General features: G+C 36.5%; 1 protein-coding gene across 1 annotated transcript; it reads right to left on the bottom strand.

The window, feature by feature from the left end:
- Positions 1-45,253: 45,253 nt before the first annotated feature.
- On the bottom strand, positions 45,254-106,842 carry LOC144251953 (broad substrate specificity ATP-binding cassette transporter ABCG2-like). The gene is made up of 14 exons (XM_077794567.1): positions 106,668-106,842; positions 92,881-93,106; positions 81,323-81,382; positions 80,047-80,161; positions 79,334-79,486; positions 77,943-77,962; positions 77,468-77,482; positions 69,894-70,019; positions 66,640-66,680; positions 65,167-65,268; positions 54,716-54,870; positions 52,761-52,850; positions 51,885-51,970; positions 45,254-45,452 (listed from the first exon to the last, which is right to left on the bottom strand). Exons 1-14 carry the CDS (start codon positions 106,840-106,842, stop codon positions 45,254-45,256), a joined length of 1,563 nt encoding a protein of 520 aa, XP_077650693.1.
- Between the last annotated feature and the right edge of the window lie 3,711 nt (positions 106,843-110,553).

Genomic DNA, 110,553 nt, shown 5'->3' with positions numbered 1-110,553 from the left:
GTATCAGTGGATACTTGCTGGACAGATGATACCACATGTGGCTGGATGGGTTTGGCACTGTTGCTATCCTTGCCCCTGAGCACTGGGGACTCTGACACCTAGGCTTTTCCTCTTGCACTTCACAACAGGCGATTTCTGGTCAATGAGTTAGGGACAAAACAGACAGTTGTGCCCCGGGGCCAAATAAATAAGGAACTGAATCTATGGGGATGGACTGTTTGAGTGAAAGTATTCCTGTGGCCAGTTTAAATGTCTTCACACTGCTGAAATAATTACTTCTCTGAAATATTTTGATCCCATGGAAACCCTAGAAAGTGACAGTGTGGGTTCAGGAGAAGGGGTTGCTTATCAGGCTCTGTGAGTGAGTGCTGCCATCCCAGTATTGAACTTCCTACCTCTACCCTCAGAAAGTAGCACCTGCATTAGAAATTCTTCTATCTGTGGTTTACAAACAAAATTCACAATATCACATTGTTGATCCTGAGAATTATTTATTCTTTGTCTCATTCAGCAAAGTTTCAGGCAAGAAGGGAAGATAACAAATGTCAGAGTACATTCTTCAGAATATTGAAAATACTATATTGTAGACTTTTAAATAAACTTAAGTATATATCCATCATGCACCCAAACATTATCATGAAGTTATTCTTTTGGATTCATTCTGTCAGTTTAAAGATTCTTGAAGACCTATGTAGAAATCCATTTTATTCATGTCCCATTTTAAACCAAAGTTAGGATAAATTGTTCATAGCTGGTTTTAATGACTATTATGGTATCAGATGTCTCTGAAAACAGTTCAAAGAAAGTATCTATTTATTAAAAAAGGAGAAAGGCTATGTAAAATTGAGATAAAGCATAAATAACAGAAACAGGATATTAGATTGTATATAGCTTTAGGAATGATATAAATAAAAGAAATTGGAGTGCTGGGAATGAAGATAAATGATAGAGGGATTGCACCCTAGATTTATCCCCTGTACACAAAGAAGTAAATAATTAAATCCAAACCATATACCAAAAACTTCTGTGTAGAAAGTGGTTGGATGAAAATAATGAAATATTTGTCATAGGTAATAAGATGAATATCTATTTTTCTTCTATTTTAGTGTAATTATTTATAATTGATTTAATGCAAATATGCAACTTTTATAATAAAAAAATCATTATTTTTAAAGGTAAAATCAATTGATAAAATGAACATATAAGGAGACACAATGCTTAGAATCAGACCCTCACCAAAATAGGGCCAAAGCAAGAGAATCAAAAAAGTTTTCATCTTGTTTTTCATCTAATTTATAAAATATTTTTTTTCTCTGTGTGTGTGTTTAATATTTCAGTTCTTAAATAGCCAGATGAAGGGGACTTGGTGAGAGCCAAATGCTCTTACTCTGTGTGTGAAGATCCTGAATGGAAGGACTTCTGTTTCTTGTGCTTCTTCTGGGCACCACCCTATAACCAGCTCTGTGCTGTTCTTGTTTTATGGTATGGATCTTTAGTGTCCTTGGAAAAGCTCATGTATTGATGCAGGAATGTTCAGAAGTGAAATTATTAGATTTTGAGAGCTGTAACCTAGTTAGTAGACTATTCCATTTGAAGGTTTAATAATTTGAATGGGTTACTGGGTGATAACAGTAGACTGATGGGACATGGCTGGAAAAAATAGTTCATTGTTTATGTGCCCTTGGGGATTGTATCTTGCCCTGGCTAGACCCTTCCCTCTCATCCTCTTCTCTTCTCTCTCTTCTGTTTTTTTTTTTTTTTTTTTTTTTTTGTTGTTGTTGTTGTTCCTGCCTGTGGAGTGTGTACAGTGATAGGCTGGCTGGGGTTTAACTTCTGGGCTCCTTGTGGCAAAACAAAAAGGGTCCTACCACACTCAGGCATATGGGCATCCTTAGTGATTATATCAGCTCTTTTGAGAAATAGGCAACTGTCTTCTATTCCCTAAATTTCTTGTTTAGAAATGGCTCAGATGTTTCATCAATATTCAACATAACAAAACTTTAAGACTTAAGTTCCAGGGGACCATTTACAAACATTTATCTCATTTTTATTCACCTAATCTGTCTTTGACAGTTACATGTACATAAGGCATCAGACAAGTATTGCAATCTATTTCTTTGTCAAAGAAAACCCCTATAAATTAAACTGCTGTACCTGACACACAGGATACACAGGAGAGATACATCAAAATTAATTTACCAATTTTTAAAGGACAATTCAATCCAAACTATATTTATGATAGAATGGAAGAAGTTAAGATCACCTGTTTATATGACTAAACTTTAAGATAATCCTTTTCAGTCTTATGAGGGTTGAGGACCAATTTTTTTTAGGGAAAGCAGTTCTCATAGCAGCCTGATTTCTTAAAAAGATTCTTGACATTTTTTTCTTTTATTCCTTTTCCTCCTCCTTCTTTTTCCTTCTTTTCAGTCTTCAGTGAATTTAGGAGTTAACTCTTATATGTTTGCATTCCACATATGACTGGGAAATAAACCTATAAGTGACCTTGAATAATACTTATTCTTAGTATAATAAGAAGAAAAAAATAGAAAGCTACACTTTTACATGTTCATCCTATTATTTCAGTTTAAGATTTATTTTACAGATACTCCACCCACATTTTAAAATATTTATGTCATGCTGATAAAACAAAATATTTAAAGTAGGCATTTAGAACCCAAAGTGAATTCATCAGAAAAAGCCACAAGATATTACTGTTAGTTAATTACATTAAAAAGTGTAGGAGAAGCCCCTACCAAAAGAGAAGAGTGGCCCCAGTAACCCCTGATAAAGCTATTCTTCTGATATGAGGGGACAGGTTAACTTGACAGGTTTAAGTTAAATTCTTCCCAATGCTGACATCAGGGCCCATTTTGAGGCCTTACTCTCCTGAGGATCAGGCACTATTACAAAAGTAATTACATTAATAAATAAGAAAAAAAGAAAGAAAGAAAGAAAGAAAGAAAAAAAGCCCTTTCTTTCTCATGGGTTTATAGCTGCAAGTTATCCAATTTTGGAGAATACCAATGAATGGGCTGCATGTGAATATGTAATTAATATTTTCGATTTTTTAAATTGTGACAAAATAGGTCAACATCATATTTTTCATTACTTGTGCTGCAATTGGAACCAGATCTGAGGACCCTTATAGTGAAGGCCAAACCAAACCAGACCAGGCTTCTACAATCAAATATAAGCCATCCTCAACCAGAACCAAAACAAACCAGAGAGGAAAAAGAGAACTTCTGTGGACAGACAATCTTTAATCCCTCTGTGACCCGAAACCACATTTCCCCCAGTGAAGGTCAAACCAGAGTTTCCTTTCAGATGTCAAATATTATCCATCCCAAATCCAGAACCCTCACAAGAAAAGTAAAACTAGAGGGACAGAAATAAGAATCTGATTGCTTGTACCAAAGTGACTCACAGGGTAGGATGTCTTCACACCCACAGAGCCTTTCTACAGTGGAAAAGTGAACCAGGGGCAAGCCCTGTGAATGGTCCCTGCAACAAGTGGCCTAGACAATTGTTTTAACTTGTGCACAGGTCTCCATAGCAGCAAGTGATGGAGAAACCATGGCAAAGGTCCTTATGGACTTTGTTCTTGGCTGTCTCACCAAGTTGTTACCAAACCAGGCCCATTTTGAACAACACGCAATATGCCATTCACCACAATGACAAGTATAAAAGAGAAAGAGAGGATTTGTGAGTTGACAAAGCATGAAGGGACTGGAGACCACACTAAGGTAAAGTTTATGGGTTTTTCTGGGATAAAGGTACAGGGTAATTTAAGGCACAAGGAAAGGTGACTGGAGGTGAAGTAAGCAGTAGTTTACACGTGTGCAATACAATGCCATGGCTCTTCTCAGGATGCATGTTCAGAAGCTATTGGTGTTAGCAGATATGAGTGAGGAATTTATGGCCCTAAAAAATATCAAAATGTCACCCATTTGACATTTGCTCAGGCCCAAGCAGAGTCATTGGCTTCAACAAAAATGGGCTTCAAATTCCTGCAAAGAAACCTAGGCAAATGATTTCACTATGCCCACACACGAGGACATGGCGAAATCATTTGTCTGGTTTTATCTACAGCAAAGCTACTGGGAGGTTAATAATATATTGCTCAGCTCCATGACTTCCAAATTTAGTCATTTTAAAGTCAACTAAAAGTATGAAAAGAACAACAAGTGAAGCTGGAATTTAAGCTGTGTTTCGATTGAGACTGAATGCCCAAAGTAGAGGAGAGTCTTTGTGCACAGTTATTTACTCCCTTGGTTCTTCTCACTACTACTGTGGACCTTTGAAGAACTTGAGGAAAGTCCTATATAATGGTTCAAGCAATGATGAGTAAGTAAAGGAATGGAAACAGCTGAAACAATTCATCTTCTTGCTTTCACTAGTACTAGATAGAGATAAAGTATGGCTGGAGGCTGTCTTGGGGCTCAGAGAAAATAATAATTTGGAGTGAATGTGTGCATGCCAAGAGGAAAAGCCATAGTGACATCTCCTAGGAAACAGAATCCAAGGGTGAAAGGAAGATCAGTAAAGTAAGGGAAGGAGAAAAGGAGGAAGACCAAGGGAAGGGAAAGTGGGTAGGGAAGGAGGGAACTGGAATTGAAATCAAATTCCAAATATATATGATTTTGTAAAAATGAACCCAACCACTATGTATAACTAATAGTTATGTATAACTATTATGTTCTAATACAAAAAAAAGAAACAGTTTCAAAAAAAGTTGATAGAACCAAAAAGATTGTTTCTTAGTTCAGATCTATTATACAGACCTGATTGCTTTGTTGTTGTTGATATTTTTGTATTTTTCTGGCTTAAGACACATCTTTTCAAAACCCTCTATTGCTTAATATTGGCTAAAATGAGGTATTTTGGCAGTAAATCAAAGTGTCACTTCTCCACTGAATTGAGACCAGTAAGATCAAAGAATGGAACAAAGCTTCTGTGGCATGGGACAAATATGCTTGACTAATAATCCAATGTCCTTAGAGGACATAGTTCAGAGACTGGGGAATATTATATGGAGAAACCTGTCCAACATCACCAAAATAACTAGCTGTCAAGGCATGGATGGAGTGATTACACAAACTAACAGTAAAGCCCTTCCCCTAGCTGAAGCTATTAAACAACTCAGAACTTGCTTCCCTTAGGAAAATGCATCTGAGTCTTTAATATTCAAGTTCTGCACACTGATGCTATGATGGACAGCCAGCCAGAGGACATGAAGCCTCAACACTGAAGGCTGACTAAACAGGAGAATTTGAAACTGACTCTCTCTAAAATTAAGGGAATGTATTTAAAATTAAGGGTAATTAAAACTCCAACTGTTATAACTTCTGAACTTCCTCATGCTGAGAACAGAAACTACCCTTGCACTGGCCAGGCATCACTGACATGATGATCTCTAACACAGACTAGCTAAACCTTCAGATGTATTTTTCCTGTCTCTTGCCCACTTCATCACCTTCTTCTCTTGTAGAAAGCTTTCTTGGCCCTTGAGTTTTCTGAGGATGGAAATTTGAAACAAAAAGGTTTCTTTTATCTTTCTTCAAAGCTGGCTTTGAATAATACCCTTTTTTTCCTGCCCATTTGACTCTGAGTATTTGTAGAGCATTATAAGCACTAAATTCTAGATTCTTACCCCTCCAGAATAATACTTCTTCAGGGTAATAATTTGGTAGTTAAGGTTGAGAAAGTATCCCTTATCCAAAATAACTTATAACCAGGAGTGTTTGTTGAGATATATCTCAACACCTGAAAAAAATCCATATATATATATATATATATATATATATATATATATATATATATATATATATTTATTTATATTTATATAAGAAATTTCTTGGGGATGGACCCAAGATATTTGCACATTGTACACATAACCTGAAGGTTATTTTATATGATATTTTTAGCAATTTTGTGCATGATACAAAGTTTCATGGTGTGGAATTTTCCAGTTGTGGTGTCATAGTGACCAATCAAACATTCTCAGATTTTCAAGCAATTTCAGATTTTGGGGTTAAGGGTGCTCAACCTGCATAAAGTTTGATGCACCTATAGTCAAAATATTCAATTCAAACCTCTTTTGTCTACTTTCTCCATCAAAGATTGAGAGAGGTACGGTTAACTTTCCAGTTGCAATGTGATTTTGCTAATTCTCCTCATATTAGTAGTAGGTATTATTCTCTGTGTTAAAGCTCTTCTATTCAATCCATATGATTCATGGTAATCAAATCTTTGAGTATGGTTTCATTTATCGATATTAAATAATCTTTCAACAAGCCCCAGGTTCATCTTATACTATCATTTATCAAATGACACTTTTATCAAAATTTATCAAATAACACATTTTTAAGGCATTTTGTCTTTCATACATCTTTCTTTGTAGATTTATTTTTTAACATTATTTTGAACATGTTTTCAAATTTCTACAGATTTCTTTTTCATTTTGTACCATTTATTGGATCTTGTCATTAATAAGAGCTTAATCCTTTTACATTTCTTGCTTTTGTAAAATATCTACCATCTTATTTTTTCTCTTTTCAACACTCTCCTATTATTTTCTCTATTTCTCTTCTTAGAGATTTTTTATTTGCTCTTATTCTAGTGATAATAATTTATATAATAGATATGATTCTAAATATTTTGTATTTGAATTTAATATTTGTATGCACATCTTCTCAATAATAAGACTAAAAGAATATCATTAACTATTTTTAAATGATAGACCATGTTTTACAGGCAGCATTTGATAGTTTACATACTGTTTGGCTGCTTGTGTTTTGATGTTTTGTTATAGTGTAGTTTACGGAAAATTGGAAATTTAGCATTAGGACATTAGCCAAATGGCAGAATGATTATGTGCTCATAGATACATACATGTTCTTGACCTGATGTATGTTATATTCTCTCCTTTCCAGCACTCATTTCAGATTGTCTGTTTTTTTTTTTTTTTTGATAGCTGTGTTGTTCATAATTTTTTTCATTTAGGGACTGTGGATGCCACCTTCTAAGTGGCGCTTTGAGGAGTGAAAGAAGAAGTGATGGAACCTTCACATTTTCATTACATTTTACAGTGTGCAAATGTCTTCGAATTCCTTTAGTTGGGCTTCAAAAAAGTCCTAAATATTGTCGGAGGCCATCCTAACAGGAGCTATGCACACATCTTTTGAGTCTTGAGTAAAGAGGTACTGAACTGGCATTGCACCCACTGTGATACATGTGGACTTACCTCTGCTCAGCCACGTGAGGTCCAGCTCTGGGATTGGGCATCACCCTATGAGGCTGATTTACACCCACCTGTTTGTTGTAATACTACCCTTTTCCTTTTTTGGATGGAACATTCCATCAAATGCTCCCACCCCCCCCCAATAAATTGGGCTTTAGAACATGCTCCCGCACATTCTCCCACCTGCCTCCCGTGATTTTCTTTGCCTGCCTCGTGGAAGCTTACATCTGAAGTGGAGAAGTCTTCTTGAACGGCCCATGAAAAAGGTACCTTTTGTGTGTGTCACCGAACTGACCCCGGTTCAGTAGCCCGTGCTGGATGGGGGCTACACAGTTGGCACCTGAACAGGGACAGCTCGGTGAGAATTTGGAGGGTTTGGCTTTGGTTAAGCATGCTTAGAATTTCAGAGTAGTGGGTTGGTTTGCAAAAGAAAAAGAGTTTGCAGCCAGAAAGTAAGGGGACAATAATCAGTAACATGGGGAATCCTTTGTCTTTGGAAAAGGCACTCTATTTCTCAATCCTGTAAACCATAATGAGAGGTAGAGGAAAAGAAATTAGAAGAGCTCAGCTCAAAACAAGCTTGGGCTTGCATTTATGTGAAAAAAAGGGCCAAAACAAGGACTTGTTACAGGTAATTTACTCTGAAGCCCATGTTAGAAACCTGTATTAGAAAATGAGATAGGAAAGGAGGAGAGGCTGCCTAAGTTGCCTTTGCAGGCAACCACCTAGATTCCTCCTCTGACCACATGAAGGAAAGCATTCCATAATTTCCTATCTGAAAAATATTGTGCTGGGACATTTCTGCTTGGCCTTATTACTGCTGGTTATGAGTTCTCATGGGATGTTACCCTTGAAATTCCCCAACACATTTGCTTGCAAGTTGGGGACATTAACCACATAGAAACAGGACTAAGAGCAGAAACGTGGAGAGAGGTGTGGTGCAGGGTGGAGAAAGGATGCTGTTGGAATGAGCTCAGCTCAACCACAGCTTCAACCAAAAGTGGACGTGCACAGAGATGTGACACCTACTTCAGCCCACCACTCACACAATGCAGATCCACTTAAGCTCACTTTAAGTCCACTCTGGACAGCTTGAGGGAGAGGCCACTTGTGGTTTCTGGAAAACACAACATGGAGAAGTGTAGAGATTCAGTAGACCTAGCTTGTTCCCATTGTTGATCATGATCACATTTTTCTACATGTGTCTTCCGCCATCCTTTCTAGAACTTCCTCATTCTTGGCCATTTCTTCAGCTGTACTCTAAGCTGCTTTCTGGTAAACTTATCCACACCTTCACTCTGGAAGCCTCAGAGACTTGATTGCAGAGAGAACTGAGTTACTTTTGTGAATTCTCTGCCTATTATATGGCAGTAACCCCAGCCTTCAGGATTACAGGGATGACCAATATTATAACTCCTTTCTCTGCTGCTGTGACAGCACTGTGGAAATCCCAAAGTGCCTAAGTGGCATACACTGTTAGATATCATAGAAAATTTCCTGTATGTCCATGTGCCCCTGTCTACCTACTTTTCAGGATTCAGGACCTCTAATACATCAGGTCCTAAAGGTGCAGAGACTTAAAGCATAAATTCTGCAAATGAGTTCATGAAAATGATGCTGAGAGAGGCTGGTATTTCTTTGTTCATGGACCTAAGTATTCCGACTTTTGGGAACAGTTCCTATAGGTTTAATGGAGGTTTTTGCAAACTTATATAAAGTATCAGTAAATACTTTGGACTTTGCAGGTGACAGTGGTCTTTGTTTCAATGGCTTTGCTCTCAAAGGGCAAAAACAGCCACAGCCAATATAAAAACATCACTCCATGAGGACCTATATCCCAGTGCAGTGGTCCCCAAAGGCATTAGAAATAATCATTCAATTATTGCATGTCCTCATTTTGCCACCAAGTTGCTAGCTGACCCAGTCTCCTGGAAGGACATTACCATACTGAAAGCTCAATATCAGCACCTGCTGCTGCCAGCTCAAGCAAAAGGAGTTGCCCTCAGTAGATCTACCTTGGCACCAATCCCAGGCATTGTAGGATTCATTGACAACCTCCAGCCTCCATTCCTGCCCCCTTGACAATTCTCTTCTAAAGCCCATTGAACATACACTGGAGTCAGCAAAAGACATTTAAAAAATCAGCATTACTACTTTCAAATGTATATAAATGCAATAGATTCTAATAAATTTGAGATCTAAGGTGCATGAGAATGGCTTCAAAGACAGAGAAAGTGGTACATGTACTTCCTCTTTAACATCTCTCCAAATTACCCACTTTTTCTTCCCTTCCTCCCAACATATTGACGAACCTTTCATAGCAGCAGTCTTCTTGCAATCTTAAGCGGTATCCCAAGGAAAATAACTGGAGAATAAATATCAACTGACATTTCATTTATTCCCACATAATAGATTGGTTCCTTCTATTATATATTAGTTCTGACATCCAAGGAAATAAAAATAAATTACATATGTATACATACATGTTATTAAGTAAATTTCTATAAACTAATATTTTATCTTTCAGCTTATGAAAAATAATTCACATTTTGTTAAAGTTCCTTCACTTAGAAGGCAACAAAATTATAATTATATTGTGTGTTTGTTGCCACAATAAAAAGTACGTTAAAAGGCAATTATAGTGCAAAGAATAAATAAAATATGATCTACTTTATTATTAATTTTAAAAGAAGATATTGATAATTTGGGTTGTTTTTAATCTGGCAGGTGTATATTGTGTATAAATATGGATATATATTTCTCTCTGTGTATTGAAATGTGTATGTAGAGAACTGTAACATACAGATACAGAAAAATTCCACCAAAAATTAAAAAAAATTAATTGACTTTAATATCTACATAATAACCTGGTAAAACAGATGTTATAAGATGCATTAGTCAAGTGTTATAAAAAGAAATAATATTATTTAAAGTAAAGATAAACATCAACAGCCATGTCCCTATATTGACATTGCAGCAACGTGGCAAGGTTTCCAGTGATGGCTAAATGATGTTCCAAAACACCACAGTTGCAGGGGTCTACATCTGGCAATTTCTTAGATCCCTTCATTCCTGTATTTCCTTCTGAAAAGGGGAGCTAGACACATTGTGATGTCCTGAATTGGATCCCAGAACAATAAAAGAATATTAATAAAAAATGGTGGAATCTGAAACAATTATGCAGTCTGACCAACAAGGATGTTTCAAGGTTCATTTCTGACCTTTGGTGAAGCTTGGAATATGAAATGTTAACATTATGGGAATCTGGGAAAAGGACACATGTGGAAATTTCCACACTATCTTTGCAGCTTTTCTGCAAATATAAAATTATTTAAATTTTAAAAGCTTATTAAAAGTGGAAGAGAGACTTAAGAATGTACCTGTGCACAAAAAAAGAGTCAAACAAACTAGTAACTCACAAACCTGAGCAGCAGTGATGTTCTGCTAACAAGAGAGGGAACATAGGAAGAGGATGCAGTGATTGGGAAGGTGCATGTGGGGTCTTCTGTGGTGGTCACATTCTAATTCTTGGCCTGAACTAGTGGCTGCCACATGTGCCTTATTTTGATGCTAACTCAATGAACTGTACTTTTTGTTACATTGCCCTTCAATAAAAGAGACGTTTTAAAGACAAACTTACAGTACTGGTAAATAGTTTTCTACTACAGGTAAAGAATTAAGGGAGAATACAGAAATAAATAAGTGCACAAATGTTGGGGGGGGGTCTTGTATAGGCACAGATATCCAAGTTATTAAACCATAAGCGTAACATTTTCAGAACTGAAAGAACATTGGAAAAGGTCACAATCAGCCCTGACAATTCTTCATGGAGGCACCTCTGCAGGTGCTCCTCTAGTGGGAGAGGCAGGACCTGACATCTGTGTCTTAGAAAAGCTCTCAGGAGATTCTGATGCAGCCAGATTATATACCACTGAGACATGCAAGGTGATAAAGAGAATTTTCAGAGCCAGAATGTCCCAGAAATGGCACAAGAGCCTCATCTCCAGACCCTGGCCCTCAATTAGACCTGAAGCCCAAGGGTTCCAGTTAAGATCCCTAAACCTTTACAATTCCACTAGAGAATATCTGTAAGTTCAACACCTTCAATTACCTTATCCAAGAAGTGATTTTTTATAATCATGGATTTTTTTTCATTCCAGAAAAAGCACTGATTTTCTAGAGTAATTCAGGTTTCACACTTCTCATACAACATTTACACATTTTATTTATTTAGTGGTAAATCATATTTAATGGTAGTTTTACAGATTATTAAAACTGGAGGGCTACTAACCTGCCTACTCATTTTGTGCATGGGGAACCTGATGCCAGAGATAATGGAAAGTTGTTATGAGTTTCTAGAGACAAGTTCTCTTTTTTTCAGGTCAAAAAATTAGCCTGAATTCTTCCTAATGCTTATATTCTGGTGAGATAAATTAATACAATATGAAATATCATTAGATTTTGGGCTTTGTTCTTTGATGCATAATTCAGTTTGTTGTGGTTTTTTGATTTTCTGTTGAAAATAATTGTTCCTGATGAACAGCGTGATGGAACTGAACAAAAGACAAAAAAAAATACTTAAAGTAAATTAGGGTGCTTTTTAAATGTGAAAGTAATTCGCAGTAAATGAAAGTGAAATTTAAGAATTTCTTTTAAGGTATAACATTCTTAGGTAGGCAATTATGAGAAAGACAAATATCAGAATATCCAAAGCCGGATGATTCCTCCACAAGCCCCAAGGTGAGAGAACCATGTCCTGCATTCACAAGAATTCTTCACCAGAACATCTGAAATTAAGCAGAAAATATAACTTTATTCCTAGCATCTGTGAAGTTTTGCTCAATTTATTTGCTTTTCCTTAAAGAAAACTATGGGCTAAAAATATCTTCAAAATTATCTCTTCACATACAATAGCTATCAGTCATTGAATTCAGACATGTAACTTGATACTATGCTAAGCAACTTGCATATAATATCTTACTTAATCCTTAAAATGTATAGCTATTATATTCATTTAAGGGGAAGGGAAGTAGGCTTAATGAGCTCAGCCAAGTTTACAGTCACAGCCCAAGGGACTTGCTGAATCTCACTGCAGAAAAAGGAAAATCCTTATGACACTGGATACACACTTACATTACATAGCCAGGACAGTGATTGCCGTTTGTTATATTGAGTGTTGGACAGAAGTTTCTTCCCCAAAACTCATTATGCTGCAAAGCCTATATAACACAAAAAGCAAGGCATGATGGTTTTAAATTTCAAAAACTTTTCGAAGAATTGTCACAATTGAATCCTCAAGTGTAGTCTTTATAGTAATTTTTTATTTGTTCTTTTTAGATATACATGACAGTAGAGTGCATTTTGGCATATTATACATACACAGAGTACAGCTTATTCTAATTAGGAGCCTATTCTTATGGTTGTACATGTTCAGAGTTACCCTGGTCATATATTCAAATACAAAGCTAGGAAAGTTATGTCCAATTAATTCTACTGTCCTTTCTATTACCGTCTTCTGTCTCTTCTCTTCATTTCCATTTGTCTATTCCAATTGACTTCTATTCTTTACCCCTATTGTCCCTAATAGTGGTTTAGTATCTGCATATTGAACAGAACATTTGGCCTCTGCTTTTATGGGGTTAGTTTATTAAACTTACTATGATATTTAAAGACAAACCAAGTTTCATTTTTCAGTCTGTCACAACAAAGTGACTGAAGTTGTTAATCAAGATGTCCAGGGTTGGGATGTTGTTTCCAATTAGCCAAGAAGGAAGAACTCTTGCTAGATAACCTCATAGCCCCTCCCTCCTGCTCTCTCTGTGTCATCCTACAACCTTATAATTCTAATGATAAATTGTTGTTCATTAAACACTGAAGACTTACTATAATGACATTTCCTGTTCTTTTCATTAAAACCACTTATAATGATAAGTAATAGAATCTTGGTTACACTGTATTAAGGCACCATTTTTTTAGTTGATTAACTTGCTAAACAGGGTAGAGTGTTACATAGCCTTTGTTTCTTTTATAATTTCCTTTTCAACATGATCTATGTATTCTAGTCTCCATCTTCTCATATCCTTATTGAATAGAAACAATGTTTTGCATCAGTCAATCTTTCTGCTTTCCTATGAGATTTATCCTCCCCACCCTTTCTCATCCTCAAAAAACAGGATGACAGAAGGAAAACCCCAGATGACTCCCTGACCTTGTGGTAATGAAGGCTATTAGAGATTCCCCATCCATTTCTCTTGAAAAAAAATTCTTGGGTGGGAGATGGTCCTAAGTCAAACCAGGGAAGGTAAAATGTGTAGGTTTTATTTTCTCTGTTCCCATCTTGGAGACACACTCATAAGGGCAGAAAAGGACAGCTTACCATAAAGCCATAATAAGGAATGCTGAAGAAGTGAACCCATGAGAATTGAGTTATCCTTGTTCCAAATTCAATGACAGACCCAAAAGAATCTACACAGAGAAAAAGTATGAATTAGAACAGTCCAAGTATTTCAAGAAGAATTGTAAGAAGATGCTTTCCAAGAACTCTACAATCTTCTAAACATTTCTGCTAGGAACAACTCTTGAAATTTTTGCACTTATTCTACACATTAACCTTCCTTTGCATGTTCAAACCTCTGCATGGCTAAGGCTCTTTATGGTTTTAAGTTAAGGAAAATATACTATAAATATACTATAAACTATACTATAAACAAACTATATAATAGGATTCTTAAGTTTCTTTTTTTCTTTAATTTTTATTGTTGGTTGTTCAAAACATTACATAGTTCTTGACATATCATATTTCACACTTTGATTCAAGTGGGTTATGAACTCCCATTTTTACCCCGTATACAGATTGCAGCATCACATCGGTTACACATCCACTGATTTACATATTGCTATACTAGTGTCTGTTGTATTCTGCTGCCTTTCCTATCCTCTACTATCCCCCCATCCCCTCCCCTCCCATCTTCTCTCTCTACCCCATCTACTGTAATTCATTTCTCCCCCTTATTTTTCCCCCTTTCCCCTCACTTCCTCTTGTATGTAATTTTGTATAACCATGAGGGTCTCCTTCTATTTCCATGCAATTTCCCTTCTCTTTCCTTTTCCCTCCCACCTCTCACCCCTGTTTAATGTTAATCTTCTTTTCATGCTCTTCCTCCCAACTCTGTTCTTAGTTACTCTCCTTATATCAAAGAAAACATTTGGCATTTGTTTTTAGGGATTGGCTAGCTTCACTTAGCATAATCTGTTCTAATGCCATCCATTCCCTGAAAATTCTATGATTTTGTCATTTTTTAATGTAGAGTAATACTCCATTGTGTATAAATGCCACATTTTTTTTATCCATTCGACTATTGAAGGGCATCTAGGTTGGTTCCACAGTCTTGCTATTGTGCACTGTGCTGCTATGAACATTGATGTAGCAGTGTCCCTATAGCATGCTCTTTTTAGGTCTTTAGGGAATAGACCGAGAAGGGGAATAGCTGGGTCAAATGGTGGTTCCATTCCCAGCTTTCCAAGAAATCTCCATACTGCTTTCCAAATTGGCCGAACCAATTTGCAGTCCCACCAGCAATGTACAAGTGTACCCTTTTCCCCACATCCTTGCCAGCACTTGTTGTTGTTTGACTTCATAATGGCTGCCAATCTTACTGTAGTGAGATGGTATCTTAGGGTGGTTTTGATTTGCATTTCTCTGACTGCTAGAGATGGTGAGCATTTTTTCATGTACTTATTGATTGATTTTATGTCCTCCTCTGAGAAGTGTCTGTTCAAGTCCTTGGCCCATTTGTTGATTGGGATATTCATTTTCTTATTGTTTATTTATTTTATTTTTTTTAGTTCTTTGTATACTCTGGATATTAGGGCTCTATCTGAAGTGTGAGGAGTAAAGATTTTGTTCCCATGATGTAGGCTCCCTATTTACCTCTCTTATTGTTTCTTTTGCTGAGAAAAAACTTTTTAGTTTGAGTAAGTCCCATTTGTTGATTCTTGTTATTAACTTTTGTGCTATGGGTATCCTATTGAGGAATTTGGAGCCCGACCCCACAGTATTTGATCCATTTTGAGTTCACTTTTGTGCATGGTGAGAGAAAGGGTTTCAGTTTCATTTTGTTGCATATGGATTTCCAGTTTTCCCAGCACCATTTGTTGAAGATGCTATCCTTCCTCCATTTCATGCTTTTAGTTCCTTTATCAAATATAAGACAGTTGTAGCTTTGTGGGTTGGTTTCTGTGTCCTCTATTCTGTACCATTGGTCCACCCGCCTGTTTTGGTACCAGTACCATGCTGTTTTTGTTACTATTGCTCTGTAGTATAGTTGGAGGTCTGGTATTGCTATACCACCTGATTCACACTTCCTGCTTAGAGTTGTTTTTGCCATTCTGGGTCTTTTATTTTTCCATGTGAATTTCATAATTGCTTTATCTATTTCTACAAGAAATGCTGTTGGGATTTTGATTGGCATTGCATTAAACCTATAGAGAACTTTTGGTAATATCGCCATTTTGATGATGTTAGTTCTGCCTATCCATGAACAGGGTATATTTTTCCATCTTCTAAGATCTTCTTCTATTTCTCTCTTTAGGGTTCTGTAGTTTTCATTGTATAAGTCTTCCACCTCTTTTGTTAGGTTGATTCCCAGGTTTTTTTTTTTTTTTTTTTTTTTTGAGGATATTGTGAATGGAGTGGTTGTCCTCATTTCCATTTCAGAGGATTTGTCGCTGATATACAGGAATGCCTTTGATTTATGCGTGTTGATTTTATATCCTGTCACTTTGCTGAATTCATTTATTAGCTCTAATAGTTTCTTTGTAGACCCTTTTGGGTCTGGGCTATGTATAGAATCATGTCATCTGCAAATAGTGATAATTTAAGTTCTTCTTTTCCTATTTTTATGCCTTTAATTTCTTTCATCTGTCTAATTGCTCTGGCCAGTATTTCAAGAAATAAATTGAATAGAAGTGGTGAGAGAGGGCATCCCTATCTTGTTTCATATTTTAGAGGGAATGCCTTCAATTTTACTCCATTCAGAATGATGCTAGCCTGAGGCTTAGCATAGATTGCTTTTACAATATTGAGGTATGTTCCTGTTATCCCTAGTTTTTCTAGTGTTTTGAACATAAAGGGATGCTGTACTTTGTCGAATGTTTTTTCTGCATCTATCCAGATGATCATATGGTTCTTATCTTTATGTCTATTGATATGGTGAATAACATTTATTGATTTCTGTATATTGAACTAGCCTTGCATCCCAGGGATGAATCCTACTTGATCATGGTGCCCAATTTTTTTGATATGTTTTCGTATCCAAATCGCCAGAATTTTATTGAGGACTTTTGCATCTAGGTTCATTAGAGATATTGGTCTGTAGTTTTCTTTCTTTGAAGTGTCTTTGTCTGGTTTAGGAATCAGGGTGATATTGGCCTCATAGAATAAATTTGGAAGTTCTCCCTCTTTTTCTATTTCCTGAAATAGCTTGAAAAGTATTGGTATTAGTTCCTCTTTAAAGGCTTTGTAAAACTCTGCTGTATACCCATCTGGTCCTGGGCTTTTCTTAGTTGGTAGTCTTTTGATGGTTTCTTCTATTTCCTCAATTGATATTGGTCTGTTTTTTATGCTATGTCAATTCTTTGTCCTCAGCTTCCTCTGCAACTGTATATAATGAAAGATTAAGAAGTATCTAAAGAGCCCAGGTTCAGGACCCATGCACACAGATATCCAAATCTATAAATGCTCAAGTCCCTTTATTTTTAAATAGCATAATGCTTGCACGTAATCTCAAGTAAATTGTTTATACTTTAAATATATGTATCCTTCATATTTTAAATCACCTCCACATTTATCATAATATGTAATAGCATAGAAATGCTATGTGTGTAGATTTTACCTATACATATAGCCATATATACTAAGTAGCTTAGGGATTAATGAGTAAAAAATAGAAAAAATTGTACATATTTAGTACACACACAATTCTTGTTTTGTAAGTTTTCTGTTTGTGGTTGATTGCATCTTAGAATGCAGAATGCATGTACTATGGGCCTTATTGTGCTCACTATTCTAATTATATTCCTACATTGTGTTGCCCCTAGTAATCCTGAAAATCTAGAAACATATACAAGAACATTCCTGAGCATCACATACCCCTCTCTACTCCCATATGTTAATAAGTGTTGTTATTTACAGTGTTTGCATTTTGTATTCATGATGTTAATATTAAATTGGGCTTCAGAATTGCAGGCTTTCAGGTTTCCCAAAGGCTAGAACTGATAAACTAAATAATGCAGTGTAGTGCAACAGAAAAATGTGGTAAATGTCTCCATTTAATGCTAGAAAAAAGAAGTATAACAATGCTGACTCAGGAAGGAATGTTGGAGATGAATGAGAGGAAAGGCTGAGTTCCACCTCACTCTTGTCCTAACTGGTGTGAGGTGTGTGGGGATATGCACACCAATGGGAGTGCTGGTGTGCCTGCAAACATCAGACATGACCTAACAAGTGCCTGATGGTCAATATGGACTCTCTGAATAAAATGCTATTTTATGACTGGCTTTTAAAATTCTACATGGAGACTTTTAAATAAAAAAATCAAAGTATCAATAAATCAAACAAAACATCTTTTTTTTTTTAGATTGAAGTACATATCCTTTACAGTAGATGAAATATAAACAACACTTATCACTTCTTATTAATTATTCATTGGTAGTTCTCAAATTCGGAAACAGAGAACTAAACTTTGGCAAGAGTATGTGCTAAGCCATGCTTGAATGGTTCTGCCAAAATGAACCCTAATATTATGAATAATTATAACTCAATAATAAGAAGTGTTTAATAAAGAGTATGTGCTTTGTGAGTGTCATTGGAAGACATCTCTTCCTACTGTAGTTTGAGCATGTCTCTATAGCTGATGTTGTAATGGATGGAATGTGGACATTTATTCTATTCATCTGTTGATTCATTTATGTTTGTGCTAATTTTGAGAGCATAAATTATAAAGACTTAGTAACCTATATTTTTATAAAAACAAGATGAAAGAAAAATATATTAATGTAAGAGGTCCTCAGGATCCAGGACAATGGGGACCTAAAACTATGGATTTTAGAATTTCCAATAATTTTAAAATATTTTCAAAATGCAAGAAGCATTGGAACTAGACTGTCATTACACTTCTCATGGAGCTTCACTTTCACTTTGGGGGGTAGTGAATCCAACCAAATCTTTGCTGCTTACACAGCCTGCAGTTCTCTAACACCAGCATGAAAGGCAGGCAGAGAGCTGTGTGTTTGTGAGGGAATCAGCTAATTTTTCTGTTTTTTGAAGTTCCAATTTATCAAGATTTCATAATATGTCACCAAAAAGTCTCTATTAAAAGATCATTAGTAAGAACATGGTGCCTAAGTTAAGTAACTAGAAACCAGCAAAAGAGACGAGATAACACTCCTTAGGAAAGTGTTATCTTCTCTAATGTAAACTATACTTCAGTCTGTGGCCTCCTGAAAGAATCCCATCTACCAAATCCCCAAATATGGATTTACATGACAGGAAGGTGAAGAAGAAACAAGGGTGAAAATGCATCCCAGAGAAGCACAGTACACACTCACCATCAGAAATGTAAAATAGGAGTCCATGATACGGTTTGCAGTATTTCCATCAGTGTGTCCTGATACTATGGCCAGGGTCATGGAAATGGATGAAAAAGCCACCGCCAAGAGGGTTAAGAACATGATGAAGAAAGTCTCTACTCCTGGCTTGGATACTTAAAAAAGAAGGGGTTAGTCCAGTGTAGCTCCCTGTGTATTAGGGAATATTTATTGTGCCAATATCAGTATAACATTGAGAAAATATTTATTGTGCCAATATCAGTATAACAGGACAGAAAAGTCACCCACTATTCCAAACAATTTTACTGTTTCTGTCCCATAACTGAGAGGATGTATTTTCAGATTTAAGTCCTTATAGACAAATTGCCACATGGTTCTATGGTTCAGAATAGGAATCTTAAGTTTCTTAAATTACTTTATAATTATCACGAGTTAATGTTCTGTGTCACATGATCTGAGGATTTGGGAACAGCTACAAGAACACTGATGAGGAATCTAGGGCTCTAGATCTTGTGCCTAATTCTTATGCCATAAGTATTATTTGTAAAACGGAAGGTTGTAAACTCCATTATTGGTTCAAATTCTATGATGTGTTGTCAAAAGAAATTTCTGATGTGTGTGAATGTGTGTGTGTGTGGGGGGGCGAGTATTTATCTGTAAAACATATATAAATGATAATTCAATAAGTCTGGGGTGAAGCCAGAGCATAATGCACAAATGATATTGTCTACTTCGTCAAACAAGTAATTTCATTAAATCAATAAACCCCCAAGTTACCATCTTCCTCTCATTTGAAAAGTGAGCAGGGAGAGAATATATGTGTATGAAGATTTTTTTTTGTGCATCTCTATGTGTCTCTATAGAAACTATAGATGTTACTGCCTATTTATATTTCATATCTATATTGAGATACATGTCAAGAGAGAAAAACAATAGAAAAAGACAATAAATATTCCAGCTCCTCTAACACAGTTTCAAATACTTTAAAAAAGTCAGTCTATGTTTGTGTAAGACAAACAGCATCTGTATTGTTTTATAGGTGGCAACAGGTAAATTATAGTTTTATAAGTAGTTTTAAAAAGTTCATTTAGAAAGTCTAGAAAAGCATGTACATTCTAACTCGCTATTTTAGAGAGGATACAGTAGATGTGTACTTTCTCCCTTATAGCTTGCGTTTTTACAGTTTTGGGATCCCAAAACATGTTTGCAAACAGAAGTCAACTTCTCCTCATATCCAAGAGTAAAGACATCCTCTTTGTCTTGTTACTTACCGACTGTGAAGTATAGTGTACAAATACATACAAAACTTGTCAACAACATGTCGAGTAGTAAATCAGACAAAAGACTTCCAAAGAAATAAGATGACACTCTGTAATACACACTGGAGGACTCATGTCTATAGAATATAAATATATACCAACACGCCAGGTTAGTTTACAAAGGAGAGCCCAGAGGAGATGCTGCTGTGCAGACTCTTGCTGCCACCAGGTCTAACCCTGCAGCTGCCCACAGGCCCTGGGCTGATTTCCCAGGCCCTTCCCCCCTCAGGTGCAGCTCCCATGGGGCATCAGCACCTCTCCTGCTGCTGCCCACTCTGGCCCCATATAACCCTTCCAGCAATGCAGAGTCTGCATCTCCTCACTCTCCTCAGAGACTCTGCTTTCCCTCTGAGACTGGCTCTGCCAGAAGAAAGGATTAATCTCAGTGGTACAAGGGACTATCTTTTCCTCACTTTGCAATGTGAAAGTGATGTTGTTACCCTCCAAGCCTCCAATGTAGCTGAAGATCTCTCAAACTCTTTTCAATTCCATTCTCATGTTAAAACATGAAAATGATTTCCTTCTTTAGTGACCATGCTTTCCAACAATACATCCTTATTAGATACCAAATCTTAATCTTTGCTATTCCAAACACTTCTCTTTCCAAATTCCAAACTGTCTCATCCGTGTCTTCATTCCTTTCCTTTCTGATGATTCCTATCCTGGGAATGTGGGCATGGGCAAGTCTTTAAACAGTACAAGGAATAAAACCATCCTGCTCTTTCCTGTAAGGCTGCCCTTTGGCTCTCTCCACTCTGTGACCCACTCAGGGCTGCAGTTGGCCATGTACTTTGTTAACTTCATATCTCATCTCCAATTTGCTGCTAACGCAACACTTAAATGCCTACCAAATCCCCTGAATTTTTCTTGAGAGGATCCTTATGATGTATTACTTTTCAAAAACAAAAGACACATCTTACTCTCATTACTCCTCACTTTCTCTGAAGAATTTGGATTAGTTGACCACACCTCATCCTTGACATTTCTTTTCCACGCCATTGAAGACTGCTTTTCTCAGTTAATATTGGTAATCCTTATATATACTTCAAAAGTTTGTGTTGTTCATGATAAATATATTCAATTTAAATTTCAATTTAAATAATAAGGAATGGAATAGTAATGAAAAGCAAAGAAATTTTTCAGTAATCTCCATTATCAAATCCCTGGCCCAATACAGGATGGAAACAGTTTGGCCACCAGCCAACAGTGCTCTTTCCCTGAATAGAGGCCAACTCACACAAAACGCTTCTTCTGGAGCACAAAGTGCTGCACCGTCCATTTGCTGAAGCCACACTGGTAGGCCATTAGGTAGAAGAGCATCAGTGCTCTGTCAGGAAAGAATGGGAATAAAAGCAGCTCAGTCAAGTCACACTGTTAGGTTGGTTTCTTCCCACAGAACTCCTTCCAGAGTAGAACTCTTCTGGTTTAAACAGACAGGAAAGCATCACCTCATCAGGTCTCTCCCTGTGTGTTCTCGGTGGGGCCCTAGTTATACCACATTATAGCACATATTGAAATTTCTGTGTGGTTTGCTGTGCACTGACTTGTATTCACTAATTTTTGTTTTTATTTATGTTAAAGAAATAACCCCGAAGGCCATGGTACTAGGAAGTATGTCCTTAGGGGAGTATAAGGTTTAGATGAAGTTATGAGGGTGGAGCCCCTGTGATGTGATTGGTGCCCTTGTAAGAGGAAGGAACCCCAGACACTCTGTGCTATGAGAGATGCAGAGGGAAGGAGCCCTCTACAGTTAGGGAGGGGACCCTCACAGAAGCCTGACCAGCTGGAAGAGGGCTCTGACCCCAGAATTACAGACTGTACAATTGAAACAAAATGAAGGTTTCTCATGTAAGTCACTGAGTCTATGATGTTTTGCTATTACAGCCTGAGCTAACATTTAGATCAGAAAAATACTCTCATCTTCAGTTTAACACACAAAAATGCTGAGTATAATTCCTAATATATGAAGAGAAACATTAAGTGAACTAAAGCTCCAATGGGTTAAGGTATTCAATTACCCAATTTGGTTTTAAAGTGAAGTGACAAGAGAATAGGGCATGTGGAGGAAAATGCCAGAGAGTGGAGGGCACACACCCAGGACCATCAGAAAGCCTGGACACCATCCTTGAGGTGGGATAGCCTATGGAGTTTCCAAAGTGATAAAAAGGACATCAAACTGATGTTTATTCATAATGAAAATGAATTCAATCACCTGTATGAAGAGTATTAATATATACATCTCAGTAAAATAATTGAGGGGTAGCAAGCAAAGTGTCCAGTTAATTTAAGCTTCAACAGAAATAAGGATTTCATGGGAACTTGACAACATCCTTGGAATAGGGATGAGGTTCCCTGCCTAAGCAGACAACTAAACTGACAGGGAAGATAATGGTGTAAACATGTAAAGAGAGGATGTGTGCATCATTCAAACGACTTAAAAACAAGGAAACTTTTTTTTTTTTTTTTTTTTTTGGTTACCAGGGGTTGAACTTCTAACTTTCAACATTTTTAGGCTGAAAATGTTTGAAATATGTGCTCACTAATTTTGAATTGTACATTATTATTTGCTGCATTCACCACCCTGCTGAATATATCTCAAAGGAAAGCAAAACCTATTCTTCTTACCTTACTGAGAGTAGTACTTTTGACCTTCATCACATCATTTCCTGCATATTTTAGTCTCTGGAACCCCCCATTCTACTGTTTTAAGAGTACAATAGTGTCAGAATTTACATATAAGAGATAAGATGTGGGTTTTTTTATCTCTTTGGATTATTTTACTTAAGCATAATGTTCTCTCCAATTTCATCCATGTTGTCAAAAATGGTAAAATTTTTTCCTGAGGCTGAACAGCATTCCCTTGGGCATACACCCATTTTCCTTATTCATTCCTCATCTGATGGACACTTGAATTGATTCCTGAATTGACTGTTGTGCACAGGGCTGCAATGAACCCGGTGCAGATTCCTCTTCAACTAACTGAATTAAAACATTTTGTGTAAATACACTGAAGTGGGATTACTAGATTTAAATATTTTTTAAAAATACATCTTTTTATTAATTTGTTTAGCTGTCATCACAACCCATTAAGGCTATGAATTCAAAGGAGCTCACAGTCTACACTGGATTCAAACCCAATTCCTTAGTTACACAGAAGACGTGCTATGACACCACTTGATTCCAAAGAAGAGTACTAAACCACTGGCCTTCACAGCAATTTTAAATGAAGGACTGATAATCATGTTCAGAGGAAGCTCTAACCACTTGGTTCCAGAGAGAAAACGGAGACATCATTTTCTAATCGAAACAATCAATCACTAATCATCTAATCATTAAAGGAGAGTTAGATGAACCACACACAGAGGCCACTTTCACATAGCCCAAAATCTTCTAAAAATGTAGCAAACAACTTTCAAAAATGCAAATTCAAAAAGGTTAGTGTCCAATTTCTCCAGAAAACATTTGAAAAAACAACTATACTCCTGTATGTCTATGGATTTTTCTATCAAAACATGTGATGGTCAGCTTTTCACTTTCTTAACACTGCAGTTGATGACAGATTTCTCACTACTTTTCCCACTGGCTTCCTGCTGCACAGTATACATGGTTCATGGCTTCAAGACCCTGTGATTATGCTTGGCTTGGTTAAGAAATGGCATCTATGCAGGGCATAAATACTAACAGAGTTGTAAAAAAAATCCAGAGATTTCTGACTTTAGAAGGTAAAAAAGTGACTTAACTCTGGAAAACAGATGTAATAATTGTCTCTTCATAGGTAAACACCATATACTTCAATAAATGGAAAATTCACTATACCTGAATACAGAATTGAATTTTATGGTTATTCTTTCATTCAAAAGCAAACAACAATAAGTGTTGGCATGGATGTGGGGAAAGAGAAACACTCATACATTGCTGGTGGGACTGCAAAAAGGTGTCACCAATATGGAAAGTAGTACGATGATTCCTTGGAAAACTGGGAATTAAACCACATTTTTACCCAGCTATCCAACTCCTCAGTCTATACCTAGAGGACTTAAAAACAGCATACTACAGGGACATAGCCACATCAATGTTTATAGTAGCACAATTCACAATAACCAAATTGTGGAACCAACCTAGATGCCCTTCAGTAGATGAATGGATAAAGAAACTGTGGTATATATACACAATGGAATATTACTCAGCAATAAAAGAGAATGAAATCTTGGCATTTGCAGGTAAAGAGATGGAGTTGGAGAATACAATGCTATGTGAAGTTAGTTAACCACCCCCCCAAACCAATTGTTGAATGTTTTTTCTGATATAAGGAAGCTGATTCATAGTGGGGTAGGGAGGGGGAGCATGGGAGGAATATACAAACTCTAGATACAGCAAAGGGGCTGGAGGGGAAGGGAGGAGACATGGGGGTAGAAATGATGATGCAATGAGATGGACATCATTATCCAAAATACCTGTATGAAGATACAAATGTAGTGAATATATTTTGTATAGAAGCAGAGATATGAAGAATTTGCCTATATATGTAATAGGAATTGTACTGCATTCTGCTGTCATATAACAAATCAGAATAAAAAATTAAAAAAAAAAAAAAACAATTGGCCTATATCTGGGGTTCATTTTAGGTTTTCATTATGCATCCTGCTACTCAAAAGCAGAGGGCTTACTTAAAAAATGACATTTTTTTTCTTTTCCTTCTTTCCTTCCTTATCTGTGGGGAATCAAGAATAACATTCTTCCTGTCTCAGGCATGGTTAATTAACAAGAAGAATAAGAAAATCAGTATCATTAAGACGTTCAGACCTGGGAACTGGTACCAACAGTTCTGACAAAAAGCTACCTCAAGCACTATGTGTACATTATGCATATTTTTAAGAGGCACATAATGAGTTTGTCCCAGAATTTTCCTTTAATAGCCCTTTGTTCTCCCTGTACAGAAGACAATAGCTCTGGAAATATTAGTCTACTATTTTCTAATATAATAACAAAATAATAAATTAATATTTTTCTTTTTCTCAAATCCTTCTCAGGAGGTGTAGTGGCCCATGCCAAAATCCCAGTGACTCTAAAGGCTGAGGAAGGAGGATCACAAGTTTGAGACTAGCCTCAGCAACTTAAAAAGGGTCTAAGCAACCTAGTGATCCTCTGTTTCAAAATTTTAAAGAAATAAAAAATGGGAAATGGCTAGGAATGTGACTCAGGGGTTAGGAGTCCCTGGGTTATATCCCCAGGACCGCCCCCCCCCAAAAAAAAAAACCCAACAACGAAACACCATCTCTTCATTATTTGAATTATCATCAGCTCCTCAGGCAAAAACCAAGCTCCACTGTTCTCAACAGTAAAATGGGGATGAGATCATTCACTACTCTGGCCTTTGGGCCTTGGGAGGTAACACAGCCATAATCATGAAGCATGGAGCCCAGTGCCTATCGAGGAATGGTTCTCCATACGTGAAGTATGATGAGAATCCTGAGGTCTGAGATGTTGAGAATTGTTTAGAACATGAGGCAGCTGTTGAAAATGTCATCAGGGGATGAGTTAAGGGCACATTAGGACCGAAATTAGAAAGGATCATAACACTGACTAGAGTGCTTTGCATAGGAGGGTCAGGAACAACTCATTCCCATCCACATATCCTATACTCTCAAGTCACATAAATACAAAAATTGAGGAAACTGCTTCATTACCACCAAAGAAAACATATCAACTGAATTATTTCAAAATTAGTAACATCTTTGCATAAAGGCATTATGAACTCAGTGAAAAGAAACCTACAGAATGGGATAAAATATGTCTAAATTATATATCTGAAAAGGGATAAAAAACTCCTAAATATAAAGAACTTCAATCATCATCAATAACAAAACACCCAAAACCAAACAAAACAATTTCAAAATTGGCAAAGAACTTAAACCAAACATTTCTTCCAAGAGTCTGTGGATCTCCGTTTTTTAAAAAGAAAAAATAGTAAGTATTGGTGAGAATGTAAAAAAATTGGAACTCTGTGTGCTGTTGGTAAGAATGATACATGTAGTACAAGAGATTTTGGCAGGTCTTGAAAAAATTAAAAAACTTACAACATGATCCAGAAATTCTACTGCTGGGTATCTGCTCCAAGATATGGTTGAAAGAAGGATTCAAGCAGGTGTGTGTATACCCATAGCAACATCATTCCAATAGCCAAAGGTGTAAGCAACCCAGATTTTCAGCAGTAGACGAATGGATAAATAAAATATAGTTTATACTTATATACAATTTGGTCTTAAAAGAGAAAGAAATTAAAACATGTTCTACAATTTAGATGAAACTTGAGGACTTTATGCTCAGGAAATAAGGAAGTCATGAAAAGACAAGTATTATATGACTTCACATTGGTGAGATTTCTAGAATGGCCACATTCAGAACAAGAAAGTTACAGATGGTTGCAGAGGTGACAATGAAGGGTGTGTATAGTTATTTTAAGGTGGGTTGAAGATTCCACCTGAGAAGATAAACAAATGGTCAAAGTTGGATGGTGTTGACCAGTGACAAGATGCATGTATTTTATGCCACTAACTGTGCACTCTAAAGTGGTTAGAATGTGCATGTAATGTGTGTAATTTACCACCACACACATATATAAATTTTTGAAACTGAAAATTAACTCTTCCATTCTGTTTTAAGTACACTAACTAATCTTACCCCATAATAAAACAGAAATGTTTACCCTGTAATGTCATAAATTTGAAATCTTAATGGATGTTCATGAGCTTAAACAAAATGATGGCATTTTCACAAAATGGAGATCTAAATTTACTTACCTATTGTAGATTTCAGAACAAATATCCCTCAGCAAAATGAACACCTGTATCCAGTCCCACAATAAATGTAGAAATTATCTATTCAAAAAGAAAAGTGAAAAATGAAAGGAAAGAGTTTCAATTACAAGTAAGGCTTTTTATTACCTAATCAAATCTCTCCACTGAAATATACATGTTAAATGGATTGACCATAGTCACTGAGAAATTATCAAACAGTGATTGTTATTAGACACTTTCTAAGTTAAAATTGAAAATGTAAGGATTCTGTTTTTTGGGTACTGACAGGACAAGGGAGCAGATGACCAGAAAAGCTAAGATTCTTCCCGGTATCCACCAGGCACTGTCCACAAATGTCATATAGGTTAATAGCATGAGAAAGTCATTTGAAGAAGATGTTTTGGGAACAATATAAGACTTTTGACTTGAACTGAATTCTCATGTTTCATGCCAGTGAATGTGCACAATTTTATATTTCAAGGAGTTCAAATTAAAACTGGATGACTTCACTCCAATTGTTAGAAATAAATGAAATTTCGGGGTTGGGTATGTAGCTAAGCTACAGAATGCTTGCCTAGCATTTGCCAGACTTAGGGTTTGCTCTCAATCACTGCAAAATGAAGACATAAGTAAAATTTTAATACCACTCAAAAATTTTATCAATGGAATTTTGAATGATAAGTAAGTAGTGATATACACCTATTCAAACTGTTTGGAATTCCCACCTGCACAGGAAAAAGAGCATTGTCATAGTCACCAAAGCACATTGGCCACCTGGGGGCATCCAAGTGCTTCAGTGACCATCTCCTCTGACATTGTTGTCTTTCAATACCAACCATTGAGGCCTACAGTTAACATGGCACACCTGACTTGCCAATTCTTTGTCTTTATCACCCATCTTCACTTATTTAGTCTGTGTGAATGTCTCCCAGAGAAAATGGACCAATACTACATTTGCTCTTAGAATAAAAATCTTTTAAGGATGCTTCAGTGGGCATAAGGTCAAAAGTTATATTAGAATACATGTGAGGAATTATTCTTATAATTATACACCCGTGTTCTAATAACGTCTTGCCCAGAACTACCATATGTTTCTTGGATAATACACTTAAAAATCAATTTTAGAGACAAGTAAGAAAAGCCTAATGAACAAATCACTCAGAAGAATCAAATTATTACAGTGTCTTCCTGTTGAACAGTGGGCTACCAAAGTTAATGCATATAATTGACCTGACATTGTTCCGAATTACCTCAAGTCTATTATCTAAGAATAAAATATTGCTCTTGAACAACAGGAAACAAAAGTGTTGGAAAGAAATGCTAAAACACAAGGACTAAAGAAGTTCTAAGCAATGAACATCATCCCTGAAATGCGGATGCAGACTCTCATGTACATGTGGAGAGCAACACTTAAATACGAAAACTGTGCTACTCATGCTGAGAAGTCAGTTCACTAAAGCCTGCAATATGTCATATCTTAATACTCCACAGAAATACAATGATTGATCATAAAAATAATAAACCAAAATAACCAGCTAAATTGAATTCTCTAAAAATATTGGACAAATTTACTAAGAGAACCAGTATTTAGTGTGACATAGGGGTTAACACTAACTAAAAAATGGGCTAAAGATGTAGCCCAATGGCAGAGCATTGACCTAGTGTGTGTGAAGTTCTGGGTTCAATCCCCAGTATTGCAAACAAAACAAAACAAAATGCAAACCTTGAGGAATTATGAAAATTACCACAGAGTTGATCAAAAGGAGAATAGAACATCATTGAATCTTATTTAAGGGAGTTAAACCCAATGTGAATATAACTTCAAGTATGGTTACTTTCTGTGCATAAAGTGCACATTCTTGGTTTATGCATTGTTTTGCCAAGATTAGAATCAATTAATGAGGAGGGTCAATTATAATGAAGAGCATTCTGCCCACTGTCTCTCAGACAGTGGACAGAACAAACTACCTTCAGGAAGAAAAAATGACACTAGGTTGCTTCAACACCTGATTTCAATGGCATATCAATTCTCTTCTCCTCACCTCCAGCCCTCTTTGTCCTTCATTTCCACCTTTTCACTCCCTAAACCTTATGCATAGTTCATTCTACCATCTCACATGCTCTGTATTTTCTTTATTAGGCTATCATTTGATTCCTTCATAAGGAAATAAGATTCACACAAGCAGAAATTTAAATTTTTAACCCATTGTTCACTACTGTTGTAGAGTATTCAAATGAAACACATGATATTGGAATGTATCTTTGGAATGAATCAATGAATGATAATGGACAGCTCCTAGTAAATACCACAATTGGTTGAAAATTGTTTGTCAGAACATTTTTTTAGAAATAAAATTTTGACTAATATTATCCATTAGAGTTTTTTTATATATCACCCACTTAAAAGATTTATATGAGTAGGAACTTCATTGTTTAGGAAGCCACTTAAAAGCTTTATATGAGTAGGAACTTCATTGTTTTTATCACTGTGGCAAAATAATTAAGAGAACTAAGAAAGATGATGTTATGATTTGGATATGAGGTAGCCACAAAAGCTCCTATGATAATGCAGAAACATTCAGAGGTGAAATGATTGAATTGTGAGAACTCTAACCTAATTAGTCATTCCTAGCTGGAATGGACTGACTGGGTTTTAGCTGTAGGCAGGTGGGATGTGGCTGGAGGAGATGAGTCACTGGGGGCAATGCAGGGGATGCCCTGAAAGCACTGTTCTTCCTGTGGTCCCTTCTCCCTCTCTTTCTGCTTCTGGACCCCACCATGAGCTGAGCAGCATTTTGTGCTGGACCCATCCTCCACGATGCACTGCATTGTTCCTGGGCCCAGAACAATGCAGTCACTTCTCTATGAAAGGAAATTTCTAAAGCCATGAATCCCAAATAAATAAACATTTCTTCCTCTGAGTTGTTCTTGTCAGGTAAACTGGTCACAACAACATGAAAACCAATTAAAACAAGAGATAAATTTTATTTTGGCTCACAGTTTTAGAGATGTCAGTTTGTAGTCTGCTGGCTAAATTAATTTTGGGAATAAGATGAAGCAGAACATCATGACATATGGAAAAGGAGGAGGAAAGCTGCTCACCTCATGGCAGCCAGGAAACAGAGAGAGCAAGGAAGGGGCAGGGACAAGATACATCCTTCCAAGGCATGCAACAGTGACCTACTTCCTCCCACTAGGCCCTGAGTGGTGCAGTTACATCACCTCCCAATAATGACATCAAATTGTGAATTCATCAATGGATTAATCTTTTGATGATGCCAAATGATACAGCCACTTCCAAAGAGCCCCACCTCTCAACATTGCTCCTTTAGAGACCAGCCTTCAACCATGAGCCTTTGGGGGACAATTCATACTCAAGACAATACACTAGATTGATTGGCTGTTTTCAAATTCTGAGTGGGAATGGCAAATAAATGAAAGTATGGGTAGAAGACAAAAGAATCCCACATAAGTCTGTATTAGAAACAAATTGCTACCACATGGATATTTCACAGCATAACTGGGAGAATATGTCACTTACCAAAGTTGCCCAGTACTGGGGATTAGCCGTAAAATTTTGGAATGAACATCTGATGAGGCCAATGATCTGATGGATGAAGGAGGTGACATAGGGAATCTCCTTCCTGACCAAGCATCTTTTATTCTCATCCCTTGAGCGTTCTTCCAGTTCAGTTTTTGTGTCATGGTAGAAAGTGGACTTGGAAAAATGAATAGCTAGTTCTTTTATCTCTGAATCATCTGTCCTTGAACACATTTCAGTCTTGTAAACTTCGGAATAAAAGTGGATAATAGGCCACAGATTACTGTACAGATTACTAACTCACTATTAACAGATTACTACTGATTTCACAAGTTTTTCTGTGATCTCTTATTTGTATAACTCCCAAATTCTAAAGCTGGAGTAGAAAAAGTAATTCACATGCTCATTCATAAGTTAAATAAAAATACACACAGCACTCACTCACTTTCAACAATATCTATTTGTTCATTGCAATGACATGCAAATTCACAAAGCCATGTTTTATTAAGTCACCACATTGCTAAACCTCAGCCAAATTAATTAGGCAGAATTATGTAAATGTGAAGATTTTACATACCTTCATAGTCTTCTGAATCTCTCTTTATTACACCATCAGTGATATCCAGGAACAATTCTGCAGGATTATTGTAGAATTTGTAGGGAAAACCTACAAAATAAGACACCCAAATAACTCAAGCTGATAGTCTTGGAAAGTATAGAAGATTCACCTCAGAGGATGCAGGATGTGAGGATGCTGGATGTGAGGGTAGGGAAGACAGACTGAAGAACTCTTTCCTCATCTTTTTGCTCTTTTCTGCCCTCACTAACTTATCCTTTCCTCTTTTTTATTCAATCACACAACATTTCAACAACTATCTGTCTCCCAGGCAAAACCCCAACTTATTCCAAACCATTTTTGGACTCTTCAGAACATTTTACATTATTTCTTAACTCTCATAAATCTTCAAACCCCAGGAAGCTATTAGTATGCTCTGGTGCTTATCAGTACTTCTTCAAAAATCTAAATGTAGCTCCAAAAATGATATTGCTCTCTGATTTCACCTAGAGAATGCTGGAATGTCAGTAGGCAGGTCAGCACATTGCTTTGCAACCTACTAAATTCAGAGATCCCAATGGTCACCTCTCAAGCTATCATAATTCCAAATAGACAACAAATTTTCAGAGCAGCGTTATGAAGAGAATGTGACCAGCACAGTACATGTGACATCTTACCTCAACTTCCTGTGGCACAATCATCTAAACTTACTCTGACCTCTGACTTAATTTAATTCCTTCTAGTTAGTTTTACATGACAATACAATGCATATTGGCACATCATACATAAATGGAGTATATCTTCTCCTTCTTCTGTTTGTACACGATGTAGAGTTGCACCAGGCATGTAATCAGATATGTAAATAAGGCTAATGTACAATTCATTCTAATCCTTAATCCAAAGTGCCTCTATTCTTTCCAAGTGCCCACTCCCTTATTGTGAATTAGTATCTTCATATCAGAGAAAATATTTGGCCTTTGGTTCTTTGAGTTTGGCTTATTTTGTTTAGCAGGATATTCTCCAGTTATACCATTTACTGCAAATGCCATAATTTCATTCTTCTCTAAGGCTAAGTAATACCACACTGTGCATATATACCACATTTTCTTTATCCATCAAGCTGTTGAAGGGCATCTAGGTTGGTTCCATAGTTTAGCTATTATGAATAGAGCTGCTACAGACATTGATGTGGCTGTGTCACTGTAACATGCTGATTTTAAGTCCTTTGGGTATAAAACAAGGAGTAGGATAACTGGGTCAAATGGTGGTTTCATTTCAAGTTTTCTAAGGAATCTCCATACTGCTTTCCAGCATGAATCACCAATTTGCAGTCCTACAAGCAATATATGAGTGTGCCTTTTACAGTACATCCTCACCAACATTTATTGTTGCTGTTGTTCTTGAAATTGCCATTTTGATGGATGTGAGATAATATCTTAGAGTAGCTTTGATTTGCATATCTCTAATTGCTAGAGATGTTGAACATTTGATTGCATTTCTTCTTCTGTAAAGTGTCTGTTCAATTCCTATGCCCATTTATTGATTAGGTGATTTGTGTTTGGGGTGTTTAAGATTTTTGAGTTCTTTATATATCCTAGAGCTTAATGCTTTATCTGAATTTCAGGCAGTAAAGGTTTTCTCTCATTCTTTAGGCTCTCTTTTCATATTATTGATTGTTTCCTTGGATGTAAAGAAGGTTTTAGTTTGATTTCATTCCATTTATTGGCTTTTGAATTTACTTACTGTGCTTTAAAAGTCTTGTTAATGAAGTCATTTCCTATGCTGACATGGTGGAGATTTGAGCCTTTTTCTTTAATTTTTAAACACTCTGTTTTAGTGCCTAAGTCCTTGATCCACTTTGAGTTGAGTTTTGTACAGGATGAGAGATAGGGGTTTAATTTCTTTTTGCAACCTATGGGTTTCCAGTTTTCCCAGAACCATTTGTATAGGAGGCTATCTTTTCTCCAGTGTATATTTTTGGTGCCTTTGTCTGCTATGAGATAACTGTATTTATGTGGGTTTGTCTCTGTGTCTTCTAGGCTATACCATTGGTCAACATGTCTGTTTGGTGCCAATATCATTCTATTTTTGTTACTATGGCTCTGAAGTATAACTTAAAGTCTAGTATTGTGATGCCTTCTCTTCACTTCTCTTGCTAAGAATTGCTTTGGCTATTCGGGTTTTCTTTTCTTTTTTTTTCCAAATAAATTTTGTGATTATTTTCTCTACTTCTATGAATAATAATTTTGGGATTTTAATGAAATTTGATCTGAGACTCAGTTATTTTTACTTTTCTATTGAATGGAATGCATTACAATTCTTATTACATGTATACAGCACAATTTTTCCATATCTCTGGTTGTATATAAAGTATGTTGACACCAATTCATGACTTCATACATGTACTTTGGATAATGATATCTTTTAGTTAATTGTCCCTGGACTTCCCAGACTCTCGTGTGTTTGATTTTTTTTTTTTAGTGACAGAGATTTAATAAAAATAAATTAAGAAAAAAAATGATTATTTACAACTATATTTGTGTTCATGGAGAAACATCTATAATCATATTCAAAAAGCTCTAAAATTAAGCAGATAGATAAGCTGTTAAAGAAATAATAGTATTCAATCTTAAATAAAAAGAACAAGGCAACTCAGAAATTTTGGCCCATTAAGTCTGATTCATGACCATCCATTCTATTGAGTAATAGTCACTTACACCACTCAAGACATAATCTTCAACCTAATGTTACTAGAAAATGCAGTAGTATCTCCATGAACCCTCACAAAGGCAGAGCAAGACCATGTATCAGGGGAAGTACTGGAAAAGCACAATGTGTTACATGGTCAAAAAGGCAATATTTTGACAAATAATAAATACATGGACTAAGGAACTGAACAGACACTTCACAGAAGAAATACAGTCAACAAATATATGAAAAAATGTTCAACATCTCTAGAAATTAGAGAAATGCAAATCAAAGCTACTCTGAGATTTTATCTGATTCCAGTCAGAATGGCAATTATCAAGAATACAAGCAATAACTGTTGGCAAGGATATGGGAGCAAAAGTACACTCATATATTGCTGTTTGGACTTCAAATTGATGCAACATGCTGGAAAGCAGTATGGAGATTCCTTAGAAAACTTGGAATGGAACCACAATTTGACCCAGCTAGCACACTCTTTGGTTTACACCCAAAGGACTTAAAATCAGCCTATTACAGTGACACAGCCACATCAATGTTTGTAGCAGCTCAATTCACAATAGCTAAGCTATGGAACCAATATAGTTGCCCTTCAGCAGATTAATGGATATATAAAATGTGATACATATACACAGTGGAGTATTATTCAGCCTTAAAGAATGAAATTATTGTATTTGCCAGTAAATGGATGGAGTTGGAGAATATCAAGCTAAGTGAAACAAGTCATTCCTAAAAAAACAAACTCCAAATATTTTTTTTTTCTGATATCTAGGTGCTGATCTGTAAGGGGTTGGGGCTAGGGAATAATGGAAGAACTTTGGTTTGGGCAGAGGGGAATAAGGGGAGGGGGTGTATGGGAGGGTAGGAAGGATGGTGGAATGAGTCAGATATTATTACCCTAGGTACATGTATGATTGAATGAAGAGTGAGAATCTGCATCATATAAAGCCTGAGAAATGAAAAGTTTTGCTCCATTCATGTACAATGAGTTGAAATGCATTCTTCTGTCAAGTACAACTCATTAGAACAAATTGAAGAAAGGCAGTGTTTTGGGACTTTTCAAAATCTTTAACTGACAGAATAACTAGCTGTGAGTCCAACATACTAATTATTGACCTTTCAGGGAAATGTTATCATACCTGGGAAGGAGAACAGACAAAGGCCCATGAGAAATACACACACACACACACACACACACACACACACGGAAGCACACACATCATGCATAGTCAAATAGGAGATGACAAGGAGAGAGATGTGAACAATAAGCAAGTGCTGCATAATGAAGAAAAATTCTGTCACTGAACTGACCAAAGATGTTTTAGAGTGGAGGCACCCCAGTTAATTCTATGCAAGGTCAAGGAGCATTCCTGTAGCACTCCTGTGGACTCCTCTGCTCTTCCAGAAGTCTGTGAATGAAGGATCTAGTGCATAAAAAGGTTAATCATACTCCAAAGCCTTCTGGGCAGGACCTTGATACATTAGATCCCCTGAGGCCAATATGGTAAGGCTGTCAAAGAGCTTGAAGATGGAATAGCAAGGCTGATGGATGGTGAAGATAATTGTTCTCCCCTGCTGAGAAGTCCTAAGTGAAAAAAGGGAAATAATGAATCATTAAATATCTGAACATTTTACTTCTTGGTAGAATACTTACTCCTGCAAGGAGAGCTTTTTCTCTCAGTTCAACTTGATTTTCTCTTACAAACTTGTCATCTCAACTCTTTACATACTTGGTAGTTGAGGAAAATAAAATTCAATGCTTTTATTAAAAGATTAAAAATTCTATAAAAGGGAAGAATAATCTGTCTTTGCAATAATATAACAACATCACAGCAGACAATTTAAGTTTACAATATTCACCATTAAGTTTGAAAGGATACTAACATTGCCAAAGATTTCATGATCAAAACAAATGTTAGGGGAAAAAATCACAGATGATCAAAATTTTGGAGATAATCTGATAAGAAATTTATATTTGTTATTTGTAATAAATTCAAGAAAATTCAGCATAAGCTAATGGATAAAAAGATGCAAAATGTTAACAGAAAACTGGAATCCATAAAAAATATGAAAACAGACTTCTAATAGAAAAAATACAATAGCTACAATAAAGAAATTAAGAGAAAAGTGATTATGTATCATGTGTCAGTAGAAAACTGGAAGACAGATGAATACCAATTTTCATACTAAATCATACATAGGCTGAGATAATCTAGAAAAGAGAATAACTATATGGAATACATATATGTATCTTCTGAAAAGAGAAGATACATTTTAAGAATTAATAGCCAAACACTTTCTAAAATTGTTAAAAAAAAGAAGAAGCCACATATCCAAACAATTCTAAGCAAAATGACTGTGGAAATAATTACATTTAAGTGTATGTTATACAAACTGGTGACAACTAAAAAGAAATAGAAATTTTAATATTGATGTTAGGCTTTCATAGAAAAATTGGAAGCAAAATGACAAGGGGCTAAACATGTTTAATGTGCTTAAATTTCTAAAAAATTACCCTCTGGATAAGTCAATCATTTTAATCTAGTCAGAGGCTGAGCTGATATGAAACTGGAGTTTAGAAAAGCTTGTCTAAGCTTAATTTGCCTATTGTTTGCTTTTCATCGTGGGTTATGAGGTTTTCAGAAGGAAAGCTGAAGACAATCCCCTGAATTTTCATCCTGAACTTGAACTTGTATCTCTCATTGTAAGACTTTTGAAACCTTATTCAATGCACAAAGAAATACTATTGGATCACATGATGTATTTTTTTTAAAAAATAGAGAGTCAAGTTATTAGAATTCTTATTAACACAAAAATAGCAATAGCAGTAAGTTCTTAATGTGTAAAAGTGTGCTTCAGCTGATAAATGGTTAAGTGAATTGGGATATATTCATACCATGAAACCCTACTCAATAATAAAAAAGGAATGAAATAATGATTTGTGCAATTAAAAAAAGATTAAAAATTCTTAAACTTTGGTGCATCAGCAGTCTAGAATTATCTAGATATTGAGAGAAAATTTACTGTCTACACAGACAGTGAATTCAGGGAAATTGATACACAATCTCTGAGGGAATAGGGAATCTGTATTCTTACCAAGTACCTCAGATAATCTCTTGAGTGCACCCATTTTCAAGAACTAGTTAATGACTAAGAATTAAAAGGATGGTCATATAACCAATTTTCATTGATCATTTAAGTATGCTGGATCTTTGGTAATTGGTTTTCATCCTATCTTGGTAATTCAAGCCCCTTGTAAATCTATTGTATACAAGGTTTTTCTGCCTCATAGAGAAAAAGGTGGTAAGATCTATAATTGCAATCTGATATGGATTTGAAGTAGTTAATGGCTCCTTTTAAACAAAAAAGGAGAGTGATAACCCAGTCTGAAAGTGATATATGTAGAATTTCCAAATTCACAATGATGGTGAGCTAAGAAAAGAGATACAGTGAAAGAATAGGGGAATAAAGTGTGAAGTGAACAAGTCTACTCTCAAACTGTAAGAAGCAGTTCCATGTGTTTGCTTCTGTTGGTGTTGTTTTGGGTGAAGAAGGTAACTAAGAGAGATGGAAAAACAGGTCTATGGTGAACCCTTCCCGAGAAAACTAGAAATCAAGTCAATAGGCAACAGGGAGCTGGGAAAGAACTAGAAGATGGACCTGGGGTTCCTGAGAGCTCTGACACTCAAAAGTGTGCTCTGAGGACTAACAGCATTAGTATCAGTAATTCTTCAAATCTCCTGTGAATAATTTTGAACCCTTCCTGAGACCTACAGAAACAGGATCTGCATTTCAACCAGACCCCAGGTGATGAACTTGCACAGCAGTGTTTGGGAAGGACTGATCAGAGCTCTCTGCATGAGGAAAGATGCCTGTGTGCTAAGCAGAGCAAACCACAAAGAAAATGTCTATGAATTTAAATATCATACATGAGTTCTGTACTGGGGCCTGAACTCCAGACCCTTAAGTTGGCATGTTCACTTATATGTGCAAATGGCATTTTAAACTTGTGATGTCTAACTCATAAATATCTTCCTTTCTTGCTATTTCCTCTCTTCTAGCACAGAGACTTGCTTGTAGGGTTATGAGCATCAGAGGAAGCAAGGTTGTGACAGAGAGGGGAAGCCTTGAAGATAGTGTGATTGACACCTTAAAACAATGAGGCAGAGGAGTTTCTAGAGGTGGTAGATAAAGGGAGAGACTAGAACTACTTGGAGACTTGTTCCAATAAACAAATGAATTACTTCAGTAAGCAAGTAAGTACATATTTTGAGATAATGGCAGCCCAAACTCTCCCTGTATGAAGTCACTTACTAATATGAAAATGGCAAAGAACTATAAGTAATACAGAGGTGTTAGATTGGAGTCAGAAATATTATTATGAATTCATGGGCTTTTCAATGTATATACAATAGAAAATTGCAATAGTTATAAATCTCTGTTTATGAATGTATTTTATAGTAAATATCTATGTATACATATACATGCACCACAATTAGATGATAAAGGCTGACTTTACCTGTGCTGTTTGCATTCTCAGGTGTGTTGCAAAGAGAACTCAGCATCCTTTCATTCCTGACTTTGCTCAAGCAATACTCACCAAGATGGACCCTGCAGGGAGTCACACCATGAATTGCCCCAGATTGGAAGAAGACAGGAAAAGTGTGTTTCTGGAGAGATAATGAACAGACAGGAAACACACAGTAGCCCTGATTGGATCCTAGCAAAGGATTTGAGTAGCCATGATTGGATCCTGGCAAAGAAAAGCTTATTGACTAGAGATTGAAGATGATGGTGTGTCTTCCTAGATTGGAATTTGTGGTAGGAAGTACTTGGGATGAAAGGGCATGATGGCAGAAAAAACTACATGGGAAGCAGCAGAGAGGAAAGGATGGGCTACAGGTACAGTGAAATGTAACAGAGGGAGAAATATGTTTCTATATTTTTAAAGATGATGTCTAAATTTCAACTATTGAAAAATTTCCTATAGAAATCCCTTCACATTTCTCATTCTTTATAAAAGGAAATGCCATTTGCCTAATTTCATTCTTCCATTTCTTGAAGCCCCAAATTTCAGCAGTCATTGTCTCAATCCTCCCATCATAGGTGGAAATCCTGAGCTGATCCTATTAGTTCCCTTGAAAACAGACCCAGAATCCACAGTCTGCTCACCATGACCAAATGTTAGCAAACAATGTTTTCACAAAGGATGTCCAAATTAACCAACTCAGAATAAACTGAGAACTGTCAATTATGGAAGGGAGTTCTGGGAACATTTATGCAAATACATCTTTTATAGGAATGTTGCTACTAATATCAGATTTTTAGCCTCTGTGGAACTGAATAACATAGGATAGGTAATGGGTCTCTATTAAAGCTTTTTTTTTTTTAATGTAAAGGCTACTACTTGGGATTAACCTGAAGTAAGATTCCTAACATTCCAGTCAACCCCTTTTAACTGGGGTGATAGGAAAAATGGAGGCATGATAAATATTAAAACTCAAGTGCTAACTAATAGCCTTAACACTTTTATGATACCTGTTTAGCATAGATTTTGACCAATATCCTAGCATTTTTTCAATATCTGTTTAACATTTTGATCCATTCTCCTACTCAGAAGCTATATCAGACACTACCAAGCACATTCGAGTTGTAATCTGCTATCAGATCATCTATCACCTTGCAGGATGAATTATTATTTTCTTCTCAATTAAATAAATCTGACTCCCTTTACTCTTGCCTTCAGTTATTGTCCTTGGATTTCATTCTTCAAATCTATCAGATAAGAACCTAGAAAGGAATTAGCAAAGAGCTAAATAGGGTCTGCCAATTAAAGCCACAACACACTACTCAGTCATAGTGGAGAAGAATCTGGCTTTGCCAGCTAGACCATCGGAACTGATACCAGAAGGCATTCTCTTGCTATGATTAGCTGCTAACACTGAAATTGGTTTTCTTGGCTGAAGAGGCCTGTGACTTTCACAGACCCCACCCACCAGCAGAAGTGGAGAATCTAGTTTCATCTCAAATTTTGGTTTCTAAATCATTCATAATCAACACAGACTAACAACCAGACTAACAAGCAAAATTATGTAGAACAATTACATTTGAGTAGAATGCATTTTCAGATATGAATTTTCTTCATCTTGCTCATAGATTTATAGGCATAAATAGAACAGACAGCTGAATTTCTCCTAGGGAGCATAGAGACAGAATTGACACTTTCTATTCTTATGTAAATCACCACAGAGTTCACCTCAAACCAAACTGGTTTCTCTTAATATCTTACAGCCCCTCCCTGGTAAGTGTCAACATAAAATTACAGAATCAAGTTTTGATAGTCATTGCAAAAATATGACTGAAGTCAAATTTGTTCAAAAGATACTGAAATGGATCAAAAGAGTGTCAAAAAACAAGGAAAAGGAAAGCAAGCCTTGATGAGCTCTAGTGGGGTGAACTTGGGGCCTGACTTTGGGGCCCTTTAGAGTCCAGAAGTTTGTTTCTCTGCTTCACCAAATGATAATAGAAAGCAGCTGACCTTGTCTCAGAGTGGAAAGCAATGGGACATTCTGAAATGAATGTAATTGTTTTTCAGTAGCATGGGACCCTCCATTTTTGTCCTCTTGATTCAGAATTGGGTACCTGCAAGTTGCTAATGGCCCAAAGGATATGCTTTCTCTTGGTTGGGCCACCATCATTGTAGCTGAATTCCTAGGGAAGACACATGACTTTGAGGATCCAACAAACCAGTTTTAGCCACTCACCCTAAAAATCAAATGGAAAAGATAATAGTGAAAAGCATGAAAATTTCTTTTATCAGTGTATCTACACTGATTGGTGTAGCCTTGTCTTAACCTCGTCTCCAAGGAGATGATAATGACTTTAAGGTTTTATAGAAAGAGAAATTCAGATAAGTGTTGTGATTTTGCATAGGCGGAGGTTTTGATAGCTGCCAAAGCAGGTGATCTTGGTCAGATATATTCTGGTCCATCAACATCTCAGAATTAGGGAGGACCTTGCTGGCAATAAAAAGTATTGTTTCCCAGAGGGTAAGTTTTTCTCGTCACAAGATGTTTATCCATCAGACCTATCATTCTTGGAATCCAAGGTAATTCATAGCAAAGAAGACAGATGCAAAATGGAGGTGATCATTCATCCTGTTTTCACCACCCACGAGACATTTGCAGGCAAAAGCAAAGCGTCTAAACCCTCATTGAAAAATGAGAATTATTTCAGTCAAACTTCCAAACCAACATTCACCTATTGAAGTTTTTCAAAATAAAGTTTAGCCTACCATATTTTAGGAATAATTTAAATGATTGATATTTTGGATGCTTAATAGAAATGCTCTATTCAGACTTGATTTATGGAAGTTTTTTATGCCCTGAATTCAAAATCCAAATAATCCTTTACTATTATCAACTGGGATTTTTTATTTCTTTAGACATATTCTCTAGTGGGTTTCACTTACAGCTCCTGAGTTCAGACAGCAACTGAAAGGGAAGATAATATAAGGATGTTACCAGCTTTTCTATTTAAATTACTGTAAGGCCAGTAATTTAAATAGAAAAGGCAGATTTTAAAAGGCTGCTGATTGAGACTTTATTGAGATGTCACTTCAGGGCAGAACTCTAACAGAGTGACAAGAGTCTACAGGAAGAGGTTCTGAGGAGAAACTGCATGGGAACTCGACCAGACTGGAATTTTATGGGGCTTATGGCAGGAAGGGAAGGGCTTGGGAGAGGAAAAGGGATTTTTACAGTCCCTTGTCCCAATGGAGTTGGTTGGGGGAACTGGCTGAGATCCAGGATTGGCCAGGAGACCCCGCTGATTGTCAGGAGATTCTGTTGGTGCCTGATTGATGTTTCTTTTGCTCATGTGTGGGCTGCTTGGTGCTTTGTTCCTAAGTCACCACCATCAAACTGACATCCCAGCCTTTTTGATGATATTGGGCAGATAATTTCATCTGGCTACTTTCTGCTGGCTTAGGGGCACTGGGGAGAAGGGAATGGCTCAAATGTCGATTAGATGGGAAGGTGACTGTAGGGGTATAGGAGTATCTGGTTGTAGGTCACTTTGGCAATTTCACCCATGTGCTTTCAGGCAAACCTAAATGATGGAGGGTGTTGACATTCTTTTTAACCAATCCAGTTTCATTGATATAGTAGCAACATTCTTCTTTCAGGAATAGACAGGTTCCTCCTTCATCTGCTGTCAGAAGATCTAGGGCTTGTCAGTTCTGTAATAAAACTTGGGCAATAGATGTTATTTGCCTTTGTAGGGAAATGAGAGAGGTGGCAGATGCCTCTACCACTTCCTGAAATTGTTGTTCAAGCTTCTAAGTAGGGGTTACTGCATAACCAAGTCCTCCTGCATGGAGTTCAGATGCAGAAAAGGAGGAGGCCAGAGAGAGTCCAACTACTACTGAGAGAAAGATGGCCCATCTTGTCCTGGAAAGGGAGGTAGTAACAATCCATGTTAATTCAGCCTCACTGTACAGAATTAATTGAGGGAGAAAAGTCTAAGGAACACAAAAAGCAAAGGACATGTTGAGGCTTAGATTTTTTGTAAGGGTACCATTGCACCAGAATAAGAACCCCAGCAGAGCAAAGGTTGGGGAAGAAATTCTAACCATCTGAACACAGGGTGCTGAACCAGAGGCAGTGTAGCACCAAGGGAAATTCACTGATGAGTTACAAAAAAGAGATACTTTCTCAAAGGCTGGAGAGGGGGGTCCTTGGGGTCTAGTTGAGGTATTGAGAGGAAGATAAATGGGAATCTCAGTTAATGGAGTATGATCCAAACCTGCACAGAGGAAACAGTCTGAAATGTTATTAAATTTTGATAAATTGAGAGGTTGAAAACAATGACATATTGGGGCCATCCATGAGGAAGGGTCAGCTTTAGAATGGGCAACTGTATCCAGCTGGTGTTGGAGTTCCTTCTCTTGCTCCTAGATGGTTATGTGAATTTGAGGGAACACTTGAACATAAGTTCTCCATATTCTGATAGAGGCTGAGGGGTGCTTGGCAAAACCCCCAAAATAAAATTTGCCATCAACACCAGAAGCTCATTTCAGATCCCATGGGTCCCAAGTAGTTAATTTGGTGTATGCTTAATTCTCATAACAAGGCTTATCTAGGAAGCGTTTCTGGCATGAATTATAAGGACACCCACTATAGGTATCAGGAAAGTGCTTACAAGTTTTCTCAGTTTGGTCTACTATGAACCATAGCATTGCTGAACATAAGTGGGACAAGGTGGCCTGGTTGAATTCAGTAATATTAAGGCTGACCGCATAATTGCGGCCAGTGGAAGGGCAATCACCTTGACCCATAATCTGAGAGCCGCTGGTGCCATCCTGCTGCCATGATGCTTGGATGTAGAAGCACCATCTGTGAGTTGAGATAGAAGCTTGAGAGAGATTTATTATTAGTAACAGAAGAAGAGGGTTGGTGAGAAATCTTGAGTTTGGTGGGCCCCAGTGTGGTTGAAGTCCAGGACTGGACATTTGGAACAGGTGCTTTCTTAAGGCAGGAGACATGGTACCAGGGAAGTGGCCTAAGAGCTTGGCTACCATTGGGGTAGTAAGTATGATAGTTTGGGGTCCCCTCCATTAAGGTTCCAACAATTGAGGATGCAGCTCTGGAAGTAAGACTGCATCTTCCCATGTGAAGGTAAAGAGGTAATAAGAGTCAGGATGGAGGGGCACTGTAAAGAAGGCATTTTTTTAAGATCCAGGACAGTAAAGTGAGTGGTCAAAGGGGGGATATGAGAAAGAAAAGTGTGAGGGTTAGAAACCACAGGGTGGATGGGAATAACTGCCTCCTTAATTAGGCAGAGTTCTTGGACTAAGTGATAGGTACCTGAGAGTTTGTGTACCAGCAATATGGGAGTGTTGTAGGGGGAGTCAGTAGGAATGAGGAGTCCCTAGGCAAGTAAGTAGTGTATGATGGGTTTAAGTCCCTCCCTGTGGGTTTTGGAGATGAGAAATTGGGGAGATTGCAAAGGAAATTTAGTTTGCGGTTTCAGTTGGATATGGACTGGCTTTTGATGGGAGGCTATGACCAGCATTGAGATGTCCCAGACCTGGGGATCGACTAGATCGGGGGCAGTGGCAAAGTAGGTACTGTGGGGTTATTAAATAGGGTAAGAATTAGAGGCAGAAGAAGATGGGTGATAGTATTCTTGGGGTGTAGTAGGAGGGTTGCTCCTAATAAATGGAGAACATCTCTGCCTAGGAGACCAACAGGACAGGATGGAATTACCAAAAAAGAATATGTGAAAGGGTGTGCCTCCAGGGCACAGGCCAGCTTAGCAGTTCGGTTTGGAGAGGAGGGTTTGCTATCAATCCCAACAACTGAACAGAGGCCTAGAGTGGGCAGGTAAGACAGAATAGATAGCTCGTGTCCACAAGAAAGGCTATGGACTTATCTGCTACCTGGAGCATTACCCTGGGCTTGGAGAATGTGATGGGGGTCCTTGAGTTCGGGTTTCTTCAGTCTTCTACAAAACCCAAAAGTTCAGAAGGGACAACCTGGCTGGTCATACCCCCATGTAGAAGCACCAAGGAAGGGCCAGCCATGGATCAGTCACTCTTCCAATGTCCTGTCTGCTTACAGGTAGGGCATGGCCTAGAAGGAGGCTGTGGGTTTGGGCATTGGCAAGCCCAGTGACCTTCACATCCACATTCGAAGCAAGCCCCTGGTGAAGAGGAATGCTGGGTCCCCTGTGAAGCTCTCACTTGAGCTGTAGGCCTCAGGGCCTCTGCTAAGGCCTGGGTTTGGAGTTACCTTTTTCTGTAATTATGCCTCCTGGCTAGTTTAACTGACTCCTCCCAGGCATTATAAACTTTTTTAATTTTTTTTTTTAAAGAGAGAGAGAGAGAGAGAGAGAATTTTTTTAATATTTATTTTTTAGTTTTTGGCGGATACAATATCTTTGTTTGTATGTGGTGCTGAGGATCAAACCCGGGCCGCACGCATGCCAGGCGAGTGTGCTACCGCTTGAGCCACATCCCCAGCCCAGGCATTATAAACTTTAAAGGCCATTTTCATCAGCTCTTGGATAGGGGTCTGAGGGCCTTCCTCAGCTTGTTTGAGCTTTTTTCTAATATCATGGGCCAATTGAGTAATGAAATGGGTTACTAACACTGTAGCCCTGGCAGGAGACTCAGGATCCAGCGTAGTATATTTGGTAAGGGCCTCTATAAGGCGGTTGAGAAATAAGGCTGGATTTTCATCTGGATTCTGTATGACTTCTCTCAGCCTATCAAAGTTAACCACCTTATTGGAAACCACCTGCATGCCTGCTATAAGGTATTGAAGCTTGAGAATGCAGTGATGGTGACCTTGTTGGTCATCTTGATAGTCCCAGTTGGGTTTGGTTAGGGGAATGGCTGCTTCACCTGTGGGGAGAGTCATATCTGTTAAAGGAATTTGATCAGCATGATCTCATGCAGCCTGCTGGATGTGAGCTTGCTCATCAGGGTGTAAGGGTGGAGGACAGAACAACATAGACATCATGCCATGTAAGATCGTAAGCCTGGGAGAGGTATTGGAATTCCTTAATATAAGTAGAAGAGTCATCAGAGAAGGACCCAAGGTACTTTTCAATCTGGGAAAGATCTTGAAGTGGGAATGGAACATGTACTTGGACAATCCCTTTGGCACCAGTCACTTCCCTGAGAGGACAAAAGAACTTTGGGTTATCTGATAAGGGGGCCTAATGGGACTGGGTATGGGCACTGACAGGAGAAGAGAGGGGTGAGTGGGTGAAGGTAATCATAGCTGCAGGAGAAGAGGAAGGAGAGGAGGAGGAGGAGAGGGATGGAGGGGGAGAGGAAAAGTTCATATCAGTAGAAGAGTTGGGCAGAGAAGCCATGGCTGCAGGAGAAGAAGAAGTTGTGGGAAGTTGGGGAGGAGAAGCTGTGATAGCAGGAGGAGGGAGTGGAGGTATGAGAGGGGTCGCAGGAGTGGATTGGTGTGGATAGAGAGGAGGGAGAAGGGAAGGTGGGACTGAGAGCAGCTAGGGTGGTTCTGAGGATGTAAAAGAAGTTGAAGAACAATGGGAGAGAATTTTGGGATTTTTCCTAGCAAGGAATACTTGAGCAGGAGAACAGAACAGAGAGGAGGAAAGGACTGGAGAGCAGAGGGAAGGACAGGAGCATATCTCAGAAACTGAAAGTTTATGCCCACTTCCCAGTCCAGTGACAGAAATTGTCCAATTCAGTGAGGGTTTAAAATCAAAAGTTCCTTCGGGAGGCCATTTTGACCCATTCTCTAAGTCACCACTGGGGCCAGGCCACAGTGAGTAAAAGACCAGGTGGTCACAGTGTAGGTCTTGAGTAAGTCCTTAAGACCTTGGCAACTTGGCAAAACTTGAATATAGACAACCAAAGGACTCTTGGAGTCTAAGGAGATGATTCCCTGTTTCTCATGACCTTCCAGCACCCTTGGGGGTGGGTGGGAGCAGAAAATGCATCCCAAGTTTTGACTGCACTCACCTGAGGAATGGATAAGGGCCAGGCAGGGATTAAGGCATCCCTTTAACCCACTGGGGGCCCACAGAATGGCTCACATAAGAATTGGGGGCCCACGGAATGGCTCACATAAGAACTGGGACATCCCCACGGTTCCTGGGGCTTTGAACAGAATGTGTGGGAGTATATGGCACGTGCGTGACTTACGGGTAGACTGAAGCTGGTTGAGATAGCATTCAGCTTTCTTTCTCACTGATATAAGCATCCGGGGCTTAGTCCACTTTGGATTTAGTAATTTTGAAGGGTTCTATATGTTATGGAGATTTAAGATCAAAACACCTCTAGGACCAGGCAGATCCTGATCTCTGCTTGAAGTCTGGATCTCAGGAGCTTCCCAAGAATTCTACTTATAGGGCAGGGGAGCCAATCTGCAACAGGGCACACTCACTGGGCTGCCACAAATGTGACCTTCATAGGCTTAGTCCCTGAGTGTATTCATACTCACCTGTTCGGTTTCCCAGTCGTCTTCAGCTGGTCATGTGAATATTCACACTTAAAAGGAAAGTAAATTATACTCCCTTCCATATATTTTTTACTTGAATTCCCCAAGTATTATCTTCTCTGTGCCTATTTCAATTATATTCTGCTAGGTTACACCCTAGACCCTTCAGTAGATGCTCGCCAGGACAATATGGCAATTTTTGCTACCATCTACCATGCTCCTGTAGCAGCACACTGAAGCAGAGGCTCATCAAGATGGCTCTCCACTTTCCAGTTGTAAACACAGAGCACTCAAATGTCATTTGGTTGTACAGTTTCTGGATCATCTAAGTTCAGACTATTTTTCTGATCTTGGGATCTTTTCCTTGCCAAATTTTTCTGTTGTGTTTTTGTTTGTATTATACCTCCTCTCTGCAGCGAACCTGCTACACTGCAACTTCTACAATGAGCTTGAATACAATACACTTATTTTTTTTTCAATGCACCCAAATTTCTGAATCTTATGAGACTCTCATTGCACTGATACTGGTCTTGAAAAATGAGCGTCAGGTCCTCATTCCCCTGGTGTTGAAGATTAAATGCTAGAAAAATGGTGAGGCAAGCACAGGAAAAAAGTTTTATTTAGAAGATAGAACAGAAACATAATTCTTCTGGGAAAAGAAGGAGATCCAGAGGTGATATCCATGGGAGGAGGTATATCTTACCCTTTTATGAATTTCAGGTTTCCTTTCTTCTGATGCTCACTCCTCCCATCCTACCTACTGGCCAAAGATGGGAATAACAAAAAGGCAAGAAAGGAGTCACCTAGGTGGTCAATAAGAACTCCTTCCTGGGAGGAACAATTCCCTGGGGGTAGAGGTAAAGTTGGCAAGAGGTTGTGAGAAAGGGGAAGTGTTCTGTATGTATTAGCATTTTGTTTCCTTTTGAATTATCCCATCTTCCCAACCTGATCATCTGTCTACACTGACTGCTCTTTGTTCTTATCTCAGTGTGATACTGTATTTCAGTGAATTCCTTCTTTTGACCCACCTCACTGAGTAATACTCCTGATGTTTGTATCTTACCCAAAGAGTAACTGAAAATACAGCCATCCTATAATGTGCCATCTTAAGAATTTCTCCAGATCTCAAAATATGCATTATTAATCAACTGGAAATCACAAATTCATGGACCATTAAAACTGGAGTGATACTAACTTCCCTATTTATTTAAAGGATGAGAAAACTGATATAAGCAACTTGTCAAGAGTGTCTAGAATTCATTTCTCCTTTTTCAGGTCAATGAGTTAGACTGGATTTCTCCATTCCTGTCTGATAAGATGAACTATAATTCAGTGCATAATATCATAAGTTTTTGTGAAAATTTTCTAATAAAAATAACTATTGATGGCAACTGAAGAGAAAATAATTTAAAAAATTTTATTGGATACTTAAATCAAGGTATACTTTTATTTCCATCCAACTTTTTATATTTGTTCTAATTCTCTATTTGTGACTATAGAATGCATTTTGACATATGATACATAAATGGAGTATAACTTCTCACTCTTCTGGTTGTACATGATTTAGAATTAAACCAATAATGTATTCACATATGCACATAGGGTAATGATGTCTGATTCATTCCTATATTCTTCCACCCCCTTATACCCTTGCCTCCTTTCACTCCCCTATGCCTAAGCCAAAGTACCTCTATTCTTCCCTAGCCACCCCTTATTGTGAATTAGAATCCACATATTAGAGAAAACATTCAGCCTTTGGTTTGGGGGGATTGGCTTATATTGCTTAGCATGGAATTCTCTACCTCCATCCATTTACCAACAAATGCCATAATTTGATTCTTCTTTAAGGCTGAGTAATATTCTAATCTGTACATATACCACAATTTCTTCATCAATTTTTCTCTTGAAGTCACCCAGGTTGATTACATAGTTTAGTTATTGTGAGTTGAGCTGCTGTAAACATCACTATAGTGTACTGATTTTAAGTCCTTTGGGGGGGGGGGAAACAAGGAGTAGGATAGCTGGGTCAAATGGTGATTCCATTCCAAGTTTTCTGAGAAATCTGCATATTGCCTTTCATAGTTGTTGCACCAATTTGCAGCCCACCAACAATGTATGAATGTACTTCCCCCCCCAAAGCCTCACCAACATTTATTGTTGCTTGTATTCTTTATGATTGCTATTCTGACTTGAGTTGAGATGAAATCTCAATGTAGTTTTAATTTGCATTTCTCGATTGATTTTTTTTTTCTTCTTTGAAGTGTCCAGTTCCTTAGCTCATTTATTGATTGGGTCACTTTTTTTTTTGGTTTTAAGTTTTTTGAGTTCTTTATATTTACCTGGAGATTAATGCTCTGTCTGAGGTGCCTGTGGTAAAGATTTATTTTCTGTTCTGTAGACTCTATATTCACATGATTGATTATTTTCTTTGCTGAGAAGAAGCTTTTTAGTTTGAATCCATTCCATTTATTGATTCTTCATTTTATTTCTGGAGCTTTACAAGTCTTGTTAAGGAAGTCAGATCCTAAGCATACATGTGAAGATTTGGGCCTACTTTTTCTTCTACTAGGTGCAGGGACTCTGTTCTAGTGCCTAAGTCCTTGATACATTTTGATTTGAGTTTTGTGCAGGGTGAGAAAGAGGGATTTAATTTTGTTTTGCTGAATATGAATTTCCAATTTTCCCAGCACCATTTGTTGAAGAGAAAAGGCTTTTCTCTAATATATGATTTTGGCACCTTTGTCTAGTATGAGATAACTGTATTAATGAGAGTTTTTCTCTGTGTCTTCTATTCTGTAAAAGGTGCTTTTTCTTGAAATGTGAGAATGGTTCACAGTAAATTAATAGGAATTTAAGAATTTTTTTTTGAGCTGTGACAATCTTTGGTAGGTAATTATGAGGAAGATAATCATCACACAACACAAACTCAGGAGATTCTTCCATAAGCTCCAAGGTGAGAGATCAATGTCTTGGATTGTCAAGAATACTTCACCACTACACCTAAAATTCAACACAAATAAAGATATAATTTCATTCCTAGTATCTATCAAATTTTACTCAGTGTATATACTGTGTATTTATTTTTTTATATTTTATTTTTTAATTAGTTATACATGACAGTAGAATGTATTTTGACATATATACATGGAGATAACTTCTGATTCTTCTGGTTATACATGAAGTAGAATTACATTGTTCATGTAATCATATATGCAGATTCTTATATCCAGCTATAATGTCCCAATGCAAGGACATTATATTATATATCCTACATGGAGTATTAATTAATAATAAGTAAAGTAGGACAGCACATTTCTGAGAAGACATTTTTTCACTTTTCTTATGCTTTCAAAGGAGTCTGTGACCCAAAATTAAGAATTATTTCCTAAATGACACAATCCCTTAGGCCACAAGGTCCAGCTTAATGAAAAAAACAAACAAAAATATGTGTACAAAGACATGAATTGGCGTGAACATCCTTTGTATACAAAGATATGAAATATTGTCCTCTCTATGTGTATTAAGAATTGTAATGCATTATGCTGTTGTGTATTTTAAAAAATAAAATCAATAAAGAATTAATTAAGATGACACAAAAATCAATGTGGTTATCAAATCTTGCCAATCATGGTGATAAGAATACTAACAATGTAGAAAAATGAAAACCAGAGATAATTTCTGCTCTTTACTTTGGAAAACTCTTTTTAAGAGTGACTTGGTTGCATGTGGTGGTGCATGCCCATAATCCCAATGACTCTGGTGGCTGAGGCAGGAGAATCAAAAGTTGTAGGTCAGCCTCATCAAATTAGTGAGGCACTAAGAAACTTAGAAAGACACTGCCTCAAAATAAAAAAATGAAGAAGCCTGCAGTTAATCAGGTATTTTCTCTTCATGTCTAATAATTAACAGTCATTAAATGGTTACAATTTTGTTAGATACTATGCCAAGAAATTTGTACCTAAATACTCAGTTAAACCCTAATTCAATCTAAAGGGGTATTGATATTACTCACATTTAAAAGAGGAGAATTAGAGTTCACAAGCTTGGCCAAATTTGCAATCACACTGTGAACCAAGTTTCCAGCCTCCACAGATGAACTCATTTCCAAATTTGTAATGCTATTCTCTTCAAAGAAAGTATCGATCAGATAGCTTTTCACTTACTTCTGGTAAGGAACCCTCAGCTTTAACTGATGACACCTATGGTCCTTGCATAGTTCTGCTCATCCACAAGACAGCCATTCAAAGAACATAGGCTAAGAATTATAAAACTAGGACCAGGGAGGAGCAAGGGTTGCCAGCCAGAGTTATACTACGAGGCTCTTTCACCAAGACTGTGATGAGCATCACAGATACTCAGCTTCAGAAAGATACCAGCAGGGCCAGGAATCAGCCAAACCTTAGGTAGCTGCTGGTGGAGCAGGATGCAGTGTTCTTGCCACAGGTTAGAAAAGTGGCTGGTACTAAAACAGCTGGTGCAGTCACAATTATTGCTAATGCCATTCTTGTGCTTCTTTTCAAACTTAGAAATTTCAAGAAGATTCATGGCCTCTTTGCTGTAAGAGAAGCTTTCTCCTCCTTCTTTTGAGGATAAGCCTTATTATGTAAGTATGAAGCCTGTGGTGGCTTCTTAACTTGTCCTACTTTTCCCATCCACTTCATCCTGACCACCAAGTGTGGCATAGTCTTTTGTGTTACAAAGATGTCACACCTAAATCAAACCAGGATAAAGAAAACCCTCTTCACAGAGTTTTTTTTTTCTTGTCAGTAATTAAAAATAGAAATTTATTATTACGAATAATTATTTCAAAAATCTATAAGAGATTTCACATACTGGCATTTTCTTTTCTCTTGTTAATTCAAAACTGCAACCAAAACATCAATCTTTAAAAAGCTCAAAACATAATTTCCCACGTTCAATACAATTTTGACTGTAGTAAAACACAAGCACAGCATGTTCCCATGCATTATTAGTGCACAAGGGCTTACTTCAGGGCTGAGAAGACTTAGGTACAGAAAACCTGTTGACCCTAGAAGGACTTGGACTTTTTCTAAGCCCAGGGGACTTTCTATATCACACCACAATAGAAAGTAAGCAAACACAAATGTATCATGATATTGAATACAACTTACATCACGTTGCTGGAACAACCTTTGCTTACTGTTGTATTGTGTCCTGAACAGAAGTTTTGTTCCAAAAATTCATTATACTGCAAAGCCTATAATACAATGGGTAAATTGTTTCAAATTTCAAAGGCCAAGGTGAAAGAATTTCAAGTTCAAGATCAGCCTGGGCAACTCAATCTAGTCAGACTTTGTCCCAAATTAAATAAAAACAGTTAGAGATATATCAAAGTGTTAGAACACATGCTGAGCATGCACAAAGGCCTGGGTACCTAGTACCCCAAAGAGAAAAAATAAAAGGTGACAAAGAAGTATCTCAGTTATATTCTCAAAATTAATCTTCATTATTATTATTATTATTATTATTATTATTATTTTATTGATCTATGGTAATATTTCTTGTTTGTTTCAATCAACACCAGTTGTAATTTTTGGAAATAGCAATTTGATTGTACTGTTTCAAGACACAGCTTTCTTTGGAGCCAATTAACTTGCTAAAGCTACTATGGCTCTGAGTATTACGTGGTCTTTGTTTCTCTTCTAATTTCCCTTTTAATATAAGTTATGTGTTCCAGTCTCCCATTCCTCATTTATTCCCTTATTGAACTGAATATGTTTTTCATTAATTAGTCAATCCTTCCTCTTTATTGAGATTTCTTCCCACCATTCATCTCTCTGAAACAATTAGGTGACAGAGGAAAACCCCAAACAAATCTCTGACTTTGTGATTACCAAGGCTAAACAAATACTCGTGCATTTCTTGTGAAAGACAGTTCCTGGATAAGAGACATTCAAAGGTCATGGCTGGGAAATGAGAGGATGAGGCTTGATTTTGTTTGTTCCCACCTTAGGAACCCCTCACAAAGACAGATGAAGACAACTTACCATATAACCATAATGAGGAATACTGAAGTACTGAAGCCAGGAGAGCTGAGGTGCCATGGTTTCAAAATTCAATGACATACCCAAGAAAACCTATGAAAATCAAAACCAAGTATCAGAACTGGTGCAGCGTTTTTATGAGGAACTCTGAACAAGGTCCTCTATAAGAACTCCATCACCATCTAAACATTTCTGCTAGGATCTACTCTTTCTTGAAATTCTTTCACTTACTCTAAATGTTAATCTTTTTCTTTTGAATATCTATACCTTTGTATAGCTAAGGCAGTTTATGGTATTAAAGGAAGGATAATATACCTATAAACTATATTATATGTTTCACTTATTTGGAAGATTTGGGAAAATATACTTATAATCTGTATAATATGTTTTATTTATTTGGAGAATTCTTAATAATCAGGAATATGTCATTAGCTTTCCCCTGTGACTGCACACAATGGAAGATTAAGAAATACAGCTGTCTCTCAGTATCTAAGGAACTGGTTCTAAGATCCACCCATCTCAACCACAGGTACCAAAACTTGTAGATGCTTAAATCCCTTATTTTAAAAATGGCATAGTTTTGTATGTAACCCATGTACATTTTTATGCTGTAAATATACACATCTTGTATATTTTAAATCATTTCCATGTCTAAGGATACTTAGGAACAGATGCCAGAAAATCCTGATCATCACACATCCCCCTCTACTTCCATACAATATGATTTGTTATTTAGAAGGATCTGCACTATATATCCATAACTTTTGGTGTAATTTTGGGGCTCAAAATGCAGGCTTACCATGACCCAAAGCCTAAAATTGATAAAGAAGATAATGTGATAAAGTATGGCTGAAAAAATGGTCAATACCCTCACCTAAAGCTAACAGAAAGCAGTATCACAATGATGATGATAGGAGGGGATGCTTGAGATGAAAAAGAAACACCTATGTGGTCCACATAACACTTGACTTAACTGGTGTGACATGCCCTGGGATATGCAAAACAATGACAGTGTTGTGCTGTGCAAGCATATTTTTACTCTTGAACACTCCATGAATCTCTAAGCATCTCTAAGTAAAATGTGGTTTTATGGTTTCTAAATTTGCACAGAGAAATCTTTACATGTGAATCAGTCAGAGCACAAAATAAACAAAACACCTTAATTTATTGATGAACACTTCATTTACTGAATGACAGTATAGGAAATATAAATAAGACATCACTTTCTCAATGATATACATCGATAGTTGCCAAATTTAGAAACAGAAGAATTAAACTTTGGCAAGCACTTATGCTAATTCTGCTTCATATTGAAAGGCATCTGCTCCTACTGTAGTAGAAAGGACATATCAATGGCTAGGCACTCCTGTTTAGTTCACATCATAGTAGTAAGTAGTTCCATTCATCTGTTGATTCATCATTGTGAGTACAATCTTTAGAATATGTAACATTAGAACTAAGTAACCACTGGAAACAAAATAAGAGCAGAGAAATATTGACATAAGGGATCATCAGGAAGCCAGAAATAATTAAGCTTTATCAGTGGTTCCTACTTTGGTGTGTTGTCAAAAATAGGTATTTCTGGTGTTTTTATGTGAGATATATATGTATGGAAATATTCATGCAATGAAACTGGGAGGAAACCGGAGCATAATACATATGTTTGGGAATTTTCCACTATTTTAAAACTAAAGTTAGAGTCCCATGCTGCACACTCATGAAGTTTCACTCTGACATTGGAGAGTGGTGAATCCAACCAAACCATCTCTGCTATGGGTAAACAGCTGGCAATTCTCTGATACCAGCATCAAAGGCAGGCAGGTAACCAGTCTTTTTTTATGAGGGAATGGGCCAATGAGAGTTCCTCTGGATTATGAAGTTCTAATCAATGAAGGTGAATGTGCATGAAGAAACAAGGAGAGAAATTCCCTCTCAAAGAAACACAGGTTCCTACTCACCAGCATAAACACAAAATATGAAGTCACCAGAAGTGTTTTTCCAGATGCTGCATTCTTATGTATTCCTATAGCCAAGATCATGGAAGTGGCTGAATAAGTCACCATCAAAGCAGTAATCATTGTGATGAGGAAAGCTGTTATCCCCCGTTTCAGCCCTCAGAAAGAAAAGAAGGGGTCAGTGCAACTGTCTAGGTCACCTTGTATTTCAGAATGTTCAACATGCAAAGAACACTATAATTTTCCAGTCAACTAATATCAAAATGAAAAAAGACAAACATGATCCAACTATCATGGTTCACCGTTTCATTTTTCCCTCTTTGTAACTGCACAAAGCTATCATAGTTTTCTTTCATACATTTACTGATGAAGGACCTTTCCATGTAATACCTACTATCCTTTACATGTAATTATGAACAATATCAGAGTTGCTGAGATGGAGAGATATAGGCAACACAAATGGCTAAGGAGACTCAAGAACATATTCATGTACCCAGACATCACCACATTGTTCATTGTTTGCTGCAACTGCATTAGTGAAGAAACTGGGGTTCGGATTCCACAAGTGGATTTGGTGTCTTGGGAAATGGAGAGTTTCTCCATAATGGAAGACTTCCCTAGACAAAGGATCATATGGCTCTATGATACAGAATGGTTAGGTTAAATAACTACTTTATAAATGATAATAAACTCATGCTCTGGGTCATACGATGTGAAGATTTTGAAACAGCTTCAGGAACACCTAAGAGGAGTCTAGGGGGTCTAGATTTCATGAAAAATTCTTTATGACACAACTCTTATTTGTAAAGTGGAAGATTTTAAGCTCTATCAGTGGTTCTTACTCTCGTGTGTTGTCAAAAAATAGGTATTTCTTGTGTGTTTATATGTGTGTGTGCATGTGTGCACGTGTGTGTGTGTGTGTGTATGTGTATGTGAGACAGATGGAAATATTCATGCAATCAAAGTGGCAGGAAACCTGAGCATAATGCAAAAAAACACATCCATATCCACCAAAAAATAGTTTTATTAAATAGTTTTTTTGAATCAATCTACTTTATTTTTTTTTAAGCTTAGCAAATGCCCCCTTTCTTTTCTTTTTTTTTTATTTTTTTTATTGGTCGTTCATAACATTACATAGTTCTTAATACATCATATTACACGGTTGATTCACGTGGATTATGAACTCCCGCTTTTACCCCGTATACAAATTGCTGTATCACATCAGTTTCCCTTCCATTGATTGACTTATTTCAATCTACTTTAAAAGTCACCATCTTTCTTTCACCATAGAAGGAGATGGAGAGAATGTATGTGTATGTTGACTATCTATCTCTCTCAATAAATCTCTATAGATATTAGAGATATTACCTACATATCTATATTTTATCTCCATACAGAGATATATAGAGAGAGATAGGAGAAATGTAGATAGATAGGCAATAAATATCCCAGCTCCTCCAGGATAGTCTTAAGTAGTTTTATAAATTTCCTCAATATTCATGTATGACACACTGCATTTCGTCATAAAATGTAGTTTTAAAACCAGTTTTAATGTTTGGTTGCACTGGTCACAACGGCACAAGGTTGGCTTGGTAAACACAGCTACTTGGGAGACTGAGACAACAGACTCATGGCTAGCCTGGACAATTTATCAAGATTAAAATGTCTCATGTTAAAAATAAAGTGGTATATCCCTTGCCTAACTGGGTTTAAAACCCAGTTACTGCCCTCCCCAAAGTTTGTTTAGGAAAAGACTAAAAAATGCTCACATTTAGCATTAGAGATAATGCTATATTAGAGATAATACAATGTTTAAATAGCTTTTGGCTTAGTTTGTAGTTTGGAGAACTATGAACATCCTTACAAAGAGAAAATAGAAATTAGTATCAGCTCATATCTAAGGCTAAAGACACATCCTCTTTGTCTTGTTACTTACCTAACATCAAGTATACCACAAGAGTAAATATAAAACTTGGAAAAAACCTCTTGAATAGTAAATCAAATACCAGTTTTCCAAGGAAGTAAGATAACACTCGGTAGTATCCACTGATGTATTCAAGTCTTAAAAACAAAAGCACCACACATCCCAGATTAGTCCAAGAGGCACAGCCCAGAGGAGGTGCTGCTGTGGAAACTCCCGCTGTCACCAGGTCTGACACTGTAGCAGCCCAAAGACTCCAGGCTGACCCCCTACACCCTTCTCTACCTTAGGTGCAGCCTCCCTGGGGTATCAGCCCCCAAGGCCCTTGCTGTGACCCTCTCTCATGACAGCACCCCTCCTGCTGCTGCCCACTCTGGCCCGCATCACCCCTCCAGGGACAGAGTCTGCATCTCCTCACTCTCCTCAGAGACTCTGCTTCTCCTCTGTGGCTGGCTCTGCCTGAGGAGCAGTCCTTGAGGGGTTAATCCAAGTGTAACAGAGCCTTTTCTTCTCTCCATACTTCTGAGTATGAAGAAGGTGATATTGATTTTCTCCTAGGCCCCAATGTAGCTACACATCCCTAAACTCCTTTAACTTCTGCTACTCTCATGTTACAAAAGAAAAAAGAAGTCTTCTTCCTTCAATGATCACGTCTCCATAGTGCAGCCCTGTCGGCTACCTAATCCTCATCTTTCCTCTACCTCTTGTCTCTCATAAACTCTTCCACCAGTGTCTTTATTCCTTCACTCTCTGATGATGCCTGTCTTTGGCATGTAAGTATGGGAAAATCTTTTCCATCTTTGAAAACAGAAGAGACAAAACCAGTCTGCTCTTTACTGTAAGGCTCTCCTCTGCCATTTCTACTCCTCCATCCAGTAAGGGAAATTAAATTCTTTGTCAGTTTTACTTTCCACCTCTAATTTGCAGATGATCCCACCCTTTAATCTCTATTGAGCTTCTTAAACTTTTTCCGCAAGTGCCATCATGACCTACTATTTACTAAAAACAAAAAGATAATTTCAGCCCCTTTATTTCTTATTCTCTATGTAACACTGGGATTCACTGACCACATCTAACCATGAAACTCTCTTTTCCCTCAGTAGTAGACCCCACTTCCTCTTGATTTTCTATTCCATCCCTGAATGCTTCTTTTCAATTAATATTAGCAACCCCTATACAGACTTCAAAAGCTAGGTTGCACATTATATGTGTATACAATTTACATTTGTCAATTAAATGAACTAAGAAATAAAAGAAAACAATACTAGTAATCTCCCAGATTACATCCTTGGCTCACTTCTGGATGTTACCAGTTTGACCAGCTGGCTCTGAGGCTACTTCCTAGAGTGGAAACATACTCACATAAAAAGATTCCTCTCTATCAGGAAAATATCCCTGGCTGAGACACTCATGATGCATTGGAACACAATCAGCACATAGAGTGAACAGGCTCTGCAGAAGAGGAAAAAAACACTACAGTTAATTCAATACAATTAGGGAAGTTTTCTATTCACAGAACTTTTTATATCTGTAATGATATAACGTTAAGCAGATTTTTAAAAAATACAGGTTAAAATAGGGAAGTGTGGCCTCGTGAGGTCTCTCCCCAATTCTATGTCTCCACAGTGGTGTCTCTATGACTGTGTATTATAGTACAGTTTTTGAGGTGTGTGACATTTTGCTGAGCTCTTATGTTCAGACACAGCCATTAAAAAGTCTCATCAAGAAATGAGATTTTTAAGGGTACTTATAAAGGTAATTCCACAGGTAACAATCACTGCACTAGCCTAAGTGCTACTCATGTAACAACAAAATTCTAATTCTACCCACCGATCCTACACATCCTTGAAGAAAAAGGGGACAGTAAAACACTAGGCCCTCAATGCCCCTTTTTGTTCCAAAAATCTAGCCAAGTTAGGGGAACAATAAGAACATTCCTGGGACAAAAATTCCAGAAATATATTATCTTGAGGTGCCCTGGCTCTCTCTTCCATATGCCAGGAACTAGGGCAAGTTAGTGTTACCTGTTGAAAGTTACTTTCTTACACTTGTTCCTGGATAGTTATTTCTTAGGATGCTGGTCTTGCAAGTGATAGATGGTAGATAGACATGGGTGGGGGAGAAAAGCAGCTAAGAGGTTAATTCCCTAGGCTGAGCCTGCTGACTCCTCACATGTTTTCTTTAAGAAGAAATTTACCCAAAGCCAGTCAGAGTTATTTCCAGGGCTAAGGAATGGGTATTCAAATTCACCTCCATAGATAAGAGAAACACAAATTACCCTGATCCAGGTCTGGTTGGAAGGAAATGAGACCTCTACACAGAACAGAGATTCCCAGACACAGGAAAGGAGAATTATTAAGACAAGATTCCACCAACCAAAAGTTCTTTAAAACAAGTTCCAAAGAAAACCTGTCAGTAAGGCCAGGATGACTTCAGTTGTTAGCATATCATTATAATATCATCATCATAGCCTCCCTTTCCCCTCAAGTTTCACTTAAATGCCTGTAGATAAAAGCATGCCCTGTAGAGGTTTAGGAATCTAATGTAGTCTCTAAATCAGAGCTGAGAGGTGATACGTGGGTGGGACTTTGTAACAACTTCTCCACTTACCCCCAAGAAACTGAGCTCAATAAATAAACAAGTAAAACCAAATGGTCAATAAAACTCATCATCTTTAAGAAGACTTATCATCTTCCTTGGGGGTGCTTTCTTTTTTAGTAAAATGTGTTAAACTTTTACTGTGGTTTGTATCTTGCTTGAAATTTCCTCTGGTGAGAACATGGAAGCTGAGTACACAAAACAACCCCCAAGGAACAACAGTAAAGGAAAGGAGAAAAGTAAGTTAATGCTGCTAATGTCATTGCTTCACCTATGGAACCTGCCTCCCTGCAGTAACTGATGCAGACCAGAGCACAGTGGAGAGTGAGCTGCTCATCAGGCAGCCATCTCTGAACAGTATGGAGACAGATAAGAGGCATTACTTTCTGGCGAAGTCCCAGCAGCACCGAGTGCAGCAGAGGTACACCAGCCCACTGCCACTGGACCTCCCCCACACGTATTTCTCAATAAACTCTATAACTCCTGTCACATCTGTGAGTGTCTTCCTTGCTCTATAAATATTCTATCCCACTTCCCTAGAACAGATGGGCAGAAATGAGTGCAATTCTCAAGTCCAACAAAACAAAAACATATCAAAGAAACTGGCCCACAAACCACAAAAACAACAAATAGGCTACCTGGGATACCTCAAAATTAAAAACATTTATTCATCAAAGACTCTATAAACACAGTGAAAAGATAGCCCACAGAATGGAAGAAAATACTTGAAAATCATATATCTGATAAATGATTAATATTCCAGGAATAAGAAAAAAACTAAAATAGCAACAATAAGCCCCCAAACAATGCAATTTGAAAATTAGCAAAGGACTTAAACAGACATTTCTCCAAAGATTCAGTGGACATCTATTATTTAAAGAAATGAAAAAATAACATTCCGGTGGGGAGATTTAGAAATTGGAACTCTTGTGAACTGCTGGAGAAAAAACTGTAAAATGGTGCAGCTGCAGTGGAAGGTAGCATAGCAGTTGTTGAAAAAAACTAAAAGAATTACCATTTGATCCAACAAAGCTAGGTACCTACATAAAATACTGGAATCAGGAATTCAAACAAATATTTGTATACCATAGCAGCATTATTCACAACTTAAAGGTGTAAACAACCTGCATTTTGAGAAACAGAAGAATAATAAAGGAAATGTCATATATATTCAATGCACTATTATTCAGCCTTAAGATTGAAAGAAATTCCAACATATTCTGCAACTTGGATGATTATTAAGGACATAATGCTAAAGAAAATAAGGCACCAAAGGAGTAGTAATGTATTAGTCCATGGGTATGAGGATCCTAGACTGGTCAGATTCAGAGATAGAATTATAAGGTGGTTGCCAGGGGTTGGGATTGGTGAATCTGGAGGGTTACTTTTTAATGCATATGGAAATTCCATTTGAGAAGATGAAAAAATGTTCTGGAACTGGATGGTGGTGATAATTTTACGATGTGAATGCGACTGATACCACTGTACTGTATACTTAAAATAGATGAAAGGTCAAAATTTTGTTGAATATTTATCACTACATGCATACCTTTAAAAATATTAACTCTTCAATTCATTTTGTAGTGTGCTTATTTCACCGCCAATAAAAGAATGACATCCATCCCATACTTATTATAAATTCAAATTCATAATGACTCTTTATAAGCTTGAACAAAGTAACAGTATTTAATTTGCTTACCTATGATGGATTTCAGTACAGTCATTTTTTAGCGCAAGGAAAGTGCCACCTATTATGAGTCCCAGTATCAATGCAATGATTATCTTTTCCAAAAGAAAAATGAAAATAAAGTTGTGATTATAGGTTAAAAAATTTCCACATCATTTTTATGATACAATATATGGCTACATAATCAGATCCCTCTGTGGAGATAAACACTTTAAATGACTTGGTCAGGGTCTCTGGGAGAATATAAAGCAGTGTATGTTATTAGATTGCTTTCCAAATTAAATTGAAAATGTTTGGAGAACTCACAGAACAACAGAGCAGACTACTGGACAAGCTAAGATGCCTCCCAGTGTTCACCAGGAACTGCCAGTTCAAGCCCTAGCGCTGATACCAGACAGTATAGCAGAGTGATGCAGGCAACTGACAAAGTCACTTGGGGAATAAATTAATATCTAAGTGGATAAGAGTTCAGAATTGGATAAAACTCTCAACTTTTGTTTCAGAGCACATGCATAGTTTCATATTTCAAGAGGTTCAATTGAAAACAGAAGACTTGACTCATATTGAAAACAAATTAAAAAAAATACATGAACTTTCAGCACTGGGCATGTAGGTCAGCAGTAGAATGCTAGCCTAACAAGTGCAAGACATTGGGTTTGACTCCAGTGCCAAAGAATGGATAAATAATACGTTAAAAGTGTACAAACATAAATTTTGACGATGGTATTTTGCATGATAAAGACTAGTTGTAATTTGGCTCCCACCTATACAACCTCTGGTCAGTTCTGGCCAGCATGGGAAATTGTACTATCATTGTCACCAAAGCACTCAGCCAGTTTTCTCTGGGAACACCCAAGTGCCTCCATTACCATCTCTTATGCTGCTTCTTCAGCCTCAGTCAGTGAGGCCTACGGTCAATGCAGCCACCTGAGCTGACAATTCCTCACCATCCTCACCTACTCAGACTGTGGACAACTCCAAAATCACTTTTGTTTTGAGGATAAAAATTCTCTTAGGGATGCTTCAATCAACAAAAAGTTAAGGGTCATATTATCAAGTTTTACTTGATGAATTGACAAATAATGATTTTGTGGGTTAAAACAAAATACTCTAACATATATGTTGAAAATTTCAAAGTTAAAAAAATAATCAATGTTATAATTGTATCCAGACATGAAGTAATTTGTGAAGAACATTTTAGGCAAGAAGCAAGCCAAAATAGAAAAAAACTAAATCATTATCTGAAAAAAACTGGATGGGGAAGACCACAATCTGCAAATAATACTATTTAAATAGTTTACTTACAAGATGTCCTTAAACATAAGATTGAAATTTAGGAGAAAATTCATTCTGCTGACATATCTTCACTATACTTCATGTCAGCAGATAAAACTTTCAAAATAAATGCTGATGGCTCTGCTAATATGCAGCACACACAGGTACATAGCAGTCTATACTTCATACATGATAATTTATATTCGGTCTTGTTATCTAGAAGTTCTTCATTCATTGTTTCTTTTGCATTCACACTTGATATCTTATACTACCACATCACTAGGATGTCTCCTACAGGCTTAAAGTTCTTTATTTTATGTCAGTTTTCTAATATACTGGCAAATCAGTGAACCCCATGACTATTTCATGTTTTTCAAAGTGTACCTGTGTTATTCTTGCATTAAGAAAGGGAAAGACACAAGGCAAAATAAAATTGCACATTGGAGCAAATGACCAATCTTTGTGCATCTGGCCTCCAGCCTCAGTTTTGAACAGAAGCACTTGGAAAAAATTTTCTCCAAATATTTTATTCTGTTTTTGACCAATTTTATTTAACTAGAATTTCTTAAGGTGTGTTTTGAGAGAAGTTTGTGCAGTCACTAACAAAATAAATACATAGTCAAGTGTTTAATATGCTCATAGAAACAATGACTCTCCAGGAGATTAATGACAAGTCTTCCAAATTGGTGGTTCAGGAAAGGTTTGACATATTAAATGAAATTTTATTCAGATCATCAATTATTTCCAAATAAACCAAATAAAGCCTCTAGTTAGAGATCAATTCTGAGTCATGTAAATAAATAGTAGTTCAAACCAAAGTACAACAATAAGTCAAAAGATACAAGATTTATCATTAGAAAGTCATAAATATTTAACAACTCTATGATCAAAAACTTAGAGAAATAAAAATCATACAAGACTAAAAACCCTATGCAAAGAGTTAGTGGTTAGGATCCAACTACCTTTTTTGTTTTTTAAGTCCATGAGCTTTTCCTGTATTTTCTGCCCCCTTTTTAAAAGTTGTGGAAATGAGATAATATATCTTGCACTTGTAATTTATATGAAATTCAAATTCCAGAGTCATGAATACAATTTTATGTTCATTTGCTTTTATAAGAGCTACGACTATTTTCATGCTAAAATGGCAGGGTTGACCACCTGAGACAAAGACCATATGTGGCCTACAAAGCCTAAAACATTTACCATCTGGTCCTTTATTGAAAAGGGTTTGCCTATTGCTACACTAACACTTCAGTGTTCATAAATTTTAACATGAGTTGTTCTGATAAATTCCAGGAGCTTCAAGGTTCTACCCCTCTTCTAGAGATGGCTACTTCTCTGAACACTACTAAATTTCTCTTGTGAGACTAAGTTTGCTGATGAGGCAAGTAGGCTGAACATGCAACCTGGAGACTCTGGGTCTAGTGTTTTCTCCTTAAGGAAGCTAAGACCCCAAATAGGCACAATTCCTGGTATATTCCAAGGAGCCATATTCTATTCATGCCTATTCATATTCTATTCATAACTACCATATACGTGTCTTGGATGAGATGAAAACCACTTTTAGAGTCAGTAGGAAAAACCTAAGACATAAAACACACTAAAGAATCAATTCATTATATCACCCCACTGTTGAACAATGAGTGACCCAGGTTGATGGATCTGTTACTAGCCACGATTCCAAAATATATCAGATCTATTCTCAAAGAATAAAATATTACCTTTGATTGATAGAGCATGGCCATTTTTGTGTCCTGACAGAATGACAAATTAAAAGTTCAGAAACATTTGGAAAAATTGACCGCATGACTGAAATAGGAATGCAGCCTCTCAATACACCTGGAAGGTGACAATACTTAAATATGAAAACTGTGGTTCTCATGTTAAAAAGTCATTTCAGTAGACAGTAGAGCCTAAAACATGTCATCACTGAAAGTCAATGAAGAAAACCTTTGTATATGTAAAAACACAGTTGTGCTTTATGCACTGCTCCTATATCCCAAATGAAGTAGGGATGACAAATAAATGGAAGGGTGGGTAAAAGACACAGATTATATTGAAGTAGACTATATCAGAACCAAATTGCACCCATGTGAATATTTCACAGTAAGCTTATAAGAATCTCTAAGATTACCTGAAGTATCCAGGGCCACGGATGACCCACCAACTTTCTAAATGAACGCCAGAAAATCCATCTGAACTGATGGCAGAAGGCGGTGACATACTTGATCTCCTTGAAGGACGGGCTTCCATAATTCTGGCCACCTGAAAGTTTCTCTAATTAAGTTTCTGTTTCTCTGAGGAGAGGGGATTTGGTATAAAACTGAGCCAATTCTTCGATCATTTGCAGTTTTCTCATAAACAGCTGTCCAGCCTCATTGACTTTGGAATAAAAGTAGAAAAAGAAGAGAAACTTTATTAAACCAAATAATTTAATCCATTTTTCTGTTACCCAATTCGTGGATAACAAATTTTAAAGCTTACATGTAGAAAAACTACTAGCATTATTATTGCTTTACACATCAAAATAACAGGGAATTAACATGACTTCTTCCTGAATCTTATGGTGACTATAAATGCACAGACCTTTTTATAAATATGGGAACCCTAATCCTTAAAACAGACTCCTTAACATATAAAATTTAAGTCTTAATAAAAATATTTGGTCCTTGTTTTCTATTATTTCCAAAACATGAAGTGCCAATTTCTGTCTCTAAAAATATGACAAAAATTATTATATTTATTTTTTAATGAAAACTCCTTTTACAACTGCGTGTAGCACAAAAGTGGTCATTCATAAATTCAATTAAAAATATCCATAGCACTTATGAATAATAAAGCCTATATGTTAACTGTTATTATAACATTATACTAATAGGAATTCAGAAAGCCATGTTTTAATGAGCCACCACATGGCTGACATTCAGCCAAATCAACCAGGCAAAAATCTATGAATCTAAGATATTCATATACCTTCATAGACCTTCTTTCTGTTTCCTATCACAGGAGAGGAGTCTCCATTGATGACATCCATGAAGAAGTCTGAAGGGTTGTTGTAGAGCTCACAATGATAACCTATCAAAAAAAAAAAAAAAGCAAACAAAGATGATGTTCATGGAAAGTACAAAGGACCCACTTCCAAAGAGTGAGAGAAGTGAGGCTAGGGTAGACAGAATCTAACATTTTTCTCTGCCATATTTGCTTTCTTCTCACATCACTAATTTTATACTTTCTTATTCATTCACACAATATTTCAACAATGCTTTGTTTCCAAATCATGTGTGTGAGTGTAAACACACATATGTATAATACATACATACATATATCACATGTATGGATATGTATGCATATATACATGTATTTATGTATACATGAATGTGTGTGTTTTTTCTGGGAGTTCAATCTTGGACTCATAATATATTGGTCCTTTTTTTCAAAATCAATCAATTCTTATGACTTCTTAAATATAGACACAAGAAAAAAATGTGTGGGTTTATTGTGTTTTCTGAGTTCATTAAGTAATGCTGAAATAGCACTATGCATGTCAACAAGATTGCTTCTACAACTATTAAATTCAAAGGTTGAAATTATCATTTTCGTGTCATGCTTCCATAATTCAAAATAGACAACAAATTGCCAGAACTGAATTCTTGAGAGAACATGTTCAGCACAGCACACTTAAACTCTCACTTCAACTACTTATGGCACAATCATCTGAACTTGGCCTGAGATCTGACTCTTAAGTTTATCTCCTCTGGGCTTTTTAAACACATACATGTTTAATTTTAAATGGCTGAGAATAAATTTAAAAAATTAAGATAGCTAATGAATATTTAAGAACACTATTTTGGGTCGTGAAAAAATATCTATAATTTCCAAATGTCTCTAAAATGAAGCAGTTTGCTTGCACCATTAAAAAGATCACACAACTTAATCTGAAATAGAACCTGGGAGTCCAGAAATGTTTGTCCACACAGGTCAGACTTAGGACCAGCCATTCCAGTGGCTAATAATAACTCACACCCACTCAAGCCAATTTAATGTTATTAGAAAATAAAGTTGCATCTCCATGAGCCCTCATAAAAGTAGAACACGATCACTATCTGTTACATGGTGGGGGAAGATTTGATGAGGAAGAGAATACTGGCATAATAGGCAAACTTCTTATCCAACAAAACACTAATCAATTCTTAAGAGCATAAATAGTAATTTCCCAGCAAAGAATCTCAGCAGGCAAAAATATGATCAGATGATTGGTCTGTGGTGATTGGTCACCTGTGGTCTGTGCTGTTAACATAATTGCAGCAATCTTTCTTTTCCCCAACCTCACTTTATGAATGCTGTTCTTATTCCCAAGAAATAGAAAGTAGCCAATATAAAACCTACCGACCTGGAGACGTGCTAGTCTCTCCTTGTTTTCTCATTGAGAGATAGGAGACAACTAACCGGCCCCTGAGATGGGGATGTACTGGTTTCCCTGTTCTGTCCTGGAGAAGACAAAGGGACATTCTGGTTTCCTTATTCCACCTCTGAGAGATAAGAAAACTGCCTGTCTATGTTCCCACCAAGCAAACTTGCCTTCCACAAGATCAGGGGATGCTTACTATGTCAGTCAAGACTAAACCCGCCCCTAGTGCACAGCCATGATTCTAGTATATAGAAGGTAAATTCAAGGGGGAGTTGCTGTTGCTCTCCTTCTTTGCTGCTGCTGTCCCTCTCTGTGCAGAGCAGCCTTGTTAGGCTCCTGACAATGAACCCACTTTTTCTCCTCTTCTTCTTCTTCTTCTTCTTCTTCTTCTTCTTCTTCTTCTTCTTCTTCTTCTTCTTCTTCTTCTTCTTCTTCTTCCTTCTCTTTCTCCTTCTCCTTCTCCTTCTCCTCCTCCTTCTTCTTCTCCTTTGCATTACAATTCTTATTATACATATAGAGCACAATTTTTTGTATCTCTGTTTGAAACAGAGATACGAAAAATTGTGGTATATATATGAACCGGCTTCTTAACCCAGTGTATATGTGGTTATCCCTGCACTACTTTTCTTTCACATGCCACCCCAAGAGTATCATGCAGAGAAGTACACAGCAGCATTTTATGGTCTGAGTTTGCTTAGGGATGGACCCAACCCGGGGTCACCCCAAGAAATTTACCAAGAATGTCCAGGCATGCCAGACAGAGAAAGAGTCAGAAAATTTCCAAGAATAAAAAAAAAAAATAGTAAGAGCTAGAAAGTACATGTTCTTGCTAACGATCCTGAGGCAGAAAGAAAACAGATAACATGAGAGTTGGTGACATTGGATTAGAATCCTCAGATTGGATAATGATGAAAATGTGATTGTGAGTTCCGCACTGTGAGGTGCTAAGATGGACTGTTCTTGACTCTTGGAGCTCACTCAGAGGGGGTATTGGATATGATGTCAGAAAACAATTATGTAACAGGAGATTAGAGACCCAGAAAGGGGCAGGAAATGAAGTAAAATGCAGGGAATGTAGGTTCAGGGAGTGGGATGTATTTTTTTTCTAGATCTTCAAAACAAATCCAGAACCCAAGCTCTTCTCTTCACCTCACTTTGAATATAGTGGTCCAGACTCTGTCCTGTCTCAGCAGCTCTGCCCTGGTGACATTTCACTTACCCTTTATGGACTGCATAGCCTTTGCTCTGCTCTGACACTCTCAAAATGCTCTCACATTCCTTAGTGACAGGAAATGCCATAATTTTTACAGTGGCCTATGACATCTACACAGTCTGACACCACCCAAACTCTACCTCACATTATAGTCTAACTATGTGGCCTCCCCCAAATGCACAGGTTGAAGTCCTAACCCTCAGTGTCCCAGAATATGCTCTATCTCAGGGTCCCTGGGCTGCTCCTTCCAACTAGAACTCTTTTCTGCAGATAAAGCTGGTCTCACTCACTTATTCCCAGCTCATGTGTCACATGTTGTGGTCTTCCCTGACCTTCCTGCTATTTAAAACAGCTCCCTACCACCACCATGGATATCTTTCCATATGCTCTTTTTTTTTATTGGTTGTTCAAAACATTACAAAGCTCTTGACATATCATATTTCATACATTAGATTCAAGTGGGTTATGAACTCCCATTTTTACCCCAAATACAGATTGAAGAATCACATCGGTTACACATCCACATTTTTACATAATGCCATATTAGTAACTGTTGTATTCTGCTACCTTTCCTATCCTCTACTATCCCCCCTCCCCTTCCCTCCCATCTTCTCTCTCTACCCCATCTACTGTAATTCATTTCTCTCCTTGTTTATTTTCCCATTCCCCTCACAACCTCTTATATGTAATTTTGTATAACAATGAGGGTCTCCCTCCATTTCCATGCAATTTCCCTTTTCTCTCCCTTTCCCTCCCACCTCATGTCTCTGTTTAATGTTAATCTTTTCTTCCTGCTCTTCCTCCCTGCTCTGTTCTTAGTTGCTCTCAAATACCAAAGAAGACATTTGGTATTTGTTTTTTTTAGGGATTGGCTAGCTTCACTAAGCATAATCTGCTCTAGTGCCATCCATTTCCCTGCAAATTCCATAATTTTGTCATTTTTTTAGTGCTGCGTAATACTCCATGAAGGGCATCTGGGTTGGTTCCACAGTCTAGCTATTGTGAATTGTGCTGCTATGAACATCAATGTGGCAGTATCCCTGTAGTATGCTCTTTTAAGGTCTTCAGGGAATAGTCTGAGAAGGGCAATAGCTGGGTCAAATGGTGGTTCCATTCCCAGCTTTCCCAGGAATCTTCATACTGCTTTCCAAATTGGCCGCACCAATTTGCAGTCCCACCAGCAATGTACAAGAGTACCCTTTTCCCTACATCCTTGCCAGCACTTGTTGTTGTTTGACTTCATAATGGCTGCCAATCTTACTGGAGTGATATGGTATCTTAGGGTTTTTTTTTTTTTTTAAAGATAGAGTGAGAGAGGAGAGAGAGAGAGAGAGAATTATTTTAATATTTCTTTTTTAGTTATCGGCGGACACAACATCTTTGTTTGTATGTGGTGCTGAGGATCGAACCCGGGCTGCATGCATGCCAGGCGAGCGCGCTACCGCTTGAGCCACATCCCCAACCCCCATCTTAGGGTTGTTTTGATTTGCATTTCTCTGACTGCTAGAGATGGTGAGCATTTTTTCATGTACTTGTTGATTGATTATATGTCCTCCTCCGAGAAGTGTCTGTTCAGGTCCTTGGCCCATTTGTTGATTGGGTTATTTGTTATCTTATTGTCTAATTTTTTGAGTTCTTTGTATACTCTGGATATTAGGGCTCTATCTGAAGTGTGAGGAGTAAAAATTTGTTCCCATGATGTAGGCTCCCTATTTTCCTCTCTTATTGTTTCTCTTGCTGAGAAAAAACTTTTTAGTTTAAGTAAGTCCCATTTGTTGATTCTTGTTATTAACTCTTGTGCTATGGGTGTCCTATTAAGGAATTGGGAGCCCGACCCCACAATATGTAGATCAGAGCCAACTTTTTCTTCTATCAGACGCAGAGTCTCTGATTTGATATCAAGCTCCTTGATCCATTTTGAGTTAACTTTTGTGCATGGTGAGCATCCTGTTAATTGTTTCCAAGAAACAAGAAAAAAGTTATATTGTTTATTTCTGAATCCCTTAACCAAGAATATATGGTAGGCAGAAGTTACCAGATTTTAAATTAATGAAAGAGCAATATTCCCATAGCACTTACTTTTTCAGGAGCGAAAAGATACCATTTGCTGTGCTCCAGTCTAAACCAGCTGTGGGTTCATTCAGGAACAAGATGGAAGGATCAGTGATCAGCCCCATTGCTATACTGGTCCTTTTTATTTCTTCTCTAGATCCAACCTAAAACACAAATTATTACATTATTAACAAGGAAGAGAATAATCATTATCATTTGGTGAACTAAACTGTGCTACTCTTGCTAGAGAAATTTATTTCACCATCCTAATTATGAAACAGAAAGTAAATGAACCTGGGAGAAGGAGGAAATTTCTCTTTTACCAGATGAGTAAACTGAAGCTCAGGGCAGAGTTGTTCACTGGCTGGACCTGATATGAAGCCAGTACTTTTTACAGTTCTGTATATTCCTCACCAAGACAAATATTTAGTTTTAAGATAGTAAGTTAGAATACTAAAAAGATATGGCCCGAACTGTGAAATTATTGTCTAAAATAGGAGAAAAGATAGGAAGAGAAAAGGAAATGGATCTGTATGTAGTAAATCATTAGTCTTCTAGCAACACACCTGTTTCCACCCAAAGTTCCCAAGTAGACTTACAATAACAGGATGCACTCCAAAGGGAAAGTTCACTTTCTAACATACCATATTAGTACCTTTCCAATCACCATAATGCTTTGACAATGATACAATCTACACCCTGACTCACTGCAAAATTCCAAATTCACCCTTTCAGACATGTCCAGGGATATGGGATATTTATATCCAGAAGATGGAATATTCCACAGGGCAAATGGCTCAATCTTTGTAACAAGAACTAGTAAATGCCTATGTGTCTGATGAGGGAACTAGGAAGGTTTGGGAGGCAGAAAGTAGGAAATGGTATCAAAATTAAAAGTCTCAGAAGAGATAGTATTCAAATGTTACTCACAGTTCTTGATTGAATTTATTGATAACTAAACTCTAAGATGCTTTTGGAGAGGATTAGGGAAATGTGACTGAATAAAGGCTTAACATAACTGATGATATGAAATATTGTTCATTTTGTTAGTTGATAATTATATTGTAGTAAAGTAGGCAAATGTCCTTATTTTTTTGCAGATGCCTATTAAGTACTCAAGGATGAAATATAACATTATGTAAAATACTTAGAAAAACTACCTGTACTAATTATGGGTATAAGATGTTAACACCTGAGAAATCTAGGTGAACAGTATTTGTAATTATATTTTTATAGTAATTATCCAAAAGTCACTTCATTGGTATAATTAGACTGCCTTCTCTACTGTTTTATAATGTTTAGAAAGACATATAAGGTTAAAAAATTTAAAATTATTAGGACTTCAAGATGGAGGGCCAGAAAGAGGCAGCATCCTGTGTAGCTCCGTGACCTAGGTCTTACCTCGTTGTAATACAACATCTCAGAGAGTGTGAGAGGACCTCTATACAGCGGATTTTCACAAAAATCACCAGCACTGTGACCCCCCATGCAGAAATCAGAGCCTCTGCATTAGAGTAGGACTCCAGACTCTGGACCCAAAGCCTGCAGTTCTAGCTCATGCACAGCTCTCAAGCAGCTTAGCAGAATCAGCTATCAGCACCTCTGCAGAACTCCAGACTGTGCTCGGCTCCCATGCAGGTCACTCAGCTGCTATCTATCCAGAGCACAAGGCCATTGCCCAGCTCCCCCCACTTCTTGAGACACCCTGGCTCTGGACGCAGACCAACTCCATCTTGGAAAATCTTTCTCGCCATATTTGGTGGGCATGGTTCTCAGATTGAATCTCCATCTGAGCAGGTACCTGGTTTCCAACTCCCCTGCTGCCCCAGTGGTGATAATTCAGCACAATAACGACCCAATATAAAAGCAGCTCTCAGTTAGGCAGGTGAGCAGTGTGACCAGGGCACTGCCCACCTGGTATGAGCCTAGGGGTGAGAGGTGCTGCTATTGGGATCTGATAAGAAAGAGAGGGGAAGGGACTAAAGTCTTTAGCATAACAGAGAGACCAGGATCTGGAAAATCTTCAGGCAAGAAAGGAAGATGATACTGGGGGCCCAAGTCAGATGAGCTGTCCCAAAAAGAGACCTGTGAGGTACAATTTCCCTGCTGGAAATGGTGGGTGGCACTCCCCATTTACAGATGCTCTACACCAGGTCCAGTCTTCTCACCCAGGTTACCTACACCATTCTGAGGGCAGAGACACCAGCTTAAAACAGACAACCCAATTTACTGGATGAGAAGAGAAGCAGGAAAGAGACAGATCTCTAAAACTAGCAAAACCCATGTTTTTTTCTTTCAAATATGTTTTTTCTTTTTTCTTCTTTCTCTTCTACCCTTCTATCCTTGGGTCCTCACTTCCCAAACATATGTGAAACCAAGAACTTTGCATGAAATAGGACTTTGAGGACTGAGTCACCTGAATAATATAATATAGAGGAGTTGCATAAGCCCCCCCCCCATTTTACCCCCTTTTTTCTCTTTTTTCCTCTTTCTTTCTTTTTTCCCTTTTTTTCCTTCTTCTTTCATCCTCCAAATTTTACTATTTTTGCATTCTGTATTTTTCTAAATACATGTGTGTTTGTTTTATGTACTCTATTATCTTCCCACATACTTGTCTAACCTAAATTACTTCCTATTTATTCCCCTGCTACTAACCCTCCTCATTAGATTTCTCTTTCACATTTACTAAGACATATTAACTCTATACTCTCACATCTTTCCTCCTCAGAATATCATCCTAGGTCTGACCCCAGGTTCATTGTCCACCACCAAAAACTGTAAAGCTTCTTATGAAACTACTGATTATATTGTAAATAATAATTAAATCCAACATTACTGGACATTGAGACTACATCGTAAATGTCTTAATAACACCAAATTGTTCTTAGGTGATGTATTGTTGATATTGGGATCTGTTAACATTGTCCTTCCTCAAAAAGAGGGAATCTTGGAAAACTACAAGAGCACTACAAATCTATTGGGCAAAAGCAATTAGCACACCAGACCCACAGACCTGGAAAGGAAGACACACGAGCGACATGAAATAAACAAGTGTAGAAAGTACAACAAACAAATCAAGACAACACATCATTAGAAGCACTGGCAGCTAAGCCAGAAAAAACTACAGAGAAAGATTTCAGGATATAGATGGTTAAAATGCATTGTAAATTCAAAGAAGAAATAAGAGAACAAATACAAGCAGTGAAAGATCACTTTGACAATGTGCTACAAAAACAAATCCAAGAAGCAAAAGATCACCTAAATAGGGAGATAGAGGTTCTAGATAAATAAATAAATAAGCAAACAAACAAATCAAATGGAAATCCTTGAAATGAAAGAAACAATGGAATTAAAAGCTCAAATGAAAGCATGGCCAATAGAGTAGACCACTTGAAAGATAGGACATTAGACAATGAAGATAAAATATATAATCTTGAAAAGAACATAGACCCCACAGCAATAATGGTAAGAAACCAGGAGCAGAACATTTAAGAAATATGGGATTGTATAAAAACACCAAATTTAAGAGTTATTGGGATAGAGAAAGGCATAGAGGTCCAAACCAAAGGAATGAACATTCTATTCAATGAAATAATATCATAAAACTTTCCAAACATAATGAATGAATTGGAAATCCATATTCAAGAAGTCTACAGGATGCCAAATGTGCAAAATCACAACAGATCCACACCAAGGAACATTATAATGAAAATACCCAACATACAGAATAAGGAGAGAATTTTAAAAGCCTAAAGAGAAAGAAATCAGATTATGTATAGGGGAAAACCAATTAGAATAATGGCAGATTTTCAACACAGACCCTGAAAGCTAGAAGATCTTGGAACAACATATATCAAGTTCTGAAAGATAATGGGTGCCAACCAAGAATCTTGTATCCAGCAAAATTAAGCTTTAGATTTGAAGATGAAATAAAAACCTTCCATGATAAACAAAAGTTAAAAGAATTTATAGCTAGAAAACTGGCACTACAAAACATCTTTGGCAAAATATTCCATAAAGAGAAAATGAAAACAATGATGAAAATCAGAAGAGGGAGATAGTACACTCAAGGAAAAACTAATCAAAGAAGAAAACCAAGTCAAGTTAAATAACAAAAATAAACAAATATGGCTGAAAATACAAACCATGTCTCAATAATAACTCTAAATGTTAATGGCTTAAACTCACCAATCAAAAGACACAGGCTAGCAGACTGAATTTTAAAAAAGACCTAACAATATGCTGCCTCCAGGAGACTCATCTGATAGGAAAAGACATACACAGACTCACTCACAGGGATTGCAGAAGCAAGCAGGGGTCTCCATCTTCATATCAAATAAAGTAGACTTCAAGCCAAAATTAATCAAAAGGGATAAAGATGGACATTACATAGTGCTCAAGGGACCCATACACCAACAAGAGATAACAATTATAAATATATATGCCCCCAAACTATGGTGCAGCTATGTTCATCAAACTAATTCTTCTCAAATTCAAGAGTCAAAATGACCACAATACAACAATCTTGGGTGACTTTAACACACTTCTCTCACCACTGTATAGATCTTTAAAACAAAAGTTAAATAAAAAATAACTATAGAACTTAATAATATAATCAATGACTTAGGCTTTACTGACATATATATATATATAGACTATTTTAACCTGCATCAAGTGGATACACATTCTTCTCAGAAGCACATGGATTCTTCTCTAAAATAGACCATATAATATGTCAAAAAGAAACTCTTAGAAAATTCAAAAAAGTAGAGAAACTACTATGTATTTTATCAGTTCATAATGGAATGAAATTGTAAATCAGTGACAAAATAAAAAATAAAAATTTCTCCATCACCTGGAGACTAAACAACATGCTACTGAATGAAAAATGGGTTGCAGAAGACATCAAGGAGGACATTAAAAAATTCTAGAGGTAAATGAGATCATAGACACAACAAACTGAAATCTCTGGGACACTATGAAAAGAGAACTAAGAGGAAAATTCATTGCATGGAGTTATTCCTTAAAAGAAGAAGAAGTCAACAAATTAATGAACTCACACTACATCTCAAAGCCCTAGAAAAAGAAAAAAAAATAAGCAGCAAAAGCAGAAGGCAAGAAATAATTAAAATTACAGCTGAAATTAATGAACTCAAAACAAAAGAAACAATTGAAAAATTTGACAAAACAAAAAGTTTGTTCTTTGAAAAAATAAATAAAACTGTCTGACCTTTAGCCATGATAATGAAGAGAAGGAGAGACAGAACTCAAATTAACAGCATATGTGATGAAAAAGATAATATCACAACAGACACTTCAGAAATACAGAGGATAATTAGGAATTATTTTGAAAGGTTATACTCGAATAAAATAGAAGACATTGAAGGCATCAACAAATTTCTTAAATGATACAATTTTCCCATATTGAGTTACGAAGATATACACAATTTAAAGAGACCAATATGAAGTGAGGAAATAGAAGATGCCATCGAAGCTAACCAACCAAGGAAAGCTCAGGACTCGATGGATATGCAGCCAAGTTCTACAAGACCTTTAAAGAAGAACTAATACCCATACTCTTCAATTTATCTCAGGAAATAGAAAAAAAGAGGTAGCACTTCCAAACTCATTCTATGGGGCCAATATCACCCTGATTCCCAAACCAGGCAAAGACACATTAAAAAAAGAAAACTTCAGACCAATATTTCTAATGAACATAGATGCAAAAAATCTCAATAAGATTCTGGCAAATCAAATACAAAACATATCAAAAAGATTGCTCACCATGATCATGTGGAATTCATACCAGACATGCAAGGTTGGTTCAACATACTAATATGAATCAATGTAATTCATCACATCAATAGACTTAAAGATAAGAATAATCTCAATAGATCCAGAAAAAGCATTGGACATAACACAGCACCCCTTTATGTTCAAAACACTACAAAAACTAGGGATAATAGGAACATATCTCAACATCTTAAGGCATCTACGTGAAGGCTCAGGCCAACATCATTCTAAATGGGGAAAAATTGAAGGCATTTCCTCTAAAAACTGGAACAAGACAGGGATACCCTCTTTTATCACTTCTATTCAACATCTTTCTTGAAACACTGGCCAGAGCAATTAGACAGACAATAGAAATAAAAGGGATATGTATATGAAAAGAAGAACTTAAATTACCACTATTTGCTGAAAATATGATTCTATATCTAGAAGACCCAAAAACTCCACCAGAAAACTTCTAGAACTAGTAAATAAATTCAGCAAAGTAGCAGGATATAAAATCAACACCCATAAATCAAAGACATTTCTCTATATTAGTGACAATACTCTGAGAAGAAAATGAGGAAAACTACCCCATTCACAATAACTTCAAAAAATAAAATAAGATACTTGGGAATCAACTTAACAAAAGAGGTGAAGAATCTGTACAATGAAAACTACAGAACCCTAAAGAGAGAAATCAAAGAAGACTTTAGAAGATGGAAATATCTACCTTGCTCTTGGACAGGCAGAACTAATATTATGAAAATGACCATACTACCAAATGCACTATACAGATTTAATGCAATGCCAATCAAAACCCCAATGGCATTCCTCATAGAAATAGAAAAAGCAATCATGAAGTTCATACGAAAAAATAAGAGACCCAGAATAGCTAAAACAATCCTTAGAATGAAGAGTGAGGCAGGTGGCATCACTATACTGGACCTTAAACAATATTACAGAGCAATAGTAACAAAAACAGCACGGTATTGGCACCAAAACAGACTAGTAGACCAATGGTACAGAATAGAGGACACAGAGACTAACTAACAAAATTACAATTATCTTATAATAGACAAAGGTGCCAAAAACATGCACTGCAGAAAAGATAGCCTCTTCAACAAACGATTCTGGGAAAACTGGAAATACATATGCAACAAAATGAAATTAAAACCCTATCTCTCACCATGCACAAAACTTAACTCAAAATAGTTCAAAGACCTTGGAATTAAACCAGGGACTCTCTGTCTAATAGAAGAAAAAGTAGGCCCTATTTTTTATCAAGTGAATTCCGTGCCAACTTTCTTAATAAGACCCCTTAGCACAAGAATTAAAAAGAATCAATAAATGGGATGAAATCAAACTAAAAAGTTTCTTCTCAGCAAAAGAAACATTCTGTGAGGTGAAGAGAGAGCACATCTTGGGAGCAGATTTTTACCCCTTACACATCAGATAGAGCACTAATCACTAGGATACATAAAGAACTCAAAATGCAAGCACCAAAAAAAACCAAATGACATAATCAACAAATGGATGGATCAAGGACCTGAACATACACTTCTCAGAAGAGGATATACAATCAATCAACAAATATATAAAAAAATGCTCATCATCTCTAGCAATTAGAGAAATACAAAACTACTCCAAGATATCATCTCATTCCAGTCATAATGTCAGCTATTATGAAGATAAAGAACAACAAGTGTTGATGAGGATGTGGGGAAAAAGGTGTACTTATACATTGCGGGTAGTACTGCAAATTGGTGCAGCCAATATGGAAAGCAGTATGGAGATTCCTTAGAAATCTGGGAATGAAACCACCATTTGACCCAGCTATTCCTCTCCTTGGATTATTATCCAAAGGACTTTAAGAAAAAAAAAAGCATACTACAAAGCATACCACAGGGACACAGCCACATCAATGTTTATGGCAGCACAATTCACAATAGCTGAAATGTGGAGCCAACCTAGATGGCCTTCAGTGGATGAATGAATAAAAAAGTGGCATATATATAGCAATATTACTCAGCAATAAAAGAGAATAAAATCTTGGCATTTGCAGGTAAATGGATGGTGTTAGAGAAGATAATGCTAAGTGAAGTTAGCCAATTCCTAAAAACAAATGCTAAATGTTTTCTCTGATATAAAGAGGCTGACTCATAGTAAGGTGGAGAGGCGTAGCATGGGAGAAATAGATGAACTGTAGATAGGGACAAGGGGTGAGAGGGAAAGGGAGCGGGTAGGGGATTAGCAAGGATAGTGGAATGTGATGGACATCATTATCCAACGTACATGTATGAAGACACAAATTGGGTGTCAATATACTTTATGTATAAACAGAGATATGAAAAATTGTGGTACATGTGTGTAATAAAAATTGTAAATAAAAAACCCCAAAGTATATGTATGAAAGACATGAATTGGCATGAACTTTCTTTATATACAAAGATGAAAAATTATGCTTTTATGTGTAATAAGAATTGTAATGCATTCCACTGTCATGTATTACAAAAATCAATTAAAAACTTTAAAAAAATATTTCAATCAGTTAGAATGTATGAATGATGAGCCAAATGTGCCTCTGTGTATTTTTCCTAGAAATACAAGCAAGCACCTTAGGGCAGTGAATGCTTAAAAGAGAGTAAGAAAAATATGCACCCATATGGAAAAAAATCAAGTAAATAAACAGCCAAAGTAATGACAATTTAATCACTCTTAAACTAAAACAAATAGTGGCTTCACAGGGTTATTCTTCTAAACAAAATACATTTCACATAAGAAAACTATCAGCAAATATAACAGGAAGCAGCAACCAGTGGTACCCCCTTCTTCATTGCCTCTAGGAGGCAGGTCACAGGGGCTTAATCCAGAGTCACCACATTTTATTTGGCTCATTATCATCACAATCTTCAAATGTCTCATCAGCAAAAGTTTTGTACGGAGTGGTCAACTATAAAACTAACTCTTTCATCTCATTTTTCTTTCTTTATCCTGCACAACCCACAATAGGAGGAGTTTGTTTCTCTATTTTTTGTTACTCTTGCTGACAACTGCATTCCTCAAACCTGAAAGAGCCTGGTTTATAAGAGTCTGGAAATAAATATTGGCAGAGAAAAGGGAAGAAGGGAGAGAATGATGGAGGGGATGAGAAACAAAAGTGCCAAAGAAGCCATGGAAAAATAACCTGGTCACTGAAAAAATTCAATGTAAATCTTAATGAGAGTAAGTATAGTTTTCAAGACAAATTACACCAATATGAAACAGCAAGAATTTTTGGATTCTAGTCATTTATGAATTCCAGAAATATAAAAATATCAACTGAACAGAATTCCCCAGAGGAAGAAAGTGAAAAGAGCAGCTGAAATGAGACAGAGAAAAAGAGAAAGAAGAAAAGTCAGTGCAAAGACATCAAAAGAGCTGTGACTTGAACAATTAGGGTGGGAGGACAGTGGAAAAAGCCATGAGGAGCACTCTCCATAGGGACCAAACTCCATCCCCAGGATCACACCACAGTTCAGATTGCTTTTCCACCTTCATTTCCACCTTCATACTATGTAACCAGTCACCTTTCTCATCATTACAGAAAACAGACACTTTTGACCTCACATGCTCTAGGAAACTTCTGATTAAGGTCACATAGTCCACACAGGGAGGTCCTTGTTCCTGTCTGGTTCTGTTGGTTTTTTTCACATTACCTTGGAATCAGCCACTTTATCCAGACCTAACTCATCAATGACCATTTTAATCCGTTTATCTTTTTCATGTTTTTTCATAGTTGTTGGAAGCCGAAGAGCCGCTGAGAATGCTAAGTTTTCTCTCACCATCAAGGTGCCGAGCACGAGATCATCCTGAAGGGGAAGATGGGATTTCAATGGGACACACTGAGTCTTTTCTAAGACCATCACTCTAGAGTATTTAACATAATTCATGAAAACAATATAAGCAAGGTAAAGTTCTATCTAATGGTGAACTTTCAACTCTACAAATTTCAGTGATTCATACACAGACAGCTGCAGAGCTAGAAGGAGGCATTTTCATCCCCCACCTGCAACCCAGGTAGAACACAGGTAATTATGAAGACTTCTAAACACATCCAAACTTCTTTATGTGAAGATTTGACGAAGGCATCTTCATGGGGATGGAAAGAGATGAAAGAAGGACAAAAAGGACAATAGCAGACCCTTTTGGAAATGATACCAAAAGTAGAATTGACACCACTGCCTAGAAGTCCTCTCCACCTTTCCTATTTGTTCCACCCTCAATCTAAGCAGATATTGTGAAAAGCTGGTGTAAAGAAAGTCAATTCCTTAAGCATGTAAATCCAACTGGTAGCACACAAAACCATAAGCCAAAGCACTTCCCATACAGAAGTAGGGGAAACCCAGAAGGCAGACAAGCTAATACTTACTTGAACCACAAAACCTGAATTATATTTGAAATTGGCAGGTCCAGGGGCTCCATTAATCAAAATGTCTCCAGATAATCCACTTGGATCTTTCCTTGCAGCTAAGACATCCAGCAAGCTACAAAAAGACATATATGTTGTGTTTTCCCCCTAACACAGACCATATCTCTCAGCTATCCTGAATCCAAATTTTGCTCCAGGTAGAAAGAGAACTAGTCAAAAAACTCTATGGTTAAACTAAAATTATACAAATATATATGCGCATATATACTTATATTTAAAACATTTTATTAGTGCATAATGGGTATATATAATAGTGTGGTTCATCATGACATATTCATAAGTGCATATAACACAGTTTGTTTCATTCCAGTCCTCAGTACTTCCATTTTCCTCCCTCCCTTCCATTCCCTGATCTCCTTCCTCTACTTATTCATTTTCCTTCTATTTATTTATTTTTAATTGATGCATCATATTTATATACAAATTTGAGATGCATTTTCATATATACATATATACTCATAGCATCATTTGGTCAACCTTATTGCTCCATTCTTCCCCATTATTTTCCCTCTTTTCTATCCCTGTTCCCCCATCTTTACTGATTTCTATTTTTATGACATTGCTTTTTTATTTCTTTTTTCCTCTCTAGCTTCTGCATATGAGAGAATACATTCAACCCTTGATATCCAAAGTCTGGCTTAGTTCACTTAGTATGATGTTCTTTAGGTCCTTCCATTTACTAGCAGATGACATAATTTCATCATTCTGTATGGCTGAGTAGAAGTGTCTCTCTTTTTCTTACTCTCTATGTGCATATATATATATGCATTTACATATATTTACATTTTCACCTTCCTTTACATTCTATGTTAAAAGAAAGCTCCAAAATGTAAAAGCAAGGTAACTGCAGTTTATCCATCAAAGACCTTCCATGTGAGCTTCTTGACTATTTGACTTTGATGGATCTAAACCACTCCTTTCTTTAAACTCATGTCTTCAATTATTCCTTCTGCTCCATCCCCATTTTTAATATCATTCCCTTCTTTTTCCTCCTGATTATCTCATAATATGGTAACAGCTGCATATAAATCACACTTAGCTAGGCTGATGTAATAAGACTTCTTGGTATTTGGAATAAAGCAACAAGCTAGCCCAACTGCATGTTATCTCCAGCACCTAGAAACAGATTGGTACACATACCAAAGGCTTCCACCAAAGTGATGTTTAAAAGCACACTGAAATACAAAGGCTGGCTTATACTTCCTGTTATACTCACAAAGATTTGCTTACACCTGTGCATTCCATAATAGCATTAAGGCCTGGTTTCATGATCCCACTGTAAACACAAAAGCATAATAAATTAAATAAAGTTCTATTAATATAGGGTCTGCATTGAATATAATCAAGGAAGGCTGATGAAATTGCAGATAAAAATAATGAACTGTTGATTAATAAAAGTCTAATATATAAAGGATCACAAGTCAGAATTTATAAGAAAGATGGCTCATGTTCCTTTATATTATTTTCATTTATTCTCTAAACCACTTACTAGTTTTGGAAAATGACACATCCAAGATTAAAGGTTGCTAGAATCTGGGGGTGGAGCTTAATTAATGGAAAAGCCAGCACTTACCATGCTAGAGGTCCTGGGTTCCATTACCAGAAACAATAACAAAAGTTCCTTGATATAAATAACAGTTTCTCATTAAGCTTTTCCATTGCACTTCTTCCTCTTAACATAGTGGAAAGCTCATAATGGTTTCTGAGAAATGTTTGATTATTGTTATGTTTTAGATGTGGTATTCCCCCAAAAGCTCACATGTGAGACAATGCAAGAAGGTTTGAAGGAGAAATTATTTGGTTATAGCCTTAATATAATCAGTGAATCTATCCTTGATGGGATTAATTTAGTGATGACTGGAGACAAATGGGGTGCAGCTGGAGAAAGTGATTCATTGTAGGCGTGGCTATGGGGTATATATTTTGTACCTAGAGAGTAAATTCTCTCCCTCTGCTTCCTGATCATGATGTCAGCTTCTTCCCTCTACCAAAGTTTCACTCCATGATGTTCAGCCTGGAAGAATGGAGCCAGCCTTCTATGGACTAAGACCTCTGAAACCATGAGCCCTGAAAATTTTCTTTCCTTTACAGTTTTCTGGTGAGATCTTTTAGTAATAGCAGTGAAAAAGCTGACTAAAACAATTATAAATACATTGAAATCATCTCACTTTGTACCTAGCAAGTTCTACACAATTAGTCACTAATTTGTATAATATCAGTTGTAGTGTTCTCTCTGCTAAAATCTCCTCAGAGCAAAAATCAACATACCTTAAGTAGAAATAAAAGGCTATAGTGAAGCACTCCATAGATAAAGAAAGCATTACTATGTCTTAACATGGAGACAACATCTTACCAATTAGAAAAAGAAAGAAATAGAGAAAAAGGAAATAGAGAAAGAGAGAGAGAGAGAGAGAGAGAGAGAGAGAGAGAGAAAGAGAGAGAGAATGAGAGAAAGAAAGAAAGAAAGAAAGAAAGAAAGAAAGAAAGAAAGAAAGAAAGAAAGAAAGAAAGAAAGAAAGAAAGAAAGAAAATATGCACACCTTCAAGATAGGTAATTTCCTTCCTTAAGTGCCCAGTAAGAGGACTGGAAAATGGTCAGTTTAGAATGGGGAGCCATCATTCCAGTATGGAACATCCTTTAATGATGCACATAAAAGTCACCAATATTTTCAAAAAAAAGTTAAGTGGGTATGTGGAGTGCTGAATATTCAGATGGAGTAGGAAGGAGTAAAGCAAATTACAGCAGGGCGACAGCAGGTACTGAAACAGATAAAACAGAGGCCTCACTTAGCCTGTTCAGAACCCTGATGTCTATGCCCAGTTCCTCTTAAGAATTTGGAAGCAGGTCAACATATATGTAACAGAGAAAGCAGTGCCTATTCCAAGGGAAAAGATCAAAGAGACAGCTATTTTTTCTCAGATAATAAATCTACAGAAGTTGGTTGATCCTCTGTCACAGCTCTCATGAGGGATGAACATCCCCGCACAACTGCCCCACAGTGCTCACATCCACAGGGACCTTGTCATTCACTGCCTGTGGCACCTGATCAATCACAATTATACTGTGGCTTCTTGGGACAGAGGAGAAACACACTTTTTATTTTGCTCATTTAACTGAAGACCTTCTCACTGAAAAATCAAAAGAAGGAAATGAGAATTCCATAAACATAGAGCAAGATATAACAAAAAAAAAATCCCTTGTTTTTTTTGAGCTTTCCCCTCCCAAAGTAAAACATATTAATGACTAGGTATGCTTTCAAGGTGCATTTCTATACAACACTTGATGCATCCTCTTTATTAATAGATACCTATTATCTTCTTCTGAAATGACCAGGAAAAGCTTATTATTTACTAAGGCTTCACTACCAGAGAACATTTTTTTTCATATTTTTCAATACCAACTCAAATAAAGACTATGTATCCCAAATTATTCAACCACAAACTGATCATAAATGTGTTAAGACAAAGAATTTTATAGATCCCCAAGTTTGGCTTGCTTTGACACTAAACCTTAGCAACACAGAAGACAACTGTGGGTGCTAACATACAATAAGGAGGAAGAGGGATAGATGTTAATTGAATTAGACAAAGGGAAATGAAGTGAAGGCAGAAGAGATATGAGGAGGAAAGATAATGGTATAAATCTGACATAACTTTTCTATGTTCATATATGAATACATGCCAGTGAATCTCCACATCATGTACAACCACACAATGGGGAGTTATATTCCACTTATGTATAATATGTCAAAATAGACTCTACTGTCATGTATATCTAAAAAGAAAAAAAGAAAAATAAATAAAAAAGAAACACTGCAACAACTTTTCTCATGTATCCCTAAACCATGTATTAATAAGTATTTATTAATACTAATCCTTGATGTCCTTTTAACTGTAAAAATTAGAGGAATTGTAAGATTTCCTTTTTTAAAAAAAGTGGCTGTACTTTTAAAAGTCTTGGGAAACAGAAGATAATGGCCTCCTCTTTGTTGAGATACACACTATTCAGCCATAAACACAATTGGAGATTTGAACAGAAAAACGGTGTATGAAGTCAGTATCCACTAGCTTAAAAAGTCAAGCAAGGTAAATGTACCCTCACATAGTAGGCACTTTGCATCTTATCAGAGATAAGATGCTCTCACAACCAGCCAAGCTGTTGTAGGAAAATCCGAGAAGGGTCCTGCATCTGCTGGTATATATTTAAAGGGTAATGTATTCCATTCTTTCCTATTGCAGCCTCAACTTTCAAAAATTACTTCACTGGTGAAGAAAAAGGTTACTAAAAACATTAGCAGGCCATGTTTGTTGTTCCATTAAGGTACACACTGAGGATTTTCTCCACCAATTGTGGTCATTTTGTGGAATTGGCTATCTTCTGTCTGTGGTAGAGTGAGCCATGTGGAACATAGCTGCTTGAGGCTTAAATGAACATTTGCTTTTTTGGGATACTGATCAGTAAAACACAATTCAGAAGACATAAAAATCTTCCAACAATCTTGAAAGATTGATCAAGTGCTCGTTTGTTCAGTTTTGTTTTGGAAGATGTTTAAAAGCTATTTTGGTGACATGTAAGATAGATTATCTTTCCTATTGGTGAAAGGGGTGAAGGAACACCTAAAAGTAGCAGATTTTGATCACCTAAAACATTTACCAAGGGTAGTCCTTGCTTCAGCCATCAGATAAATCTCTTGTCAAAAAGGGGAATGGACTAAATTAATCAATAATTACTCTATTTGAACTCAGGTTCTCCCTCCCTCAGTGAATTCACTTTATTTTTAATTCTGTGTACTTAAATTATATATATATATATATATAAATTATATGTATACATATAATTTATATTGTGTATATATACATATATATGTGTACATAGATATAAATTATATATGTTTATATATACATATAATATATATTATATATGTTTATTTCTTCTATATGAAGTCTTTATCCCCCTGCCTTTTTGTAATTAATTTATTTAATTTACTTAGGTATATATGACAGCAGAATGCATTCTGATTCATTGTACACATTTTCAGCACAACTTTTCATTTCCGTGGTTCTACACAATGTAGCCTCACTCCATACATGCAGTCATATGTGTACCTAGGGTAATGATGTCCATCTATTTCTACAATCTTTCCTATCCAAATGCACATGCCCCACACTCCCTCCCCTTTGCCCAAGCACTGTTCCTCCATTTTCCCCATGCCTCCTCCATCCCCTTTGTGGATCAACATCCACTTATCAGAGAAAACATTAGGCTTTTGTTTTTTGTGATTGGCTTACTTCGCTTAGCATGATATTCTCCAACTCCATCCATTTACCTGCAAATGCCATAATTGTATTCTCTTTTAATGTTGAGTAATATTCCATTGTGTATATATACCACAGTTTCTTTATCCATTCATCTATTGAGGGCATCTAGTTTGGTTCCACAATTTAGCTATTGTGAATTGTGTTGCTATAAACATTGATGTGGCTCCATCACTGTTGTATGCTGTTTTTATATGCTTTGGATGCAGTTCAAGGAGTGGGATATCTGGTCAAATGGTGGTTCCATTCCAAGTTTTCTGAGGAATCCCCATATTGCTTTCCAGATGGGTTGTACCAATTTGCAGTCCCACCAGCAGTGTATGAGTGTGCCTTTTCCCCCACATTATCACCAACATTTTTATTTTTGTCTGTATTCCTAATAATTGGCATTTTTGACTGTTGTGAGATGAAATCTTAGAGCAGTTTTGATTTGCATTTCTCTAATTACTGGAGATATTGAACATTTTTTAATATATTGTTGATCATTGTATATCTTCTTCTGAGAAATGTCTGTTCACCTCCTTAGCTCATTTATGGATTAGATTGTTTGTTTTCTTGGTATTAAGTTTTTTGAGTTCTTTATATATCCCAGAGAATAGTGCTCTATCTGAAATATGTGCAGCAAAATTTAGTAAAATGTAGAATCTCTTTCCACCTTATTGATTGTTTCTTTTGTTGATAAAAAGCTTTTTAGTTTGAATCCATCCCCTTTATTAATTCTTGATTTTATTTCTTGTGTGATAGGAGTCTTGTTAAGGAAGCTGAGGCCTAATCCAGTGTGATGAAGATTTAGGACTAATTTTTCCTCTGTTAGGCACAGGGTCTCTAGACTAATTCCTAGGTCCTTGATCCAGTTTGAGTTGAGTTTTGTGTATGGAGAGAGATAGGGGTTTATTTTCATTTTGCTGCATATGGGTTTTCAGTTTTCCCAGCACCATTTGTTGAAGAGGTTACCTTTTTTCCAATGTATGTTTTTGATTCCTTTGTCTAGTATGAGAAAATTATGTGGGTTTATCTTTGTCTTCTATTCTGTACCATTGGTCTGCATGTCTATTTTGGTGCCACTACCATGCCATTTTGGTTATATAGCTTTGTAGTATAGTTTAGGGTCTGGTATTGTGTTGCCTCTTGTTTCACTCTTCTTGCTAAGGTTTGCTCTGACTATTCTAGTTCTCTTATTGATTCAAATAAATTTCATGATTGCTTTTTCTATATCTATAAGGAATGATGTTAAAATTTTAATTGGAATCGCATTGAATCTGTATAGAAATTTGGATAGTATGGCCATTTTGACAATATTAATTTTGCCTATCCAAAAGCATGGAAGGTTTTTCCATCTTCTAAGGTCTTCTTCAATTTATTTCTTTAGTATTCTGTAGATTTCTTTGTAGAGGTCTTTTGCTGAGGGCCATTGCCAAGTAGGAATGACGCATTGAAATTTCCTTGCCAGCGTACCCCATGGTGCTTAGAGGACATTCGATGGGACATTGAATGTATGCTTTAGTAAGGTGACCTTGCTCAAAGACCAGGGCGGATCCGGGTTTGGAGCTGATCAGGTTTGAGGAAGTTTCCCGCTCCTTGAGTTTAAGGCGTTCCAGGTTTAAGACAATAGGGGTTTTAGGGAAGTTGGAGGTTGAAGATTATTGCTGCTGGGATTAGGGTGTTCCTGCTGCTTGTTCCCGTTAAGTTCTCCTGAGATTCAAATGGGATTTGGAAAAAAGCCTCATGGAGTAGGAGATTGGAGGAGGCGGCATATTGGAGATTGGAGCAGAACGTGTTTGTAGACGGCCGGTGTGAGTTCGGGAATAAAGATTGCTGTTTGAATCTACAAGGTGTGTGGTGGCTCGTGATTCTGTGCCAAGCCGAGACCTTGGCAGTCTTTCACCTCTTTTGTTAGGTTGATTCTCAATTATTTTATTATTTTGAGGCTATTGTGAAAGGGGTAGTTTTCCTAATTTCTCTTTCAGAGGATTCATCACTGATGTATATAAATGCATTTAATTTATGAATACTGATTTTATATCCTGCTACTTTGCTGAAATCATTGATTAATTCTAGAAGTTTTCTGGTGGAATTTTTTGGATCTTCGAAATATAAAATCATGCCAGCAAATAATGATGGTTTGAATTCTTCTGTTCCTATTTGTATCCCTTTAATTTATTTCATCTAATTGCTCTGGCCTGGGTTTCAAGGACTATGTTAAATAGAAGTGGCAAAAGAGGGCATCCCTCTCTTGTTCTAGTTTTTAGAGGGAATATTTCCAATTTTTCTCCATTTAGAATGATGTTGGCCTTGGGTTTAGCACAGATAGCTTTTACAGTGTAGAGGTACGTTCCTACTATCCCTAGTTTTTCTAGTGTTTTGAACAGAAAAGAGTGCTGCATCTTGTCAAATACTTTCTCTGCATCAATTGATATAATCCTATGATTCTTATCTTTAAGTCTATTGATGTGATGAATTATATTTATTGATTTCTGCATGTTGTACCAACCTTGCATCCCTGGAATGAATCCCACTTGATCATGGTGCACTATTTTATTAATATATTTTTGTATGAAATTTGCCAAAATTTTATTGAGAATTTTTGCATCAATGTTCATCAGGAATTTTGGTCTGAAATTTTCTTTCCTTGATTTGTTTCTGCCTGGTTTTGGCATAAGGATGATACTAGCTACATAGAATGAGTTTGGAAGGGTTCCCTCCTTTTCTATTTCAATGAATAATTTGAGGAGTATTGGCATTAATTCTTCCTTGTAGGTCTTGTAGAACTTAGCTGTGAATCCATCTGGTCCTGGGTTTTTCTTGGTTGGTACAACATTTGTAAATGGCATCTCTTATTTCCTTGCTTAAAATTGATCTGTTTAAATTGTGTATGTCTTCTTTACTCAGCTTGGGTTGATCATATGCCTCTAGAAATTTGTTGGGAATCTTTAAGTTCTCTTATTTTATTGGAATATAAATTTTCAAAATAGTTTCTAATTGCCACTATTGTATTTCAATAGTGTCTGTCATGATATTTCCTTTTTCATTGCAAAATTTTTTGTAATTTGAGTTTTCTCCATCCTTCTTTTTGTTAGAGTGGTTAAGAGTTTGTCAATTTTATTTATGTTTTTGAAGAAGAAGCTTTTTGTTTTGTCAATTTTTTGAATTGTTTCTTTAGTTTAAATTTCATTGATTTCTGCTCTGATTTTAATTATTTCCTGTCTTCTACTACTTTGGGTGTTAGTTTGTTCTTCCTTTTCTAGGGCTTTGAGATATAATGTCAAGTCATTTATTTTTTGACATTTTCTTCTTTTAATGAATGAACTCTGTGCAATGAACTTTACTCTTAGAACAGCCTTCATTGTGTCCCAGAAATTTTGATAAGTTGTGTTGGACTTCTCATTTACCTCTAAGTTTTTTTATCTCCTCCCTAATGTCTCCTGTTATCCATGCATCATTCAATAGCAAATTGTTTACCTCTCTAGGTTTTGGAGTAGCTTCTCTTTTTAATTTTATCATCAATTTCTAATTTCATTCCATTATGTTCAGATATAATGCAGGGTAGTATCTCTATTTTTTATATTTATTTTTTAGTTGTAATTGGACATAATACCTTTTTTTTGTTTACTTATTTTTATGTGGTGCTGAGAGTGGTTTTGCATGTGCTAGGCAAGTGCACTACCGCTGAGCCACAATCCCAGCCCTCTATTTTTTCTCTGTTTGCTAAGACTTGCTTTGTGACATAACATGTGGTCTATTTTGGAGAATGATCCATGTGCTGCTGAGAAGAAAATGTATTTGCTCATTGATGGATAGAATATTCCATATATGTCTGTTAATGAGTAGATTGTGCAACTTCTATTTTAGGAATGATATTTTAAAGTAACTGCAATATGGATCAGCATTTGTGGGAATCAGTTCTACATTGGAACCTTTGGCTCCAGCTTTTTCAACGATTTTTTTCCTCATAAAACTCATCTGAAAACTTTTCTGTAGTATTGCTTTTTGATAGATGCTACTCTTTCAGATTTATCTCCAGTAGTCTGATAGGGCATCATTTGTTTGACACATTCTTAGAAATCCAGTAAGGAGTCTTATCAAGTACAAATGTCTTACTATTGTCCTGTTAATGCACTGAAATACCATCCTAGGGAATGTTCCCCTTTTAATTTCCATTAATGATAGAACAATAAAATTGGGTCCCAAGATGTGAGATAATTGATATGTGCTTCAGTCCATTGTTAGTTGAGGAGATTCTCTTCTTTGTTATTATTCGCTCTTATCCTCAAGAAACCTAACAGAACAAATACAAGTAAAGGAATGACACTGCTAAAGTCAGAGATTCTTTTAATAAAAACAAAGATGAGATCAGTATTTTCTGGAAGGAAACCAAAACTTATTCTATAAGTTCTTAATAATAAAAATATGCAGAACTAGGAGAAAAATATTGCTAATATCCAAATATGTCAGGATATATTTGAAAAAAAAATCAGTGATCAGTTCTCACATGTTGGTGAGGGCAAACTGAGTCTTATTTACTTCTTAAATCATTGTTTATATCAGAGAGTACACCTTCATATAGCCCATCTATGTCTAACAGGGCTTGCTCTATATCAAGGATTAGGTTTTCATCTACTTTTTAAAAAATATTTATTCTTAAGTTTTAGGTAGACACAATATTTTCATTTTAAATTTATGTGGTGCTGAGGATCAAACCCAGTGCCTCGTGCATGCTAGGCGAGCACTCTAACACTGAGTCACAACACCAGCCCTTAAGTCTTTATCTTCTTGTAGTGAAAGTATTGATTACAATATTGATTACAAAGAGACAGCAAGATCTGGTATTGAAGGTTCTTTGGAAGGAGATGCATCTGCTCCAATCTGCTCTGTTTTATCATTTCATTTTTCATAAGGAAATTGTTGTTCTTGTGAAATAGATTGTAATAGCTCTTCAGCTATTCTTATTAACTGGGCTACACAGTCAACAAGTCCACCAGCTATATAGTATAGGAACTGACCCAGACTTCATTTTCTTCTTAACAGATAAAATGTTACTAAAAACTGTAGCAAATGGATTCTTAATGACAATGGATCCTGTGGGGCTAGTAATAGTTCTTTCATTAGTTTAAAGGAGAAATGAGGATCTTGATATGATTGATCTTGATATGATATCTTGATATGATTCTGATGGTGGTCAAGTATAGAATGAAGTCAGTGGTACCACAGGACATTTTGATGATGTTGATGAACATCAAAAAATGAACAACAAAATGTATTTGTTGTACTCTTGTTTGTACTAGTAATGAACTGCTGATAATAGCAATCACCAGACAGATTGTCACAGGCAAGATTAAACAAAACAAAACAAAACAAAAAAAACAGCAAAGCAGATCCTTGAGAAGACAGGAATTCTGAGTTTGTCCACACCAATTTTGCATCTTCTTGTTTTCTTCAGAGAAATGTGTAACAGCCACAGCCAAGGCAAATACTACCCCAGGTAGTACAGACCACTTACAACCTTGATATTCATCTTCAGTTGTGCCATAACTGATAGATACTGTTTCTTTCTAGTCCAGGGTAGAAGAGGACTTATCTTCACCCTTCAATTCTTCTAGTTCTCAAAATGGACTAAAGGAAGAAGGGTTTGTAGATGTTTCCTGCCTGTGTCTTAAAAGGAAACTCACAATTCAAGTTTGATAGTCTAAGTCTTTTAAGATGTAAATTTTCTACCTGGCCTCAGTTTAGAAATGCAAATTTAAGACCTAACAGACTTATTTCAATATCAGGTAAAAAATATAGCTTTTAAAACTATTCTAAATTTAAGTCTATATGTTTATATGCTTATACATAGTCAGTTTGCAAGATACTAAATTGATTTATATTGACAAATGCCTTTCACATGAATTTAGTAAATCTGTGATAAGTAAATTAAACTTGTTTATAAGAATGTCTTTAAAATCTAGTAACTTGTGTTTATGGCTTGCTAACCAATTAGAATGTATGTCTACATATCTGAGGAATATTGTTCATTGTTTTCTATACAACAACCTCTTAGGATCTCTTTGGTGCAGAAATAACTCAAAAATATTAACTATGCTTGCAATCCATGAGTAATTTAAATATAGTTGTTAAAATGAGTATATTAAATGAGAGGTGTTTTGAATTCTTAAAACTGTATCTTTTAAAATAATTTTATTTTTATAAGGGAACATAAATCCAGAACTAAAATCTTAAGCTTTCCACATCTCAGAAATGTTCTGCTTTCTTTCAAAATTATGTAATGCTTACATGTATAGATGACATTCATGGTTTGTCTAAAATGTTAATTGTTTAATAGATCTGAAAATTCATGAGTGAGCCTATACTTATGCTTGTTCAAGGCCTAAGATAAGTCAAGGAAATAACTAATAGTGTAAAAGTCTGTTAACCTGTTCATATTTTCTACTTCTGGTTTCTGGAATGACATAATAAGATATTATGAGCTAAAAATTATAGTTTTGTTGTGGTGGTTCATTAACCACAAATCCTAGTACTATTTTCAAAAAATTAAACATTGGTCTGTCTATACCTTCATTCAGTAACCTAAATGCTATATAAGAATTTCTACATTTTTATCATAAATACTAACTGTACTTTCAAAAATTAAATTTTATGAACAAACTACCCACATAATATTTTTCTTATCACAAGGAACTTCGCTTTCTTTTTAAAAGGTTAAATGGATTTTGTGCTATGTTGATATCGAATATAATAAACTTAAGTTCTAGAGGAATTTAAAGCAACTTTAAAAAGGCATTTACGCTTGGAATCCAACTGCTCTTAACAAAGTTTACAAACGAACTGACTTAAAGAACAAAGATTTTATATTTTATCAAACAATATCTTATATTTTCTGCAGATTTTATTATATTTCTAATTGCTTAGAAGAAAATTAGGTATAAGAAGTTAGGATTTATTCAAATCTTCATTTGTTCTAATCTAAAGACTCCTCTCTCTTTTTTTTTGGTTTGTAACACTAGTTAAATATGTTTTACTGATACAAATGCTCTAAAATTTTAAAAATCTGACAGTTTGAGTATAATGCTGTTAATTATGATAATTGTCTTATATTCTGGAGGTAACTAAGTTGTTTTGCTATGTTGCAAAGTTCTTTAAGTAGTAATGGTAGTGAGTAGCTTCTATAGAAATTCTCCTTTCTCTACTCATTTATTTTCTACTTCAAAAACTAATTGACACAACAATTGCTTAAACATATAATACAATCATTTTTACAATATGCCAGTTGCTTTCGAAGTTAAACTTACACTTGAATGATCCAATCATTTCAGTCCAAGTTTAGTCAAAGGAAATGAAAGAATGAATTAATACATCTTTTCAAAGACTTGAACATAAATGTTTGTGGCAGCTTATTGGTGATAGGTAAAACCTATGAAATTCATTTAATAAAGTAGTATTTTGAAAAGTTAATGCACCTACTTGATATTTGTTAGTATTTCTCTCTGAAATGTTTCTCGGCGGCAAAGTAGAAAGTTGCTCTTCACTTCTTCTTGATGATAGCAGATGTTATGAATACTTAACAGGGTCCCTTGGGTGAATAAATTTGGGTCAACGGATACCATCTTAGGGACGCCACTGGTATTTCTTTGAGACTCTGGGATAAAAATCTGGTAATGGCTGAAAGACCTTTGGAGTTTCTGCCTTTCTGTAGAGGGAAAACGAATAGTAAGTTGATAGTCTAGATAAATGAGTGTATAAGCACTACAAAAAACTACACACTACTACTTTTATGTTTCTTTTGTTTTTGTTACTGGGGATTGAACCCAGAGTTGCTTTACCACTTAACTACATGCCCAGCACTTTAAAATTTATTTTTCAGAATTTTCAGGCAGATCTTGCTAAGTTGTTGAGGCTAAACTTAAACTTGTAAAGTCCCCCCAACCTCACTACCAGGATTTGCATTTACAGGCATGTATCACTGACCTCAGTTAGATAACAGAAGTCCATTTTAAACTGCACTGCAGTGAGTAGATTACTTTCCAATGAATAGCCACATTACCACGATAAGAACAACCATAGAATCTATAATGGGAGAAAGACAACTTTGAATACTTGCACTCCAACTAGATGTGAAATGAATTTCTAATAAGTTAATAGTGAAAATATGAAAATTACTCAAAACTCATGAAACAGGAAAAAGATAAGAGTCTTATATGGCTTGAAAAACCATATAATAATACAACCTAAGTTCTGGAACATCCCACATGATCATACTTATATCTCCTTTTTAAATTGATTGATCATATTTCAGAGTTTATAACATTATTTCTTTATTTACCTGTTTATTATATTTTATAGTTTATAACATTAGTATTACCAAAGGGGTTTACTAAACAGTCAGGGACAGGAGAAACTTCTCTGAATTTATAATTCTAGACTTCATATCTCTAATTGCTATTACATTTAATCAGCTAAGAAGGTATTACAGTTTGGATAGAATATGTCCCATACAGACCATGTGCTAAAGGCTTAGTCATCAGTCTATGGTGCCATTGGAGGTAAAAACTTTTGGAGATTGGACCTGATTGGAGAAGGAGGATCACTAGGGATAAATTCTAGATAGATACAAGTTGCCCCTAGTTCCTTCTCTATTCTTTCCTGGATTCCATGAACTAAAAACTTTTCATCCTCCATGCCCTTTCATTGTGATGTTTATGCCTTTTAATATCCCTGGAAGCAACAGAGAGAGCCGACCATGGAATGAAATCTCTGAAACCATGAGCCATAATAAACTTTTCCTCCTTTAAGTTAGTTTTCTCAATTATTTTGTAACAGTGATGGAAAGTTGATTAAAACAAAAAAATTCCAAATTGTTTACAGAAAAATTAATAATTTTCTAGTGGACAAGAATATTAAAGTTTAAGAAGGTTTAAAATTAAGTATTAAAATGATTAAGTAAATCAAACAAATAGTGAAACAGCTCAAGGCTTTAAGGCAGATACTGCACATTAAGTTTATAAATGTTTAAAATGTTTCACTAAACAGTTTATGAAACAACCCTGAAACAATTTTAATTTAATTTAAACAGAGTAAGAACTTAAGGTGAGCTGAGCTTGTAAAAGAGTTTTGAAATGTTAACTGCAATAAACCTAGTTTTCATTTTTAAAAAACAAAGTCATCCATGAAGAGAAAGTTCTTCTTTCTCTCAGCTTATGGTGGACTAGCTGCTCCAAACTAATCATTCTCCTGAGAACAATAGAAAAATAGACCAAACAGGGGCCAGCAGTCAAAGCAGCCAGAGCTTGAGGAACCAAAATCCTGGAAATGAGGAAAAAGCACTGGAGCAAACACAGCACCCACTCTTTCTTCACCAGGCATTTGAACACACATACTATGCATGTGTGAGGCAATATAGGACCATCAGGTAGAAGGAAACTTTCAGAGAGGTCTTCCTGAAACCGCTGCTATTTCAAACATTTTAGCAGACTATCAGCCAGGAAGACAAAATTAAAAGTTGTGAGCCAGCAAAGATAAGGAGCCCTTAAATTCCTAGGTTTTGAGATCCCAGATGTCCTGGGAATATAGGCAAACCAAAATAGACCAGCCTCTGCTCTAAGAAAGTGATCTGCTCAGAATTTACAAAAAGAATGTTAAATATACTCTTAAAGGTGATATCATCAACTTAAATTATCAATAAAAAATTACCAGGCATGCCAGAAAACAAAACCTAAAATTCCAAAAGTGAGAGCATGGAAGTAGACTCATAGGTAATCCAGACTGGAGTTATCAAACATTGACATTGAAACACCTGATGAATATATTTAATAAAATAAACTTAAAAGTAGATAATCACTAAAGAATAATAATCTTTAAAAATAAAATTTAAGAATTAAAGGTGATAAACAATATAGTGATGCACATCAGTAGTACTAGCTACACAAAAGGCCAAAGCACAATGGTAATGAGTTTGAGGCCAGCTTGGAAAAAATAGCAAGACCCATTTCTCATAAGACAAATAAGGAGACTGAGGGTATAACTCTGTAGTTAAAACATATGCTCAAAGCCATAGGTTTATTCACCCTGAGTTTACCTAACTCCATTTGTGTCTCTTTGACTCTATTTCCTCCTTAGCTGTTTTTCTCTGAGCCACTTTTTTTTTCAACTAGATACCTTGGATTCCAGAACAAAAAGCCTGATTGATAAGTATCTTTATCACAAAGGACCAAAATTGCTTCCCTGAAAGCCCATCTAAAAATATTAAGGACCTCTTTAAAAATTTCTAATTTTATGGACCGTGTTATGAGATTCACAGAGCATATCAGCCCATGTAGATGCTGCCCACTACATGGGAACAGTTATTTTGCAACAAAACCAAGTCTGCCCCACAAGAGGAAAAGTCATCTCATAATAGATGCTAAATCACCCCCTACAATCAATGACAGGCCTTCCCAGAGCTTCACAGAATGAGTCTGAGATCATGGCCAATTGCATCATGGCCTGATCAGGATGATTTTACTCTGTGCAACCCCCTCTCCCAGTCATACAAACCCACCAAGACATTGCCTTTGGTCCTCTTTTCTATAAAATCTTCAAGTTGCTGGCAATCCCTTTAAGACAGAGCTTTGGTTACTATACCACTATATGTGTTTGTCCTGGCATGGCCACACTGATTAAAATACCTTTCCTACCCTTCAAACTGCTCTGCTTTTTTGCATATTACAAAGGGTGACCCACATTGGTCTGTCTAGACCTCTGGAGCCAGACCCTGTGTCCTAGGACTCTTGTAACACTGGCTACAGGTCTGGCCTTTGAAGGTACTTTAGCTTTTGTTTTCAGCATGAGATGATTAACTGTAGGATGTTGGGATAGAGAAAATAGCTAAAAACCAAAAATAAAACAAAAACAGGTTACTAGGAAATGCCTAGGGACTGAGGGGGAAAAATTAGGGCCTCTTTAAAAATTTCTAATCTTATGGCCCCTGTCACATCTTTTTGGGGGAGAGGGTCTGTGTACATTATCCTCTCCTCTGCTCTTATTGTATTCTAACAAATGAAACCACACTTTAACTTTATCGAAAATTGAAACATAGGTACACTAAAATGGGTTGGAAATCATAATCTATATCTTATATATATATTATGGTAACTAAAATTAATAAATATTATGATTATATCCTTACTATCATTGTTTGGCTGTATTATATAATTATATGTTATATGCTTACTGACGTTTTTATAGATGTTATACATCTGGGATGATGGGATAAAATGGTTTAAAATATCTATTGATGTTAATGCCAAGTCATTACAATTCTCACAAGGAATTAGAGGACTCAAGTTACTGTTAGATGATTGCTTCATATTAATGAACAGGAAAAAGAGTGTAAAACTTGGATTTTAAATTATGAAAATAAGTCCATTCATTGAGCTGCTGTAGGCTCCCACATCATTTTAGAAGGGCTCTGGAATGTGAGGTAGGCTAGACAGTCATAAGCAGGTGGGCAGGTGAAGGGCAATGAAGAACACCAACAAACCGGAAGAATATTAGACATATGCATTAGAAAAAATCCAGGAGTCATAGGACTAAAACACAGGCAACTTTATCATAGTAGAAAAGACTGGAAAATAGAAACCAGAAGGTCCTCTGTTCCCAAACTATAGATAATTATAAGCCTGAAGGGAACTATCACTTCAAGACCATGCCACAGCTACCTCTTATCACCAGGTCAGCACCAAAACCATTTTGCAGCCACCCCTTTTGACTAGGTCATCATGACCCTCACATAGAGAGTTCACTGAAGGCTACACAAAGGGGTAATAATTTAAGGGGATATGAGATAACAGAACAAGAACAAAGGGATCCAAAATCATTGAAAATTCTTACTCTATAAAGGCTGCATATCATCCTCCCTCAGAGTAGGTTTCTTCAGTGCTTATCCTCAATGTCTGTATTGTCACTTTTTCTGATAAATTCTTGTTACCCTGTGTGATTCATTTGAAATACTTCTTGTGGAATCACAAGATATGGTGGTTGAAGACCCCTGAGGTCACTTTACTTTGTGAGTGGGTCTCTGCTGAAACATGGAGAAAATGACAAGATTTTGGATAGAAAGGAAGGGACTCTATCATGAAAGCTCTGCATGCTCAATGAGAAGCTTGACATCATTTAATCAGGAAAGGTTCAAAAGAACATACTAGTTGCTGTGTGGAGGATATTGGAGAAAGGGGGAGCAAGTCTGAAGGTATGGGCTCATTAGCAGACTACTGGAAAACAGGGCATAAATGCTAGGATTAGAGGGGTGGCCCTTGGTACTGGTAAAAAGGACGTCAAATTCAAGGGCTCAGAGGGATGAACTTTTACTGAAAACAGACAAGAATGAACAAGATTCTCCTGGATGGCAATCCTCCCCGTCTACTTTTGATTTTTGTTATGAAATAATATGTTGCCCTTAGGTTTCCTTAAATTCTATTTTAGGATAGGAAAACTCTTTTTCTCTCTCCCCTTTAAATTCTCCATCTGAAGTCCTGGAAATTAAACTGAGTCTAGGCTGCATGCAGTGTAGTTCAGTGTTAGAGTACAGGCTTAACAGGGCCTGGGCAAAATAAACAAGCAAACAAGGAAATAATAAGAACAAATGTGATAGATTAACAGAAGAAAAAATTTCTCCTGTAAGTATGCACAGGAATTTTGCAGTGATTTGGTAAGTGTCATCTTGTTAGACAAGGAATTCTCTCCTGAGTGAAGAGCTGACTTGGAGAGTTAACCTTAGAAATGGAAACTTCCTTCATATAATGTAAGCATTCTTTGGAAAAGGTTATTTGTACTGTATTTGTAGAAAAAGAGAGGTAAGAGTTCTACCAGTGTCTACAGCTCTTACCTGCCTTACATCAAAAATAATCCAAATACCAAAGAGAGATAGATACTTTGGGGAGGCATTCTTTGGCACTCTTCACTGCAAACTCACTTTTGAGAGAGCATCAAAATGTGAACTATTTTTAGAGCTGCATCAATGAACTTACACTATCACAGTTTTGAAATTTAATATCTTCATGGCTCCACCATTTTCAGAATCGATATAAAAAATCTTTGTCAGTAACCTCCCATTCTTTGAAAGAGATGTTTGGAAATGCTTGTAGTTTATCATGTTGAACTTTAGCTTTCAGATAGAGACAGAAATAAAATTAGGCCAGAGAGATCAGCAAAGGCCATAAAGGCTGAGTATGCCTGTTCAGGAGCAGAACCTTAACCCTGGAAGCCTGGAGGGCTCTGGATCACAAGGTTCCTTCCCCACCCTCTCCTCTCACAATATGGACATCCTGATCCTTCCTGAACTGACAAGGAACTCAGGAGAGCCAGTAGGGGATCTTGGAAATTAATGACTCATTACCAAAGAAGAAAACGTATGCTTTGGTAGAGCGTTCAATCCACACAGTTTAGCCTAATATTTATTGCTGTTGTATAGTAGTCACATATATTAGAAATGTGATAATGGCAAAGAGTAAACAGAAAAATTCCCCCTCTGTCAATGGAACTGTATATTTCAAAATGATAGAAGAAAAGATGTTAAATATTTTTAACCAAACACATTATAAATGTTTGAGGAAACAAATCATGTTTAACCTGATTTAAACATTGTACATGTGGACAAGTATTAAAATGTCATATGGTAACCAACTAGTATAACTTTTAAGTTTGTGTGTATTAATTAAAAATAAAATTAATATGAATTTTAAAAAATAAAAAATAAAATTTCAACTAAAACCAAAGGACAGAAGGAAAGTAAAATAGAAACCCCAGTGCCAACAACAGGCTCAGAGAACCACCAATCTCTTTCCTGTCCCTTTCATTTTTCAAATCAATCTGAATCCTCTCTTTAATGGATGCAAATGAACATAAAATTCCATATGACTAATCTATTTTCTTTCTATATTCTCACAAGACTTTTGCCCACATTAGTTTTAATCTGTGATAGAAAACCAAAACCCAGACTTCAGAAAATATTTAGTCAAATTATAGTTAATGTAACTAACATTAAATAAAAATTACTGTGTGTTTCATCCCTACTGTTTTAATGTTATCTACAACTTGGTCAGCAGTTTTACAGAGCACACTGAAATATTCCTTTCCTAAAGCTGCTTATAAAATGGTCCTAATCTATGGTACATTATATGGAGTTAGAGTTCCTCCTGTCCTTTAAATTTACTAAACATGTAATCTGATGAGAATAGCTTAGCCTCTCCAAACTTGTTTCTTACCAGTAAAGTCAATTCAGTAATTACTAATATTACATTATATTGCATGCACTCGAGATACATTGATGAACACAATATATCCCAGCCATCAATGAGGTTAACTGTGAAAAAATGTCAACCAAGAAAACAGGAAAAGAAGACAGATGGTCAGGGAAGGGCTGTCTGGTGAAGCCATTGAGCAGTCATCTGAGAGTAGCCACCTGGAGCAACAGTGCACGTCCAAGTGTTATATTAAGGAATAATAAAGAGGCCAGACAACCTTGAGAATGAGGAGGAGAAGAGGATAGGAGATGAGGTCAGCAGAAGAATAGCTCAGGCTAAGCCTACCACTGACCACAATAAGGACTTTAGCTTTGACTTCAAATGAGATTGAGAGGCACCAGAAATTTCTGTTTGAAGGAATGTCATATTCTTACCATGTTTAAAGACTCACTCTTACTTTGATCAGGGGTAGGGATGCATCAAGAGACCAAATAAACTAAGTAATAATATGTACTACATGAGAAGCCTTACCATACATTTTACCCCAGTGCAACACCAAACATATAACATTCATGAACTATAAAAGCAAACAAAGAACAAGGTTTCTCAGACACACCCTTAAAACTATAGCACTGTCTCCTGTCCCACAAGATGGAGGTGGATGTGGGGAATGCAGGAAACTCTAGCAGGAGGAGAACCTCATTCCCACAGCAAGAGCCCAACCCAATAAAGGCTTTATATGGGTTCTTCTTTACTGGGGAGGAAGCAGAGGTTGCTGGAGATTATACACATTACAACATGTTTCACATGATGATGTCAAAATTAGTGGATAGAAATTGAAGGACAAACATAATATTTGCATAACCCAAGGTTATCAGGGTATCATTTTAATCTATATTTTTAGTTGTAGCTGGACATAATATCTTTTTTAAAAATTTTTTATGTGGTGCTGAGAATCGAACTCAGTGCCTCACGTGTGCTAAGCAAGTGCTCTACTATTGAGACACAACCCCAGCCCCGTATCAGGGTCTCTCTCTCTCTCTCTCTCTCTCTCTCTCTCTCTCTCTCTCTCTCTCTTTGTTACTGATGATTGAACTCAGCAGTACTTGATCACTGAGCCACATCCCCAGCCCAATTTTAAATTTTAGTTAGAGACAGGGTCTCACTGAGTTGCTTAGCACCTCACTTTTGCTAAGGCTGGCTTTGAACTCACGATCCTCCTGCCTCAGCTTCCCAAATTGCTGAGATTACAGGTGTGTGCCATGGTGCCTGGCTTGGGTATCTCTCAAAGGAATAATGATAACTCTTTGAGATACTGTCAAACATCAGCTTCACCACGATTAACATCATCAATAATAATATACATCAACATCACACACTCCTGATATGATTCACTATGATTTGCTTCTTTGGTATTAACCCCCAAAACAAAACCTTAATCAAATCATTAGAAACCATCAAACAAATAAAAATGGGATGCATTCTACAAATTAACTGACCACATTAGTGTTAAGGTCATGAGAAAAATAAGGCTGAGGATTTGTCACAAATTGAAGGAAACTAGATATATAGAAGTTAATTGCAATATGAGAACCTGAACTAAAACCTGGACAGAAAAAAGATAGTGAAAAGACAGGGAAAATTTAAATAAATTCTGTACCCTCTAGCATTAAATTCTAATTAATAGTATTGATTTAGTCAGTTAATTAATAGTATTTTAGAATAGGTCAATGTTAATTTACTAGTTTTGAAAATTGTACTATAGTTGCACAGGATGTTACCCTGCACTGATTGTTGCTACATTTCAGTAAGTCAAAAATTACTTCAAATGTCTGAAATATGATATGTCAAGAGCCTTGTAAGGTTTTGAACAACCAATAAAAAAAAAAGAAACCAGGTTGCAGTGAAGGAGGAATGAATGGTAGACAAAGAAGAGAAATCAATAAGCATAAGAATAACGGGTGCCCTTCATTAAATGATCTTTCAAAGAAAAAAAAATTACTTCAAAATAAAATAAAATAAAATAAATACACAAACTTTTTCAATGTTTTTAATAGAAACATAATGTCAGATTTAACATGCTTTTTTTGTTCTTCAATTTTTTATAATCAAAATCTATAAAATCCAATGAAACCTGGATCCCAGAAAGCACATTTTTTTAAAGAATAACATATCAAACATAGCTCTTCCAGGTTACTGTGGTATATTTGTTTAGCTGAAATTAAAATGATATGATGCTCAATAAATTTAAAGGGATTTCTCTGTCACTCTGAGAGAAGAGTAAGTGCAGGAATTTTATAGTCTTGTAAACTTTCAGAAGTGTTTGCTTCTCTTCCATTTTAGGTGGAGAGTGTTTGGAAAGGGCAGCAATTGCTTTTTGTTGAAAAATTCAAGCCACTTGAATTATCTCTGGGCATAAACCAATTATCAATGTTAGGCATATATTGCTAATATGATTAGTAGGGGAGCCTCTGTTTCACAGCTGATATTCTGTGAAGCACATTCTGAAGCACACCTTCCTGGGTGAAGTCTTATCTCTGTGCATGTAATCAACACATAATGACTGAATTGTAGCTCCAGGGGAATAAGATGAGCTTCCACATCTACAAATATGGAACAGACATAATTATCTGGAAAGCCTTCTTGCCTTTCTTATTTTATTTCATTCATTGATTCATTTTGGCAGCTCCTACTTTATTAAAGCTCTGAGTGATTCTGGGAATTCTAATTTCCTCATCTATAAAATAGGACTAAAACACTGACTTAAAAGCTTAGTGTGAGTATGAGAATGGCTGAAAAAATAATTGCACAAAGTAAGAATTCAAATGCATATTAGCCTCTTCAAAGACACTAAAGATTTTTTTTCCAATTAATGGGATGGTTGAGATAAAGTGAAATATTTTATTCTTCTTTCTGTGTATTCTCTTGTCCTTTCTGACTTTTCCATCCCTTTTCCTTTTCACTCTAGGTTACAAGAAAGCAGAAGAAACTGACCTCCTGAATGAGTTAGGTTAAGTTCGTATATTTATTTAGTAGATTTTTTTTGTACTAATGGCAAAGAACCCAGGGCTTCGTGCATACTAGGCAAGCATTCTACCACTGAGCCTCATTTTCTCAGTCTTTTTATATTGAGGCAAGTCTCAATAACTTACCTGAGCTGGCTTTGTCTTGTAATTTTCCTACCTCAGTCTTCTGAGTAGCTGGGATGACAAGTGTGCATCATGACAACCAGCTAATCTTTTTTCTTCCTTTGTAAGTCACTTGCCTCCATTGGCTTCATGGGAGATACAAAGGATTGCAACTTTCTAGATACTTCCCTCTCATCCTTCCCATTATGTAGATTAATTTCCAAATGCAATCTTGGTCTAACAACTCATTTCTTGCCAGTCCCTGCCCTAAGTGCAACAAGATCTTTCCAGTCAGAAATCCAAGCGATTAAGCTAGTGATCAACAAAGTGCAGGAACTCATTAAGCAGGATCTTTGACCTAACAAAATTTCCTTCATTCTTCCTCTGAAAATAAACTTTTTCATTGAGATCAGGATAAGAGCAGAAAGTGGAGTAGAAAATTTGCTCTGTCCATAACCATCACCCCGATTTTAACAGCTGTACACTTCTACCTGCCAAAATGATGCTGTTGATCTCCATAAATTAGACAACTATGTAGCTCAAAATTAGATATTCACCACCCTTCTCAGCCTACCAGTGAATGGGGAATAACTGCTCAAAGTATGGGTCTTAATGAGAGAGGTTGATGGAATGTGCTGCTTGCACAATTCTGAATATATTACTAACCACAGTGTTGTACACTTTAAGTAGATGAACTGTATGATACATGAATGTTACATCAACAAACCATATTGAAAAGAAAATAACCATGAAGCCAAAATCATCTGTCAACCTATGTTTCATATCTTGAAGTGAGCTGGGCATCAATAAAATTTTTAAAGAACAAATTTTAGTTTCTTGTAGGAATATATATATATATATATATATATATATATATATATATATATATAGTGTTTCCTAAGGGAATTCCTACATAATGGCCAGAACCTGGAACAAGGATGCCTGATAAACATCTGTTAATAAGAATCTGTATGTTTTTGATTTTCACATTTCTACAATTATGTGAGAAAATGCTTAGAGGCAACATTATATATATATATTAATATATATATATATATATATATATATATATATATATATATATATATGTTAATCTAATTTTTGGCATTATAGTTTTCTGTATTGCTTGAATTTTTTCAATATTTTTTATGTGCATTGTGATAACTCAGATAATTTTTTAAAGTTAATTGTTAAAACTCATCTATCCACAGAAAAATTACAAAAAAGAGCCCAATGCTTCTTTAGCAAACCACCCGATGTTGTAGACAAACATTATGTCCTTGGAATAAGAAAAAGACAATATAGTGGTCAATACATTCAAAATATTAATGTCAACAAACTTCTCTACTTGTAGCAACTCCCATGCTCAGTAAGATTTTATCCATAACATATCAACTGCTTATCTTTACACATTTGGAGACAACTGCCACATTTACCTTAACAAACCCACCCACAAAACGCTACAAGATCTGAAATCAATTGCTTTACCACCTCATTTTATGAAAAACCACTATGAATTGCCAGTTTGTATTTCATACTCATTTTCAAGCGAAACTGCCAGAGGCTTCAGATGTAACAAGGACTTAGACCCTTCACTTGTGCTTGCAAATGTACAATGGACAACTCAAAACAGGATGAAAACTTTCTCTGGACCAGTCCCTAGGATTCTGGGAACAACAGATCTGATCAATAAACCTCTCCTGATGAGAAGAAAGTACCCTAGCAGGCAAGAGCACTTATTCCAGACAAGGACAATCTAACCAATCTTCAATAATGATCAGCCATATGGTTCAAATACTGATCAACCAGACCGCAGTTTGATCAAGACAAGTGAACTATGCATAACTTGTCTATAATCTAGGAGCTCACGTCAGTACTCCTGAAGACAGGACCAGAAATGCTGGTCCCCTTTGTATTCTTATATAGCTATGCTAACTAAAGTTCCTTTCCTGCTTTTCACTATTGCTCTTTCTGTTTGGTTTCTGGAGCATATGGCTATGTTATAAGCAACAAGGCCTGCTTTACATCTGAGGCACCTATGAGGTCCCTTTTCACCCCAATTCTTGCAAATACACCAGAACAATTTCAAACATTTTGCTCAGAGTAACAGGTATGAGTTTATTAGAAGGGGTAGGGAAAGAGAAAAGGAGAGAAAAGGTCCTCTCAGAGATTACAAGGACAATGTGACCCTCCCTGCCCTATTTAACTGGAAGTCTCAGGGAAGTTTCCAAAGAGTCCTGCCCAGGTCCACCTTCTGACTTTTGACTACAGCATAGGAACTGAATGTACTGCCTGGAGGAGAGATTGGCATAGTGCTCATGGAGCTGGAGTTTAAGCAAATTGAGTCCCAGGTTTTTGCATGAATTTTCTGCTTAATAGGCTTATTGCCCTTTACTAGCCATTAAACAAGTTTTCTTTGTGAGGATGTTGGTTGCCACAGCGATTGGGTTGGTAATAGGGAGGATACAGATCAACAGGTAGGGTATAACCTGATCTTTAAAAAAATTAGTTTTCTTTGGGGGAAAATTATGGCTATGGAGGTTTTAACATTTTTCAAGTCCCTATCTTCCAGGTGTTTGCCTGTCAGACAAGGCTCCTCATGGTTTTTATTCATTCTACATTTTATTCTCTCCTTCTCAGGACTCTGGCTTTGGACTTCAGTACCATAAAATCAGTCATCTCTTCTGAGAAGTGTGCTGTTTTCCAACAAAATGTGCACACAATACCCATCTACCTTTTCTGCCACACAAATGTCCTCCTCACTCAGCTTAATGGAGGTTCAGGTGAACAAGGGCTTCAGTATTAAGATGCATGTGCCCAGAGGTAGAGTGTTAATAGTCCTCAATATAAAGGTTGAGAGGAGTCAGCGCAAATAGTCCTGAAGCAGCAGCTTCCACTTAGTAATGACCTCAAACATCTGTGCTGTGGAATGCATGAAGAGCTTTCCAAAAGTATCCCAGGCTCCTTGCCTGGCTGTCACTTTCCCATGTCTCCCTGAGACAATTAAAGACCCCATAAAATCAGAACCTCTTAAGAGTAAGAGAATAGAATCTCTTAAGGGGGAAAATGAGACAGCAATCTCATTTCCTCCCCCCAAAAAAGGTAAATGCACTCCTAGGACCTCATCTCATAGCCTGTCAAGTCATTAAAAGTATGGTATCACTTCTTCACCACCCTCTCACTCTCTCCATCTATGGACATCAAAATCAGATGCATGGCAGGGGTGTAGCTTAGGGTTAGAACACTTGCCTAGCAACAGCAGACCCTGGGTGTCAAGTTCAGAACTGCAGAAACAAAGAAACAAACAAAACCCCATAAAGCCAGGATGGCTTCACCAACGTATCTCCAAAATAAACTGCACAAAAACAAGAAATCTGTTTTGGAATTGCTGCCAAAGGCAAACCAACTCCCAGAGCCTTTAACTTGTTCCTCAGTATGATTTATGCTTTCACACCATCTGTGTTCTCTCATAGCTTCAGGTGCTAGCCCATACCACCAGCTTTATAAAGGCTGTGCGCCCAATAGGAGAAATATAAATGCTCCCAGGCTCTGAACTGACAGCCCATTTCTCCAGTCTGAAGTGTGTGCACAAGAAAAGAACACCCTTTGACACTGCTCAAAACCAGTGAAAATTCCTAGACTCCACGGAACGCATCCCCGAAATCCCTGCACTTGATAAAAACGGGTCCCTGTCCTTCTTCCAAGAGCCAGTCTGACACTCTTGGTCAGAACTGTTTCTCCTTTCTGACCCCAGCAAAAGCCCCAATACAGCCGCCCTGAGTATCAAAGCTCTATTGATCCACTTTCAGTCCTACTGACAGAAGTAACAGACTCCTGTCTCCAGCATCATGCCTTCCTCAGTGGAGAGGGCTTAGTGTCTCTCGGTTTCTTCTTGGGAGGAGACCTGTGTGGACTCTGGACAGAGGCTGCAGCCCAGCAGAGCCCTTCTCTGGGATGACCCCACCGCGCCCATTTGCCTGGGGCCAAGCACTCACCGATGTCCACTCCTGAGCAGGAGCAGGGCTGCTCAGCTCAGAGTTGCTGGTTGCCAGAACCTCAGGGACCAGGCATAGCCCCATGAGGCTCTGGCTTTGGGGCCAGAACGCCAGCGGTGCCTTTCTGGAGGGTCTCCTCCCCAACTATCTCTCCAACCCAGGCAAGAATGGAAGAAAAAAGGCGGAGTGTGTTCTGGCTGATTACAGCAAACACCAGGACTTGAGAACCCTGGTCACCAAGAAGACTGTCACAGAGCATGCAGGGACCAAACCAATAACTCCGTTTTTACAGGAAAAGTGAACAAAAGGTTAATACAGAATAGGATAGCACAGGTGTGTGGTGTCCCTGTATGCGTGTGTGTCAGGAAGCAATGGGATGTTAAAAAGCCCAGATGCTGTGACAGGACCACTTTACTTCATATAATTTGCTTTATACCGCAGACTGGAGTCCAATAAAGAAATAATTCATTTGCTTATAAAGTTAACAGGTTAACCAGCTATAGTGGCACAGCTGTATTCCCAGCTACAAGGAGGCTGAAGCAGGAGGATCACAGATTCCAGTCTAGCCTAGACAATTTAGGCTATTTCAAATTAAAAAAAAATAGAAAAGGGCTGCAGATGTAACTCAGTGGTAGAGCAACCCTGAGTTCAATCCCCAGTATTAACAAAATGAATAAAATCTTAGTTAATTAGCCCTATTATAAATACAGTGGGGAAAACATTGATTAGGCATTAGTAATAATTAACCTGGAGAGTCAGTATAGTAAAGAATGTAACATTGGTCCTTGCATTACAGCTTGAAATATCAATTCTGAGAGTTCACCATGCTCAATTTCTATAGTCATAAGGATCTTTGGTTTAAGTAAACTTCTTATTGAAGTAAATATGTATACAAACAAAAATGTAGAAAATCTTTGCAGACATCTTGATGAATATTTACAATGTGAACACAGCTCTATATATGCCACCCAAAATTTATATTTATAAATTAAATTTTATACATATATATATATAATTAAATTGATATATATATATAATTTATATATGAAATTATTTAAATATTTAAATTTTTTATTTAATAGAACTTATATATACAAAATTTAATTTTTTGTGTTTCTTGGGATTGGACCCAGGGTTTCTCTAACACTGAAATATATTCCTAGCCCTTTTTATTTACTTTGAAACAAGGTCTCACTAAATTGCTGACTGGTCTCAAAGTTATTATCTTCTTGACTTGGCCTTCAGAATATCTGAGATTACAGGCATAGGCCACTAAGTCTGTTCCAAGAAAGTTCATGTGTCTCTTTTTGAGAGATCAAACCCTTGAGAATGCTAGGCAATCATTTTACCACTGAGCTACATCCCCAGATCTGCCACCCAGAGTTTTAAAAAGAGCATTACCAGAAATTTTCCCATTATCCTAATTGTTATTCCTTCTAAAGATCACCACTATTCTAATTTTTGTACATTAGTTTTTAATTACATTTATGTCATTATGATTATTGTTATTATTGACATTGCTGGATATGTGACCCAAGGCCTCACCACATGCCTGCACTGGTTCATGCATGGCCCTCACAGGGAGAAGGGGAAGGGTGCTGTCATGCACTTATTTTTGAGAACTTGCCCATTCCTCTTCTCTCTTGCTAAGACTTGTCATTGAGTAATACACAAGCTTTTCCTACAATTTGATGACAATTAAATCAGTTCAAGACTAATAATTCTTTATTTATGGTATTTTGCATCTATGTATAAAGTGTTTATAGTACCTTCAAATATATGTCCTTATTTTATCTCCTCCCCATCCTGGGAGAATATATTCTAATACACAAGTAGAAAAGAAGTTAGTTTTCTTGTGCTAAGAAGTGGCAACTTCACTTTGTGGCATATGGCCTGAAATCTTGGACCACAACCTTTCAGTTCTACTATCTTTATGTCTGGAACTGTTACATTTTTATGGAAGTTTAGATTTACTCTTTGGCTCACAGGTAATTAAGAGGAAATTAAAAAAAAAATCTAAGTGAGGGCTAGGGTTGTGGCTCAGAGGTAGAGCGTTTGCCTAGCATGCATGAGGCACTGGGTTCAATCCTCAGCACTGCATAAAAAATAAAATAAAATAAAGGTATGTGTCCACCTACAACTAAAAAATAAATGTTTAAAAAATGTAAGTGACTTAATTTTATGTGTAATGCTTATTCCTTCGTTGATTTTCAAAATTTATAATTTAAAAAATGCTGCCTGAGCAACAGATTTTGATATATTTGTACAACATATAAATAAGAATTCTTGGAGATGGGACATAAGTAAAACCAAGACATTGATTCATGTCTTACATGCACTTTGTTCACCAGCCTGAACATAATTTCATACAGTATTTTAAATAATTTTGTGCATTAATGTTTCATAGTGTGAAATTTGTCACATCTGGCATTATATTAATGATAAAAAGTTTCTGATTTTAGAAATTTCAGATTTCTATTACTATTAGCAGGTACTGTTTTGTGTATCTTGATGCTCTGCTATTCAGTACCAAAGAATGCATAATAGTTAAATGGTTGCATATGATATCATTTATAATTATTAAATTATCTTTTTATCAGATAGAACATTCACAATATAATCTCCTGAGAAATGATCTTAATACCACTTAAAAACATTTTCTTGCCTTCTTTCTTTTTTCTTCCCCCAGTACTAGAGACTATTTTGGGCCTTGCACATGCTAGGTAAGTGCTCTATGAATGAACTACATCCTTAGCCATTTTTATTTCTTATTTTGGGGCAGGGTCTCACTAAGTTTCATAGGCCTACCTGGAACTTAAAAAAATCTTTCTTTCTTGATCTCCAGAGTAGCTGGAATTACAAGCATGAACTACCATACCCAGCAAATGTAACAACTTTTTCAAAATATTTAGTCCCTTTTTCTTTTTCTTCTGTTGGTGACAGAATCCAGGGTCTCCATCACACTAGGCAACTTCTCTGCCACTGAGCTACATACCAGCCTGCATATTTTTCTAATTGCTTTATTTTTAACTTTCCTTTGAATGGACTTTTTATAAATATTCTATAGATATATTTTTTTAATTTTTAACAAATTATTTAAAACATTGTCATCTATCAAGTGTTTAATTCACTGGAATTTCATGCTGTTGTCCAATTCCTATCATATTATTTTTTTCATCATGTTCTTATTCTTTCCTGTTACTTTTTAATTTTCTTATCCTTTTTTTAGTCTCAATTTTTTTTCCTTTTTATCTTAATATATATAGTAGATTTGCTTCCAGAATACTCAGTATTTGTCTTTAATAGTTAAACCTATGCTTTTCAACAATATCAAGAATAAAATAGTATCCATTAGCTGTTTTGAAATTTAAAACACATTTTGAAGTCAACATTGGTTAGTTAACATTCTAATTTTTGGTTCACTGTGTTTTAAAATACTTTGTTGTGGCTTATTTTATGAAAAAACATGGAAACTCAGGGAATAAGACAAGAGCTAAATAGCAGAATTGTGTTCTAACTGTGAGCTAAATAGCAGAATGCATGTCCTCTATTTGCTATATTTTAATATTCTCTTCTCTTTTCATTGTCTGTTTCATATGGTAGCTGTGTCCTGCACAATTCATTTCAGTTAGAGAGAATGAGTTCCACCTTCCAAGTGGACTGTCTCTATTAGGGACTAAAAGAAAAAGTGTTATAATTGTCATATTTTCATTGCATTCTATAGTGTGCAAGTGTATACACATTTTTTTAAATGGGCTTCACAAAAGTCCTAGATATTATTCTCATTTTCTAGGA

The sequence above is a fragment of the Urocitellus parryii genome, unplaced genomic scaffold, assembly GCF_045843805.1.
Source record: "Urocitellus parryii isolate mUroPar1 unplaced genomic scaffold, mUroPar1.hap1 Scaffold_315, whole genome shotgun sequence".
Lineage (NCBI taxonomy): Eukaryota > Metazoa > Chordata > Mammalia > Rodentia > Sciuridae > Urocitellus > Urocitellus parryii.
The sequence above is the reverse complement of the archived record's forward strand: the minus strand, read 5'-3'. Positions and strand labels throughout refer to the sequence as shown.

Bases quoted from the DNA above. Each gene is read 5' to 3' on its own strand.
- LOC144251953 (XM_077794567.1), bottom strand. From the start codon at position 106,842: ATGGGGCTATGCCTGGTCCCTGAGGTTCTGGCAACCAGCAACTCTGAG. The intron at 77,963-79,333 runs GTAATGTGAAAA...TTATACATAAAG, and splicing joins ATAAAGTGGCTGATTCCAAG to TATATTGACACCCAATTTGT. The intron at 54,871-65,166 runs GTATATGAATAT...TTTCTTTCTGAG, and splicing joins CAGAAAGAAGGTCTATGAAG to GGCTGAAACGGGGGATAACA.